Source organism: Alosa sapidissima, chromosome 23 (assembly GCF_018492685.1).
Source record: "Alosa sapidissima isolate fAloSap1 chromosome 23, fAloSap1.pri, whole genome shotgun sequence".
In the NCBI taxonomy this organism is placed as follows: Eukaryota; Metazoa; Chordata; class Actinopteri; order Clupeiformes; family Clupeidae; genus Alosa; species Alosa sapidissima.
Window position 1 is genome coordinate 16,945,377 of NC_055979.1, and position 139,604 is coordinate 17,084,980.

Consider the following 139,604-nt stretch of genomic DNA (forward strand, 5'->3'; position numbering starts at 1 on the left):
ATCATATGATGGAGAAATGATATATGTAACTCAGTTATTCCATACATGTAAAAAAGGGAGACATGTGTAGCAGTGTTTACATGTGCCAAGTGCTGCCCCCTACTGTTTACCCGCTGTAATCTGATTTAGAACTGCTGCATAGTGTAACAACTGTCTCGAGACTACGCTGTTGGTTAAATGACAGATTACCACAAGCTTAACACAAATATACGAAAAGCACAACTCCCTTCACACCTATCTATCAGTTTAAATAAGCAATCGTCAAACTAATTTCACAGAGGATATTGGACAAAACAACCTGAATTTGTGATGCCAAAACATGGACTACCCACACTCGAGTGGTCTGGTCTCCTCTGTGACACAGCTTGAGTCGGGCGAGAGAGAGCCCCACTCATACATTACCGTTATTGATTTGCTGCATGCACGCAATCAGCCGCCTCAAATCGCAAGCACATGGGGCGGCCGTTTTTATTAGACAAAACTCATCATGGGGCCTCTTCATCAAAAGCACTCCGAGGCATTTCAAAGCCACTCAGAGATGCAGCATTTGGACAGCTGCTGTTTGTCTGAATAGAAACGGCTCTGTGGGTTTTCTGTTTCATAGCTATGGCGAACATTTAATTTTTCAGGTGGTAAATGGCCTTAGTAATGACTTTCAGAGTTGCAGAGAATTGCACATGTACGCTTTGTTAAGGAAAATCGTAATAAAATGTAATGACATATATTCAGTCAACCTATACGGCCCCCTAAGAATATGTTAATGACTATTCGTACTACTTAACGTAGATCAGTGCTTTGAGTTTCAAAACAAATGGCCATAATCTCTTGCAAACACAAATGCAACACAGAAGCAGAGACACGTACACACACACATACACACACCATGGGCTCTTACAATGTACGGCTGCACACAGACACATGGACACACACATGCACACACACACACACACACACACAGGGACACACACACGCACACACACACACACACACACACAGGGGCACACACTCTCTCACACACACACAGGGACACACATACTCACCACACACACACACACACACACAGGGACACACTCCGGACATATACTGCTGTGAGCTGTCTGCATGTTTTGTGTCTCAGTTTGCCCTTATTAAGCCTGGCTGCTTTGGCACAGTGATCCCCTTTCGGCATTCCAGCGTTGTGTTTATGTGCCCAATGCTGCATGCGGATGATCACCCTGTAATCCATGCCACTCCATGGCCCACCGGCTATAATTAGGGTCACTCAATCCACCCCCGACAGCTCTGAGGCTGAGGGGGCGATAGACGGTCCACCCCAGCAAGGCATCCAGCAGGGCAAAGCATGGGAGCCAAAAACTACCACTGGAGGTCCAGTCCTGTCTCTGCATTTCTGTGTAACAAGCAAATCAATGCAATCTCTCTCTCTTTCTTTCTCAATCTCTCTATCTCTCCCTCCGTCTCTCACAGTACACACACACACTCGCACACTACACACACACACACACACACACACACACACACACACTCACTCACTCACATGCACGCACACACACACACACACACATTCACACACACACACACACACACACACACACACAGTAAAGAACAGGGAATAAGGAAAGCAGTTCTCAAATTGATGGCCTCAGTCTTAGCTGTCATTTGGAATGCAGATATTTTCAAAGCTGCTGCTCAATCTCCAGAGTGCTTTTAAAGAGCGCCTGTAAAACATGTAATAATCTACGGCACACGGTGAGGCCTGAAAGCTCTAAGTGAATGAGAGTAAATGGGTAAACTTGGGGGAGGGGGGGGTGGACACTAATACCATAATGAGCTGAGACACGCTTGTGGCTGCAGGGTCAAGTGTGTTTTCTCATTAGTCCGTGATTCATGTCCTCGTGTCCGCAGACGCAGACGAGAACCCCACCATGAGACGGACGCATAATTAAACGCCCGGATCCATTAGGCGTCCAGTGCTGCCTTTAATCAAGCTAATTGCGCCTCCGCCAGGCAATAAAAAAGCTACTGCAAGTACATACATCTCATTGACTAGCCGCTAATTAGCTCCTGATACTCAGAGCTAGAGTCGATGGTCCTAGTGGGGAAAAAACAGCATAGATTTGACCACTGTTTTGCTTTCACTGCCCACATGGCTCTCTACCTGTCTGTCCATCTCATATATTTTCCTTCCTCTCTCTTTGCTGTCTGCACATTTTTTTTCCCTGTTTCTATGTAATGTTTCCATTGCAATGCTTCTCACCTAACCATCACTGCATGAGAGGTATAAAATCGTAGGTGATGCAGCTGTATTGTTGCTTAGTAGCACAGCAGCATAGCAAGGCATGGAGATGAGTCCTTTGAAGAGTAAAGTCTCAAGTGTACTCCCGCGATTGCTGTCTGTGCACGCTTGCTGTGCGTGATGCCAATGTTAACATCAACACAGCTCGCAGGGGCTACTACATGCCAACAAAATGCTTGGACATTTGGACTCAGTACTCAGCGCTCATTGACTGGGCATGGACTCCTCTCCAGGAGAACCCCATTGAATAACCATCACTATCTGACCAGTCCAGTGTGCTCTGTGGTTATCATAGGGAAAGCATCTCTCCAAATTGCCTCATTCTTATCCCTAAATGACTCAAGCACCATCACCCAACACATTCCAGGACATCTACAAGATGTTTTCGCCTAGGCAACAGACAGCAATGATTAGGCAACTCTGTGTTCCTTGTTCCACGTTGATAAGTGAATAGCCAGAATGCTATGTGAAAATGCAACGCATAATCAAAGAATTCGGAGTGCTTTTGCTCATGTGACATGAAGCTGTGTGTGTGTGTGATAGTATGTCCAGACGTTAAGGCTCCCTTAAGGATCTCACCCTATTTGTGTGTGTGTGTGTGTATCCTATAGTCTAAGGTTCAGCTTTCCTGCTTTTATCTGTGGGATCAATAGGGTCATTTAGACATCTGTGGGAAACATATTACTTCCTGAGGATGACCAAACAGCCCAGGGCAATTTCAGCACTGACAAGCTGTCTGGAAACTAATGGATGCCGATTCACTCCCTTGATGCCAATCAGTAAATCTGTGAGAGTGCTCCAATTGATTTTTATTGTCTGTCTGGGTATGCATTGATCAGCTCTTGAAAACCACTCATTGTAAAGACCAGGAGACTGATTTGAAATGGATCCTGCATGTATATTAAATGTTTCACATTTCATTTGAATACCTGAGCAGCATTAGGAATTGAGGTAATTCCTGCCATAATTCATTCATTCATTTAATTATTTACTCATTCAGCATTATGGGACCCACTTTCTTTGGATAGCTCACCTTAAAACTATGTACTAAGTAAGTACTATGAAGAATGAGGTATGTGCTATCATTTTAAGGAATATGTTTTGGAACGGGCCTGCTGATTCGAGCCTTTGTTCCTTGAGCAAGGCACCTAACCCCTCACTGCTCCCCGAGCGCCTCTGTTGATGCAGGCAGCTCACTGCACCGGGATTAGTGTGTGCTTCACCTCACTGTGTCTTCACTGTGTGCTGAGTGTGTATCACTAATTCACGGATTGGGATAAATGCATAGACCAAATAAGCCTTTGAGCTTAGTTTTCATATAATGTAGCCTATTGGTTTCTGAGTAATGGTTCAAAAACATTTTTTCCAGTTTGTTGACTCAACAAGGGGTTATATTGCTGTTTGCAAATAGCTATATGTCTTATACATTACATTGATATATGACTGTATTGTAACTATTCCATATGTAATACATAACAGTCAATAATGAATCAAAGGACACTGAACATTATGGTGGGGCAGCCGTGGCCTACTGGGGCTTGTTTCTAGAAAGCGTCGTTTGCTAACTTGCGTCGCAACCTTGGTAGTTCGCTCCATCGTTCTTGGATTTGGTGTTTCTAGAAAAGGAAGTTCGAACTCTCAATCGCAAACAAGGATGCAAAGTTTGGTCGTTTGAACTACTGCCCCTAGGCAGTCGTACTTTAGTCGTTCCTTGGTAGTTCCTGTTGGAGTCCGGAGCGCCTAACCAAAAATCACAACCGCCAAACCAAAAATTGCGAAGTGGATGTTTATCTCGTGATTCAATGATTGATCTATCCTGTAGCTTAATTTTGATTAAAGGAGAATTCCGGTGTGATATTGACCTAAAGTGTATTGAAATATGATACCGAGTGTGAACGTATGTCTCATAGCCCATCTCGGCTTGTCCCCTGCACTCCAAAATCTGGCGCTAGTTAGCCGATGCTACCAACAGCTTTTTCAATAGTGGTGCTTCGGCATCGGGCTAGCCATGCAAATAAATCACTGTTTTACACCCATTTACGAGGCTCAATGTATCTCCACATTTCATTGGTAGACTTCCGAGGGCCCTGACATTTAAAACGAGACATTGAGAACTTTGAAAAAGCACTGGTAGTTTACTTACAAGACGATTTATACAGACAGTATCTTCACGAAGTTTAGCGTTTGCAGCCATCTTGAATTTAGTCACGATAAGTCGAGCAACGAGTAAGAATGAACAGGTATGATAAGGGATCAGATTCCAAAAATAATTCAGTGGAAATGCATGGATTCCAGTTGCTGCTACTGGAAGAAACTGGAATCCATGCATTTCCACTTAATTATTTTTGGAATCTGATCCCTTATCATACCTGTTCATTCTTACTCGTTGCTCGACTTATCGTGACTAAACTTCGTGAAGATACTGTCTGTATAAATCGTCTTGTAAGTAAACTACCAGTGCTTTTTCAAAGTTCTCAATGTCTCGTTTCAAATGTAATCAAATTACTAAATATGTTTAGCTATTAGTAATCATGCAGATCATAAAATACTATAAATAATGATCAATATACATTTATAGTTTATATGAATTCCAAAATATGAAAAAGAAACCTATGGCAACCATCACTTTCTATGTGTGTGTGTGTGTGTGTGGAGGGTCAATCAAATTCTATGATTGCCACTGATGTGAATGATCTCACAAATCACACAAACCAAATCAAATATAAAAAAAATTGCAGTAGTATCGAAATCGAGATTCTTCACTTGCCGTTGTATTGAAACAATAATGTTGGTATCGTGACAACAGGAGTTATGGATGTGTCCCCACCAAAGCTGAGACCAAACCTACGCCCTTGACGGCGCATCATCATAAAGATACATTTGATCTGCATCACGCCCCATTTTAGCAGAAAACATGTTAACATTATATCATTGAAAGACAGCTAGTAATCACACGTTGACGTTACATCTAGTTATTAATTCACAGGACATTCAATCATTTTACTAACACGGCAGTTATGAAGAATTGTGTTTATGTAACTTACTCATGTCGAAACGAAGTACATTACCAACCTAATTCGTTTGCAATACCCCATGTATTATACAAATTTAGCATGTACACTTACCATAATATCCCATGCAAAACGGTTAGCTTGCTAGCTAGCTAACTGTGGAACTTCAGTATAACATAGCCAATTATCTCACCTCAAGTGATAGAATGAATGTGTGACTTATGTTTAGTTGATGTTATGACATGTAAAGTTAAGTTTGCTGAACTTAATTATAGTCAGGCACAAGGGCAGTTTGACTGTGCCTATCGATACATTCGTGACACTCCTGTTAGTAAACTGGAGAGAGCAAAACATAGGAACATGGTCACATTAATCCCATAAACACACAGACAACTCTTACACCAACCTTATTTTGTGCCTTTTATTCATGTTTGTTTCAAGATTTAGTAAGTTTACTATAAGCACGTTTCGCTCTCCACTTTGATGCAGCATAGATTTCCATTTTATCAGTCATCAAAAGGGGGCGTGTATGCAGCACATACAACGTTCCATTCCATTCGTCAGTGTGTATTGTTTAGTTTCCGGTCTGGCTAGATCGGTGTGGTGTTGTAGTTGTTCTAACGTTACTAGTTGTTGCAACAGCATGTGAAAAATTACACCAAAATGAACGTTAATCTTGCGATAAAAAAATTGACGCCGTTAAAATAGGTTTCCGTTAACGCCGTTAATAACGGGTTTAACTGACAGCACTAATTATAATCTTCACAGACTCTTACAACAGCAGTGATAAATGGTGTAGTGGCTAAAGCAGATGACTTGTTATCCCAACGATGTAGGTTCGATTTTCTTATGATGTGAGATTGTCCTCTTGCTTCTCTCTACCTGCAGGTGAACTAGTGTGACACGTAGATTCAATTGTTTTTGACTGATGTATTGTACCTATGTTTTATATAGGCCTACTTACAATAGGTTTAGGTTTTTGCAGATGACAATGACAATGCCAGCATTAATCAGTCGGTTTAAATTAGAAAAATGTCAACATAGGCTGTGGCAGAGAATTTCTAGGGGGTGGGGTATTACACGTTGCCACTGTTTCCACCAATGATATGTATCGCTGCATCATCAACAACGTTGTTGGAACTACAGTGTTCGAACGTCGGAGGTAGCGAATTGCGACACAGGTACGATGCTTTCTGGAAACAGGTGTAACAATGGCGTTGTTTGGTCGCAAGTTGCGTCGTACCATGGTGGTTGAGCAACGTCGTTGCTAACTTTTCTAGAAACGACCCCCTGGTTAGCGCTTCGGACCTGTAACCGGAGGGACCAGTAGGCACGGCTGAAGTGCCCTTGAGCAAGGCACCTAACCCCTCACTGCTCCCCGAGCGCCTCTGTTGATGCAGGCTGCTCACTGCACCGGGATTAGTTCAGTTCTAGTTCAGTTCTGGGCCCCGTGCCAGGGACCCTCACCGCAGTATGCAACCACGCCGTCCCATGCCTCTTCGGCCGCTAAGCCCTCTCCAGGGTTGTACATGCGTCACAAAGCAGGACCGCTACACACACACACACATGCACACACAAACACACACACAGGCCCCACACAGAAAATAGACCGATAATTGCCCCCGCTATTTCAGGAATGCCAAAGGGGAACAAGGGCACGGAGACAAGCTAAGCCCCCCTCTTGTCAATTTTAGGAACGGTCCCTGGCGACGTGAGGTAACAGGGGTACAACAATGGATGAGGGGAGGGGGATTTAAATATGGAGTGAATTCTGGGGTAGCGTTAGTGCAGAAGGGCCTGCTGGCCTGGATTTGAATTCACTCACTCAAGTGTTTAACGGAACTATGAGCTACATCACAACAAACAAACCCAAACAACAAAAACGGCAAGTCCCGGTATGTTAGAACAGTGTTTCTCAAAGTGTGGTCCGGGGACCACTGGTGGTCCGCAAGCTATCCCAAGTGGTCCGCGAGCAGACGTGGTAAAATATGATATAGATGAGTTGTTTGCAATATTGAACCAACTTGTATGTAAATCCAAACAGTTCTGCAACACTGTCTATGTAAGATATGCCAGTTTAAATCATATGAATCCTCTGACACAATAAGCAAAGTGAAAATACAATAAGCAAGGTGGTTCAGTGAGTAGGCCTATTGTGCTGATATACTGTTGAAGTAGGTCTAATCTATTTTTTTTTAGCTAGGTGGTCCATGCATTTTTTATTGGTTAAGTGGTCCTCCATCTGAAAAAGTTTGAGAAACACTGTGTTAGAACAGTGGGTGATGCTGACATCATTATTTCCACTGTGAATGCTAGGAATGGAAAAACTGCTGACCTTTCTCTTTGATGCTTGACAAAATTACACCTGATAATTCATACAGTGCAACGCTATTTGCGTCATCAGTTATGAATATGCCAATGTCAAGAATGTGACAAATGTACACTTTAAATTGGGACTAATGGTTACCTCAATGCATTTACACAATTCCACCAAGAATTACACCAACTATCAACTTGTATGAACAAAACTAATAACATGAATCTTTATTTGGGTTTACAAAACTTTGTGAATGAAGTGTTCCATAACAATCCTCAAAGATGATTACAGGCCTTGATTCATGTGAGTGAATGTAACCTTGATGTCAAACACAACCTTTACCCTTTTCAGAGACCTCTGTAGGCTTACACATTTCAATGTAGAAGGTCTCATAAAATATTGATATAGTGTGTAACTTAGATACATAATAGCCTGGCTAGCGTCAATGAGACGTGGTCTGGGAACGTTCATTTTCTCGTATTTGAAAAAAATGCCCAGATCCGTTTATTGGGTGCCACGGATGTCTATCAAATGCGTCTGTGCATAGCTCATCATCGTCTTGCTTTCCCCCCTGTTCTGTGATTGGTTCCCTATCTCAGGCGAAAATTTGCTCCATGGTCTCCAGGCTGCCTTAGCAGCGTGAATCAAATCGCGCGCAAGGCAGCATGGGAACACCCAGGCTAGATACATAAAGCCATTGTCATAAAATGAGTTAAGAGGGCTACTGTATACGATCCCATAGGGTCATTATCAGTATAAAAAGAGAAAAGCACTGGCTAGTATTGGATGGATACTCTTCTATGCTGTTTATGGACCACAATGTTCCAACTCTCTATATAACCACAGTAGAAGCCAAAGGCAAGAAGCCCTGCAGCGCACAGCTGCACAGAGAAAGTACATATACAAACACACGCACACACAAGCATAATTCAATTTACAGTGAGATGTGCTGTCTGTTTCTATGGCTTTTCTGACACATCAACACCTAGTCGGGAATATGTCCCCCCACCCCAACACCAGCACCACCACACACACACACACACCAGGGTTGTGCACAATTCGAATTGCAATTCTGCTTCCTGTTTACTACCTATATTAAAATGCAAGTGAAATTCAAGAATTGAATTGGAATTTAAGAGCCAGTTTCAGATCAATTCTGGAATTTTGCACAAGACTGACACACACACACACACACTTACACATGGATACCATACATCCCCATACACACACTAACCATAAAAAACTGAAATCTCCTCCACATGCTTTCTCAAACACTGTATATGAGTATATATGCTCGCTCTCTCTCTCTCTCTCTCTCTCTCTCTGTCGTAACATCTGCCCATGCCGAGATCCAGTCTGTCCACAGATGGACTGATGGATGCTGCAGTGGGCTTAAGACTCTGAAACACTCCAGCTTGGATTCCACTGGCCTGACGAGGGCGGACATTAAAGAGAGAAGCTTTCATCTGCTGCTGACTCCTTAATGCTCCCCAGACTAGAGAACCATCAATCTCTCTATCTCTCTTTCTCTACCTCTCTTTATCTGTGTGTGTTCATGTTTGTGTTTTGTGTGTGTGTGTGTGTGTGTGTTCGTATGTGTGTGTGTGTGTGTGTTCATGCTTCTGTGTGTGTGTGTGTGTTCGTATGTGTGTGTGTGTGTGTGTTCATGTTTCTGTGTGTGTGTGTGTGTGTGTGTGTGTGTGTTCGTATGTGTGTGTGTGTGTGTGTGTGTGTTCATGTTTCTGTGTGTGTGTGTGTGTGTGTGAGAGAGAGAGAGAGAGGTCTGTGAGAGAAGAAGAGAGAGAGAGGTTTTTGACCTCCTCAAAGCGAGAATATGTGGCACAGGTGTTTGGGTGAATCCAAATGTGCAATCATGCTTGCTGAAGGGGAAAAAAAGCCGGGGATCCTGAACTTGCCAACTTATCTGCAGATCTCGATTGGTTCTCTTTTGCTAGCGCTACCATATGCTCATAGATGTTGGGAAAAAGAGTAAGAAATAAATACCGTATGTTCCGGACTATAAGTCGCACTTTTTTTTCATAGTTTGGCTGGTCCTGCGACTCAGGTGCAACATATATATATTTATATATATATGTTTTTTTTTCTCTTCATGGCACATTTTTTTACTGGTGCGACTTATACTCAGGTGCGACTTATAGTCCGGAAAATACGGTAAGTAAATTAAACGTATTTAAATATAGCAAGTATGTGAATGTGCAGTGGTTGTCCATGGTTGGCGGGGGGTGGCTTGGGTTCTCAGCTTGAATGTTAGCCCTTTCTGATTGGGTAAAAATAGCGCTCCTTTCCCAGAGCCTCCTGCAGTGACATTCTGTGAGGAAACAGGATCCGCTCCGATCTAAAACGGACCTTCAGCCCGCAGAGGGGAACGTCACGGACAGCCCACTTGCCCTTGATGCCTCCACATAGGAGCTGCAGAGGAACGAATGGGACTGAGGTGGACACACACACACACACACATGGTCACTAATGCACTCCCACACACACACACATGGTCACTATTGCACTCCCATACACACACACACATGGTCACTAATGCACCTCCATACACACATATGCGCACACACACACACACACATGGTCACTAATGCACTCCCACACACACACACACATGGTCACTATTGCACTCCCATACACACACACACATGGTCACTAATGCACCTCCATACACACATATGCGCACACACACACACACACACATGGTCACTAATGCACTCCCACACACACATATGCACTGGACCACATTCCTTTATCGAACACCCCACTTACCCAATCAGCGTTGCACTAGGCATAGAGAAACTTGCAACCATGCCATACCAAGATGGAGTGATATATTGTCCAATTTTGGCATTAATGGAAAATATGCTTGTCAAAGAATAATTGCCTTGAATTAAAACCAGTTGCTTACAACTTCAGTCTTGACTTTAGAAAAACAAAGGATTCCAAAAGTCTAAAGTTTTCTATTCCAGCTGCTCCAATTGTAATTTAAGTTGTGTAATTGCAGTAACAGTAATTAGCAATGTGCAGTATATTTGTTCAAAAACACTTACTTTTACCTGTATTAATTTAGCAGTCACTTTTATCCGAAGAAACGTACAAAAATGATGTATATTATTCAAGCTACAGTGCAGAGGAGACTTTAGGTAGCAATTTATACCACATCAATGTCAGTCAATACTACTGTATTACCAGAGGATGTGAGTGCAGAAGTAGCATCATCTTTGCATCATCTGCACTTTCAATAATGAAAAGACATTGTGTCTCTAACAATCTATTCAAATGGGATTAACACGCAAAACCACAGCCAGGCCCGTGCAGGCCCAGCCCTTGTCTGTGGAGAAGATGGATGGAGTGTTAATGTTTCGGCTGGCCAGCATCTTGGCTACACTTCACAAAGGCCTCCGAGGCAGCGCAGGGGTGGGAATATCAGGCTGGCCCCGGCCTGTCCTGTCCCTCTGACCGTGCCAGGGGCTTGACACTCCCATGAGTACAGTATGATGAGATTACAGACGCCTCGAGAGGGAGCACTAAATCACTTGTGTGTGTCGTCAACAGACCCCTTAAAGCCAACACACCTGATCTTTCATGTCTGATGCTAAACCGCTTTCCTGAACACGGACAAACCCTGTCCACAGAGGGTTCGGCAGGTGGTGCCTGAGTAACTGTTGATAAAGTGTTGATAAGTGAATGGTTGGCAAACTGTTTCTAAAAACATCTCTATATCTTAAAGGCTGTAATGTAATAATGAGGGAGTTGGCAAACAACTTTCCATATGGTTCTCTTAAATACTATGTGGAGGAGTGAAGACAACCGTTTGTGTACTTGATGCCAGGCTGCTAATCCCACTTAAACTGTCTCGAGTTATCTGTGATTAATGCTAGTTGGGTTTATAGCCACATTGCCCCACTTCCCCCAAAATGTCAATCACGCTAACAAGATGGCAGGGCTTGCCAAGTCCAGGGGTACACCAAACTAACCAATCTGAGCAGCCCTAAAGCATAATATAAAAGGCAATTAAATCTGTGTCTCCTATTAAGTTTTTCCTCAGTGTATTACAAACACCCCTATAATATTCCATTATAAAATGGGATAATATATTCACAGTTAGTCAACAGCACTGAAAACTGAACAAAACACGCCAAGAAGGGTAATGAAGAACTGGCAGATCTACATTTCATTAGATTTTATTTAATTTCATTAGTGGTGTTGTGGTGCCTCTGAATTTTGGTGATGTTTTCCTTTATTGACTTATAATTTTTCACCATTTACTGTTTTGCAGCTGAAGGAGTTGGAGGACATGGGGAACATCCAGTCTGCTGGCTCCCTGATGTTTTTACTTCTAAACGCCTGCCTGGAATACTTTCCCCTGTGCCCCCCCCACACACACACACACTATGACCCTGCACTGACGTAGAGAGGCCTGGAGCTCTCCGATCTGTCTCGCACCCCGCCGGGCAACGTGCCACCACTCCCATGCTCCCTGGGGCTCCTCTCCCTTCCCCATCTCAGTCCATGCCCCCCCCCCCACACACACACACACACACCTCTATCCACCACCCCACCAGGCTGCGCATCCGACAGCTTGCGTGGGGGCCTCCCCACCAGTTTGTACGTCCTTAAAGGGATTAGATCCAAGAGCTTTGATTCAAGCCCGTTTGCCTGGGATTCCGAGGCCCGCTAAAACGGTGAGCAAAGGCTGCCTCTATGTCTCTGCAAGTCTGCATGTTTGTCTACAGGAGCGGATTAGCCCCAGGCTTAATGTGGACATGTTACTGGGGATCAGACTGCAGTGGAGAGCTTAGGCGAGAGTAGACAGACCACCAGGAGATGGAAGCAAAGTCGCAGATTGTTTCAACTGTGATAAAGTCATTGATGTGCTGATACTTTAGTGATGTATTAAAGCAGCATTATCAATGTTTACAAAAGTACACTAGTGCTGTCTGACTGCAACATATCTACAACCAGATGAGTTTGCAATTATATAATTCCAACCTACTGCAAGCACTTGTTGTATCCATGCAACTTTATTCCCCTCTATTGCCTTGCTGTACTGTCGAAAATAAAGCATTCATTGCAGGTGGAAAGTGTTAGTTTTAGGCAAGGAAGAACCAGTTGAATTCTGTATTGGATCTGACTAACAGGGTAGATTCTGGCGTAGATTATGTTGTTTAACAAATGTATAAAGTGTGCACTGTCGCTTTAAGACAGTCGCTTTAATTCACGTTTATTTCTCAATGATCTTCTGCTCCGCTATGGCTAGTGCTGTACCTACGGCTGGGCCCTCTCACAGTTTTTAAATGGTCAGTAGTGGGAACTACTGTTGCCTTCATGATTTCCTTTTAAAAGTTTCTTATAAGAAGCACATATCACTTATCAACAATGACAAGCCAGAACCTGCGGCTCTCTTTCCCTCTCGTGAGTGCAGACGCGTTCCCAATTAAATGGATCGCATAATGTTCACGTTAGATCTGCTGCAAAGGAGATAACTAAGAGTTAACTTCGTTTAACATGATGTTATCTCTATTTAACATGATGTTTTGACATTGACATTGTAAACGTTCTCTAAGGAGAGTGAAAAGCAGTTTGCAGTAAAGCTAACCAACTATCGCAGGAAAAAAAATAGCGAGCAGCCTGATAACCAAATGAAATGCTCGGCGGGCCGGATGAAAGTGCTTGGCGGGCCGCAGTTTGCCCACCCCTGCTCTATGTGCTCTTCCAGTTGCAATTGATTCTAGTCTACATTTGTTTGGAGAACTCACACTGAGACAGAGATGCAACATAGAGTTCTGTACAGTACACAAGTACAGAAGGTACAGTAAGTCTGCAAGATGCTGTCACAGAGTTTGTGTAAGCTGCACCTCAATGTGAGCACCACCACTGATGCATTCATTAATTCAGCCACCAATCCTTTATTTAACTGGGAGTCTTCGCCATCTCACTCTGTCTTTCTCTCTCTCACTTTCCTCTCCTTTGCAGCACTGTGCCCCTGTCTCTTGTCTTGACGCAGGCCTCCAAACGCAGCCGGCAGTGAAGCGCCTGAAACCTGAGGCCCGTGTCATTCTGTGACCCGCACTGTGACCCAGTGGGGGCGGGGAGGGGCTTAGGGCTGTTTTGAGGTGATCTGAAATGAAGAAGGGGTCTATTGCCTCAACATGCTTGCCTCAGAAAAAGCACCTAGCTTCCCTAGCACCTAGCCCCCCTCCCCCCTTGATAAAATATGCCTGTGGTCACTGGCATAAGGAGGCTAGCACTGCCTGTGCTTTATACAGTAAGCTATCAGTTCCTAATTGCCAGGTAATTTATTTGCATTGAGCAACATGATGCAGGACTGTGGTTGAACAAGCCCTATTGAGTTTTATGCATGTTGGGTATTTAAGAATCTGACCATATGTCCAGCTGTATTGCTACCGTATAATGACGGGATAGAGTTTCAAAAGTCACTCGGGTTATTTAACCATGGCTAGAGCTGCATGTCGCCCTACAATGTGTTGCATGAAATACATAAAGAAACAATTCAATAATATAAAGAAAAACAAATGAACAAGCTAAATGACTGTGCATAATGACATAAAATCAGGCTTGAAAAGTGCTTGTAACATTCTGCTTTGCCATGTCATGTACAGGGAATGGTCAAATTCAAAGCCAAGTCGTTAACATTCCCCATCATATCAAGGTTAGGGAGACAGCAGAATGCACAGATAACCGCCGCGATGACAGTTTGTCCTTCATGCACTAAAAGCATGACTGATATGACAGCCTGAGCAATGCAACACTAACTGACCATAAAGCCCTCACAATTACGGCAGTTCCACAGCTCCCCTCTCCCCCTCCCTCTCTCTCCAATAACCACCACCTTAAAACAGCACAAATCAAATCTGCACCTTCCTAAAATGATTCCATAGGGTGACAGACTTGATGCTAACAGTATGCAGTCAGTGTGCCAAATGTTTTGCAGCGTTGAGTCATAAAACACAGGAAATAGAGGAAATCAAAAGGGAATCAAACAAACCTATGCAGTAGCATTCTGATACAAAAAGAGTAGTTGTGGCAGTGAAACAGACCATGATGATGATGATGGTGCTGGTGATGATGATGAGGGTAATTTGTAGTGCCAGGCTGTCGCATTAGGGACAGACTTACCTCTCAGAGCAGGCTTGCCGGTGAATAGTCCTGAACCGGTGTGCGTCTCTCTCTGTGTGTGTGTGTGTGTGTGTGTGTGTGTGTGTGAGGGAGAGAGAGACAGTGTGCACACGTGTGTCTTGCTCTCTCCGTCCTCTCCGCGCCGGCCGGGTATGGACACGTTATCCAGTCAAGTGCTCCTGCCTGGCTCTTTCCCTCCTCTCTGGATTTCTTCGTCCTCCTCCTCCTCCTCCTCTTTATTCACCCCTCCCTCTCCCTTATTCTCTTTCTTTTCTCCCCACGCTTGTCTCACCGGCACAGTGTCCTCAGTTTGCCTCAGTTTAGGTGGAGTGGGAGAGACTGACAGAGAGGAGAGGAGAGGAGAGGAGGAGGGGTGGAGAGTGAGGAGCAGGAGGAGGTGTGGTTTGATCTGAGGGGGTGGCGGTGGGAGGGTGTCGCATGAGACGACAGAGAGAGAGGGAAAGAGAGAGAGAGAGGGAGAGAGGGAAAGAGAGAGAGAGAGAGAGAGGGCAAGTCACTGAGAGCTTCTTCGACCCTGAGCAAGGATCTAGAGTGGGGCTAGAGTGTTTGAGGGAGTGTAAAAGCATTGTCTGTAAGGGCAGAGTGTAGAGCACAGCAAGCCCTGCAGCTCAGGACAAGGGAAGGGATGGATGGAGCAAGAGAAGATGCAGAGAGGAAGAGAAGACAGGAACAGGGAGAGGGAGGGAGGGAGGGAGAGAACGGGACCCGAGCTGGCATACAGATATCGGCTCTGCAGCTAAATTTAAACTGAACCCTTCGCACCCCCTCACACACACACACACACACACACACACATGCATGCACACACTCAACACACACGCACACACACACACGCACACACACGTCACAAGCCTCACGCCAGATGGCCATGTCAGGAGACAGAACCCTCAGGAACACAGGATGGTGGTTCCCTACTGGAGGAACATGCACACACACACACACACACACACACACACACACACACACACACACACATACACACACATTCCATCCCATATAATATATGATATTACTGCAGAGTACACATTTAAAGTCAATTCAGAGAAATGTTTATGTATTAAAAATATTAACATAATGCCTTATTACATATTTATTAATGGATACAATACAACCACTCCAGTAAATAATATCATACCTTGACTTTGAGAGAGAGAAAGAAAGAGAGAGAGAGAGAGAGGTGAGATTAAAGAGATTATATATTTAATATGTTATGTCCAAATGCTGGGATATGCAAAAGCCAGGAGACACAAGAAGCAATGTGCTGCTTTATCCATCTGTCACAAGAAAATGTTAAGGAAATGTTAACATCAGCATTTTAGAATTAGCAATGCGGCAGTATTACCTCAGATAATGTCCAAGGATTAGCTGTATACTTAGGATACCAGCGGTGCTGTTTTCATGCCTCTCTGGACCTTGCCCAGACGTTCCAAGGTTAGAGCAAACACAAATTAATGAAATACAATTTCTCTGCAGAGTATGACTCAGCTGCACCAAAAATAAATAATAAAAAATGTATTCCAGTCATGTGTCACATTCTGCCCTCTAGTTTGTCATCCAAGGGGACATTTGGTTTCATACAAGATTTATTTTTGCTTGTGTTAACTTCTATATAGAATAACAGAAGTGAAATTATGTGACATATTATAGTGCATGTCACTGTAATGTGGCCTTTAAATAGATTAAAGCTGATTCAAGTGCCTTACACAATGAATCTTTTAAAATATCACAGAGCCAGTTTATGACCCTGAAAGCTAATGCTAGCATAGGCTTTGTTTATATTAATCGACGATCTTGTGACAAGATGCAAGATGGACCTCAGGCCCAGCTTTTACCTCAACCTACCCTTGACTCATGACTATACATCCCCACAAAAATTATTCCTGATGAACAGTTTGCTCAATGATCTCATCGAAGGGGTAGCACGACAACAAATACCCACCCTTTTCAATTTCAAACATCAGGTTGGGACCTCTGTCGTGCTCTGGTCTTTTATTTACGATGGGGCTTGGCGTTGTCCTGGAGACGTGATGGTGGTGGGGACACTGTCAGACACACCTGTTGTCCTTCTCAGGAGAACAATAGCTCCGAGCGACTGTGACACAAGGATGACTGATGCCGTCATAACCGGAGGCATCGCTGCTTTTCCCACGGTCTCTGCACTGGGCCTCATCGTTCTCGAGCGCAAATAGCTGTGCTGCAATTTTAAGCTGCGTTTCGTGGAAAATAATTTTTGTGAGGACATGCCATTGATTTGTAGGGCTGTCTTTTATTCTATTCAATTCTATTCTATTCCAGTCTAGTGTAGTCTGCATATGAGACAGCAGAAATTACTTTTTAAATAAGAGAGCTCTACAGTAGCATAACACTTCTTATTTAGATATAGTTTACTTTACTTAGCAGCGCTTCAGGTTACTTATATAATAATTCAACAAATCTATTGCAGCTTTAAGATGCAGATTACAGAAAAAAGCTTAGACAGTTATGAAAACTCATATCTTGTTACAGGAAAACATTCAGTGATGATATATGATCTGTGTATGATATAATTATAGCTTGGGAATTTAATAGGCTTAATGCTTGTTTTGACTTTTTAACTTGACAGGGCACAGAAAACACTCACAAATCACTGTGGATTATGAGAGCCTGAGCTTTTCTCGTCCACTAATGCTGTCTTTTCATAGTTGGCCACGACATTGATTTGATGTATGTGGTGTCTCACTGGGGGGATGCTATGCCGAATGCCGAGCCTAATGTATGTCATTGGTCGCTATGCCGGGTATTCTAGCGGTGCGATAAACGCATTCATCGAAGGATAGAAGAGCAGCTCATTTGATGTTATGGTGTCAGTTCCTGCTCAGAAGGGAGATTAATGACGCTGGTTGAATGCAGCCATGATCTGCCAAACAAAAGGTCCAAGTCGGGCACACAATTCAAGAACAAAATGCGACTCCAGACATTAGCTGCATATTGTCAAAATCAGGAGCAACATCTTTGAGGTTTGTGCAAAACTATAATCACATCACAGTGGTGTTCATCAGATCCCCGTGCTGAAGGCAACCCACTTGAGTTGAAACCGTACCCTAATCACAAGCATCACAAAATTAACCGCGGCTGACAGCCTAGCGTTCTCGCCCCTCGCCTGAATGTGCAGGGCTGGGAGTTTCCATCTGTCCACCTCGTCCGCCAAGGCCGAGGATCTGAGCTATTCCGGGAGCCACCCCAATTCATGACCCTGCTGTACCTGCACCCGAACCGGCAAGAAACACGTGGCCCGATTTAGCAGCATCCTGGTACATGTATATCGCCTGTGCCTTTTTTAAACAGGCCCAGACGGGTACTTGGAAATAAGAGAGAGAAAGCTCCCCAACCCCCTTTAGCTTGGACCATGGGGGGGGGGGGGGAGAAGATGACAGCTTGGAGATGTGGGACAGTCCCTCCGAGGGTTAGTGGCTGCTTTGGCCATAGTGACGTGATGCTGCTGGACTTCTTGTATCGTTATCTCATTGACTGTCTTTCACGCTGATGATACTGCTGACCAAACAGGCCTCTGGGAGAGGAGACCAGATGGATCCTGACCGAATGAGCTCACCAGCTCACCATAGCAGCAACACTGCCGTGTGGATCTCATAGCTCAATTAGCCCGCTGACTCAGAGACTAGAACTAGATTACTTGGCTTTTGAAGTGGGGCTCTCGGTGAGGGACCTGGCTGTTTAAAGCAGTCATAAGGGGGTTCTGTCCAAAATAAGACAGCTAACTAGCCAACCGCTAACTGACATGCTGCACATATGGTACGGATTAGGCTTGTTTGCTTGCTAACCAATATTATCCTATTTTGGTGATGAATTTGACATTGGTCTGTAAAATCTTTCCTACATTATTTCATGCATTTCTAACAAAAACAACACACAGTAAATAGTTTAGGTACCATGAAGATGGAACCTACATATTATCACATGAAAGATCAGATTCTTAATACAAAGCTACATAAAAAGCTCTTTTAATTGAGTTTATAAATGGAATGGCTCTGAATAACTTCCAGAAAAATATAAGCCAGCTCAAACATTTCAGGGGGAACATTGGCAGTGCTGGGGCAGATAAATAAGCGATCTGTCACTTAATCTACCTGTGGTAGGCTAGCTCACAAAGTTGAAGATGTCGCGACAACACAGCTGTCTTGTTGTGTAAGTTCTGAAGAGAATTCCATAGCTTGTTTAAGGTTGTCATGTATGTCTTCATATAGGCCCAGAACACTCTCCTGGCCCACACTTAGCAAGCTAGGGCTAATAAGCATGCACATAGTGTAGGCCTATGTGGCGTTAGGTTAGCACAATGGCATCTGACAAGCTCTTTGTGGTGATAAAGAGAGTGGATTGCTTGTGAACTCGGGTGGTCTGCTTTGGCTCTCTGCAGGGGTCTGCGTTAAACTGCCTGGCGACAGGGCATCAATTCGGCCACATGTCAACTCAAGCATCAGAGCTATGACTGTAGTAACCGAGGAGCTGTTAACCTTAGAAATAGACGACTGGTATGAGCCAGTAGTTCCGCAACTAAAACTGATGCTGCATGCAAAGTACTAATAGTTGTTAACCCTTGTAAGGTATTTGTAAGCATATTTTTGTTACTCAGCCAATGTTCCCGGGTCTGGTTGACCCACCACATTACTAGGCTTAACTAGGCATAACAATACAGTCATAACAATTTATGTAAAAATACTTATTAGATGTTTATGTTAGCTCAACATAGGGCCGTGGCCTACTGGTTAGGGCTTCGGGTTCGATCCCCGACCAGTTAGAAAAATGTGGGCGGGGGAAGTGGTGCAGCACTACTCTCCCATGCCCACATCCACGGCTGAAGTGCCCTTGAGCAAGGCACCTAACCCCTCACAGCTCCCCAAGCGCCGCGGTAGCAAGGCGGCTCAAGTTAGTGTGTGCTTCACCTTACTGTGTGCTCTGTGAGTTCACTAATTCACGGATGGGATAAATGCAGAGACCATTCCTTGTATACGCAAGGCCTTGGCCTATAAACCTGATGTACATATTACATTGACACTGAGTTTGAAGAAATTATAAATCGCAACATTTTTCTTTTTACGGGTTAAGCCGTAACTTCGCTTTCTGGCATATCCATGGTAGAAAATAAGTGTCCAAAATAACAACAGCCGTAGTTGGCTAGCTTGTTGACTTTTTCAACCCTTACTCTCTACCCCAATGTCTACTTCCCCCACAACTCTGTCCACTCATCTCAGTTAGGCTTATTTTACCTTAACTTAACAGCTTTGGAGTCATTGGAATGGTTATATGACTTATACTGAAAACGAAGCAAAAACCGAGAAAACAGCGGAGAAATTGCCAATACTGCATAGTTTCTCATTAACACTACTCTGTGATAATAATATGGCCTATATAGTATTTGATGACATGCACCACTAGCATGCATTGCACATGTAAAATAGTTCACAACAAAACATTTTCTTGGTACCACACCACTATAAATCACTATCGACACTAAAACATAATATGTTATATGTCAACAATAAATGTCCCTTTACAGTATGTCCTAAACAGGACATGTTGCTCAGTAAAGTATGAAACTCAATTGGATATCCTTTGACCTCTCAGCCATTTGCAGGTTGTGAGATCATTGGTCATGGGTGGACTCTGCTCTTTGCGTAGGCATCTGGACAACGCATACTCAGATTGGATATCGAACAGTATTGACATTGTCCTTGCCAGAAGAGAGTGGACAGCACAACAGCGTAATGCTTCTAGAAACCATATGACACTCTCCATCTCTTCCCTGCCACTATCCCCTCCTCCACACACATACTACCCCGTCGTAAAAAAAAGATTTACAGTCCACTGCTCTCTCTCTCTCTCGCGCTTTGTGGTGTGAACTCTGTGTTGGTCAGTCAGTTTAAAAACAGAGGTATTTATGACTCAGCATTTGCTTCTGTCTTCCGTTCTTGGAGCTTCCATCTCAGCCACTTGGTTTAAAGATAGAACTTGATTCTGCTGGGCTGTTCCACACCGTTGCTCAGTGTTTGGATGGATGTGTGTATGCATATACACACATACTGTATATACATGTATGTGTATACATTTTTTTGTTTAATGTGGGTGTGATTTGGTGTGTGTGTTTGTTTTGGTCTGTTTATGTGTTTTGGTGTTTGTATGTGTGTTTGTTTGTGTGTATGCGTGTATGTTTGTATCTGTGTGTGTGTGTGTGTGTGTGTGTATGTGTATGTGTCACACGCACGCGTGTGTGAGTGTGTGTGTGTGTGTGTGTGTGTGTGTGTCTATGTAAGGACAAGCTGAGGCAGCACCTGCCCTCAGTAGTATCAGAAGTGAGGGGTATTTTGAGTCAGGAGTGTTGTCCAAACCAGTGCTTGACACAGGACAAATGCATCACAGTTTGTCTCATAGCCCAGACAGCATACACTTGTGCGTGTGTGTATGTGTGTGTGCAGCGTCCGTGTGTGAGAGCGTTTGTGCATGTGTGTGTGTCACAAATTAAATGTTCTGCTGTTTTTTTCTCTCACTGCAGTCCATTCCTTGACCCAAATGATGTCAGCCATTAGTTACACATTCCAGAGCTTAATTAACCATCAACACTGCTGACAAATGCTGGCTGAGGATTATTTTTTGTAAACTTGGCATCTTTCCTTAACTCTCTGATAAAAAAAGAGCAGTGGCGCTATTTCGTCACCTGTTACTAAAGAAATCTATTTTGTAGTAGGTGTACTTATAGGTAGCCTACTCCAAAGGTTAAAAAACCTACACAGGTTAAAAAAAGAACTGGTGCCCTCTACAAGCACACACATAAATATTCAACTGTCAACCGCCTGAAATGTTCTTTCTGCTACATTATCACCATCTAGCCTAGCCTTTTAGCTTTCAAAACTATCAAAAATCTCTCCATCTAATTCTATCAAAAAGTCCTGACTCTCTTTACAAGATTATGGGGTGGAGATGGAGTGGTCTGTGTTAAGTGAGGTCCTGGATGCTGCAGTGGCGGAGGGTCACCTTGGATGTCTGAGCAGCCCTGAGTGGCCCTGTGTGTGTGTGGCAGTGAGGCTGAAGAAATGAGATGGCCCTGTCAGATCGTTTGGCCGGATGCTTTTGACGAACTCAAGATGACAACTGAAGAGCACACCGGAGGTACAGGAAGGAAGAAAGACGAGGGAATCTGACACACACACACACACACACACACACACACACACTCATAGGCACACTCTCTCTCTCTCTCTTGTTCTCTTAATGGATATGACACCTTTCAGCTGTTGCTAAAGATTCACTATTGAACTTCCCTATAATTAGATGTAACATATAGAAGGTCTGGCGAGTAGAATCTATGGGTATCTAATGACAAATAAATGCAAAATCAGCATTGTGATCCAACATTGCAGACAGAAGCACACAGCAGGAATTGCAGTAGAATACATTATTGTTTAGAAACAAAAGGTGCAAGGCAACTCTATGTGTATGTATGTATATGTATGTATGTATTTATTAATTTATGCATTCTTTATCTGTGGTGTTGATGACTACTACACCCTGTGTGGGGGAAAAGGTATTTATGTTTTTGCATACAACATTAATTGATAATCGTTGGTTTGTCTCCCCCTGCAGGTTGAGATAAAAAGTGTAAGCCAGTAGGCCAGCATTCAGGGCATTTTGCCCATTATCACACACTGTGTAAAAACATGATGGACATGGGACATACACATTGACATAGGTTGTCTCATAAACTTATGTTAAAGGCATTGGCAGAATTTAAAGGCAGAAATAACATTTCAAGAGGACACATCATGCTGACATTAATATCAGTAAGTTGAGACTACCTAAGCCAGTTCTCAGATTGTGTGCTGTTGTATGCAGTGTGGATTAAGTAAATATAAGTATATATATACTCTTTTGATCCTGTGAGGGAAATTTGATCTCGGCATTTATCCCAATCCGTGAATTAGTGAAACACACTCAGCACACACACAGTGAGGTGAAGCACACACTAATCCCGGCGCAGTGAGCTGCCTGCAACAACAGCAGTGCTCGGGGAGCAGTGGGGTTAGGTGCCTTGCTCAGCACTTCAGCTGTGCCTACTGGTCAGGGTTCGAACCGGCAACCCTCCGGTTACAAGTCCGAAGCACTAAGCAGTAGGCCATGCCTCCCCAAGAATTACATTAGAATTCTTATTCATGATTAGTTTTTTTTTTTTTTTTTGATTTTTTCTTTTTATTAGGTTTTTAGTAAACACAAAGACAAAACAAAAAACAAACAAACAAACAAAACCGTCATCCTCATAACATGAAGTCAGGGAAAAGTGGCTAAAGGGGGGGTGGGGGGGGGGGGGGTTCATCCAGTGGGGCAGTAACCAAAGAAAATTGTTCAAGGAGGGGTGCAGATATAACTCAAGAGTCTCTAAGAAGTTCACACACAAAATGTCCCCAAGCATCCACAGTTTCTGGCTTTGCCCGATGGGCTCGAGTGGAGAGTTCCAAGTTAGCCATGTATCTGACATTTATCATCCAGTTGCTGACTAAATTCAAGTTCTTATCATGCCAGTAACTCAAAATTGTTTTTTTTAGCTGCTGTAAATGCACAAAAAAGGATCCTCCTGTAAATTATTTTAAAATGCAAGACTGTGTCATCATTTAACAAACATAAACATGGATCTGGGTCTATTGTAAACAAGAGTATCTTACTCATAACTTTACACACATGAGCCCATAGCGCTGTAACTTTGTCACATTCCCAGAACATGTGCATTACTGTCCCCACAACAGTGTTCAAACATAAAGTACACTCAGGGCTAGAAAGCAAATCCATTCTATATAATCTATAAGGAGTGGCATAACACCTATGGATTAGTTTAAGATTGATAAATTGGTGGCTCCAGTTCCTGGAGGCTGGAGGTGTTGTTAATATTCGTCCATATCCTTATTCATGATTAGTTATTGAGCTAAAATCATATTTTTGTATTGGTCCTACCTTAGAAATGTCTGTGGGTCTCAAAAAATGAAAATATTATGGAAAAGTTAATTTTATACCCCCTAATTTATTTCAAAAAGTGAATCATATTTTCTAGATTCATTAGATGTAAAGTGAAATATTTCAAGCCATTTTTTGTTTTAATCTTTCAGCTCATGAAAACCAAAAATGAGTATCTCAAAATATCAGCCTGTGGCACTGCTGAGATGTTACAGAAGCCCAGGCTGCTTTGATAATGGTCTTAAAGTTGTCTGTTTTGTTGGGTCTGGTGTCTTATATTTTCCTCTTGACAATACCCTATAGCTTTTCTATGGGGTTTAGGTCAGACAAGTTGTCTGGCCAATCAAGCACAGTAATACCATGGTAAGCAAACCAGTTATAGTAGTCCAATCAGCAGGTGCGTTCGATCTTGCAGCGCTGCGCAGATCTGAATGAATCTTTCAATACAAACATGCCTTATACGTTCAGCCAGATCTGATTCGATCGAACGCGCCCGCTGGTTTGACAATACCAGACCAGGAAGCCATGGCATTTTCTTCCTACAGATACAGGTATTGTTATAACCTCTCTGTACACTTTCAAATTTTACAATACTATTTACAATAATAGTCCCGAAGCCTCAATGGGGGATGTTTCATTTCAATCAAGTGTCTCCTTAAGTCAAGTCAAGTCAGGTTTATTTATAAAGCACTTTAAAAACACCAGTTGACCAAAGTGCTATCCAATAGAAAAAGTCAGAAACCTGATAGACAGGTGAGTAGTAATGCTAGTAAGAGGTGCTGAGGAGGATACAGACTCTCCCAGGATGACTGTTCTGCCCTCTGCCAGCAGTTCACATGTTAAAGTATGTAGGGACTTTTATTTTGTCTATTGTTTACACTCTGCACTGTAGCTGCAGGAAGTCTGAGAAAGAAGAAGAAGAAAGTTAGACAGCATGGTTAAAAGCAGCATGGAAGTTTGTTCCTCCTTCTGTGTAGCTGTTTGACGGCATTCTCTGTAAGTAAATGTTCTCAAAGTAAATGAGTTATGATATTTATGCCCAAAACAAATTAGATTAAGAATAGCATTATGATTTCCAACTAGCGTAATAGCTAACCAGTTTGTTGCCCTGCTAGTTTCCGATATCTTTTATATTGATTGAGATTGATTTAAGATCCATATTGCCATATATTTACTGGTGAATGTATCTGTATTTCACTTTCACAATTTTCCATATAAAGAGTCATCTTCACCCTCGATGTCCGGGATTTATTGTGTGGAGTTGTTTAGCTTGCTGGATAGCCGAATTAGGACATTCTGTGATGTCAGTACAAGGACAGAAAAACTTCTGGTAAGATCTGAATCACTCAAGGGCAGTATCTTTAATACCCACACAGTGCTCCAGGGCGAGAAATGAATGTATTGTGATCTACAGTGTCTAGATTGGAGTGGCTCAAGGATTCCATGTATGTCTAAATAAGACTGCAGTTGCTTAAATACAAGTTTAGGATCTTTGACAGAAATGGGAGCTTATAGATAGGCCTGTAGTTAGAAAGGACTGAGGTGTCAAGGTTGGGTTTTTTGATCAGAGGCTGTACAACAGCATGCTTGAACTGTTTTGGTAGAATAGACAAGGCTGCTATTCAGATACTGGGTCCAGTAGTCTCAATAGTTTGTTTACAGTAATGAGATGAGGGGGGACAGTATCTTTTGGGCCAGATGAGGTTTTCATTTTCCTACTGGTTTTGTATAGGTAGGAGAGACACACTGATTAAAGGTTGCAGGGCAGGCGTCAGAAATCAATGGGTCATAAGAGGTCGGTGTTTGACCCAGCTGTCCCTTAAAATGTCAAAAGATACTTGGAGCTTATCTTTTTTCCACCTTCTTTCAACCCTCCTGCATTCTTGCCTGATTGAACAAGTAATATCAGTCAACCAAGGTTCTATTTTCACTTTGGAATGAAGGGGTTTTAAAAGGGGCAACAGTGTCCAGGATACTATTACAGGTTGAGTAGAATACGGCGGTAAAAAAAAAAAAAACAGGTCCCTGTTCTTGCTGTTGTTGAGCACCCCCTTGTGGAAGAAAGAGTATACTAAGTCATTCATAACAAATGAAGATGTACTTTCAATCTGGGTCTAAATGTTACAGAGACCACTGACTCACTCAGCACAGGCTTCAGTGCTCATGGACAGAAAGTCCCAATCTCCTGGGGTGCATGGGACAAATTATGGTTTGTAATGATACCGATGATTAACTAATTGATATTCTGTATGCTAATACAGAAATGCAATACAGCACACTTGACAGCACTTACTGACTGTAATTCACACACACACACACACACACACACACACACATACATACAATGGACAGATTTCCCCACATTCATAAATGCAGACACACTCACACACACTCTCTCTCTCTCTCAATCACACCCAAGTGCATACAGTACATACACACACACACACACACTCTCTCTCTCTCTCTCTCTCTCTCTCTCTCTCTCTCTCTCTCTCTCTCTCTCTCTCTCTCTCTCTCTCTCTCTCCCACACACACCTACATACACACACATACATCTACAGTACACACACACCTCTCTCACTCTCTCTCTCTCCCACATACACACATCTCTCTTTCTCTCTCACTCTCTCACACACACCTACAGTACACACACACACACACACCCTCTCTCTCTCTCTCTCTCTCTCTCTCTCTCTCTCTCTCTCTCTCTCTCTCACTCTCTCACTCCTTCTCTCCCACACACACCTACACACACAGTGCCCCCATCTGGTGCACAGAGCCCTGAGGGTAATGTGGATGGAAATGAACGGTGATCGCTGGCACACTCTTCTGGACTCTTCTGGAGCCCTCCAGTTGTGCTTGGCCACACGACAGCCCGAGGTGAGAGGACAGCAGCAGCCAAACGCCAAATCAAACTCCACAGCAATTTCCACCAAAATGAGAAAAAAAAAACAACTCCCTTTGATTGAACTCAGCAGGTTTCAATTGGATCAGGACGAGTGGATGTTGAATTTGGTAGTGTCTCCTGTCTCCCGGTGCTGGTAGATTTGGAAAAAATCTGTTTAAATAAAATCAAGTGTAATGACAACCAGACTGGCACTTTTTGCTGGATGGGGAGACAATGTGGTCCCTCTCCATAAACCTTTTTTTTCCTTTTATTTATTCAGACAGGATAGTGAAGAGACTGACAAGAGAAATGACCCGGGCCGGACTCAAACTCGGGTCCCCGTGGGCACTTACTGTAGACCCAAAAATGTTTTCAAAAGAAATCCCCCCCCCTCCCCCACACACACACCCCATCACCACCACCACCAATTCATACCAGTTAATATACAGTATTAGAGCAGCATTTGCTTCCCTTTGTGGCATTCATGCATGGCAATGGACAATACAAAAAACAATGGACAATACCACATGTATGTGTAGGCAATTTCATTTATTTTTTTCACAATTAGTGATTTCATCTGACTCAACTTGTGCACATTTCTGAAGCCCATGAAACACACACACAAAAAAAAAAAACTTCTCGGCTGGAAAAGCCATCAGCGGTACATCTTTCAATTCCCCGCGAGCAGCTGGAATGTTGGCATGGCATTCTGAAATGGGCAGATTGGCCCTCCCAAGTGAGGAGTGACGAGGCTCCTTGACCGCTTCATCTGAAACGGAGAGTGCGCTCTCGTGTTTGTCGTCCGCGTGTTGCACCCTCCCTTTCCTCTCCTTTTTCTCCGCGGTGCCAGCCACAGGCGTAGGATGAGTCGGCTAAGTGTGATGGCAGTAAACAGTGAAACCCAAGTGGTTTCCCCTCTCTCAAGGGCCCCTGTCTAGACGAGAACTAACAGGGCTGCTTACCAACGCGGCCAGTGCCAGGGCTTCAGACAGCGCTGGGAGGACCGGTGGCACTCGCAAATATGGCCAGCTCTGAGCTTAAGCAGTGGGCTTATGGCAGTGTGTGGTAACAGATTCCATGTGCAGTGCATTCACACACGTACTCACACACGTACACACACACACACACAGGCATCCAGAGAGAGAGAAAGAGAGTATATGTGTGTGTGTGAGAGAGAGAGAGAAAGAAATGTGCAGAGACAAACACAAAGACACATATACATAAACAGATAGCAACACATGGACAAACATGCACACACACACATTCATGCATATGGACACACACACACACATACACACACACAGACGCTCACACACAAGTATTTACTGTGTTCTTCCTTAGCCTTGACTTAAATGTTTGTCCCTTTCTCTCCCTCTCTTTTCTTCCTTTTCCACCATGCAAACACATACACTTGGGGAGAGCTCCTCAGACTGTTTCCCTTTGAGGCAGACTCCGATGTGTCATGGATTACCTCACGATGAAGATCAATGTTCCGTTGTTTAACAGTCTAGCACATCTGGTTACTGGTCTGATTTCATCAATAAAATAAGCCACAAATGTCAGTAACACGGGATGTGCGTGTGCACTGTTGATTTTAGCAGGGAAAAGGACAGATAGAAACATCTGGTATTCTGAGTATTACAGAGATAGAAAGAATTTAGCATCTACCGACAATGCTTTTATTTCAACTCTATTCTTCAATTCTCCGTACAGTTGTATCTTTTCTTTATATGTATTACACATTTTTTCTTGATTGTGAAAACTCTTGGTGTAACTATGATTAGTATTGTAAAAATGAAATTAACTGAAATATATATTTTATTAATAAAACAAGAGACAAATAGAGATACATCACAAGAAAAGTCTTGTATCTTCTCAAGAGCATGCTGTAAGTAAACCGCATGTGCTCAGCAACTTCAAAGTCGCCTGAATGTTGCCTTTTGCCACAGCGGGCCAAGTGTGCTACTGCAAGGCAAACATTATCCAGCCTCTGTAAAAATGTTAACTTTTTCCTTCTGTATCCTTGCCGTGTTTGCCTCTTATATGGGCTGGCGTGACGCTCTCGCTCTGGCTGCGCAGCCCCCCGACTCCGTTTGACAGCTTTACTGGATGCTCACAGCATGGCGGCGTCGTCCGACCTCAGCCTCCAGGGTCTCATACCCTCCTTCCCCCCGAGGCTAGCAGGTGAGGCCTGGCCATCATATTTTGCCTTTATAGGGGTGAATAGTGAGACTTAACCCCCAACCCTCTTCAACAGACACACAACACACACACACACACACACACAAACACACATCTCCGAGTCCTCCCACCCCCCTCGACAGAGGAACATGCCCAGATAAAGAAGCTTTTGAGCCAGTGTTCTCGCCGTGAGGCAGATGGCCCGTGTGCGCAACAAGAGAAAAGCAATAAAATGCAGTCGGAGGATTGCAGAAGGATGAGTTCACAGCCTTAATATGGCTGCATGGATCCAGGCCTTTTTGGTTAGGGATTGTTGAAGGGGCTGCTTGGAACCAGAGAGTTACAAGAGTGGCTTTTGGATAAGTTTGAGCAACTCACGTCTGACGGATGACAGCTGACATATTAGCGAGATGAGACAGTGGCTGTCCAGCATCATCTATCTTCTTTTTTTAATTCTTATTTTGACAAACCACTGGGTTTTTCATCAGTGAATGTATATTATTGACATTGATAGATCATGTCATATTCAATACTTGCTTTGTAGTTTGTCAGTTATTGGCTTTGTGGAATCAAAAATGTTATTAAATTCTCTTGCACTGTTCCTTCCTCACGCATAGAGAGCCCCTATAAAATATAGCTGAGCAATTGATAGTCTCCACCGCAGCTTAATCTCTATCTCAAATATCAACAGTAGAATTCTGTTTATTGAGTTTATCCAAGCAGACACTGCACATTCCAGACCCAAGGAATTGTGGGAATGAGAACACGCAAAAATGACTCTCTATCTATCTATCTATATATACAATATATATATATATATATATATATATATATATATATATATATATATATATATATATATATTGTATATCTCTCTCTATATATATATGTATATATATATATATTTTTTTTTTTTGGCTGATGTGTAAAGCTGTTCATCGTAATCACTCTACCTGACACCATTTGAACAGCACTACAAAAGCCAGGATCACTTTGTCTTTGTCAATGTCTGGTGTGGCGGACAATATACAGTACCATGCCTAAACCAGAAAAATACAGTTTTTCCTGTTAATGAGCTGTTGCGTAAGTTTTCACTAGAGACACTACTGTTGTTTCAGTTGTTTCAGTTGCTTTATCGTGTGAATCGCTGAAACACGGGCCTTGGAGTTTCAAGTTCACAGTCGGCTTCCACCCATGGCCTTAGATCTCCATCAGTGGATTGGGAAAAAACTCAGATTGGACGCAACAGCAGCTAAGTGCATCTTAAGCGATACTGTGTATTTGAACGCAGTTATATGTGTGTGTGTGTGTGTATGTGAGTGTGTGGGTGTGTTTGCGGCACTGCCTCCACCCCTGCTGAAAGCCTATTATTATGATGATGAATGGTGAGTACTGGAGAAGCTGGTGTGTTGGTGTAGGAGATTAGCCTTTGTTTTCGTAGCATTAGCGGTGAGTCCTCAGACGAGGTCAGCTGAGCAGCACTCTACTCGCTCCCTGCCCTCGCCGCTCCAGGAAGTCGGCACTTTTCTCTCCTTCTCTCCCCCGCCCGTTCTCTCTCTCTCTCTCTGCGCTCCAACGGCTTTTGGAGGAGGCCGCACTTGATTCGCCGCCCGGGCTGAGAACCCACTTCAACCCAGTGTTTATGGGTTTGACCAACTCTGTTCTGAGAGCCGGTTTCATCTTGAAGGTCGGTCGGGTTCTCCCCCTGTCATCTCCAAATCCTGTTCCCTGCCCCAATCGTGTTGTGAGAGCCACGCTTTTGATAAATACATCTATTATTGCAAAGAGATGTCCAAAAGAGCTCAGATTACACAGCAGAAGCGAAAGAAAAAACAAGACAGATCTCCTCCACCTTAACTACTGAACTGTAGTGTGGATTTAAACCACTAGGGGGCAGGGTTGTGCTCCACTGGCACTTGTGTAAACCCAGTCTAAACTCAATAAATTCAGACAAGACCCAGGCACTGTGTTGCAGGAGAGGAGGGTGATACACATTGACATTGCGGCCCTGTCTTCTTGTCTTCTTTATTGAAGTTGTCTCTCGGGCGAGAAGGGCCGGCCTGTCCACTTGACTAACACGAGCGTGTTTGGTTTGGAGGGACAGTCAAAAGCCACCCTTACACAGCCAAGTAAAACCTCATAAAAGTATATTACCGATAGAAAAGAGCTGCACTCGAGTATGTGAAAACCGTGGCACAGGCGACAGTACTGGTGCCAAGCACAGCTGAGCCAACAGACATCGGTGAGCATGTGTGTGTGTGTGCGTGGCCTGTGGGACAGACGTGTGAAACCAGCCACTCCAGATCGCTGGCATGAGCACCAAGACGAAAAACGTCTGGCAGGCTCAAGCGAGCAAGCGAACCAGTGTGCCTGACACGTCGTGTTTGATGTCCTGCACCTCATCCCGAATTACTCTGTGTCTACTCGCCTCTAATAGATCTGTCTTAAAACACCAGCCTTTTCACAGCCAGGATCCATAAACAAAACCAATGCTCTAGTCTGCACAATACTGATACATGCAAGCTGGTTTGGCTTCCTTATACGGAACATCTTGAGGCAAACTCATGTTTATGCAAACCATCATCACTATTCTGGCAACATCTTTTGTTCCTCTTTATCCAATGTTTATTCAGAGCAGGAAACCAGTGCTGAAAACATATATCACTGGCGAGGTATCGTGTTTAACAGATTAGATCTGATGGTGAACGACTTGCATGAGACTCTCAGTATAGGCATGTCTAGTGACCAGATGCGAACGCTAGACCCAAAGAAGCCTACTATTCCAAAAAAGCCACTTCAAGAGGAGGAATGTGCAAATCAGTCAGCATGCTGTAGCTGTCTCAAAGAAAATCAAAGCCTAAGCAAACACAGTCTGTCTGCAATTTTGCGCTAACCTTTGACAAACCTGTCTTTGACAAAAAGTCATCAGCATTGCTTGCAGGTATGTAGTGAAATAACACTATTTATTGATCAGCAGTAAACTGCTATGCTAAAGTCCCAACATATGTTACTGGGCTTTAGTTAATCCTATGCCGGCCAATCTGTTTATTTGATTGCTCTGTCAGATGCTTATTATAGCTCTCCTGTGGCTCTAGGCTGTGGTTGTGTCTCAAATTGAGCTAATTAATACCTACTGGTAACAGAGGGCTCAGCTTGCGCAAGGAAATGCACACCAGGCTCCCCCTGTGTTGTCTCTGCAAGTGGAGTGTCAAAAAAGCACCAAAGTCATTTGTTTTGCTACCTCTTGTGGAACTGCTTCAGGAAGAGTGCGGTTTTCGCGAGAGAGGGAGAAAGGACGGGAGAGGAGAGAGGAGGTGTGTGTGTGTGTTTGTGTGTGTGTGTGTGTGTGTGCATGTGGGGAAGGGAGTGTAACCCACTGCCCAGCGGCTCAGTTAAGCATTGGCAATGATGCTGAGGAGAAGCTTAAAAGCACTGAGCATCAGACTAAACATTTACACACTGTCTGCATGCAAGCAGCCTCTCCCACGATGGAGAAAGGGATGTAAGCAAGGTTTCATTTGGGTAATGCAACATAAGTGTGACTGCTCAATGTATTAGCTAACCATTTTTGGATGGAGAAAGAAAAGACACCATAAGACTGCTGTTTGTGTATTCCACTTTCAAATGCAAGTGTTCAGTGGACAAAAATGATTAATTATTTGAATTCCATACTTTGTAACAGAGACTGCCAAACATTGCTTCCTATATAGCCGGGGGGATTAGTTTATTAGGCAAATAAGCATGTCAGCACTGGAAAATTATGTGTAATGTGTGTGTGTGTGCACGCATGCGTTTTTGTGTGTGTGTGTGTGTGATTGTGCGAGAGGGAGAGAGAGAGGGAGAGAATACTGGTGTTAAATATTTTTCTTTCAGCATTCCAAGACCAGCAGTTCACCAAGTGATTTAATGGTTGATTCCCAACTTCAGGAACTTTTGGTTGCCAGATTCCTCATTTTAATTTCAACACTGCGGGAAATCATTCTGTCTTCAAGGGAATTACAATGCCACTCCCTTACCACTCATAAATATATCCAGTTATACAATCTACCTTTTGAATCAGTCTCATAGATCTTCCCCAAATCTCCAGTCAACTTGACGCCTTGCTCTGACCACACCACTGTAATCTCAACAACACCTATTCAACAAGACCCAGTAAAGATAGATATGCTTTATCTCAAAAATCCCAACAAAGTTCTTTAAAACGGAAACACAGCCCACGGAAAGGATACATTACAGAAGGCATGTCCCTCTTTAAATCATGTTTTAGAAGTTTCTAGAAGGAATCGGCACAGGAAATATAACGGTTTTGGTCCAGCGTAACACTGAAATCCACCTCTGTTCTGGATGGAGTGTCCTGTGGCTGAAAACCATTTGTGGTTGGAAGCAGAGGCCTGGGGGTCAAAAGAGCACAGAGCTTCCTTGTAGCGAGCGAAATGTTTGTGTGCCAGAGGAAGAAAGGCCGATTTATGGCCCAACAGTGCTGACCCCTGGGGGCGCACCAGCGGACAAAGTAAGGGTCACCAGTGACAAAGTAAGGCTCCTGTGAACCCATAACTTTATGGTATTTTTATTTGAGGGGGGAGACAAAATCCACCGATCTCGTATCTCAGCATGACACACACTCACACATGTGGCAGTTAGGTACATCTGTGGATGGTTGGTATGTGTAAATCCTTCAAGTAGACCTCCCAGTGTCACAATGATTTAGGAAAAAGGACAGTTAAAACTTCCATGTAAATACACACATCGGGTGCACTATGGTTGATCCTGAAAAACAAATCACATAGATCAATTCTAGAGTACATGAAATCCTTGGTTTTGGTTCAGTTGTCACCTAACTACCAACCTATGCCAAATAACTAGCCAAATTTTTCCTGGGAAGCATCGACATCCTTCTTCACAATCACACCTCCGGGGACATCGACTGAGACATTCCGACTGCACAAGGGCGCAAGGGATCGTGATTCATTGGGAACATGTGGCCATCATGCCTTACAGCGGCGTCCCTGCAGAGCGTGTGTAGCGCCTGTCAAGACCCAGCACGTCGGCCAAAGCTGTAGAGTCACAGCGACGAAGAGGAAACCAAGTGTGTCGACTACGGACTACAAGTCTCTCACCGGCAGAACACCCCCCCCCCACACACACACACACACACACACACACAGCTCTGTGGCCCCCATGTAGAGCCAGCTCAGCCAAAAGGACACTTTGATCATCGTAAATCTCCTGTCTGGGGCGCGCAGTGATAGATCGAGGGGTCGGTGTGCGATGTGTGTACTCTGGACTTGCGCTCAGGGGAATATTTGTCCAATATGTGTCTGAAATATTTGTGGAGTTCAGAGAGGCACATGCACTGTCTGGAGCGCTCATGCTGATGGTATTCTAAAATAAATGGCCAGAACGGGCCGAAACCCCCCTAAAACTGGCGCTGGGGCAAACAGACTATTTATGTCTGACAGTCTGTGCGCCCACGTCTGCATGTAGACTCCTTTCCTGCTCTTTCATCTCTGGTGATAAAGGTTAGCTGTGTTTCTCTCTCAAAACTCAAGTACACTGTATTATGCCATGGTTTATGTAGTTCAAACCTACAGTCCTAAGACACAAAATATATAAAAATGCAATAATTATGGGATACATTACTAGCTGCCATTTGAACTATACCAGATGTTGGTCAAATGACAAATGCATTCATTTACCAGCACATCACAAAAGAGCAAGCAATACCAATTTCAAGCCTAATAGCCTTTGACCTGTGGTGACAAAAGCACATGCCCCGAACAAGTATTCTTGGTCAAGACTTAAAGGAAAACTCCTCAAGAGTTCTGTCAGTACAAAAATAATTGGTGCTACCTAGCTCAAGTTGCTGCAGCCAACAGCTAGAGCAGCAAGGCAGCTACAGTGCTACACTCTGGGGGCATGATTTAAAAAAAAAAACTTTTTCGACAGTACTCGGTGACCTCGAGAAACAGAGATATGTGAAGAGTTTTCCTTTCAAAGGAAAGCAGCTTTTCTGTGTGTGTTAATACTTGTCACATCTGATACTATGCTTTACATTACCTGTCTTTATGCAGTGACTTGACTTGTATGTTCACTGCACATACCTACACCACACACAGGCCTACTACACAGTACACACATACAGTATACTACACACTTACTTTATGTAGTATGGCGGGTGAATGAGGTCAGACAGACAGGTGTACAGTACACACAATACACAAGACAGAAAACAGGACATTTGTCCTTCTGCCAGGACCATGATGCAAGTATAATCCGCCACACGTGCACCTACTAAGACATCAAATGCATATCCAAAATAGCTATGCTCAATAATATAGTGTTTCGATTCTGATGCATCTGAAAAAAAATTGTCAGTCAAAAAATGCATATTTTGCCTCACCATTCACTCAACCTGTTATCAGAGAAGTGAATCTTCACCGGGATTGGTTTGGTGAGTGGAGTTAATCATGGTAGCCAGGCAGCTACAGCGCTACACTCTGGGGGCATGAGCATGGGGGCCCACGGACAATGCCCCCTGAGTGTAGTGCTGTAGCTGCCTGGTTGCTTTTGCTGCTGGAACTAGCAACTCAAGCTAAGTAAAAACCGATTGTTTTCAAAAAAAATCCGTAGGCCTATACCAACAGTACTCAGTGACCTCAAGAAATGTGAAAAATCGACGGATTTCTCCTTTAACTAGTGACTTTTTTAACTTTACCTCACTAACTTTTTCCAGGTTTTGTGAATGCGCAGCACTTTTTGATTTTAAACATGGCAGATTAATGTGTGGATAATAGGTATGATGTAGTAACTGCAATACAAAACAAAAGGAAAAGGAAAAGAAGGTTAAAGAGGTCAAATAGATTTGGAAAAAGTATAATGTGCTCATAATTCCACAGATGTTTTGTTCTGCATTAGTGATTCAGGTTTTCTTTTTTTTTCATTGATTGATTCATAAATGTTAATTGATATGCAACATTTTAGTAGAATCAATGATATCAGACGTCATTGCCATCCTTAACAAAGTGCTCGACAAACATACAGTACAAACTTTCTCTTTTCTAATTCCATGTATCTAACTGCCAACTTTTTAAAGAGAACAGGAGTGCCATCAGGAGACTCCCAAAAACAATAACACAGATCAAATGTTGTCTTCTGGTGTGTTTGGTTTCTTAAAACATATAGTCTCTGCAACATCACATGGAGAGATTATTTGCGAATGTAATAGCGCCATAAACAATTCTGCTGTACATGCCAGCAAAAACCTGCTTGACCAGCGAGTGATCTATCCATCAAAGCTCCACAAACACTGACCAAGACCTCTCTGGAACTGTGGCTACACCCTCCCAGAGTCAAAGCTGGGAAAGCCAACAAAATATTGTTTTCCCTTTATTTTTTCAAGGGGCTGTCATTTTAACATTCTCAATGTTTTAACACCGATATAACTGCTGTTTGTATTGACATGCTCCATCTTAAGATATGCTAATATTTTTTTTTTTTTTAAAGTTCAGATGAAAAGGTGGCCTAATTAAGTTAATGCATTTCATCAGCTCCATTCTGGTGTGTTTAATCTGAAAAGTGTCTCTCAGACAAGGTCCTACTTGATAAGGTAAGCGAGCACAAGATCAAACTTTACAAGGCAATTATAGCCAAGCAAAGTGCTTTGTAAGTTGGTATAGGTCATTCATGATAAATATTTATCCAAGACAACTTTCACTGGACTGAGTCAGTCTCAGTCGACAGTCTGGGGCCTATGGTGACCCACTTCAGACTGTTTATATATCATTCTACTATGGGCAAATGGAGTCAAAAGGTCCACTTTGTGGTGTCTCGAACACATACACAGGAATACATCTTCACTGTTTTGCCAGGATCTGGTCCAACAGTAAAAAAAGGGATTTTTTATCCGTTCTCGGCCAGACATAATGACGTTTATCCCCCGATCACATATCTGAAAAAGCTGATAAGTGTTACAGCGCTTGACATTCATTAGCATAGCTCTAATCTCAAGACACCCATTCAAGAGCTACATATTTGCAGTCCACTTATCCACAAAACAATCTCCCCCTGGACCAGCCCTGCTAAAGATGTCAGCCAGCGATAAAACACATGGGGCTCTATGACGAGTTTTAGGCTACCTTCTGCTGGAACCCGGCGAAACACCCTGCGCATTAGCAGCACAGTCGCGGAAACATCTGGATGATCTTGGGTGACCTCCGCTATGTGGTAGCTTGCGCGTTTGTCAGTGTGCTCTGGTTCTCGGTGGAATGTGAGGAATTGTTTGCTCTGTCTGACTTGATGCTGCTGCTGGCGCGACCCCGACTTTTTCTGGGTGCCCCCCCCCCCCCCCCCCCCCCCACCACACCACCACCACCACCACCACTGGCAGTCATGACATTTATGAATTTGTATTTTATATTGTCCATCTGTGAGCTGGAGATTGCTCCAGTGAAACCGCAAGCTCTATTAGCACGTACATGTCCTCTTTTTTTGCGACGGGGCAGTTAAGAAAGGGTGGAGGATGAAAATGCTTAAGGTTCTTGGTCAGTGTCTCAGAGTTGGGAGAGGCTTGGTGAAAATTGGGAAATGACGGTTTCGGCTCCGTTGTTTGGGGGGAATCTGTTGGTCTGTTGTGGAGATAATGATGCAGGCTTTCGTCAGCCGTCCAGAAACAAAACAGGGCCGACCAAAACATGTGACTGGTCACAAATTCCAGTGTTACTTTCTCCCGGTGTCTCTGTTCAACATCATTGTAATGCCGTTAAAAAAAAATGTGTTCAAAAGAAAGTGGATACACAGGGCAGTAGATTGAGCATATTTTCAGTGATTTTATTACTTGGCTGCAGAATAATTGTGGTTGCCTGTTTCTAAAGGAAACAGTGAGAGTCTGATTTTACTTCAAATTGTCCATGAACACTGCCCATAGTTTCGCACTCACAGCACACATTGTGAGCGTGCAAAAAAGAGATCCATCTCCTGCCGGTATGTTTTTGATAACTATTGAACAGAGCATTTTTTGTCTTTTCTTAAATTACAAAATATTGTATGTCATATGGTTCTGTAAATTATTTAATGTATTTTCCTATTCATGATAATAATTGTACAGTTTGTATTACAGAAAAAGGATGCTGAATTAGTTTTTCTTGGACAAGGTGAACATTTGAAAACTCATATTTGCTGTCATATTGTATTGTTCAAAAGGATCATTTCTACCACACGTCTTCTACAATATATATCATAATCATAATCTCCAAAGACACTCTCGGGAAACTTAATTTGCCTGTGTTACCATGGACAGGCATTTAAGTTTATATGAAATTATTTTACTTTTAGGTGATTATTCTTTTACCGTGTATGGGAACACCCAAAAACACACACTCTCTCGCTCTCTTGAACACACTCGCATATGCACACACACCCCACATTTATACATTTCCTCACACGTACACATATGCTCGCAAACCGTGTTTGCTGACACTCCTCACGAGTGTCAGCCCAGATCTTTATTTGCCTCCTACATCAAAATGACAGCATCCAGGCTGGCCTCGGCACTATAGCCTCAGCTGCGGTCCACTCCAACCTCCCTTTGTATTATCAGACATGCTAATCCCCCGTACTTACACTCGCTCTCCAGGGCCAGGCTAGCCCAGCCACTCTGTAGACGGCGCAGTTGCCGAATCTCCTGTACGATCCATCACAGTGCCTCCATGGAGCTCCCCCTTTGCATTTCTCCAGATGATGTTTGTTTTCTTTTCCATTCCTTTTTGCAATCTCTCTCTCTCTCTTTCTTTCTTTCTCGTTCTGTCTGTACAGTAGAGTAAGTGCTGTGTTGTGAGAATGTACTGTACTTTTCATGTTTCAGGGGTTTTTGACCTGATCTTTATATATTGTTGACGTGAGTTTGCTCCCACTCATATAATTGTATACAGGCCAGGCAAGCCACAAGGCCTGGCCTCTGTAGATGTGATTCAACAGGATAATACTTCCATGCTGCTTTTTAAAAAAAAAAAAATATATATATATATAGACTTGGCACTAAATGGATATAACGTTGAAAACACATTGATTCACTTATACTGCAGAGCTGCAGAGTGTTACCAAGAGTAGCATGCAGAAAAATCTATACCATAACCATAACTATACCATAGCCTTCTACTGTACATTAAAACAGTATGAGCATCCTACCTCAAATGTGCTTATTTCTCCCCCCCAGCCCTCTGAATATCAAAGACAATGTGAATAGCAATGATAATGATGGCACATATTGATTTACTTTTATTATCCAAAGCTTTTGCAACAAATATGTAAAATATTGTTGTTTTAATTTGATAATACTTTGTATTTTAATAATATCTATTTTCAAGTGTGTTGGTGTGTGTGTGTGTGTGTGTGTGTGTGTCAGTGTGTGCATGTGTTTCATGTGTTTCTCATGCACAATGTCCAAAGAGTTAAAGAGAGACAGACACACAGGCCTACAGTATTTATCCATCAGAAGGAAAGGTGTTCTCATTTCCTTGACCTCCTTGCCCTCTACCACTTCCCTATGCTCTGTGTGTGTGTGTGTGTGTGTATGCACTTGGACATCCCGCCTGCTCATTCTCTCTCTCCTCCGCTTTCATCTCCAGCTTCAGGGCCTTCACCCGTTCTCCCTGCCAAGCAGCTGCACGGCCCCCACTCTCCGGAGAGTTCCGGGGCCGTAATGTATTTACACAGCAGTATATTACGCGGAAAATCATACTGACTCTCCGCTACTCAGATGGAGTCTATTTAGCGAAGTGAATATCCCTGATTTAGATTTGGGCTTTGTCTTTCACAATGCTCATGTGTGACTACCAGTGCGGCCATTCATCATCTGCATGCTTTTGTGCTCACGACAGCAACCCATGTAGAGGTGGGGGGGTATGGTTGTGCGCAGGGCAGGCTCTGTCCACTGTCTGTGGACTCTGGGCCCTGACAAGTGTCTACATTTGCAAGGTTTCACATTCAAATATTGGCAGAAAGCTTTGAGGAATGCGCTGAGCAAATAGGTTGGTAGGGGTTTCCACGGTCAGAACTGCCCGTCCGTCCAGCAGAGGCTGATGCCTCCGCAAGGTTGTCATGGTGACTAAACTGGCTTTGGACGACGAGAGGAAGTGTGGAAAGGAAACCTGTGCAAAAAAAGGTCTCTCGTGTCTCTGACTACTCTCGGCTATAGAGTGTTCACCACCGTCAGCCTTCCAGTTCGAAACTGTGTCCAGACGTTGGCCAGACGGGCTTCAGATGATTAGACAATGACTCAGCCTCCAGTGACTTTACCAGGGTTTTGGATGTGACCAGTTCTCCCCTCAACTGAACAAGAACCCCTTTCCAGTCAAAATATATAAGGCTGCTGCATCCCAGGCGTCTGTGCAACTAGATACACTTGGATCCCGCACATAGACAAATAAACAAGAGGCCGTTTTAAAAGGAGAAGTCGCAACGAATGCCATGCCAGTCACTCATAAATCAACCAATTATCCACAGGAGAACAAGGTCTATTAGATTGGCCAAGTTCTCTTTAAAGTTTTAATATGTGATGATTTGACCCACTGGAGAAACAGACAGCTCGTTTCAAATTCATGTCTGGAACCGCTTTGTGTCGGAGCTGAAAGATTTCTTCCTCTGTACCATTTTCCTCACTTGGACATGCCAAACCTGAAGATGTTTTCAAGCTGCTGGGAAGCAAGTAGAACCAAGAAATGCAATGAGTATTTAGACAAATTCAAGGTGAATCAAAAAGGGCAAATTAACTTGGAGGTATAGATTACAATGCAGCCACATAAAAAAATAAACACGTACAGTAAATGTGGATAGAAAAGGTCCTTTCCATGCAGTACCGCTCTCTGACCACCTGTTGGCAGCAATCTGTGTTTCACCTGACAGCATCTGAAAGCAGACTGAAACACCTCATCTTTCAGTTGATTTCTGACTTGCCAGTCTCCCCAGAAATCATTCAGATGAAATAAAATATCAGTGTCACAGCTCTTCCTTCATTTTCATGGAGAGATAAGTTTCACATGGAATTTTATATTTTGGAAATACTCTGTTTCGAGAGCTGGGTAAAAAAACATAAAATACAATCTACAAACACTAAAGGAAAATGTCAAAAGGACTGAAGGGTCACTGTGCACTGCTGTTTTTTTTTTCCACATGGTCTTGGTCATTTTCACTCGGGTTCTCTCTCTGTCCTAATTGTTGGCTCCAAGGTGTCTGGGGCCCCTGTTATGCCATGACCTCACAAGTCTTAACGGAGCAGTGGCTTCACGTACTGCATGGGGGATGAGTCAATGGGCCTTTCAGTGAGCCTCTCCCTATTGCACTTCAATCCATTTCTCTCTCTGTGTGTCTCTCTCTCTCTGCCTCATTAGTAATTACCTCACACACACTCATACACTTTCGATTTGCAAAAAATGTTTAGCCACAATGGAGGTGAGAACCATTTCTGTGGTTTTGTTGTTTGTTTGTTATTTAGTGTTTTTGTGTGCTCTTTTCCTATTTGATGGGATGTGGGGATGGGGTTGGGACGTATGTGTGTGAGTGTGTGTGTCTATGATCTATGAACATTATTATGAGCCCTGGGAGCAAGAATGTCGGGCAGTAATGCAGACAAGAGATCAACAAAGCTAAGTCAGCCGTTTCTCTGGAGAACACTGGTGACATTATGCGAGTGTGTACTTTATGTCTTTACAGGCCCGTTAATCATTGTGGGTAAGAGGCAGGATGTTGGACATAATACGCAGTGGCAGGAAATAACTCTCGAGTCGGAGGAATGATTGCCATTCAAAATACTACACTTGCATACTCTTGTGCTTATGCACGAACTGGAAGGCAGACATATGTTTCGCTCAGCCAATCTGTTAAGCACAGAAGGTCCTTGTAATGAGAGAATTAACAACTCTATGCTACTGTGTATTTCTCTGTTGGGCTGGAATTGCTGCTCTTTTTGGAAACTTGTGCTACAGTACATGAGGGTCGAGAACAATCTCATACCAGCGAAACAAACTTAACTATACCATTGAAAGAAAAAGGTAGGTTGGTGACAATGTTGCTTCAGGCAAACCTTTCATTCAGGATAAAAGATGGCTTACGCGTAGCTGATAGAAATATAATTTCAAAAGTAACACCCACAGGATGTGTGTAATGGACGAAAGTATTAATTGCACTGCGTAGACAGAAAAGCCATCCATCAAAAAACTCAAAAGACGGAACTGAACTATGATTCCTTGGGTAAGAAGAAAAATAAAATGTGGCCGGGAATACTTACTCATGTGTTAAGACTACAGACTTTTTAGGCAGGACTTAAAATTAGGTAGAACAGCAGATCCCTACAGTCCATTACAGTGCAGTTCATTCCTCCCCTGCTCCCAGGCCCAGGGCCGTCCATGCCTGAGGCAATGGCTAACCCCTTGCGCTGTCCGTGCCAGATATCAGTCTCTTTCCTCCACTTCAGCAGCCTCAGTCTCTCCCTCGGCGGCGTTTAACCTTGACCTCCATACAAAGAGTGTGTGATGAGAAGGGCTACAGACAGCCAGGGCTTGTTCTAAATCCTTGGGGCTTGCTGTCACGTCACCGCCTGCTGATTTGTTTAGCTGAAGATTGGTTGTGAGTTTTTATTATGAGCCAGTAATGAGGACGTTCTCGTTAAGCATGGAACGTTGGAGCCGGGTGGAATTATTTGGGGGAAAGAAGTGAAGCTCAATCTCTTGAGAATAACTGGCTTTAGTAAGATACCTAATACCTACTGGTAATTATTATTGTTGAAGAGAAGGCACCAAGAACATTCTGTCTGTTTAAAATAAGTGTAAATCTCATGTGTGCTACACAGTCTACATGTGGTTTTAAGATGCTTTCTCATCAGCGCAACAATGTATCACTCTACCTGAACACACATGGCTCATGAACACACATTGTCAGCTATCTCAGATGTGTCAGGTGTACTTGACAGATTTGTCCATTCTCTTAGTCAGGTGGAAGATATGGGCCTTAGGAATGAGAAATCATGTCAACAGCAGCATACTAACAGAGATTTTATATGTCACCACCTACCTCCAATATCCTTTACAATCTTTCATATTACCATTTGAACCAGCAAATAAGCATTTGTTCTGAGCAAAAGATGACCAACAAACGTAAGAAATGATCACCCATATGCAGTCATTGGCTGCATATGGGATTGTTCAAATGAACAAATGAATCCAGTCTAACAGCCTACTTGTCAAGCTGCAGAGGGTCCTGGTAAATTGTGGTCTATTTAATCTCCCATGTTGACGCCCAAGAATATTACTGCCGACTATGTTAAACTAGATTAATATAAAAACTGTCAGCTACCCCACCACCAAAAGGAGCCACTCGAATTTTCATGCAGGCATTTTTACGGGCAGATAATTAGCAGCATATAAATAGTCAGTTAGGGAAACCAAGCAGATAATTTGACTGTAAAAGTGGCCTCAAGTTAGATGTAAATCAGCCCCAGAATTATGACTCCATCCTCTTTTTTCCTGAGCAACATGCACCAGGGCGTTCTCGTGATCTCTTGGCTGCATCTCCCCCTCTCTGCAGTAGAACGTTGTGTGTGTGTGTGCGTGTGTGTGTGTGTGTGTGTGTGTGTGTGTGTGTGTGTGTGTGTGTGTTTGTACATATATGTGTGTGTTTGTATGCATGTACATGTGTGTGTATAAGTGTGTAACTGTTTGCATCTCTACAGATCTGTGAAAACGTTTGGCATGTGCTGAGCTGCTGAAAGGTAGACTGGGATGCTTTCACCAGATGAACGATGTCTACTTTGTGGAAAAGTGGCTTCCCAAACTGTCTGCTATTGCAATAATTGACTGATTCTTCCGGAGCCACGAAATTTCACTCTCCTTTTCCCCCCAACTCTGTCCTTCCATTATTTTTCTAACTTGTCTGAACCCAGAGCTGTCTCTGCACATTAAGTCCATGTAGCACACCCCTGCTCCATAAATCTGCACTAGCATACACTAACACCTCTTCAGGTATGTCGAACAGGAAAATCTGCACAAGTGCACCTAATAAACTCTCATATGGCAGGCTCGTTTGCGGCTCCTTTTTTTTTCCTTTTCTGAAGCTTTGCACATTTGAATGTTTGTTGTTCAAAAGAAGGTGTGAATTTGCTCAACTTCGAGGAAAATGAAACATTTTGACGATTGGTCCTGTCTCGACTTTTCTGACTCGTTTTGAATCGCCTTTGACTTCTCAGGGTGGCTGGCAATGGGCATACTGTAGTAGGCTACTCAAACATGTCCTAAAACAACCCTTAACGTTCGTTTTCAAAACTGTGCAACTGACCGAGTGGTTAGTGGTGTTCGTTGATTATTAAACGCAAATATATCGGCGCAATGTATGATTTCCAGCCGTATTTTTTGCTATTGTGGAACTATTCACAACCGCTCAATATTTGAACCTGAAGCATAGACGGTGGCGCAGCTATCAACGTGCAATGAGTCTTCCAACAGAAATCAATGGGATTTTACAAAATGGCAAATAAAACACGACAGAAACTGTATTTCGCTACGCTACTTGTTTTGGAACATCAACGAACACCACTAACTATCTTAATATCTTACTATCTTAATTTATGCAGGAGAGTGTATTTAACTGATTTTTCAGCAGTAGACTGATGTTGTATCATCTCTGATTAATCTTAAGAGGCATGGAAGCCGGATTAGACTGCGAGCATTCTTTTCTCTGTCACTGTGGAAAACTTTGTTTATGCTGCATCACTTGATACAATGACATCATTAAATGAGAATGCAAGTCGAGCGCAGGGGTGACAGAAAGCCTTTTGAAGTGAAAAAATGTGCTCCCTGCCCCAACTCCAAAAATATGTTCCACACAATTTCTTTACAGACATGACATAAAACAGACCCTGACTGTGATAGCAAACTCTGTTAACCATAAACGACCCACTGGAGGGTTGTAGTCTGTCTCTATTTTGAGAAATCTCCTGTTAAACCAGCCTTTTTTTATGTTCTCTCAGTAGTATTATATATTCAGAAATAATCCATGGTAAGCCCACATATCTCTCGAACATTATGTTTATTTGACTTTATTGTATGAAGCACTTTACCAATGTTGTTTAGTTCTTGCATACTGCAGAATAGGAATATCTGGTGCCTTTACTAATTACTCTTTCTTTATTGGCAACTTATGCCAAAAATGTAGTATATACTATAATGTCAACCTTCAATACCATGCATATAAGGTCAACTATAGCCTACATAAGGTCAACCCTCAACACCAGGCATAACCCTCAAAAGCATGCAGAAAGCAAGGTAGAGAGAGAGAGAAAGAGCGATAGAGATGTATGTGTGTGTGTAACTCAGTTACAGCATACAGTTGTAAGTTCTATTATTTATTTATTAAAACAATATGGCATTTGTATTTTAAAAGTCTTTATTTGGGTTGATTTCATGGGAAAGTAGTGGATAGTGGATCATAGCTCTAGCCGATTGGTAGAAGTGATGATGCTGTCAGTGCATCTATAAAGATCACTCATCTCATCTTGCTGTGTTTTCTTTTAAGCAAAGACATAAACACACTACTGTGTGTCCAACTGAAAGCATACAAAGGAGGCAATGTAGCCCACCACCATGGGAGGTTCAGACTGTTTGGTAACGTCCCAAATCAGCCAGAGCAAGGTCAGTTGGACAGACTCACAAAAACAAACTGAAGGTCTCATCCAATGTCACAGCTACTCTTGTAAAAATGACCATGTGGACTCCTAAATGTCCGTCCACTCAGATTGATTTAGAGGCAACCCCATTCCACAGCAGAGATGTAATCGGAGGTGGAACACTCCCAAAAAAGAGTGAATTCCTCTGTGTTATGAGCTATATAAAATATAATGTTGAAAAGTGTTCCCAGAATGGTGCGCAGGTGAGAGGCTCAGGCATTCCATTCACTTTCAATTTTCTTGGCACCTGTTTTGGTAAGAACACATTCTTCACTGAATGGGCCCGAGCTGTTTTGACTGATAATATGAAGACCAGGAGCTTGGACTGTGAGTGGCTCAGGATAAAGTATGGAGATAAAATATCTGGAGTAGAGACAGAGTAGTCCATATCACTTCTAGAAAATGAAGATGTTCCCCAAAAAGAGAGGGAGGAAAAAGTTCTGGACAAAGCTGTTATTGATACATGGGGTTGGGTCACAAGGGTTTCCTTGACTTGTATTACGTTTTATTAAAGCTGACTTATAATCGCAGGTCCATTTACAAGTGGAATATTGTGTGAAAGAAAATTCTGGAACAAATCTGCCCACAGATACAGTGGCTTTTGGGGTCCCTATGACAACCACATCTATATGAAATGTCTTGAGCATGACACCTTTACTACCTCCCTCATTAAAATCACGAATTACCTCCTCATCGCCGCTGACAACGGTCTCATCAGCATCCTAATCCTCCTGGACCTTTCTGCAGCCTTTGATGCTGTCTCTTACACCAGGGATGTCAAAGTCAAAAACATTAGAGGGCCAAAAAACCCAAATTTGCTACAAGCCGAGGGCTGGACTGGTTCAATGTTTATTAAAACATATTAAAATGACTGCACGTAACCTATTGAACCAAGATGTGTACTGTATTTTATTTAATGATTAAATGAATAATTACTGTGACTGAAGTGCGGGCAAAGTTTGCACAGAAATGTATTTTTCCCCATCCTCACCGACCCCGTCATAAAACTTGTTTAAATGATCATACGATGTCTCCTTGCTGCTTTGTCGTCTACATCAGCCTTTCTCAAACTTCTTTGACCTGAGGCCCAGTCAAGGCATACTTTGGGGTCATAGGGCCCACCTACATGAACCCACCCCCTCCTCCCACCCCCCATCAAATTATCATAATGATATCACAATTATTATTATTTTTAGGCTATACTATATTGCTATACATGCACTTCAAAACAGTCAATGTTTAAAGTGTTAAGATTGTTCACAAAAGTTTGTGAAAACATGCACATCAGAGTACTGCTTTACTAATGTAAAATATAATTAGGCCTACAATTGTTTCATTGTTTTTGCATTGTTGCATGATGCTTGCATGAGAAATACTTCTCAAAACAACAGCAATTATATGGGTGCCGTTGTTTTGGGATGTTTCCCTCATGCAAGCATCATACACTGATAGAATATATATATGCTATTTAATTACATTTAATTTGAATGCCTGAATGTAAGGATTCAGGAAACAATACTGCTAATACTAATCAAATATCATCCCGGGGGCCGTAGATAATTAATTCCCGCGGGCCTTGACTTTGACATGTCTGTTTTACACCATCCTCCTCAACCGCTTCTCTGAATTAATTGGCCTCACTGGCACACCACTCTCCTGGGGCCTGAGGCTTCTCAAACTCAACAGCAATAAAACTGCTCATGGTGGTGGCTCCTGCTGCACAACTGAAGACGGTCAATGACCTCTTCCTGGATTTGGATGGCTGCTCCATTTCTCCACCCCCAGAAGTCCGCAACCTGGGCGTCATCTTGGACTCTACCCTTTCATTCCAGTCACATATCAAACACATCACTTAATCCGCCTTCTACCACCTCAAAAACATCTCAATACTTCAACCCTCACTTTCGGATTCTGTCACCGAAACTCTAATCCACTCCTTCATCGCCTCCCATCTGGACTATTGCAATGGTGTCCTGTCTAGTCTGCCCAGCAAGGCCCTTAACAGGCTACAACTTGTCCAGAAATCAGCTGCCACGGTCTTAACATGCACAAAATGGCAGCATATCATTCCCTTCCTCATACAGCTTCACTGGCTGCCAGTCAAGTCACAAATCATTTTTAAAATCCTCCTCCTCCACCTACAAATCCCTCCACGCACTTGCACCCCAGTATCTTACTGATCTCCTCCACCCCTACAATCAATCACGGTTCCTGCGGTCCTCTGACAAAGACCAGCTTGCCATTCCCCGCACCAGACTCCGGACCTTTGGGGACAGAGCATTCTGTGCTGCAGCCCCCAGTTTATGGAACAAGCTACCCCTCCATTTACATACTGCCCCCTCCCTAAGCTTGTTCAAAAAGCACCTAACAACACACCTGTTCTCTGAGGCCTTTGGCCTCTGACCTCCATTCCCTACCTATCCCTTTGTTTGTCAAGCGACCTTGGGTATCCTGAAGGGCGCTTTATAAATTTAAGCTATTACTATTATTATTATAATTATTATTACTATGAATGTGTGGACCACTTCACAGTGAGTCCCTCAACATTTACCTAATATTTTTTAACCTGATCATTTGTATACTACATGTAAGCCACTTTTTTACACACTAAAAAAGTAAGCATACTCAACATAACCCAGTGAAAAGCATCTTGTTGCTTTCATTTACACATACAGAAACTTGACACTACACAGTCACATAACTCATGCAAATTAACTTGACAGGGTGATGTTGAGCACACAATTTTTTTTACGGTGTAAAATATAATAATTCTGCCAGCATTTCAGTAATTACAGTAGGTGAAAGTGATAAATTAGGAAGACTAAATACAGTACATCATGTTAGGTCTCATGTTCCTCCTCTGAGACGGACGGCATGACATCACTCCGACACACTACTAGGTCATTCTTTAGGCGGCCAGACTAGGTGCCTCAAGCTTCTGTAAATAGACTACTGAGTGGGTGGCTTTGCTCTTTTTTAAAATAAATAAATGAAATATGTCAGTCTGTTATGCATGGTTTCTCCCAAAAAATGTCTTTCAAAATATGCATTTTTAGAAGCAAAAATACCATTTATTTGACATGAGAAGTGAACCGAGCGGCACCAACTGAGTTGAATGTCTTAATTTTATTCAGCAAGACTCCCAGGGGTCTCCTTTAAAAAATGGATCTCCACATGTGTATAAAGTATTGACATCTAATTGATTCAAAATGGGAGATGCATCTATACGAGTGCATACGATCAAGACATGCAAATGTTTTTGCACTTAGGGTGTTCTACAGTCCAGCTAGCAGAGTAATATGTTGCTCTGTAATTTTGGAATTTGGAATCCACAGAAGGATTAATACGCAGTGTGTGTGTTGTCAATAAAAGCTTTGTTGCCCAGGGAAACAGTTCAGCATCAATGGCTCATTTTATGGTCAGATGTTCAATACCAGCCCATTTCCTGATTGTGACACATTTTGGCCGCATTAACACCTTGGCATGTTTAACTTACTGCTTTCTGGAGACCATGTCATCCATTACGTCTCACTTAATGTACTTAATTGAAAACCTTTCAACTCACCTTTGACCTGGATGTTATCATGCTTGGTTAGCATTTTATTATGCCTGCATTGGAGGAGGTTTCAAAAATGTCTGATTTCAATCTACCAGTTTGGACTGAATTTTTCCCAGTGATTCACTGACTTGATTTTAGCCCATGGCGTTTGTTCACAACAGCACAGGTAAATGAGACCACATGGTTTCAATGTTCAGCCTACCTCTGATCACCTGTCAAATCTGGCTCATAAATAATAAACCCTGTCTTAAATAATACATTGTAAAAGCATTTACCAGTTTTATGAATAACTGCATTGGTTACACATATTTCCCCAGTGAAGTAGTAGGCTATTGTCTGAGGTACGTGGAATGAGACAGTGACTGATATTAATGTGTGGGAATCAGACTCTCCCAAATGTCAATGAGTCTGTTTCATATTAAATATTAAACAGGGTGAGGATAGTCTCAACATTTCTTCAGTGGAGCTGCAGCTGAACTCAGCCAACCTTGGTCTCTTCTCCCAAGAGCCTTGCGAGTCATTGGGCTGTTTTGTCAGGTTTCTGTATCATTATTCAAGCTAAATTCATTCAGAATGTCTGTGAACTCTGCCAAACGCGCGCGAACACACATGTGTGCGCACACACACACACACACACACACACACACACACACACATGCGCACACACTCGTACACAATACGTGCACACAGACACTCATTTTTGCACATGAACACACATTCTCGCTCTCTCTCTCTCTCACACACACACACACACACACACACACACACACACACACACACACACATTCCTATGCTAAAACAATGCACTTTGGGATACTTGGACTTCAGAGCCTCACAGTACATGCTTCTGGGACACCCAGTGTTCTGCACAGGAGTGAAGTCACGACCTGCTCTGCTGTCTGCTTTCTAGATCAGCACAGTTTTGCACAGAAGCCCAAACACATTTTCAACACCATTCTCCATCTTCCCCGGAGCTTACATTCAGTCTAATTAGGCAACTAGTTCTGTTGCCATTGCTCTAAATCAGCCGCCTGCTGAATAGATCATTTGTATCCTATCAAGTTGATACATCTGGTTAAAACTATTACAAGGATGCAGTATGGAATTGCTTGTCATAACATTGTAATTGCCACTTAATAAACATTCATAGGCTATATTATTCACGTTTACTCTTGGTGTAAGGAATATTAGTCTTTGTGGACTCAAACACTTGTTAGACTTTGGGGAGAAATGTATCCACGTTGACATTTGTGTATCAACCCAAATGCGAGGGACTAATCAACATTTTGGAGAAGCTTGGGAACAATTCATGCCAGCACACTGAAAGAAAGTATTATTGTACTGAACACAGTGAGCCACAACGACTTCAAACTCACCTCTGACTCCTTCAAACTTTGACAAAAATGAAGGGGGACCAGCACGCACAGTTTCCATGCAGGCTAAATCATGGGAATGTCTGGTGTATATTTGTATGCTTGTCTGCACTAGAGCACCACCGGTGGTGCATTCTAATGCGCTGAATGCCTGGCCCGTTTTATGACTCCAAATTAATTTTGATGATTGCTGTTTGATTTTTGACGATTTTGCTGTTTTATTCGTTGTCTAAACAGAGGGTCAGTGAAGAGTGGGAGGGGGAGGGGGTCAATTGTCACATCCACAAGTGGGTAGTGTGAATAATGGCCACGCTTTGGGTTATTATTATATCCACTCTCCATTGACGTGACTAATTCTTTTCTGACGTTTCTCTGACATCTCTAAGGAGAAAGAAGAAAAACTCCATTTCTCTACGCACTAACCATCAATGTCATAATCAGATGATTAATGTTCTTTTACATCAGTGCTGTAGTCTCGGGCTGTACTGAGTAACACAGATTTTTCTGCCCTATTTGTAATGTCTGGAATGGATAGTTTTTATATTTCAATTGTGAATGGCATAGTGTGACAAACCTGGCAATCTGCCTGGCACGCGCATACCTATGGCTGACCAGGGCTCTAAGAAACACTGGTGTAATGTTTGGCCCAGGTGTTTGGTCTGCTTCAGAGCTGTTGTGGGTCACAGAAACATGGCATTGTATATGGTGTGACAATCTTTTTTTTTTTCATTAGGGTTGAAATCCATTACCATCAAAATACTTTCCATTATTTTACACCAGTGATGTAATCCTTTTTGCCAAAGACATACATTTAATGTTCAAGAAAAAATGCACAAGAAATGATCATTTTGTTATTAAATAATTCATCCTTTCTTTTTTAACATTTTAGGCTTAGCTAGTATCAGCTTCAATTTCAGTAACTTACCTCAGTAACCAATTTCAGGTATTTGTCAGGTCAACTGACAATTAGTCAACCCGGACGTTGCGAGTTCGTGTCACTTTGGATAAAAGCGTCTACTAACTATCTGTCAACTTTAACTAGCTAGCTTAGATTGCAAAAATGTAGCACTCTTTATGTGATGATAATGACAACCTGGTCTCCTTAGCGAAACGTTCCCCTGGGAACGTTTTCGCAGACGCAGCCAAGTGTACCACCAGGTACGTTTCTGAGGTGCAACTGGCCCGCGGGGGCACTAAAAGGAGACGTTTAAAACAAACTAGATCGTATAGCCTACATGAGCTCAGACGTATTATTTGTTTACCAAACCGAAGTTTTTAATTAATAGTGCCTATTTCTCGCTAAGTTTTACAAAATAGAAGGGCACAAACCCTGAACTACTGCAACAGCCAGAAGTCCTGTCTGTCATGGTTGCGGTCAGCAAGGCCATATCAGGCCTAACTGTCCTTTGAAGAAAGTGTCTGACTCCAGACTGTGTTATCTCCCTGGCCCTAGCAAGCACTTACCTGGTATGTCTGATGTCACTGTCCCAATAAAGGTTAAAGGAAAGACTCTGCAGGCTTTAGTTGATTCCGGAAGTAGTCAGTCTTTTATTCTTAAGTCTTGTTTAAAGTCCGTTTGGGAAAGCCTGTGGGAAAGGTCAAGGTTCGTTGCATCCATGGCGATGAGACTGAGCACCAGACCAGTGAGGTCCTCTTGGAGATCAATGGACAGAGGTACTTGTTAACTGTCTGTGTTTTAGATAAATGCCCTTACTTGGTGATTCTAGGCCAGGATGTACCTATTCTTACCGATCTTTTACAGAGTGTTAACACGGCTACTGCTTTTGTCGCAACTAGAGCACAAGCTAGAGAGAAGCAAGACCAGAATTGGTCTGAGTTACCGTTTGGTTGTTGCCCTGGAGGCAAAACCAAAAAGTCTAAGGCAGAAAGGAGCCGAGCAAAAGTGAAGGGCACGGCAGTGCAGGAAAGTCTTGACTAATGAAGTCTTGGTAGAAGATTTCGTACAATTCCAGCAAGTTGATCTATCACTTAGCTCTTGTCTTTCCGCTGTAAAAACCCCAGATGAGGCTAGGGAAGCCATTGAGGAGGGTGACACGTGCTTTGTTTTAAATAATGAGAAGCTGTACAGAGTGAGTGCAGACATAGAACAGCTAGTGGTTCCTGAACATCTCAGAGCCAAAGTTCTGCATCTTGGACACAGCATTCCTTGGTCTGGCCATTTAGACAAAGAGAAGACCGAGAGCAGAATTAAGCACAGGTTCTACTGGCCAGGTTTTCAGAGGGACATAGCAGAGTTCTGCAAATCATGTCCAGAGTGCCAACTAACTGCTCGCTCAAAGAGAGGTTTGAAAGCACCTCTTTGAAAGCCTTCCCATTATTGAGGTACCTTTTAGTCGAATCGCCATGGATGTAGTAGGGCCCCTAGAAAGAAGCGGGGCAGGTCACCGCTACATTTTGGTCATATGCGACTATGCAACATGTTACCCCGAGGCTTTCCCCCTCAGACATACCAAGGCTAGACAGATAGCCAACTGTTTAATCCAGCTTTTCTCCCGTGTGGGAATCCCTAGGGAAATTTTCACAGATCAGGGTACTAACTTCATCAGCAAAACACTGAGGCAGGTGTACTCCCTGTTAGGGATTCGAGGTATCAAAACCACACCCTATCACCCGCAGACTGATGGCATGGTCGAAAGGTTCAACCAGACCATGAAATCAATGCTGCGGAAGTTTGTGTCTGAGTCTGGAGCTGACTGGGATCAGTGGCTTCCTTACCTGCTCTTCTCCTACAGAGAGGTTCCGCAGGCATCCACCGGGTTTTCCCCCTTCGACCTCCTGTACGGACGGGAGGTGAGAGGCCCGCTTGACATCCTTCGTGAGAGCTGGGAGGGGGACGCTCCTCGCCAGCTGACCAACGTAGCGGACTATGTCATTAGGATGCGGGAGAAGCTGGATCAGCTGAGCTCCATGGCCCATAATCAACTGGCCAAGGCCCAGGCACAGCAGAAGACGTGGTATGACCGCAGTGCACGCAGCTGCACCTTCTCGTCCGGACAGAAAGTACTGTTGCTGTTGTCGTCAACTGAGAGCAGTCTGCTGGCAAAGTGGCAAGGTCCTTTCGAGGTGCTTCGCCAAGTTGGCGAAGTTACCTATTAAATCGCCATGCCTGGCAGACGTCGCTCTAAACAGACCTTCCACATCAATCTGCTCAAACAATGGATAGACCGACCATCGTCTGACATCTGACATCAAAGACCAGCTGTGGGCGCGGACTGTCGAGGAGGAAGAAGAGCCGTTGGAGCAGTACTTTCCCACTGCGTGCGGCGAATCGACCTACCCCTCCGTCACCCACCTTACACCTGAACATCAGGAAGATCTGCGCAAGATCATCCCCAGAGGCCTGTTTAGAGACCGACCAGGGCAGACTGACGTCATCACACACGACATCCGACATCCGTGTCCCCATCTCCAGGTCCCATCCGGCAGACGACCACCAGGGTTCCAGCACGACTGATCCCCGCGCTGAAACAGGAGGTGGAGGCGATGCTGGAGATGGGGGGTGATTGAGCCGTCGCACAGAGAGTGGTGTAGTCCCATGGTCCTGGTACCGAAAAAAGACGGGGGACTCCGCTTCTGTATTGACTTTTCTTAACTGAACGGAATTTCTGCTTTCGACCCTTATCCCATGCCCCGTGTGGATGAGCTGGTGGAGCGTCTGGGGAAGGCTGAGTTTCTCAGCACTCTTGACTTGTGTAAGGGGTACTAGCAGGTACCACTCTCCCCCCGTGCACAGGAGCTGACAGCCTTCAGAGCTCCATCTGGCCTCTTCCAGTTCCAGGTCATGCCCTTTGGATTACATGGTGCCGCAGCAAGTTTCCAGCGCCTCATGGACCAGGTGCTAAGCGGCGCTGAGGACTACGCTGCTGCATACATTGACGATGTGGTGATTCACAGCTCGTCATGGGAGGCGCATCTGGAGCACCTGGGAGACGTCTTGATGAATCGTCTCCCAGGAGCACCTGGGAGACGATTCATCAGGCCGGGCTGGTAGTCAACGCCAGCAAATGCCAGCTTGCTCGGTCCGAAGTGTGCTACCTTGGGTACGTCCTGGGTGGTGGCACTATCCGCCCTCAAGTCAACAAGGTGGACGCCGTCCGCAGCTGCCAGCCACCCACAACCAAGAAGGGCGTGAGATCCTTTTTGGGACTGGTCGGCTGGTACAGGCGCTTCATCCCTAACTTCTCCAGTCGAGCTGTTGCTTTGACTGACCTCACTCGTAAGTCCAGTCCTAACAAGGTGGTCTGGACTCCCGAGTGTGAGACTGCTTTCCGGGATTTGCAGGAGAGCATGTGCCATGAGCCGGTGCTGTAAAGCCCCGACTTCTCCTTGCCCTTCACAGTGCAGACGGACGCTTCAGGCCTTGGCCTAGGGGCTGTGTTGCTGCAAGGTGAGGGGGAGGAAAAAAGGCCCGTGCAATATGTGAGCCGCAAACTTTTCCCTCGAGAGACCCGTTACTCCACCATAGAAAAGGAGTGTCTCGCCATTAAATGGGCACTAGACACTCTTAAGAACTATTTGGTGGGGAAGGAGTTTGTCATAGAGACAGACCATAGGCCTTTGCAATGGCTCCATCGCATGCGGGATTTTAACTCCAGGATTACTCACTGGCACCTGTCCTTGCAGCCTTACAAATTTACTGTGAGGTACAGGGCTGGTAAGGACAATGTAATAGCAGACTTTCTGTCGCGCCACGAGATGGACGCTCCTTCATAAGGGGGGGGGGGGGGGGGGGGTGTGTGACGGGTGCATACCCACCGTCACGGTACCTTTGCACTGTAGTATGCAAACAGAGACTGAGTGTAATTGTTACCTGTGTGTGTTTGTCTGACGTGTCTATGTGTTCAGTTCACCTCCATACTGTTGTAAAATCTTTTGTTAACATTGTCATTCATCATACACCTCTGCCGTAATCCCGTAGCTGTTTAACTAGTCGACATTACCATCAAACACTACGGTGATTTATTGCATGCTACCAACCATCGCTTACTGTTTACAATCATTTACTATTCACGTCACATATTCTGTTAAAATAACCACGCAACACAAATGTCTTTGTCTTAGCTGTTCCGTTTATTTAGCTTAATAGATACATGTGTTATCACAGCGTTATGTTTGTCTTACCGGTGTTTCGTTATGTCTTGTCGTGTATAAAGAATGTGTGCCGCGACTGTCCAGTTTAAATGTCGTTGAAACTATATACACATATACATATACATTTTGACTGTGTCAAATTTAACATGGTGATTAATTATATTCGTTATTTATTTCTAGTGTATTAGATGGGTTTATAATGGCTGTGTTAGCTTTTTCATGTTGGCTACATGGAACACCCCTGTCAATGGTTTGAGTTGGTATGTGCCAGTCTTAGAGGTGGTTCTCAGGCCTATTTATACTGTGTCAGTCAGTTTATGAGGAGAGCAGTAAGTGACAGGACATGCGTCCTATTTGCTCTCAGTGCTGTGGTGACTTGACAAGGTCAGACATTAGTGCCGGCTACAAATTATTGTATTGTTTTTTGACTATCATGTCAATTTTTTGTTTCATTTATTGAAAGTATTTTTTTCTATTTCTATTTTTCCTTTTGTTTATTTTATCTTTATTGCCAAAATATTGGCCTCATTATTGCCATTTATCTTAATTGCCAAAATATTGGCCTTATTTGGGAAAAATAAAAATCCCATCCTCAAACTTACTCCTCTGCGTCCTCCTGAGTGTGATCACCTAGCTCAAGACTGCACTTCCACTTTAACCTTCAACATGCCGTCTATGAATTAGCTGCCATATCTTGGTTGCTTTTTTGTGTGTGAGCAGCCCAGACATTTTAGCTCAATTGTCAACACACTCAACATCCGCTCCGAGATGCAGCTGTTTGGTGGGTTCGAATCCAGCCGTGTGCCAAGTCCGGTCTTTGTGCGTTGCGTTGAACTGTGCGACTCTGCCCTGCACACCGACTCGGTTATCTTACACCATCTAAATGGTGTATTCCTACTGTATCTTACACATGCACGTCTCTTTTATTGAACAATGCGTTCAGGAGTGTGGCAATTAACGACCTAAGGTGTGGTCTGGCGCATTATCTAAAAAACGCTATCTTACACTGTTTTAAAAAGCATTATGCCACTGACCAAAAAAAACCTGGTCTATAGCGAAGGGCGCATATAAGCACAGCTAAAGACGCACTGTCACGAGATGTAAGCAGCAACTCCTCTGCAGGATAAATGTCCTTAGGTTTTTTATTCAGTCATTCGAATATTATTGGGGTAAGTGTTGCTTTTTTCAGGTTATGTTTTCAATGGTAAACCATTGTCATTCAATAGTAACAGTAATTAATTGTGTATAACTGTTTTGTCGTTGACTATGACACCACGGTGAAGTTGAGTTCAAATAATAGATGAGTGCAGATGCATGTAGGCTATATCATTGTTTTAATGGAATACCTGTTCCATACAGTCTCGCATGCAAGCAGATTCCTTCAAATGCGCAGCTGACTATCAAAATACCGCTGCGCTGCTTGCTGTTAAAGGGAATGACGGATGATATTTATTTTCAACCAAAGGATATCTGCTAAGACCTGAGAAAAATCTCTTTCCACCTTAGGAAATTACACATTCATCTCTCAGCACCAGCCAGCTAGCTAAAATTTCCCTCGGGATGAATAAAGTATCTATCTATCTATCTAGCTGCACACACCTTGGAAACTAGATGGTAATGATGTAGTTGTGAATAGCAGCAACCGAAGTCTGAAGTATCATCACAGAGGGTAGTTCTTACTGCCATTGAGGCCAATGCTACTGACAGCTCACCACCACGCGCCAGTATAAATGGTTACGGCGCTCCCGTGACGTCACATTGTCGCGCTACCGGTCGGGAGTGGCGAGTATGTAACAGGCTTATGGTTTGCGCACCTGTCACCACATTTTTGCATATGTGTCCCTTTAGGGGCTCCATAGGTTTTAGCTTGTCAAAGCTATCTAGTTCACTTCCCCTTGGTAGCTTTGCAAAAGAGTAGCATCATTTTTGGTGAATTTGTTTAGTGATATTAGCTGCCTGAAACTTTTGTGAATATAGTTTGCACTCTGAGGGCTCTAATTTAAAAAACAGACAAAGTGCGAAGTCTGTCATGAAGCAAAGTTCTTGTGAATAACCTATCTCTCAAATAGCAAGAGGCTGGCGGACCACTGTCGGTCCATTAGTATGTGGCGGTCTGCTGGCATTTTGCTCATCGGTTCTCTGGCGGATTGCCCAATATTTTGCCACTATTAATCTAAAATCTTTTTAATTTGTTCAGTTATACTCCATATATCATTTTATTAACTTTTCTTAATATTCATGACAAGTTAAATTTAAAGAGATGGTGGTCTAACGGCGGACCACAAGTGGCACGCCATCGGTGGCATACTGTACCACCAGCAGTCCGTTATCTGCCAATTTGATTTTGCTATCTGGACTCATCTATCAAAAGCTGACTCATCAATGTTTGCGCTTCAGTGTCTTGCCCACGGTGTTAAATTAGCAACTTGACTTGGTCTAGCTATTAAATAAGCTACAGTTAGAGTTATGACTTTGCACTTGGCCATGATTCAACTTAGGGCCCTGAATGTACAAGAAGTTCAATTGCAAGTGACCAGCATATTATAGGTCTACCTTTGGGTAGAAGTTGACTAGTTTTTGAAAGTATAGTACAGATCCATTTTGCTGCCTTTGTCATTTGTTCAAAATACATGTAAACATTATAATAGCTAACTTTTTTTCTTCTTTTAGTTAATATTGATGGATATCTCCATATTGTCATGGCAGCAATATGCCCAGGGTGGAGGATTTGTGGACAATTGTCTGGAAAATCAAATCATCTGTATTTATGTGGACATAAACATGCTGTCGAACGCCAGAGTAAAATAAATGTGCAAGGCAGGATTAGTTATGGCTGGTGCTTACAGCAGAGTGTCTGGTGTTTCTCTGTCATCTGTACATTTCTGTGTGTATGTGTGTGTGTGTGTTTGTCTTTGTACAGTATGTTCACTTCCCTGTGTGCATGATGCTTGTGTGCATGATTTTTTTCTGTCTCTGTATTAGGAAAGTAGAATGAACTCTGGTAAACACTTGCTTTCAGCCAAAAACTACAGTGACCAGGAAACACAAAAACTCAAAGTCTCCAAAACCAGTACATCAAACGAACAGACAACAACCAGACACTCATTGCTCCATTCAGTAAGCTTCCAATTCATCGCCAGCATGAATGTAATTGCATTTAGCTGCTTATTTAAAATATTTTAGTTGTAATTTAGCAAATGTGTTTATTTGCACGTGTAATACAGTGTGTTTTTCCAGGTAACCATGACTATCCTGTATGGAGCCCAGAAGGTGTTATTGCAATAATTATAAAAAAACATTTTTTTATATTTTATAGTAATGCACTGATGTAAAAATAGTGGCCGATACGATAACCGATATTAATATTGCTGTTATGGCCGTTACCAATATTTACCGATGTCGATATCTCTGTATAGAAAACACATTTTTATGATAATCAAATAAAGAGCTATTTTCCAAAACACATTTTTTTTTATTTTGTGATTTATTTTCAGAAATGACTGATATTGGGCACCTTTAACGTTACCTGTGTGCAGAATGACAAAAAAAAAAATATTTATATAAAAATATAATTTTTTTATAAAGGATACAAGTGTGTCCTGAATTCACCCTAGGAATAAGCCAACCCTGAGTATTCTCAATAAACATCTAACTCACTTAAAGTCACTGTATTCTGTGAACATTGTACAACAGTTCAAAACTTTAAAGTACAGTAGTAGGCCTTAAATTCCTATTACGACCATATAACTACATTCTGCCTGATACACATTATATTTAGCCTACCGCGAGAGATATGTAGTGCTAGGCATTAGGCTATTGCAGCTGACATGCAAGCCAGCCATCATACACAACTTTCCCTTTTGCCCTGACTTTAATTTAATTTGCATCTGCGAGCAGCGCGATACAACGCAACGTTTTGAAAGAACTTTTGTCGGACGCCCCGTGTCTATTTTCTTTCTGTCACTCGCGTTGCTCTGCTATTTTAAATAAGAAATATGATGCAATAGAAGGGCATATTTAACGGATTCAGTGTAGACAGATAACACCGAATACTACAAGATAGTTGCTCGCTCGGATCCGGATAGGACAAGCTGTTACAGTAAGCCTACACACACGTCAAATACACAGGAATGATTATCGGCCTGTTCACATCTGCCCTATTTTGACATCGGAACGATACCGATGTGTAAAAATATGACCATATCGGCGGCAGATATATCGTGCACCACTAACATTTTACTAACGTGCACTCGTTTTACCAAGTAATGTGCTCATTTCTTTACTGTAAATCATGTGCCTGTTTTTAATCAAATTAGTTTTTTTTAATGATTTTGTTCTCATGTTTTATTCACAAAAAGACCAACTTGCAACATGGGAAAGCTGTTTACTATGCATTCACAAAGTTCCCCTTGATCATTAAGTCGTGAATTTAGCCCCATATGTATGAACACTGTTCAATAGCTAATAAGTTACTAAATCCTGCTTTCCAGCATCCAATATATCCCACCCACCTGCTGTCAAATTCATGCCTAAACTCAAGCGAAAATCTTTCAGAACTGAGAGTGAGACTGAAAGAAGCATAACTGAGAATGACCCCTCAAAGAATGACAGGTTACTTTAAAGGAATTATCCGGAGTAAAATGCACTTTAGATCAATTTACGGATGATTGGGAGTACATACGTTGAGTTGACATCCAAATCATGTCATTCAGATGTGTTTTGAGAAAGTTCGATTTTACCGTTTTTAGTCAAAACTCGTTAGCCTGGAAGTGACCAGGGCAAGTCATTTCGCCGCTACAAAACGCTATTTTTATACCTCTTCTACAGTTCCAAACAACATTACACTTACGTGGTTGTGAGTAGAGGGTCCCTAAAGCCAAACCGAAGTATCCCGAGGTCTTTATGTGGTCGGATAGAGAGTCCAGAATGAATTTCATCAAGCCAGTACCTTTCCGGAAATGTTGCTGCTGCAGCTGCTGCAGCAATCGATCGAGGAGTCGATTGCCGAGTGTGGAGTAACACGCTCTGGAAATTCACAATTTCGTCGCCGTTTTAAAAAAAAAAAAAACATAGTCCAGTCCATACAACTTCATTTCAATTTCGAAAGAAATACTAGACTATTTTTTTTTTTTTTTTAAAAACGGCGACGAAATTGTGACTTTCCAGAGCTCCACATACGGCAATCGACTCAAAAGACGCCAGCTGCAGCAGCAACATTTCCGGAAAGGTACTATCTTGATGAAATTCATTCTGGAATCTCTATCCGACCACATAAAGACCTCGGGATACTTTAAGTGACATACGGTTTTTGTCATAACAAGTTAGGGTTAGGGTTAGGTTTAGTGTTAGGGTTAGGATTAAGGTTAGGGTTCATGTGTCATGACAGTGTCATATGTTCATGACAGTGTCAGGTCACTCTCATGTTGATACTGTCAAGTAAAGTGTTACCCAGTTTTCTAAGCTCTTGACATAGATGGTCGTGCTCTCATTTACAGAGTTTGATTTCTTGGTTACAGATTCAGGATTTTGGTTCTCAGATTCTGGGTTTTGACTCTCAATACATATGATGCTAAATTGATGACTTAGGGCTCATTGTTAAAACACAAATAATGCCACTTTCCAAACATAGTAGGCTAAGGTAAACAATAAGCAGCAATCTAATATTCACATAATCAACCAAAAACTGGACAAGTAGCTTAACATTGCACCCGGCTCTCCAAATGAGTAGGCCTATGTGTAGGGACCGTGGATCATTTTTGCAATGTTTGGCTTCTGACTTTTAGACAATTGTTACATTTATAAACATTGTGTCAGAAATGTTCTGATTCCTTCACGAGCACACATGCTGGTTGCAGAGAGCCAACAGATGTAACCAGCACTAATGAAAAATTCACATTTCAGCAGCAAGTTAACATGAGGTAATCTTATATTTTATCATTTTTACATGTTCTATCAGGTGTATATTAAACATCATCAATTAACAGTAACAATTCTGTGCACCTTGAATTTATTTCAAATTTAGTAGCTTAACATTGCACCCGGCTCTCCAAATGAGTAGGGACCGTGGATCATTTTTGCAATGTTTGGCTTCTGACTTTTAGACAATTGTTACATTTATAAACATTGTGTCAGAAATGTTCTGATTCCGTCACGAGCACACATGCTGGTTGCAGAGAGCCAACAGATGTAACCAGCACTAATGAAAAATTCACATTTCAGCAGCAAGTTAACATGAGGTAATCTTATATTTTATCATTTTTACATGTTCTATCAGGTGTATATTAAACATCATCAATTAACAGTAACAATTCTGTGCACCTTGAATTTATTTCAAATTTAGTCAAGATAACATTTCAGTTTCATGGAAAACAGGGCCGGTTCTATCCTACTACATTTGGGTGGACTGGCAGAAATTTTAGTGTGGGCAACATAGAAAGTGGTCAAATTGGATCAAAATGGACAGAAAGACAAAACACAAACACAAAACAATCATACCCCCAGAGTGTAGCACTCTAGCTGCCTGGCCACTTTAGCTGTTGGCTGCAGCAACTCGCAACTCAAGTGACTTTGAGAAACAAAGATCTATGTGAAAAATGGCCAGAGTTTTCCTTTAAGGAGGGGGATTTACCTAACATATACTGCACAGCTATGTACCAGTTAGCTACCATTACGCTCAACGCCAACTCATCTACATCCAAGCTGGGTTTGAGGCTGCGTAGATGCCCAACTGCAAAACCTGTCTATGGGCTGACCACAAAAAAAAAAAAAAATCTTGACTTTGTTTGGGTGGGGAAGACACAATGCTTGGGTGCAGGGCCCTGTGTCACAAGGGGGGTGCGAGGCCCTGTGCGAACTTAACGGGTGCGAGGCCCTTTTTACTTACATGCATGAAATCAGGCCGTAGCCTACTGTCGGTGCATTTTTAATATAGGCTACACCAGCTTGTCTTTAAGAGGGGACATTAGACACATGTAGCTGAGTCACACATATTTGACCATAAGCCATTTATCATAGGGTATATCACAAAATATCATACAAACGGAAACTAAATAGTCTAACAAAGGTGAATACTTACTTACTAACAGGGAATTCAATTGGGGATGAGTCATTGTGCTGAACGCTATTTGTCAATGAGCAGAAACACACACAACATTTAAACTATTAATAAGATGTGCAGTATGGAAACTGGTCTGTAACATTGGACAAATAAATGACATTGACCCGCCATATCCTGATCTTTGCTGAAAACTCAGCAATGAAATCATAGGCCAGCTTGCAGGTAACGTCTTTTTCAATGCATAGAAGGGCAAGCCCACATACAGTAGCCTCTTCTGTGACATAAAGGTGTGCTAATAGATTTTAAGTTTCAACTTCGAAAAGGTTTGTTCAATCTTTTTAAGTTTTAAGTGCAGTAGCTGTCCCCTTTGGAATTATATCTCAAAGTAGCCTATTCAGTTCCTGAGGTCCAGTGCGTTTTGTCCTGGGATTCGGAGGTGCTCAAAAAGAAAAACAACTTTGGGCTAGATTTTTTGATGGTTTCCGGTGGTTATGAGGAGCAATATGAGAGAGAAATTTGGTGATCATTGATTATTGTTTTGGGACATTAAGCCCGTTAAGCATTTTCCATAGGCGTCAGTGGAGATTGAGATTGAAGAAACATGCACGTCAGGTAGCCTAAAGTTCATAATATTACTTCATGCTAAATTTTTTGGCTAAGGTTCTTAGTAATTATGAGGAACAATATGAGAGAAATTTGGTGATCACTGATTGTTATTTTAGGACGTTAAGCCACGTTAAGCGCTTAAAAAATTGTTAAAATTGGCCGGATTTCTCCTTTAAGTAAAAACGTTCCCATTACTATTAAAATAATAATAATAATAATAATAATAATAATAATAATAATAATAATAATAATATTAAAACATCTGGTAATGACCCATCCAGGGCTCCATAATCCTGGACTGAACAGCTTAATTAAATTAACAGCTGAAAACCTAGCTTTCCTTTGTTATTGTCTATCAAGGCAGTATTTATTTGCAATTTTGAATATAGCATGCCTCCTGAGATTGTGGCCTTAAGCAGCAAATTATAGATCTGTCTTTTCATTTTAGAATATTACCCTTTTATACTGACCAGAGTTTACTGGATGAGCAAGTGTCTATGCCGAGTTGCCATGGCAAAAAACAAACATCACAAATGTGATGGAACAGAACAGGCCATGTTTACAGCAAAGATTCTAGAACAGAGCTCCGCTCTAGAATCTTTGGTTTACAGCTTCAAGATTTGTAACTGACATACAGTACATGGCTCCTCAAGTCCAATAACCTCATTCTCATGCTCAGTTTCACGATGAGACTCTCATCTTGCGTTCTATACCGAATTGTGTTGATCTCTAGGTGAAATACTATTTCTCACCCAAAACAGTCGCTCGAAGGCACCTTTTGTAGCCTATATCTGATGATTCACTCAGCTACTGCTTGACTCTCCCACTCAAGAGGAAGTTATTTCACCTTCTTATATGACAGCCACATACTATAATTACAGTCATAATTTCCATACTTTCACCCAATTTACTTGACAGTTTTATCCCCATATTTCCCCAACCTTAGTTAGCACCTGGACCCAAGGTTGTCCAAAAATATGGGTGATTTATTTGATTTTATTTTTTCATGTAACTGGTACAGGAAGCAATCAAGCTGCATTGGGCCAGTGATTTTCTCTATATAGATATAGATTAGTACCTCAGACCTATTTCAGTTATATTTGTTTATCCATATCTGCTCTAAATTGACTTGGCTTGGAACTATAAGATATCTGTGGCTGGTTCAGGTTTCTAACTTAAGGTTTCTGAATTTGCCCCTTTCACATTCCTGTCTTTGGTTTAACACATCGGCCACAAATGACTCGCCTGTAGGTCTACCTTGGCACTGCTAGGTCCTACAACATCACAAGAATTAATTCTGTCACAGCCAAACAAAATTTGGTGTCAAAGAAAAACAGAGGCATTTGCTTGAAGGTGTCATTATTACAGACTCAAAAACGTTCCCATATTTAGGTGTAATCGATGTGCTCTCTTTATGGGAAAACTATCCAGATTTCCAGGAATTCCAGTACTGCTTCCATGGCACACAAGACTAGACTGAAAGCCAAGAGTGCTGACATAGCATCCACCTGCTAGAGAAACGAGTTGTCACCATGAACCCGCTGATCCTCCAGATTAAATTTAATGGATCAAACCACAGGAAGTCCACATTATGCGGTAATAATGCAGCTTGCTTGATTTTTCGGTCGTCGACATTGAGACTTGGCCTTGAGATCTGAGTTGCGATCAGCTGCACAACAGATAAAATCATGTGCAGGTAGCGTGAGGTCATTTTTTCCGTAATCCAGGAGGAGATGACTCATCGAGCACTTCCTGCTCTTGATGTGTACTTGTGACAGTACTGTCACATAGAATTTGTAGTATGTCTGTGAAAACACACATGTATATGTATGTTTCCTGTAATAACATATACTTTGACCCAACATTTAGTAGTACTGTAGAACATACACAAACACCAAAAGTCAAATGGCAACTACAGAGTTGCACTTGCAAATATCTGAAAACGATGAGCTGGTCAGAAATAGTCCAAATCAGAATAATGGACAAAGGTATTCATGTTCAAAGGTTCATGTTTTGTTTTTCTATTCCCATTGTAGTGTAGCCAGGCACTCTCTCAAAATGGAAGGAGGCTATATTTACATGATCCTTCCAGAGACCTTCAAAAACTCCAAGCAGTTCACAATCAATTTACACACCTCCCTTTCCTCAGTTTAATATCCCTACAGTGGTGAAGGCAGCTATGTAAGTCGTTTGTAAGTTTGTTGGGAGAAGTACAGTGTCTTGCTCAAGGATCCTCTGACCGGCAGCCAGGAAACGTGGCATTCAGACCTGGAACTGTTCATTCACCACACGACCACTTTACCTCCTGAACCACTGCATGTGCAGTCTGTTCCCAGACACATACTGTTTCTAACTGCCAGCCTGGATAACATTTCACAATAGACCTTCTCATTCCTCAACCAGACTTAAAGGAATAAAAACACATTTTGGTTTGATTAATTTACCAAAGGCTCTTTCTCTCAAGAACGGTAACCTTAATGATACCGCACACTTTGGCTGAGGATTTCTACTGGACAAATGCCATATATGATTGCATTTTACTATACCACTAAGCAGCCATCCAATGTCTCATTCTTGCCATTTTCTGGACCTGTCTTTGGGATCATTAGGTATTCAGAGTGTTTTGTAATCTCACAAAGAGGTCTTGTGGGATCTGTCTCATCAGTCCAATAAATGGGCTTCCTCTCTTTTTTTTATTTCACCAACCTCCAACCACAACAAGTGATGTTTGATATGGCAGACATATATATTAGCTTGCATGCTTCTAAATCCCATGTCTAAATAATAGATTAATCGCTACCTTAGAATCACAGCACAGTTAATTTAAGCTCTGCACTGTAGATGATTTTCTGCAGTGAGAGTTAATGTAATCTGCAATACTGTCAATGGGTCGAAACGGCAATATTATTTTTCATTTTGCGAAACTTGCCTTTTGTGGTAATAAATCTGTCATTTTTTGAATGTGTGTATATGTTTCTGAGTTGGGTGATAGGGTGATCGAAGGCAAGAGACCATTCATTTGTCTGCTGCTCTGCATAAGAGAGAGAGTGTGTGTGTGTGTGTAGGTGTGTGTGTGGTGAGAAACCAAACGGAGAGAGAGACGGTGAAAGACTGAAACAGGAAGTGTGTAACACGTGAGGGCAAAATGTTTTCATTAGCGAGCGTTTTAATGGGCATAAAATTACCCGTCTCAGTCCAACATGAGGGTTGGGGGGGGGGGGGGGGGGGCTGACAGGCAAATCGCAAGTGGTTATGTTAATGTTTTCTTGACAAACAGGAACTGTGCTGAAAAGACATGGACATACGGCAACATTACAACACAAACAAAAACATATTTTCAATACTGCACCAAATCTGAACCAGCTGTTATGCCTGTCCTTTTGACTCTCTCTTTCTCTCTCTCTGTCTTCCTCTGCTCTCTTTCTTTCTCTCTCATAACATTCTGATCCTTGGCTTCCTTTGGAGTATACAGAGACACGGCATTTTAGATTTCCATAGGCATCGCCTTCATAGCTGCAACTCAAATAAATGTCACAGATCCTCAGCACAGGACTCAAACTGGATGAGAATCTCCATGCCAAAGGCGGGATGGATGGAACATGCGAGGCCACTGTTCTGGACTCGTGATGTGATTTAAAGCACGGATGTCAGAGCTACAAGTCAGAGGATTTGTAGGTTAAAACCCTCTCTGTAAATGCCAGGCATCGCACCGTGTCTCTCGTTCTCTGAATCACCTTCTGTCTCTGCACTTCTCCCTTTCTGCCCTCTCATCTCTCTCTCTCTCTGTCCTCCCTCTCTCAAATGCTCTCTCTCCATCTCACTCTTTCTCCTTTCCTCTCTATCTCTCATCTCTCTCTCTCTCTGTCCTCCCTCTCTCAAATGCTCTGTCTCTCCATCTCACTCTTCCTCCTTTCCTCTCTTTCTCTCTCACACACACACTCACACACCTTCCCTCTCACCCTCTCTATATCTCATTCACACACACACACACACTCTTTCTCCTTTTCCCTCTCTCTCTTTCACACTAACATCTCCTCTCTCACCCTCTTTCTCTATCTCACTCACGCACACACACCCTTTCTCCTTTTCTCTATCTCTCTTTCCCTCCATGTTCCTACTTCATCCCTTCTTCTCTGTCCTATGTTGTCTTCTCTCTCCAGAACTCTCCCTGCTATTGCACATGCTCTCTGTCTCTATCTCTTTCTCTCTGTCTTCTTCACACACACACACACACACACACACACACACACACACACACACACTTTCTCTTGTTCAGTTTCTCTCGTTCTCCCTCTCTCTTTGCCCACCTCCTCGCAGGAATGGTTCTGGCTCCACCCACCTGTCCATAAAAGTGTAGTCCATGCTGCCTGTGGCTGTTCAGAGGTCTTTACCCCAGTGTCTGTCTACCGAGTGCTCTCCTGACCCAAGTGGAAAAAACACACACAAGAGGTAAGCACATCTTCAGCATCCAAAAAATATTGTGGTTTGGTTCCGTTACCAGTCACTTTCAATGCTGCGCTGAATTGGCTCTTCTCTCATTCACGCTTGCTCTGAAGTATGTTGTTCGGACAGTGTCAGAAACTGGAATGGCAAGCTATTTTCCATTTCTTGATTTATTTATTTATTTTTGAACAAATATTTTGCACATGTGTAATTGTATGTGTTGGTTATGTAAAAAGTAGCTTAAGGGATTGTTTGCTATGTATTTATTAATGAGGAAGAAAAGCATTTTGAAGTTTAATGGAGTGCATTTAAAAAAAAAATTGTATTTTAGTCTTGGGGCAATGATTGATGACGTGTATGTACCTACTCTCTTTATGAAAATATAGGGAGCAAGACAGTTTTATTTCAGTAATTATACTGCTGCCATATCATGTTCTCAATGTGTCATTTCTCCATATGTGAGCCATTTCTCAGTTGCAGGCTAGTGCCCATAAACACTGTTATGGCAGGGTCAGTTGTGCCATGTTTTGCCATGCACAGTAATAAACCAGTTGCTTTTGTAAACACTGCAGACTGTCCATGCCCCTGATCGTTGTTTAGCAGAGGCTGTGTGCTTACTGCTGGCTGAGGTTTGGCCTGAGTGATGCCAATGTTATGCCATGTTTCCGGACACTGACCGCTAAAGCCCCCGAAGACGGCTGTTGACTTTTTTCCGGGGCTTAGGGATTTTGAGTGGTCTGTTTTGTCCCCGGGGCACAACAAAAACACACTTTTTTGAACATAGCAGCTGAGAAAGAAACAAAGAAAGACCTAGATGCAGAGTGAGTGAAAGAGCATGAGTATCCCATTACTTTCCTCGGCTAAACCACACTACTGAAGTTGGAAACTGGGGTTTGATTGTTTTTTTGGGGAGTTTTTTTTTACAAGAGACGTGACATTTCTCCTTGAATTTACAGCCACATTTTTTGTCTTTTTCTTTTTTTGTGACGCAGCTTACCTCGTCTTCTGTATGTGTGTGATGGTGAGAAAATCTCCTAAATCGACTTCCCGATGACAAATGGTGAAGTTAGGGCAGGTGAGCATCCAGTCAGTTTCATTAGTCAGTCAAAAGAGAGACCTATGGAAAGTCTTTTTTCTAGTCTAGAGCTGAGGTCATTTATGTCCAGTTTTCTTGACACTGCTCCCTCAAGAGAGAGGGCGAAGGTGAGTGCTCAAGCACATGGAGCTTGGCTCAGGGTCCCGATTCCATCCTGTAGCACTGAGCATGAGAAGCGTGAAAAGTTTATGAGCCTCCTCAGGGAATTTTTTCCCTTCTTTCTCCTCTCTCTCACTCTTTCTCCCTCTCTCTCTAAGAAAGAGAAGTAAAGCTGTAGTATAGTGATAATGACAGAACTCGCATCCTTGCTTCCTGGCATGGTGACATCCATGGTCCTTCGCTGTGAATTACCTGTGGGATTCTGTGGGAAACTTTGAGGCCCATCCAAACCATCCTGCCCACACTCTGGTTACAACCCCCCACCCCCAACCCAACCCAACCAGAACCTGTCCAGAGTCAACAATCCCTTCCCTGATTTGCATTCTCTCCCTCTCTCTCTATCCATCTAATCTATCTGTCTGTCTGTCTGTCTCTCTCCCTCCCTGTCCCTTTTGTGAGCAAGAGAAATGGCTGAATCCAGCAGCCTTCGCCAGGACTTGCTCATGTGAGGGAACTTCTCAGAGGATGCTTCCCCCTCCTACACACACACACACACACACACACACACACACACACACACACACACACACACCATCATAACCACCACCAACATTCCCAGACCAATAAATTTGTGAGATATTTTCCTACTTTATGTTTGACTTGAGTTAGAAAAATGAAACGGATCAGTAGCATGCGGCCCGGCGAGAGAAATAGAGAGAGAGGGAGAGAGAGAGAGCAGAGAGAGAGGGAGGCAGAGGAGGGAGGCGACTACGCGAGTAACTGTGCAATGCATTAAGTGTCTTTCTTGTGCGCCTGAAGTGATATATCCTCATCAATTGTCTGTCTACTCGTAAATCCAAGGATGTCTCATAAATGAGCTTGGCTTCATTTTCTGTCCGGACGCAGGCCATATGTGGAGGAATAACACTACTGAGTATTGCCAGGATCAGGTGGTCGTTCTTCAGATTTCTCTCTTAAAAAAATGTCTTCTGTGTTCATCCATAGCAGTTTTAGCTTCATGAAAAATTTCTGATTTCTTTCCGATAGCAGAGGGGCGTGTTCTGGAACTAGAGATCAAATTTTTGATCAAATTTTTGATAACAACAGCCCTTCGCTTTACAGTGAGCAGTGAATCTACTGCAGCATAGCAAAGGAGAATGTGGAGTCTCCTCTAACAAGAGGCTTGGCTGTGGGTATGGATTGACTTGTTTTCCCAGACACCAGATATTCTGTCTGACATGGCTCAAGGCTAATAAGAAAATTATGCATCTCCCAGCACATTCTCCTCAAAGACTGAAAATTTGGCCTCTGCTCTCCCCAGCCCTCGGATTCCAAAGAGGAGGGGAAATGGATCTGATGACGGGGCTGGTCTTGCAGCAACAGCAGGAGAAACACAGTGTGTCCACTGCGAGGTCTCCCCCCTTTTGTATTGTGAGCCGTGGAGAGCTTGACCCCCATTCATCCAGCAGTGTTGACTCAATTTAACGGTGGGGACCCCCCCACACACACACCACCTCCAGCCCTCCCCACTGTAAAGACGCCAGTTCTTTTCACCACCCCTACCACTAGCACCAACACCTCTACCCCGACCCCTTTCCATTCTTTTCCTTGCCTGTTTACCTTCTCCGGTTCAGGCCTCCCACCCCTATGGACTCTGTAGTACAGAGCGAGGACGCACTCCGAGGCAGAGGCAGCACTCGCATGTGAAGGAATGCCAAGAATTGAATGGAAATTGGAGTGATCAGGAATGCCCCCCCCCCCCCCCCCCCCCTGCAGGAGGCCTGCTCGATGCTGACCTTTGCCTGACATGTACACATGCCCGGCGGAGGGCACTGTTTGAGTGTTTGTGCGAGCATAAATCACTCTGTTCATCCTGAGATGGGAGCACACACACACTACCATAAACATTTTATACGAAATGTAGAGAAGGGGGGGTGGGGGTCAAATCAACAAGGCAAGAAAGAGAGTGAGAAGAGAGAAAGAGACAGAGAGAGAGAGAGAGGGGTGAAAAGCCAGTGTCCAAGCAGTGCATCAAGGGGCAAGAGAGAGAGAGAGAGAGAGGGAGAGAGAGAGAGGGAGGGAGAGGAGAAGAGTAAAGCCAGTGTCCAAGCAGTGCATCAGGGGCAAGAGAGAGAGAGAGCGAGAGAGAGAGAGAGGGAGGGAGAGAGAGAGGGAGGGGGGATAATGATCGTCTGCTCCCAAGTCGATGTTGGCCAGCTAGGGAGGAGAAGCATCAGCGATCGGCTCTCCTCTCTCGACCTGAACCAAAGCAGACAACATCTCCCAGCCTCTCTCGGGACCTGCACACATGGTTACACTAAATACTTCCAGTGCACCTGAGGGATGTGGAAGAATGAAGGAGAGAAAGAGAGAGAGAGAGAGAGAGAGAGAGAGAGCAAGAGAGAGAGAGAGAGAAAGTGAGGAAGAGAGAATGTGTTTCACAGTCCCAGGCTGTGTGCTTGGCTCCTTGACAGTACTGTCAGCTGATCTTGCATTCCTCTGTTCACTGCAACCACTGTAAGCTCCTTTCTGAAAATCTCCGAAATACCACAGCGCACATTAAAAGTAGCTGCCCCTGCATATGTTCTGGTTGCACCCTGAGCAGGCATCCATAGAACCGGTAGGTGAATTAACAACAAAGCTAAAACTTAACGTCAATACACTGTGAAAAGAGGGAGAATTAGAATTGTTTATGATTATCGAAATAACTGATGAATATTTTTGCATATTTTTGACCAGTGGTGTCTGACTACTTGTGTGTGTGTGTTTGTGGTGGTGGTGGTGATGGTGGTTGGGGGGGGGGGGGGGTCATCTGCATGTGAAAATGGTCCCAAGTGTGTTCTGTGAGTTTTCCCAGAGAGGACATCCGTGGCAAAGGTGATTTGGGGTAAGGTGAGCTTAGCGGGTGTTAGCAGCGCACTTTAGCCAGGTTAGCTCATCCGTCAGCATGTCTTTTTATTGAGATGTCCCGGAGGAGCGGAGGTAATGGCTTCTTTCACACAGTGTTCCACTTCCTGGTCCAGAACTGACGTTACTTCTAAAGCATGAAAGCAAGTGAGAGAGAGAGAGAGAGAGAGAGAGAGAGAGAGAGAGAGAGAGAGAGAGAGAGAGAAAGAGAAAAGGAAGTGAGAGACAGAAAAGACAGAGATGAAGAGAGAGAAAAGGGAGAGAGAGAATGACACGATGACAGATAAGGAGAAGAGGGAGGGGATGGGTGACCTTTCCTTGGGGAGCAGTTAAGCTTTTGTGTGAGGGGAATTGCGGTGTTGGCTGCGGTGGGGGAAATTGGTTGGGCAGAGCAGATTTCACCTTTCTCCTTCTGCTTGCACTCTCTCTCTCTCTCACTCACACACACACACACACTCTTTCTCAAACACACACATTTTCTTTCTCTCTCTCTCTTTCTCTGCCCCTCCCCCCCCCCCTTTTTTTGTCATCACGCCATCATTGTGTCAGAGGTGAGAATTGATGGTGTCTCTTCAGGGATGCTGAAGTTTTATGACACCTGGGTCACAGGGAGCGAGAGAGCAGTGCTCCTGGAACTGTCCGTGTGTGTGAAATTTACTGAGCTTAAGAGTGGTTCTGACAAGGTCCTACTGTTTACTGTGTTCTTCGCTTCGTGCGGGCTCGGAGCGTGAGCTTTTTTTTTCTTTTTCCTCTTTGCGCATGTTTGGAAATGACTCAGACGCCGAGAAGACAATTTAGTCAGACTCTCTTAAAATGAGAAAATAAAGTGAAAATAAAGCTAGAAACACAAAACACAAGAAAAACACAAGAAACAGCATATCCCAGTGAAAATAAATGTAAAAGGACAGTCCAATCACCTGTCCAGCCTTGAAAGTATTTAAAGTATTTTCCATGACATAGGATTCTGGGAACATTAACAAAATCTTGTTCTACATGTTGTTTCTATACTATAACGACTTTGCGCATATGTGTATGTGTGTATGTGTGTGTGTGTGTATGTGTGTGTGTTTTAGACCTTTTAAGATATCTTAAAACTTAAATCTTAAATCTTTTCCATAGTATGACATTTATCTGCCACCATCTGAGAGCATTCAAGATTGCATTGAAAATCTTCATTACTCGTCTGTACACAAGTCTGGGACCACTTACTGAATGAAACAGCTCATTCACAGCTGCTGAGGGGAAAGATTGAAAAGCCTCCTCCAGATATTTACACTTTAGCTGCGTTTAAATCTGCTTCATGGTGTCAATTTGGCATCGCAAGCCAGACATCAGGAGCTAGACTCAAATCCCGCTTCTGTTAACATCTCCCATAGTTCTGTTTACATTACAAAAGGGGCAATAAAACAAACATTACACATCCCAACGCATATCAAAGATCACAGACAATTAGTCCCAGGAACATGTACGTGCAAAACAAATAGCATAGCTGACATTCAAAATGTGATTGAGATTGTTTATCAGAGATTGAAGAGAGCATCTGGAAGCAGTCAGGACACTCGGGGAAGAAATGGAAATTTGATTATTTTAGACTCAGATGCCGGCAGGGCGATAAAAGCAATGGCTTATAACCAGCCAGACAACTGCTGTGGTTGTAAATGTTGGCAGCTGAGAAGAGTAAAGAAATTTTGTTCTTTCTTTCTTTGCCCCCACCATCCCCCCCCCCCCCCCCCCTCTCTCTCAGACACACAAACACACACACACACACACACACACACACAGTCTCCCCGTTCTTGCTGTCTTTTCTCTCACAGACATCTTCTATTGTTTCTGTTGTTTTATTTTTTTCAGTCTTTCATCCTCACTCTGCCGAAGGCAATACTATTGTAACATTCCGTGTTTTTTTTGTGTTTTATTTTCCTAAATATTTCACTGGGTTTGCCTTACAGATAAGTAGCATGGATGTTTTGACACACTTGTTGTTTCAATGTAAGCCTTGGGGAACCAAGTGAGAATTTTATTGCAGCCATGTGAAATTGATAAATAAACAAGGGGAGTGAGCAGGGAGGTTACCCTTGGAGCTTGGACAAGGCTCAAATATTGAATTCTGGGTCCACCGCACTTAAGAGACATTTTGAGCTCACAGTGATTTTCCATGTTTTTCGTCACAACAGAATTGCTAGTTTTTGGCCCATGTCTGTATTTTGGGGGCTTGGCTGAGTGCAAGAAAAGGCAACGTGAATGCTTTCAGTGACCAAGAACACTGGTAATGGTTAAATGAAGGTTTCTTGCTTTCTTATTCATGTTTTCTTTTTTTTAATTACTATACATCTGGCTGGAATTCCAGAATAATTATGACTAAAAATGTGGTTACCTTGAATAATATATTGTAAAGTTGAGGTTAGCACATACACCAGAAAAATAACAAAAAAAGTCAGTCATTTATGTGAGGCAAAACCACACAAGGTCCCTATGACTTGTTCACCCAGCTGATTATACACATTAGAGTCCCCTGGTGACTGGAGACCTATGTACTATATTGACTCAAGCTTAGGCAATACCAATTGAATTTATCATCCTGAGAATCTTTTTGCTGTGCTAATACCGTTTAATAATATTGAAATTGGGTTAAGCCAGGAAGAAACTTTTTGGGACAGGGAAATTAGGAGGGACATTTGTTTTTACTTTGTTTCTTCAGTTGTTTGGTAGGCTACCTGTTCGTTTCCACTAAAATCAAGAAAGAGAGAGCCTGTTCCCATGGCAACATAACATGGCACCAGGCAGGGTTGGCAGGTTTATCCACTGTTTTGAGTAAAAAGCACGGCAGTTGTGTCTGTGGAAAAATAGTTAAGTTAAAGACTTTAGTGACTTAATGTGTTTTTTTTTCTCTCATGTTGTTGAAGAATTTATTTCTTAGCAACAATTGTATTACTGGTAAATGTGAGGTCCTTTCATTTTTGTAGTTGAAATTAAAGATGAAGAATCTTTATTGGTCATATACACCATGTGTTAAGCATAATTTAGAACATTTCATAGGCAATAAATAACACATGCAGTTCCTTTACCTTAGAATAACATCTTCAACCTCATGTTGATGCTATACTGACAATGTGGTTGAATGATATGCATACCCAGAACTCCTGGTATTTCACTGTGTCACATGGCTTTGGTCGTTTCTTGACCCCCCTTTGCACTACGTTGACTTTCTATGGTAATTGACTTTCTATACAGTAGTTGACTTTCTAGGAATTTCTAAGTTGTGTTACTTTAAGAGACGCTGTACGCAAATTTTAATTCCTTATGAGCTTTGATTATTACACTCATTTTAATCAAATACAACAAATAAGCATACGTTTTGAATTCGACCCATGTCATTCCAATTGCTTTTTACGGGTGGCTCTGTCCGTGGTACTGGATAAATGAAGAATGAAAGTCACATGCATTTGACCTTATGGAGATTGTGCCATGAAAATTACCTTGTCTAAACCTGTCTGCTAAAACAAATCTTGTAAACTTATGCACACCATATGACAAGGACTGTTGTCTTATTGCATCACTTCAAGCCTCTAGGAGGTTGACTTTTCTGTTTCCTATTGTAGCTGTTCATTAGATGCCACCGTTCTGCCGTTTTTTTCTGGAAGCACTTGCACAACTTGCAGATCACTGTCAATATTGCCCAGTGGGGCACTTGTAAATGTTTTGGATTTGTCCCTGGATACCCTTTAGACCCTCTAATCTACCTTCATATTTCCAGATGTTGGTTCCAATCTCCAGGTGTTGGACTTTGGTTGAATAGCCACCATTCATTTTGAAGACTTCATAACTGATGTCATTGGCACCATTGTGTCTTCCACTGGCCAATTCACAATGTCAGCTGGGCATCGAATAACTGGTGTGGCCTACACATTTCTAGATTGAACCTAAATTGTATCTGGACATTGGCGTCTTTCTTGCATTTCAAGTGTCTTGTGGGCAGTGTTGGGCTGAAAATGATGTCTGCTTTTTACCTGTCTGCTATATTATTTTAGCATTGCTGTGACACATGTGGATGGGGGCAACTGTAAAATGTTATTAATCACTATGCTCAAAATAACTAAGATTAATAAGTAGTGGGACGGAACAACACAATAGACCCAATAAGGCATATTTGCCTTTGTTGGCTAGTTATAGGTAACTGGAAAATGTCTGGCATATTTGCCCACTCTCTTGAGTTTCCATCAACTGCATAGCCAGAAACAGCAATCAGTGTGTTAAGTCCCACCTGGCTTTGCAGATGTGTTGCATTTAAAATCAAGCCTCTGTCTGGATAGGGTGGTTTTTCTGTCAGCTTCGCTAACTGAGGTCTTCCGCTTTGATATAGATACATCTTTCACACCTGCACATAGACTAGAACTCACATCTATAAACCATTTCTTACCTTGGTCTTCGAGGAGAGAAAACGTAATTTCCAGAACCAAAAGCTTAGCCTACATTTCGAGAGCGGTGTGGAGCTCCACTCTAGAACAACAGAAACACATCACCTCAACATCTATGCAGACTTTTGTTCAAGCTATAAAGAAAGGAGTCCTTAATATTGATAATAAAAGAGTTCTATTACCCCAATGCCCCCCCCCCTATCACAATGTTCTTAGTAGCCTAGTGGGTACAAGGCATGATAACTACCATATTACCAAGAGGAGTAGGTGAACGTTCAAAAAGCTACGCACCTCTGGATGGGTCTGAGGTTAATGTGTGACCACTTAGAGTTACCATGCTATTATCCCCCATTAATTTCAATGTCACTTTCAAATAACTTTACATCTTTACAAAAGTATTTCACGCCTCTGCACACAATTGGATAGACCAATTGGGTTAATGCCGATTGATTCACTGCGCCACTGTAAGGTCGGGCATGCTCATTACGTTTTACTCCCAACACAGCTTGTGAGACCGTCAGTCTCCCAAGTATTTGTCTATTGATGTCCTGCATATCTTTTATCTGGTTTTAATAGCCCTTCAGTCCTCTCATCTATTCAACCTCATTGCTTCAGTCCACACAACATTCTTCCAGTGCACACAGACTCTGGATTACGTAAATGTAACTCTTCATGCTCACTTGAGTGACTGGGTTTGTGAAGTCTTCTTGCGGTACCCTTTATATACTGTACTTACTGATCATAAATGTAACATAACTAGTACATTTACTTAGTGAAGTTTAGGGAATACTGGGGATACTCCATTTGAATAATCAATTAATCACATTCACGATTATACAGTATATTGAATTTCATGAATCACTGACAGGTGACCCATGGAAGGCAATGCCTTTCTCAGCAATGCAGTTTGATGGGCTGAGTGACACAAGCATGTGTTGTTCACAGGGGAACAAAGCCCAGTGATATCTGCAGCAATGTACCATGAGACAGATGTGCAAAGTCACAGTTTGCAGTCAAAATCTGCCTGGAGCCCATACATTTCTTTTTTTTTTTTTTACATTTAAGAACTAGTGTATCAGATCAGCACGTAGCTACTGTGTACTTTACACCAAGGTCATTCATCTCTCATCTATGTGAATTTGAAACAGACATTCTTTCCTGATGCTAATTGTGGATGAATTAATTGAATACTTTTGAAAAACTATTGAAAAAAGTTGCATCACGAATGAGACATCATGAATCGATAGACAGAAAGAGAGAGAGAGGATAACTGAAATGTATTTATGCAGAAATAGTGACTAGAGTAGATAGATAGAAAAAAATACATTGATTGAGGCCCTCTCTGAACATAAGCCAAGTTTTACAGGGGCCATGGCTGAGCTGGAGGCCCGGTGTTAAAGTAGCATCGGGTCGAGAAAAGTCAAAGTGCAGCCTGTTCGCTCATCCATCATGATTGCAGGGTTGCAGCGGCTTCCCCCGAGACCTGCTGCCTGGGCGCAACTCATGCCCACAGTCACCCGTCGACAGCAGGACAAGAGACGTGACGCCGTGCCAGAAACGCCGGACGCGAGCTCACCACACTCCACAGGGGGGCCACGGGACTGAGTAGGACAAAGCCACGCTGAGGGTAAGATGGCGTATGCCTCTGAGCTTTCATTTCTTAACCAGCTTAGCTGATTTCCTCATGAACTACATAATAGTGTAAGTAATCTACCTAGAAGTAGACTGAGGACATAGATTGAGGTGTATTTTGCATTTTTTTTGTGTTTTGTGATTTAATTTGATTTAAAACTCAACCCACTATGTTTATCAAAGGTGCTGTCTTTTCACCACCATTTTGGTTGATTGTTTTGTGAGCATTGTGGGCGAGACTGACAGGATTATGGTGGAGCTCCTCTCTAAGACTTTGATGATTTTGTGTTACATCCTTTGCCATCATGCAAACCGGTCCACCAGCATGTCTCCTTTCGCATCCACATGAATCAGAGGCTCCCACAAAGTGTGCCAGTGAGGTGCTGTCGGTGGATGCTCTATGTGTCTGGAAGTGTGTGTACAAAGTTTCCATGAACAGATGTTTTGTAGGGTATGCTTGTTATGTCAGAGTTAGTGTTCATAGCTCTGCCTTCAAAGGGAATAAATCAAATGATGTTACATAAAACAATGCATTTCTAATTAAATGAAAGTAGACTTACTTAAAAAAAAATACTTCATTTTGGATACACTTGACAAGTTTCGGAAAAACTAACCATTTCAAAGGAAGCATACTCAATACTTCAAAGGAAGCATACTCAATACTTCAATCACAGAGGATAGACAGGAGCCTGCTGCACACCTTGATAAGTTATACTGCAGGTGCAGATCTTTTGCAAAGTATAGCTTGAGAGCAAGAAAAAAAAAATGCAACACTGCTTACTCAACATATCAACCAATTTATTTGATGAGTCAGTCAGACCTTCATCAGAGTCAATGAAGTCCTGAATTTCCCCTTGGGGATCAATAAAGTATCTATCTATCTATCTATCTATCTATCTATCTATCTAGGTGCCCGAAACATCAGCTAATTAATCAGATTATTAGATCATTTGGTTGATCCGTTGAGTAAGCAGCATTGTGTTTTACGTTGTCTTCATACAGTACAACACAACACAAAAGGGCTGATCTGAGGAAGCAAATGCTTCATACCACCACGCATTCTTTTTCACCCGGCCCTATTGGACTGTGAAATCCTGTGGTAACACAAGACAGACATACTTTAGCGATGGTAATCATGGCTCATTAAGAAGGCTGCACTGTGTGTACAGAAAGGAGTGGAAAGACTTGACTCTCCTGTAGTTTGCAGGCGAGCGAAGGCAAAACGGAAGGATGTGAAGGAGGTAAGGAAGGAGGAGAGGAGCACATAGTGAGCACCCCAGAGTTGAAAGCCATCAGCTTTGGCCCAGTGTGGAACTTGGCCGTTTGGCAAGTGAAATATTTTTTCACTGCTGGGTGACCACAGCTTGGACGACACCGTATAGCTGTGCATATCCAAACTGTTTTGAATGTGGAGGATATAATACGTGGATGATAATGTCTCCTCCTGAACCAGATGCTTTTTTCGTTAACATTCTAGTAACACACATACAGAAAAACATATTATAGCTCACAGCTTGTAAAATTCTCTCAGGACTGTTCATATTTTCCCATGGGAGCAGTATGTGTCTGAATAGTACTATGTATCTTTTATGCTCTCTAGTGGTCAAAGCAAGGAACACTTTTCTCTTCAGTTTTTTCTTATTACAAATTTTATTAAAACTAATTACACATGGAGCTTCCCATATAGTTATTAACTGATATGTAGTCTTTAATAAGAAAGTTTATGTATCTAGTTTTTAAACAGATGAATTGTAAATATTCCGGTTGCACATTGTTTATAATTTATGGATTGTTTAGCTTAATATTTCCTGGATCATAAGTGATGCTGCTGCAAGCTGCTATATGTTGGCACCTGGCTGCATACCTGCTGTTTAAAATCCCTAACAATGTTAACCACAGCCACATGTCGATCAGGGCCCCCTAGTGGACAAACCCATTCATCAGTTATTCCCCAACTAGCAGGTCTTTGGTACCAGGTTGTTCTGTGCAGAATCTCACATTCACCTGAAAGTTGTGCAGGACAGAGATAGAATTTGTCAGTAGTATAGGAGATAGAATTTGTCAGTAGTATAGGAGATAGAATTTGTTGGGAAGGGCCAAAAGCCAAAAATAGCTTTACAGTAAGATGGGACACAAAGTATGTGTATACTGCATGTGCTTATAGTGTAAAATATATGGCAGTAAAGTATATATATTTAATTTTTTTTATGTAAAATATTTTGGTAAGCATACAAAATCTGGTAAACATGTGTATGTGACAACATGTGCATATTCTGTGTTGTCCTGTTATTTTTATCCACCAATTAAATAGATTACCCATGTAAACATTGTATCTATTTAAATATATGAAATACTACATGATGAACACATTAACAATCAAGCATTGTGTGACGGTTTCAATCAATTTTAACAGGTACCACATTATGTTATCATTTCCAAAATGCTCTCATGAAGGAAAGAATGACATTTTCCGGCACAAAGTTGTTTTGTTTTGAAATTTTTCCGGTTCCCATCAAATAGGGGCACTCCATCAAATATGTATCGAGACCAATAAGATATGCAACATTTTTATATCCTGCCACTATGAAGTGCAGACACAATCCATCTGTGGTGTGACCTGGAGGATTTTCAAGAATAAAAGTTCACAAAGATTCCACTTTGTTGACGTGTATTATATGGCTGTGCTGTTAACATTGATTAATTGAATTTTGTTCCGATTGCGGAACAAAACACACACTGTTGCTGGCTTGAGTTGAATATAATTCTGTCAAAATACACACACACACACTTTAACCATCTAGTCTAAACATATGGCTGCTCAGTGCTCAGTCACTGAAGAGAGCACCATTGTCTTTTTTCTTCACCATAATGATTTACAATGTTACTCTGTGCACCTGAGTGCCCCTTTACATATTAAGGTCCTGTGTTAAATCCATGTCTTCTTCACTCATGTGCAAAATGAGCTTAACCAGAGGTGAAGCCCGGTGTCTGGGTTGCACAAGCAACACTTCAACCTTTCATTTGGGTAGCAGTCCACTGTCAGTAACACTCAACAGAGGAGACAAATGGAGAGAGAGAGAAAGATTCTTGCATTTACTGCATGTGTAACTCATCATCTAAATGACCCATTTTTAAAGGGAGGGGAGTGTGTGTGTGTGTGTGTGTGTGTGTGTGTGTGGGAGGGGGGGGCGGGCTGTCAGAACTTTTTTTTTTCTCCCTCGCTAGGATGAAGTGCTGCTGATGCTGCATTACATTAGAACCCTAATTAGACATTGGCATGCTTGTTAAGTTATAAACGCCTCCGTATGTGCTTTACTGCACAATATGTGTTTTTCAACACCTCTGTGAATTGACTGGCTCCTGAACTGACAGTGCTGTAATTGTGCAAGTGTTTTAGAATGAGCCGACTGACAGTAATGGATCTCCTCATCATTATAATTCTGTTCTAGATTAGATCATCACTTGGATATTCCGCCCACAGAGACTAAAGATCATCAAGATTCATATTCAGTTTCTAAAATTGTTGTTGAATAATACTTAAACTTAAACAAATCCAATCTCCACTCTTAATCATGTTAACAGGGTGTCAACAGATAGTTTGTTGATAATATGATTCTTCTGAGCATCTGTAGTCTTTAGGCGGACTATACAAGTAAAGTGACAACATAGACATTTTGACATACCGGTGCGCCGTTTACGTGTTTTTCGAACATCGCGCGATGTGCTTGGTGAGACGTCCTCTTCATGGAGAACACACATCACTGGTAATGTGTTTAAACTTTACTCTCCAAATACATTAAAACTGGAGATAAAATATATATATAGTTTTTCTCTCTCTCTCTTTCTCTCCCTCTCTCTCTGTCTCACACACACACACACACACACAAACACACACACACAAGCATACAGATTACAGCTTACCCACACATTCAGTTCTGTCATTTGTAATGGAAACATGATGGCCTATGTTGGGCTTACTATTACTATTGTGCTATTACGGTACTACTATTACTAAGTTTTAGGTTATTCATGGCAACGCCCCCCCCCCTCATCACCACCACCACAAAAAGGACACTTCAATGATATAATACATTTTAAGTATTGTAAAACTGCATAGCTAGATGCTTGCACAATTTGTTGAAGCCAAATGTATTTTTAATGGTGCATAAAAAGAAATTTCTCAGCCAACCAGACAAGTGGCTTAAAGGTCTCTTCATATATTATAGCTGCTTTCAGACATGGCATCCGGACAATGTCCTGGTAATTGGGTCTGGATCTTACGCGGACTCGAGTGTTCAAACATGACCCTCACGCACGGACATGGCCTGGAATAAATAGTCCGGGTATTCAATACATGAATAAATAGTCCGGGTGGTTTAGGTGAGGAGGTTGACCCACTATAGGCTACTGTCAGTATGGTGCACAATATAGGTTTTAAAATTATTATTTTTTTTAATTAAAATAATGATGATTAATGATTATAATAAGGCAATTCCAAATTGTTGATGCGAAAAGAAGGTCTGAAAACATGTTTTTTTTTTTTTTTCCCTTAAAAGTGCAATGGGTTTCCGTGTCGGCCCCACTTGCCCAAAGATGCATTCGCAAGAAGATCCTGTAGATTGAAAGTTGTCCTTTTAAGACAGTCTTTTCTTTCCTTATCGTCCTCATACATGTGGTAGCCAAAAGCCTGTCTGGCGGGAGCATACCTATGTTCCCGGGTCCTATGTTCCCCCGCTTTGTATGGGACCCTTTTTTAAAACCCTAACTATAACCCTAACCCCGAGCGGGGAACATAGGGATGACCCCTGTCTGGCTATTGTGACAATCTGCCCATAGCCCACAGTTACAGTAAATTGCGATGCAATGGTTGTTATCTTGGCTTGCTTTTTGACTGTGTTCACGGACAGTAGTGGATGTGTGCATAACCGCGGTAAAGTTGGTTTTAAATTGGATGTTGGACATTTATTTTAAATTCTATATAAAATCACAAATTGTTTTTTTTTTTTTTTTATTACACAAAGGTGTGAATTTACCTGCGTCTTACCAGCGTTTCCGCTAGAAAAAAATGGTGCCGGTCAAAATGAACGGCAGAGATTTCGTTTTCCGGACATTTTGATGATATGCTGTCAAGTCAAGTCAAGTCAAGTCAAGTTTATTTATATAGCACATTTCATACACAGAGGTCATTCAATGTGCTTTACATAAACAAAACCAAACGATAATAACAAATAAAAGCATAGAAGGGCAATATAGTCAAAGAATAGTTAAAAGGTAAAGATCATAATAAAAAGAAAACATAAAACACAAGGTAAAATAATTTAAAAATAAAGAATAATTAGTAAGCAAAAACAAAGGCAAAAGTAGTAAAAAAAGTAGTAAAAGACAAAGTAGAATAATTATCGAGGCAGATTCAGAATTTGTAACTCGGCACAGTTAGCAGAAAGCGTCTGAGAACAGTTTGGTCTTAAGTCTAGATTTAAAACTGGCTACAGTTGGGGCCTTTTTAATGTCATCCGAAAGTTGGTTCCATGAGCCGCATAGCAGCTAAAAGCTGCTTCACCATGTTTAGTTCTAACTGTAGGTTTTACTAGCAGGTTTTTCACCTGGGACCTGAGAGGACGAGAAGGTGTGTACTGCTGAAGCATGTCTGACAAGTATTTAGGTCCTGCTCCATTTACTGATTTATAAACAAGCAATAGTGCTTTAAAGTCAATTCTGTGACTTACTGGAAGCCAGTGCAAGGACTTAAGAATTGGAGTAATGTGGTCAGTTCTTTTAGTTTTTGTTAGAGTCCTAGCTGCTGCATTTTGTATCACCTTTTTAGGAAGGCCTGTGAACAGTCCATTGCAGTAATCAACCCTGCTGGAGATAAATGCATGAATGAGTTTTTATAAGTCATGTTTTGACATCAGCCCTCTGAGTTTGACAATATTTTTGAGGTGGTAAAAAGCTGATTTAGTTATCGCTTTCATGTGGCTGTTGAAATTTAGATCACTGTCAATTAATACACCAAGATTTTTAACAGTATCCTTTGCCTTCAACCCTTTTGTGTCAAGGAGAGTGGCAACCCTAAGTCTTTCCTCATTTTTACCAAATATAATTACTTCAGTTTTTTCTTTGTTCAGCTGAAGAAAATTTTGAGACATCCAGGTGTTGATTTGTTCTATACACTGACACATAGATTCAAGAGGACCATAGTTGTTTGGTGATAGAGCTAAGTAAATTTGTGTGTCATCTGCATAGCTATGATATGAAATCAAATTATTTTGAATGATTTGTCCAAGTGGGAGCATATAGAGGTTGAATAATAGTGGCCCCAAGATCGACCCCTGGGGAACACCACAGGTCAAGGACGTTGGTGTTGAGGTACAGTTTCCAATGGCAACAAAGAAGCTCCTTTCTTGTAGATATGATTTTAGCCAGCTGATAACTATGCCTGTAAATCCAACCCAGTGTTCTAGTCTGTGTAGTAAAATATTGTGATCAACAGTGTCAAATGCTGCACTAAGGTCCAGTAGCACTAGGACTGATGTTTTACCTGAATCTGTGTTGAGGCGTATGTCATTGGAAACTTTAATGAGAGCTGTTTCAGTACTGTGATTTGCCCGAAAACCAGACTGAAAGTAATCAAAATACCCATTTGATGTTAGGAAGGTGGTTAATTGATTAAAGACTACTTTTTCAATAATTTTGCCAATAAAAGGTAGATTGGATATGGGCCTGTAATTGTTTAGCATGGAGGCATCCAGGTTATTCTTCTTGAGAAGTGGCTTTACAACAGCTGTTTTCAGTGACTTAGGAAAAGTGCCAGACAGCAATGATATGCTGGTCAAATATCGCTGATATGATATGCTGGTCAAATGATATGCTGGTCAAATATCGCTTCTTAATTAGTCAAGTTGAGGAAAACTGGAGGCAGGCTATGTAGCTTAAAGAATGACATAATCAGGCCGTATAGAATGCAACATGTTTATTGGCCTAACTTTGAAATAGACGGAAAAAACATGAACGTCCAATTACACCTTAATAACACCTTATTAGTGAAGTGCCTGAATTGTTTTTACTATGGTTTCACAATCATATAATAACAAACCAATCCCCCTTCCCCACATAAAATAAATCTGAATAAAACAATTGCTTTTACTCAAGCAAACTTAATTATACACTCTCTGTATGTCTCGTATTATGCTTGTAACATTTAAATTGGCCACCGTGATGCTGCGGATTAAAGGACTCCTTGTCAAATTAACTGTAACAAACAAATGACTCAGTCTCACTGGCATTGTTCTCACGTCATTTTAGGCTACTTTTCATTCTGTTTCACAGTGCTGAATTGTGCAGCTGCCAACTTAAAATCAAAACTTCCCAGTGTCTCTCCACAACTTGCAATGCGCATAAGCCGCGTAACCTTGTTCTCTGCCAGGCGACTTCGCTGCTTCGTCTTGATCCGATTCTGCAGCGAGAAGCCCCTCACTGCAGGAACACTTGAGACAGGGATAACACAGGCTATCTTGGCGAGCTTGGATACATCTGGATGCATTTCGTTGAAATCAAATATGTGACCCTGCAAGGCGAAACCAGTCGTCTTGCGCACAGGAGAAGTTTTCCATTGACGTAGCAGTAGCACATTTTAAAAGTGGGCCTACACAATCTGTGTACATAGAACTTCCTGTCCCCTTACTTCCCCCGAAATACATTAATTATATTCTATAGTGACACCTTATGACCGTCCCTGGTATTAACTAGGGGACAGAAAAAGACACTCACTCGGTTGATAAAACTGGACATAGTCAGTCATCCGCTTCAAAAGTCACGCTACCGTAAGGCTAATAGTAGCTGTGTCCTCACACTATCGCACGTGACAATTTACTTAAAAAGGTGATTTTCTCCTCTTCTGGCATATCATGACAGGAGAACCATGCCAACTTTGGATGCGGTTATCTTAGCGATACTTTTTTGCAATACCCTCGATATACATATCGTTGGAAAGCTTAGTCAATGGCTGTTCATGTGAGCACATTAACTTAATTTTGTAAATTTTACCAAAACGACTGGTTTCGCCTTGCAGGGTCACATATTTGATTTCAACGAAATGTATCCAGGGTCACATATGAGGACTTTGCAGGCTGTGGAGAAATGCAATCCTCCATAGCCACGGAGCGCTGTCATGACAGCGAGGGCATCTCGACGCAGACTTACGGCATCGATAAGAGGATGGTGTCCGCAGACTCAGTGCTCGGCAAATAATCCTTCTTATCGTTGGTTCTGCATATTCTTGAAGAGCTATAATATAATAGGTGAGAACTATATTGGAATTATTGGCCTACAAAAGAATGCTGCGCCTATTATAAATAGGCCTGTATATAAGGCTAAAATACATTAACAGCTCCTACTTACCACTCTGTGTCTGCGGATATCTAGAGGGGTTCAGAATGGCATTGAGGCAGTGAAGTAGATCCATGTAATCCTTGGGGAACCGATCTTGCAAGGCATCTATCAGATGTTGAACATAGCGTTCCCTGGCTTTTTTGAAAGCTTGAATGGAGCGGTCGCTTTAATTGGTCACTTTGTCTTATTTGTCACATCTCGTAACTGAGTAAATGCCACGACAGATGCTTGCTACCGGACAACGGAAACCCTGGTCTTACCCTTTTGTGTCCAGACATAGGCTACATTCACCCGCATGACATCCGGACGGGGCAGATAATATCCAGATTTCATTGTATGTCTGAAAGGGGCTTATGTCAACAAATATTTCACGCAGGGACAGAGCCAGGATTATTTTATAGGGGTGGCCAGCTGGGTCCAGGCTTTTTATTGGGGTGGCACTAACACTACTATATGAAAACTACTTAAAATGTTTCAAAGATTAGGATATCCGATAGACGCCAGTAGATTGTGTAAAGCCAACACAGATCCAGAGAACCTGAACTTGCCCGATGCTAGTTTTTAACCCGACCACTAACCATGAGTATTTTTAAAGAGAAAATTATGCCTGTCCCGCTTTTTTTGCAAATTCATTTGTATATTAGCCTGTAAGAATAAGACGGCCCTTTTTGACAGCTTAGCCTATTTGAAGCATTTACAACGTCCTTTAGTTAAATAATTGTAGCAGCTTAACAGTTTAACCCACAGGTAGGTTGTACGGGAGGTTATGAAATACATTGGAAACAATGCAGTAGTGTCAGCGTATTTTACTGGGCTGTTTATTATAGGTCTTGTGTCAAGATTGTTGATATCAATTAATAGCCAATTAAAATAAGCTTCAATTATTTTGAATTATCATGATTCTATTACTTTCGCCCACGGTACAAGGCGGAAATTGGGGCTTTTACGATGCGTTTGTTGACAAGTTTCCAGGAAGTTTCCTGCCTGGAGTTTTCGCGTCACACTGCAAACGTCACCCGGTTCGTTTGTCAGATTGGTGAATGACTATCCACAATTGTGTACAGAATCTAGCGTGGCTACAGGTTTGGGTTAAAGACCGGTCTCCAATAGAGGCCTGGTCTGTTTTTTAGTTTCGGGTTGTATTTAATCTTCTAAAACCCGTCAGATTGTCTGTTTAAAGCCCAATTCACACCAAAGATTCGCAATGACACTAAACCATTGCAGAAAGGAGTTCCAGCGGTGTGAATTAGATGTTGCACGTCGTTGCCAGCCGTCGCAAAGCATTCACCATGTCTAGGCACAGTTGCAAGATTTTAGAATGTTGTACCAAGTTGCTGGTTAATAGAATGTTGCAGCTCATCTTGTCGCGAATCTTTGGTGTGATTTGTATTGGGCTTAAGCATGGTGCAGACTGTGCACGCTAATGTTATGATTAGATGGCATTAAAAGACTGCGGTGGGGAAAAGCTAGAGTTCCAAATTGTATAACTTTTTTCAATATGAACTAGCCTATGCCTATATGTCCGACAAGAACCTATACTGGCCTAAAACATGCTGGCTGGATAAAGGCCCTATTGGCATACAACAAAACTAATTTTACATTCTACTGTACATTCTGTGAGAGGTTTTATAAAAAAGAGAGCGAGCCACTTTTGGTTAAAACAGAATTTGAATTTGAGTTTTAAAAGCCAGGGCCTACATGTTTTGATGATTTAAAATTAACTGATCAGTGTAACTGTATTCTGAATACATTTAAATTGCCATTGTGTTGTGTGATACAACTGGGATTAAAGCAGGGATTAAAACCAGAATACTTTTCATTTTGATTCATTCTGAGCAGAAACATTGTTTTTACATTCCGGTTACACTGTTCCGAGCCTTTTTCTAATTGAGAGATGAAAAGATTAGTAACATTCTTTTATAAATGACATTGCCATTACAAACTGTACAGAGTGTGCACAACAACTTCTGATTACTGGAACACAGCTAACAACTTTGTAAACAATTTAGCGACCTGCTGAACCAAACAAAGCCTGAAAAAAAACAAAAAAAAACATTGACCATCAGACAGTCTCTCTACAGGACAGGTTATTACTGGGACAAAACCTCTGTCCGCCTTTGATTATCTTCTGCACACAACCAGCATTCCACTTGTGAAAGTCACACAGTATCTCATGGTTTGGCATACACAATAAAAGGAATGATGAGTAGTCTGATTAGCAGGAAATGCATTTGTTAGCAGAAAGCATCTGAGAACAGTTTGGTTTTAATTCTAGATTTGAAACTGGCCACAGTTGGGGCATTTTTGATGTCATCCATCAGTTAGTTCCAGAGCTGTACCGCGTAGAAGCTAATAACTGCTTCAAGGTCCGTGTAACGCTTTGCAGTGCTATGTTCTATTTGCAGAATTCACATGAAAAAATATAAAAATAGGCTTAAAAATCTGTTATCCATTCTTTAGGACGGCACAGTAAATGGGTTATTGTTGCATATTTTGATTTTCAATTGAGCACAAGTTGCGGTTTTCTGTTCAGAAGTTAAAAATTGAAATGATGCGTCAATTTTCTAATTTTCCTTTTTTGAGCTTTTGGTTGGACTGAACCACAAGCACCGGGGGAGAACACTATTAAATAAAATAGAATAGAACAATAGAATTGCCCTACTCCATTTTCTCACTCAATACCTCAAACTTTATGGTATGAAAAACGCTGGTCTCTCATTTCGAATTAATGGAACTAGTGCAGTGCCCGTTCAAACATGCCATTCCTGAAGAAAACCCGTAGCCCAATTACATACCCACAGGTATGCCTGCTTTAAAAATAGGATGATAGGGAAACATCATTCCAGCTAAGCATTCAATAATGTATACTGAATATTATAATATCTTATTATATAATTATAATATCTTAGCCTATAATTAATGTGGCCTCTAATAGTGTACATTTTTACAGATAAGAATGACATAAGCCTAACAACTGTTTTGAGTTCAGGCTAAATGTGTATTAAGCTTACTGAATAACTTCCTAATACTGAAGACAAACCATTTTGTGGAATGATGCATCATTGTTTGAAATTTGCAACGATGTGACTCAAAAACAGTCTTTAGCATAAGTGACGTCGCTCAGTCTGCCACTTGTTGTTGTCTAGCTATGTGGCATTAGCCTATCGCTCGTTTCAATTTGGGACCTTGCAGTCGGAATTGTCGTTTGTTTAGTCAAAGTCTCAAGTCCAAAGTAGCCTGGGCTATTCGAAGCATCAGTTTATTGCACATACTTTTATTTTGAGTGGTTACTACACACCCGTGTTTGTTGGCGTGTTGTTGCAAAATCCGCCTAATCATTTTATGCAAGCAAACTGCATACAGGGAGTCTTTATTGTTGAGGTCAGACATGATAATCATCTTGCATCTTAACCCACAAGCGGTTCCCGAGTAATCCGTTTTTTAAATTGCGACTGACTATCATCAAAGTGAGAGCTGTCAGTACACGATCAATGGGGTGGAGCTCCCCTGAAACTGGTCCCCTTGGAAACAGTGCAGTGCAGCGATAAACGTCCTACGTAAATAAGCATATTTTGAAATATGCATTCAAAAATCTTCAAAATCGAGAGTGCACACCTTTGTGCCACGCGCGAGCCACATACAAAATCTTAGGTCAGTCTGACAAACGTCAGCGAGATATGCGTGCCACAGACACACAAACGCTTCTTGCTTTATAGATAGATGTAACATCAGACAACTCAATGCAAAATGTGGAGTGATTTCTAGCAGTGAGGAGTCAAATTGGGGATGTCCTGGGATACTGCCAGTCATGGAATGCCTCTTGTCCAATCAGATATAGTTCAATTGAACCTAACTTGGTGTTATCGCTATTGATTATTCTTACTCTTGAAGAATTGATTATTCTTACTCTTGAATTTCCCCTGGGGATCAATAAAGTATCTATCTATCTATCTATCTATCTATCTACTGATACTCTCTCCTCATCCCTCCTCAGGACATGGCAGGGGCTCTGCCCTCAGCTCACCTGCTGTTTGTGGTTTGCCAGTTTTACGTGGTCACCCATGTCCACGCGGGAGCGTATTACGGGCATAAGCAGCTGCCACAGCAGCAACTGCCGCAGCAACACCTGCCCCAGCAGCACCAGCCCATGCCACAGATACCTCATATGCCTCATGGCAAGGAGACGTATCCCCAACAGCAATACCTAGGCAAGGACATGCACCACATCCCATATGGCAACGAGATGCCCATCCTACCGCAGTACAGAGAAGATCCCCACCCGCAGATGCCAATTCCCATGGGCAAAGGCAAAGGAAAAGGAAAAGGTGACCGATCATTTTGGAACTCTTTTCTGAGATTACACGAAACAAGTTCTATGCTAACTCATTTATCACATGACATTAGTCCATATTCTATATTATATTTGTGTCTTACAATACAATTTTCTATTTCATATCAATACATCATATTCTTTGATTATAAGACCAAGAACAGTTTTTGAACATTTCACTAGTGGTATTTCACCAGCAATTGAAAACAGGCCTAGAAAGTCAACTCTCACACCAGGGCTACCTGGGTCTACAACGTAAGCACTCCTTTCGCGTATAGCAAAAAAATAGTTTATTTTTTTAACAATTAGTTTTTAAGCTATTTGTTGCAGCAATGCTAACTGAGCGCTTCAGTTATGTGCCTGGTGTAGTCTCCCTTTCCGATTGAAATATATTTGTGTGACCCGATCTGGCAAAATGAGTCCGAAGATGCACATTCTAATTTTGAGATACAGGTAGATTACTTCAAAATCCATTGAAAATATATATTTTTTTTGTTTTCTGATGTTATATAAAAGAAAAGACATCATAATCATAATCAATGTATCAAAATAAGTTTCATAGTCAAAATAAGAATGTAAAGTTACAAAAAATATTATTCACAACTTGCAAATCCTACCTGTAACCTGTAAGTTCAAACATGATTTTCTCAGTTTTTTCAATTGGAAAAACATGGCGTAAAAAAATGGCATAATTCAAGATCTGTATCTTGACAACAATTTAAAATATTACTTTGATCAGGATCTCATTTTCATATCAACTGATACAAAAATGTAAATTGTGCCTGACAAATGACAAGTTAAAAGAAAACAGTAACGTTGGGTTAAGTGCTTGTAAAAACTATGCTACTGTATTTCACACATAGGTGACAAAATAACATAATTTGCGTGCCTATGTTGTGATAAAATGACACTTTTGGTTATTTATAATACTTCAGAGTGGCTCTTCTCATGGGTGTCATTTTAGTTTGATAAGTGCTTGAGCAGGGTTTCTGCAGGGTTCAGTCAGTCAAATTTAAGACTTTTTAATGGCTTTTTATGACCATTATGATTTAAATTTATGACCTACACGAATTACGAAAAATAACTTCAGTCATTAAAATTCCCTTCAAAATATTTTTTGGCAATGTTAGAGTCTGGGAACATTGTTTGGAAAAGTTTGGCAAGATCTTTGTTCCCATTGTATGAGTGGTGTTCACAGTATTCAACACATTACATTACATTTGGCTGACACATTTTTAGCCAAACACCCACAGGACCTCCGCTTTCAAGGTGGAGGTTGATCTGAACCCACTGTGTGTGGAACTGGAGGCGACACAGATCTTCTTGATCTGTACTAATCTTGATACCGATTGTTAGCGATGGGCTTGAGCCAACTACTAAATGCACCGTCTTTGAGGCATAGCTGGCTTATGTCATATGTTTCTATTTCATATTTCGGAATTCATATAAACTTTATACAGCTCCGGAAAAACATTAAGAGACCACTGCACATTTTTCTGATGTCATCCTATTGCTGAGTGACATTCAAATGAGTTGACAGTCATATTCCATTGTGTTTTCTATGTCATTAGATAGAATAAATGTTGATTTTGGTGAGCACTAGGCACAACTGTTAAGCTGTTAACCCTTAGAACCCTAAGCTGTTTTTAGGGCATTTTCACTACCTTTATTCATAAGGATTTATTCTGGTCATTGTAAGTGCCACACACACATATTATATATTGTTTTTTTTCAGCAGAGTCTAGGCTATACAAATCTGTCATGTATTAGTACTAGCATTGATTTTATTTTGATTTTTAAAGAATTAAAACATAAAAAGTGTATTATAAAAATTCTTATATTTCAACATGTATCTCACCACAGCAAGCTCATAGCTCTACATATATTTCATGTGTGTGTAGGGCAGACTGTCCTGAAACGGGCAATATAATTGCCATGTTGGAGGGATACTCTGGGGCTGAGCAATTTACAGAAATATGTGGTGTGTGATTTACAGAAATAAATGCCATTTTTTTATTTAGTGATTTAAATGACCTTTCTGCGCTCCATATCTGTGACACGAACTGATCTGACCTGATTTGACCCGAGGTTGCGTGTTAGCCTGCGTGTCTATGGTGTATGCACTCATAATGATTCTCAACTTTTTACTGGATTGCCATGAACAAAGTAAAGGCAAAAAAGCTGTTTCTTTGTTGAACAAATTGGGATGCAATGTGAGCCTTGAATTGGATGCCATGCAGGAATTTGCTAGGATCTCAAAACCGGATTATGAACATGCTTTGCCATAGAGAAACACACTATAGCGTTGGATTATGCTTTGCCACAAAAACAGACAAAAACGTGGGGTAAGTCCAGCAATATGAAGTTATTATTTTGCTGTCACTTCGTTTGTTTTATAACCCAGAAGGATGTACTTGGTATCAAATGATAGCTCTGAGTCTCCTCTTTCATCTGACATCTATCCGATCAAGGGTCCGCGAGTAATTCAAGCGAGAGTAATGGGTGTGCAGTGTTGGTTTGTGTTATTATTGCGTTATTATTTTGCAGTCACTTCGTCTGTTTTTATAAGCCAGAAGGATCGATATACATGGTACCAATGGATAGCCCTGTGTCTCCTCTTTCATCTGATATGCTTGCCATATCTATGCGATCACGGGTTCGCGAGTAATTCAAACGAGAGTAATGGGTGCGCAGGTGAACGCAGAGAAGTATAGACTGTAAATATGTTGCAATTTGATTTAATTTCATGATTTTTTTTATTTTTATACTTGATCGTACAGACAAGTGTGTAGTCTCTGTCATGCAATAAAGGTTTCATCTTGCTGCGATGAACAGATCCGGAGCAATTTAACAGAGAAGAAAGGGTGTGTTTTTTGACGCACTTTGCGTCAATCGGGTTCTAAGGGTTAAGAATCCGACTGCGGTTCTGGTAAGGGGACAGTTGGTAAGTGTTCTTAACAGTCTTCTGTAATAAACTCCGGGTTCGCTGACTAGGTTGTTGGTCAGGGCTCTACACTAACATTTTTTTCCAGGAGCACTTGTGCGCCCAAGTTAAAAAAATTAGGAGCACAGACAAAAATTTGGGCGCACAGTCAGTTCTGTACTTAACTTAGACATAATCTAACATTACACTGCAGCTAACAGTTAAACATGCCAGTGCACCAATTGTGAATATTAAGAATGACTGACAACATTTAGGCTACAGGACACAGGATTTATATATATGTATAATAAAGAATATTATACTTTTATTTTTTATTTGAAATATATGCATTGATTGTGGCAGTAGGCAAACGTTAGACCTACTTTCGTTTTCCACTTCAGCTTGTATTCGGTGTAAACAAACAAGCATGCATGGAAGCCTGGAGTTGTCAGTAGCGTTCTACCTTTGAATAAAATGGGAGTATTACAGGAGGCTACTTTTGTGCCTGTTCGCTACAGCTATATTTTGCATATTGCAGCCAATACGTCAACTGGGCTAAAAGGCATGTTAGGTTACCTTTCCTTCTCTCACTGCATTCTCAGAATCTCATCCTGTTCCTCCTATATCCGATGACTTCGGTGGATAGAAGAACTGATTTCTTCAATCTTTGCATCTTGGCTGGCTAGTCTAACTTTCCGCTTTTTCTGTGCGCTCTTGGATTTGATAGAAGCGACTACTAGCGAGTCACAACGCGAAACTGCTAACGTTGATGGGAGGTGTAGTTTTTATACTGCATTTGCGACGTGATTCTATGGTTTGCACCAGTAAAGTTTCTCGATGTTGCGGTGTATTTTGTAGACAAACATTGACATGGTTATAAGTCATTCGCACCAGTGCACCTAAATATTTTTTTGCACTCGCACGGCATCATTTTTACTCGCATGTGCGAGTGAAATGGGCGCACTGTAGAGCCCTGTTGGTGCTTTGTTTTATGTGTAGAGACCCTAAGCAAGCTACTGATGAGGTTTGGTGCTGTATTGAACAATATCACTGGTTAAAACACATAAAACACGTAGGCACATAGTAAGCACTAGACGCATGCTTTGCGTACACTGCCATGAAATACGTATCTGATTGCGAAACAACATTCTTAATGGATTTAATCACTGGAATTTCACACAGCAGCCAAAGGGTTCAGTAGTGGTATGCAGGGTTGTATTGAGTATACAGCTTTGGTCTCATTTAAATACCCTTTTAAAAGTGAACTTAATACCCAATATAAATTAAAGGTGTAAAGATGTAAAGTAAAGATGTAAATAATTGTATTGGAATAATGTAACAGAGTGTTTTCTTGCCATTCTCCACAGGTGAGACTGTTCCTAGAGGTGAGAAAGGAAATGGAGGTGATGTTGGACCTGTAGGACCAGCAGGACCTCCTGGCCCAGCAGGTCCTCCAGGGCAGCCAGGCCATGGCATGCCAGGCCCCCCAGGAAAGCCAGGCCCACCTGGCCCACAAGGCTACCCCGGAATTGGCAAACCAGGAATGCCAGGCATGCCAGGTAAACCTGGAGGGATGGGACAACCTGGACCAAAGGGAGAGTTGGGCCCAGGTGGTGGAGAAGGACCAATTGGATTGCCAGGGCCCCCAGGCCTTCCAGGTCCTCCAGGCCTACCGGGTATAGGAAAAGCTGGTGGACAAGGACTTCCGGGCCAGCCCGGGGGTCGTGGCGAACCAGGTCACAAGGGTCTACCAGGAATTTCTGGAATTCCCGGTCCAAAAGGAGACAAAGGGATTGGTCTTCCAGGATTGCCTGGACTTAAAGGGCCAGCAGGTCCTCCTGGACCACCAGGGCCAGCAGGTCTGCCAGGCTTGGGAAAAACTGGGTTAAATGGTCTTCCAGGAGTCCCAGGAGGACCAGGAAAACCAGGAGGCCCTGGAGAACCAGGACTGGCTGGTCCACCAGGTGAAGGGGGTGAACCTGGACCACCTGGTTTTCCTGGCATGGGGAAACCTGGCCTAGATGGGTTGCCTGGAAAACCAGGACTTCCTGGTGGTAAGGGGGAACCTGGTCCACATGGCCTCCCTGGAGGACCAGGGTTACCTGGTTTTGGAAAACCAGGATATCCAGGTCCTAAAGGTGACAAAGGACATGGTGGTCTACCTGGTCAACCAGGTCCAAAAGGTGATAAGGGTCATGGTGGCGCTCCAGGGATGATTGGCCCACCTGGACCTAGTGGACCTCCAGGCCTTCCAGGACACATGGGACCTCCTGGTGGAATTGGTTTCCCTGGACTAAAAGGAGAGGGTGGAAATGGAGGCCCAAAGGGTCCTACAGGCCCAAAAGGTGAGCCAGGCCCTTCTGGCCTTCCAGGAAAGCCGGGATATCCAGGGGAATTAGGCCAACCAGGACCAAGAGGTGTCCCAGGACCACTCGGGCCACAAGGAGAAAATGGACACAAAGGTTTACCTGGCCTTCCAGGTATTCCAGGAAAGCCCGGACTCAAGGGTGAAAATGGAATCCCAGGTGATAAAGGTTTTCCAGGACCCATAGGAATTCCAGGTCTAATGGGCCCTGGTGGACCACTCGGACCCCCTGGCCTTCCAGGACACAGAGGTGAACCAGGGGGTCCAGGCAAACCAGGTTACCCTGGTGAAGGAAAACCAGGCTTGCCAGGACCTGTTGGACCTCCAGGAAAACCAGGAGGTGGCGGCCTCCCTGGGCAGCCAGGACAGCCAGGACAACCAGGCCCACCAGGACCTCCTGGCCCCCCTGCTCAGCCTCCAGACATCACACAGATTCTACCCGAATTGGGTTTGGATGGTAAGAAACAAGGCCAGAAGGGTAAAGGGAAGAATGGAGCAGACCTTATCGGTAGGAATGGACTTGAAATGCCAGCGTTCACAGCACAGCTTACCAACCCTTTCCCTCCAGTTGGTAGTCCAGTCATCTTCAACAAAATCTTGTATAATGGCGGTCAGAACTACAATCCACAAACAGGTGTCTTTACCTGCAATGTACCCGGAATCTATTACTTTGCCTACCACGTTCATTGTAAAGGAGCCAATGTTTGGGTTGCACTGTACAGAAACAATGAACCAGTAATGTACACTTATGATGAATACAAAAAGGGCTTCCTAGATCAAGCATCAGGAAGTGCAGTACTGCCGCTACAGACAGGAGATACAGTACATATTCAGCTTCCATCTGATCAAGCAGCAGGACTTTATGCTGGACAATATGTCCATTCGTCTTTCTCTGGATATTTATTGTACCCCATGTAAAAATAAATAAATGAATTAATTATATAAATGAATAAAACATTTGGCAGGATAATTTCAACATAAATGTATGAAGCCTTGGAGTGAAAAGTATTGTCATGTTAAAATGGATTGAATGAATGTGCCATCATTAAATCCAAAACAGCAATTGCACTGTTTATATAATGAAACACTTGCAAACATTATGCTTTCAACTAAATAAACATATGGGCTCTGAGTCATTCAGGGGCATTTTACATAGAAGCTACAACATGAATCTTTCAGTGCAGTTAGAAATTATTTCAATTAAATCGAGGGCAATCATGTTAGTTTGAGCTGATTGTAAGACTATTTGGGTTGATGCTGGATTTGGAGCAAAATATGATGCCAGGTAGTGAGATAATCAGTTGTGCACACTTCTGTGTGTAGATATTTTACCTTGTAGTGGAAGACTGTAAAAACATTAACAGAAGACACTGTATTTTAAGTGACCCCCATTAGTGCAACATTTAACACTTGTTAGATAACTGCAAATTCATTCTAGTCTTTTTGTACTGTAATCTTTCTGTTGGAATATTAAAACAAACTTACCATACTTCTGCTTATCAGATTTTTTTAGATTGTCTCTGTGACTGTTTTTGTTTGTTTGTTTGTTTTGTTTTAACCATTGGTATTTCATAAACATTTTACATATGGGCAGCCTTCATTTTACGACAGTTTGCAGTGATGATGCATGTAACATTTCAAAAATCTCATAGCATTCATACAAAAAATATATTTATCCGTGACAAAAACATATTTCTCTTTCTGTCTATATGGAACCAAACCTGAGCATACAGATGCTTACTGCAACTATAGCATTAAGTGGTTTGCAAACTTGCCTCAAGGTTCATTGTGTGTAAAAAATATGAAAGGTAATCTAAAAAATGACTACACATAGAAACTGTATATGTGTTTTTACATTTTGTACTTTTGTAATGTTTATTACATGGGAGCAATGATGAAAACTAAAAAAAACCCAAATGAAATTGAAAGCCTATGAAAGACTGAATGGTATATGGCCAATTTAAGACAGATGTAGATGTCAAATACATTACTGTCTGTATTCTTCTTTGTAATTTATTTTGTTTTACTACTGAATGCCTACATTTGTATATGTGCTATGGAGATGAAGGGAAATGCAATGAATATGATTTTGTAACAATGGTGCTGAACATTTAATCAAGTACTGAACTCTTTTCAATGTTTCTACAAACCAAATTTTTTAATAAAGGTAAATGGATTACAACCTTCATTTTGAGTCATGGATATTCAAAATAGGATAGTGCAGCTCTTACTAACTGCTATGGAAATAAATTATGAAATATGTCTCTCAAAGACACCTGTTCCCCAGAATGTAACAAATCCTATACCCCACCAAACAATACAATTACACATTAAAACACTCTAACACACTTAATTACAACACTCTAACACACTTAATTATACATAAAAATCTACAAAAATATTCATGATAGGCTTAATGAAAAAAATGTGTTGATGTCTAAATTAAAGGATAATTCCGGTATTTAGCACTTTGAGTCCCTTTTCTGGTTTGTTTTGGATGAACTAGAGTGGTGGACACCGACATTTTGACGATGAGTCCTGTCTCGACTTTCTGACTCGTTTTGAATCACCTTTGACTGGCTGTCTATAGGCATGCACAAACATGTCCTTAAAACAACCCTTAAAGGAAAATTCCGGTATTTAGCACTTTGAGTCCCTTTTCTGGTTTGTTTTGGATGAACTAGAGTGGTGGACACCGAAATTTTGACGATTGGTCCTCTCTCGACCTTTCTGACTCGTTTTGAATAGCCTTTGACTAGTCAGAGTGACTGCCAACAGGCATACTGTAGGCTACTCAAACATGTCCTAAAACAACCCTTAACGTTCGTTTTCAAAACTTTGCAACTCACCGAGTGGTTAGGTATACACGATTGTGAGGTATCTGAAAAAATAGTTCCACATTAGCAAATAACACAGATTGAATTCATACATTGTGCTGATATATTTGTTTTTAAAGGTAAACTATGCAGTATTGGTAATTTCCTTACTGTTTTCTCGGTTTTTGCTTCTTTTTCGCTGGCTTTGTCATGACGAATGTCTGAAAAACTCCATCGCTACCTTTTTCTAGCCGGTGCCTGGCGTGTATGTGTATTTGAATGCAGTAAAGCAATTCGTTACACTCGTTATACTTTCTGACACTGAGGCCGTCGGCCCGCCGGCCCACAGTTGCAAGGAAGGTTTTTCCGCTCACAGGTGCTAGGGGGAAGCGAGACGGCCACCATTCAACCGAAAAAAGTCATATAACCATTCCAATGAAGCTGTTAAATGAAGGTAAATTAAGCTAAAAAACTTGTATATTAAGCTAAAAAACCTGCATAGTGTGCCTTTAATAATCACTACCAATAACCACTCGGTGAGTTGCACAGTTTTGAAAACAAACGTTAAGGGTTGTTTCAAGGACATGTTTGTGCATGCCCATGGCCAGCCACTCTGAAACAGTCAAAGGCAATTGGGTCATTCCCTGTCAATTCAACTAGGGCCCACGCACTTAGGTCTGAAAACATTCTGAAGAAAAAAAACAGGTGTACCTATGTTATCCAGGAGACACACTGTAAAATTACTTTTACGTAAGATCAATACTTTCCAAGATACAGCCAGTTTTACAGGGGGAGGGGGGTGTCGATTTTGTTCTGCCTCTTTTTTTTGTCAAAGTTCACAAGCCCACAGCGCAGTAACTAAACCATGTAGGACCATGTAGATGATCCTGCATGGTCATAGCTGTCCCTCAAAGTTGATCAAAATTGTATTGGAGTTTTTGCCTGGGCTCTGTTTAGGCCTTCAGAAAACATATTTGTACTCAACATAGGCTCTTGATTTATTTTCCTTATTAAAATAAGTAGAAACACTCTCACAAAAAGCAATGAACAGAAAATAAATTCCTTCAGGGTCTGAACAGCAGACCTTACAAGTCTGAAAAATCATTTTGGTTCTCATTTTAAGAGCACCCAAACACCTTGTGGGAATATACAAAGATTTTTTTTAATATTTTTTCCTTTATTCTCAATGATCCCTCCTTTTTAAAAACACCAATTTGACTTATGCAAATCTTTCTTGTTTACTTTCCACCCTGAACATGGGCAAAATGCACCATTGAGATCACTATGTTTTGTAAGTAGGCCGAAGTAGCTCCTTGTGTGTGTGAGTGTGCTTTTGTACGTCATGTGTGTGCTGCATGGGTCACTGTGGCACAACTGGGTACAGCGTCCATACCATGTGTGTGTCCAAGTGCCCACGGGCACCCTATTCGAATCGGACCTGCGGTCATTTCCTGATCCCATTCCATCACTAGGTGTGTTCGTCTTCATCCAGATCTGTGCAGATCTGACTTGATGTGATGCATGCTGGGTTGAACACAATGGAAAGCTCATCAAGTCAGATCTGCACAGATGAACACGCCTACTCTCTCCCACAAGTTTACTTCCTGTCACACTTTACTATCCTATCCAAATAAAGGTGTGTGTGTGTGTGTGTGTGTGTGTGTGCCTGTATGTAGTGTGTCTGTACATGTGTGCGCACTCCTTCACTAAGGCAAGTCTGTAACAACAGAATACTTTGCAATAAATACTTTACATAGATGTGCGGTCATTACACATTGCTGTATTGTATGTCAAGGTGTGTTTGTGTGTGTGTGTGTGCGTGTGTGTGTGTGTGTGTATGCATGTGTAGCAATAGTGACGGTCACATTTTTAGAAAGTTGTTTCAAATAGGCCTAGCCTACAGACTCAGTTAATAGGCTCCTAGGGATACAAAGCCTGCTTCTTCACAACATGTGCACTGCCAAATCAGATGGAATGACTTCTTGAACACTCACATCACATGTTAAGATGTGTAAACATCTGATTTGAAACCCAGATAGGCTACATTTTGTCCATAGACCTATAGCCTACTCAAACAGGATTCCTTCAAACTTAAAATCTTTGAAAATGCATTTTGAAATCACTTACCAACAGTGGCAGCCAGTGATTCACACTCTGTGTAGGGCTAAATTGGGCTAATTTGATCATGTAACTTTATAGAAGTCTGCACATATGTTATTGGCCTATTGAGCTGCAGGACGTGCACGCTGCAGAACATTTACCTCACATGCTAAAAAGCTATGCATCTCCAAGACAGCAGATGGTAGTCTGGAGTTACAAGAGAATTCCGAGCTAGTTTCTTACACCAGTGCACTAGGTGGCGGTATTCACGGCACACGTAGTCTTGCAATTGTGCTGGTAAATCAGAGAACAAGAAAAGAAGGGGGACACTTGCATTCTCATGTGAATAAGTTAGAAGAATAATGTAGTTTTTGCATAGTACATGATGTCGGAATTTAGCCCTGAACTTATTGATTATTTAGACGGAAAGATCTCATTCGAGGAATTTGAGAAACGAAGATCAGAGCGGAAAGCGAAGGAGAAGGAGAGCAAAAAGGTAGGAGTTGCTCTGACGTGAGAGAACGAGCTAAGCAGCTGTCTGTCAACAGTGGTTCTTCAAAAGTCGGACAGAAAGTAATTCATTTTGTATTAGTATTATCAATGAGGTTATACTTTCAGAGAGATTGTTTGCTACATAACCTGTTTGTGGGGTGATGTTTCAAAGTTGAGAGGTGGGGAACAGTCAGACAGTCATGGTTTACCATTGCTTAATGTAACAGGAGAGGTAAACGATTTAGGCTCTTTTGGCATGGGTAAGAATTCAGATAACGTTAACGCACTTATAAAAGAATGAAGAGAAGAATAATTGGCGTTGCAGGGGAGTCAGGGGTCTGGATCCGGTGATGGTGAAGATGCAACAGGCGATGGAGAGGATGTCTCACCAAGCACATCGCGCGATGTTCGAAAAACACGTAAACGGCGCACCGGTATGTCAAAATGTTCTATGTTGTCACTTTACTTGTATAGTCCGCCTAAAGACTACAGATGCTCAGAAAAATCCTATTATCAACAAACTATCTGTTGACACCCTGTTAACATGATTAAGAGTGGACATTGGATTTGTTTAATTTGATTAAGTAGTATTATTCAACAACAATTTTAGAGACTGAATATGAATCTTGATGATCTTTAGTCTCTGTGGGCGGACTATCCAAGTGAAGTGAAGTGTTACATATTTTCCTCTGCATTTGAAGTGCTATCTTACAGGTGATCAGAATTGCATGCAGTACATGTCATGTAAATTAATGTGTGTAACTGACTGCATGCATGTTAGCAAGATTTCCCTCAAGTTGCTTAATATGCCTTTCTCCAATAGGTGAAACAGAGGAGGGGATAAGTCCCTCTGTACATCAGGCTTTTGCCTCCATGCTTGGTGAAGGGGGTTATGAGGAGGATGAGGAGGATGAGGAGGAGGAGGAGGAGGATGATGATGATGATGATGAAGACTATGATGCAGAGGAAGACTTCAATAAAGACAAAGAGGATAACGAGGATGGAGAAGGGGAGGAAGATGCTGACGATGCTGAGACAGACGGCATCACAGCAGGGGATGTGTTTGCCCTGGAGATGGAACTCAATCGTGAGAATAAGAAGATGATGAAGGTAACAATGTTCTGATTTTTTTCCTTCTCACTTTCTATCAAGTAATTTCCCCTTCTATTTTACTCCTTTACCCAAAAAGTGTGTCACCTAAACAGTAGCTTCAGTAACCACTGACACTATTGATATGAAATAATTAGGATGATGTTCGACTTCATAAAGTAAATGTCAGTTAAAGGTGCTCTGACCGATGTTGGGTAACGACACTTCTGTTGACGTTTAAACAAAACAGAAGTGTCCCCCTCCCTCCCGTGTATTTGAAACTCTCCTAAACGTGCATCTCCTCGGTTGTTTTTGTTGCCTGGGCTGTCCATAGAGATCACATTTTTTTTACAGTGCATTCAGGGCACACAGGCAGCTAGCGGATGGTGAGGTGATGTTTGCAGTATGTGACAAAAACTGTTTTTGCTTAGAAACCGTGCAACATCGCTTAGAGCCCCTTTAAAAGCACATATAATGTTGTAGATAAGAAATAGTAGACTTAAGGTTATATGTTTGGTTTTGTGTGTGGTGCACAGGAGAAGCGCCATAGGAGTAAACTGCCACGGGCTCTTCGAGGACTCATGGGTGAAGCCAACATCCGCTATGCCCGCGGAGACAAGGAAGATGCCATCCTAATGTGCATGGAGATCATTCGACAAGGTGGGTGCAAGGACCTAGGGTTATTTATGTAGCAGGTTTCAGAAAGGTTGGCTTCAGAGGCAGTTGGCGGTGACACTTTTTCTCTCAGTATTTATCATCCAATCTAGTGATTTTTTGAAAGAAAAAAATCATCACTACTGACTGTAATCAGAACTTTGTATTGCCCCCACTTTAGATTTACTATGCTATTTGCACGTTTCCTCGTGACATTTTGGAATTGTTGATCTGTGCTACATTTCTTGAAGAATGAGTTGTTATAATTATTACAGCTTAGAAATCAAGGACTTTCTTCAGCATGTCTTTCTGACCATAGCACCCCTGGCTTATGAGCCCTTCTCCACCATGGCCATGATCTATGAGGACCAGGGTGATATGGAGAAAGCCCTCCAGTTTGGCCTGATAGCTGCGCACCTCAATCCCAGCGATTGTGAAGAGTGGGTCAAGTTAGCCGACATGTCCCTGGAGCAGGATAACATCAAGCAAGCCATCATCTGCTACTCCAAAGGTCAGTAGTTAGAGCCTATGACCCTTCCCTAGGACACATAGCTCTGGAGATGGGAATATGTGCCAGATGGAGCCCAAGTAAACTTTGATTCTGTGATGACCGATCATGCCTTTGTTTTGGTTCCAACGGCCTTGCAGCTATCAAGTACGACCCGACGAACGTGCGTTTCCTGTGGGAGCGCTCCAGCCTGTACGAGCAGGTGGGCGAACATAAGCAGGCCATGGACGGCTACCGCCGCATCCTCAACCTGCTGCCACCCCACGATGGAGAGCACTTCATGCAGCTGTCAAAGGACATGGCCAAGTGAGAGCTTATTGCAGAGATGGTTCATCATCATCTGTTCTAAAGAATCTTTGCTTATATATTGAACTATGCTATATATAATTCATCCATAATACACACAGCAATCACATGTAATAAGGCGAATGTTTGTTTTATTGTTGTATGATGTATGTAAAATGTATGTTTGCCAGTTGCACAGTCACTTGACTGTGTGCGTGCGTGCGTGCGTGCGTGCGTGCGTGCGTGCGAGTGCTTGGGTGGGTGTGAGTGCTTGGGTGGGTGTGTTATTGAGGATGAAATAAGTGAATTTAGCATTGTTCATACAAACCCCGGTTTATGACTGTCCCGCAGGAGCTATTATGAGAGCAGTGAGCTGCCGTCAGCCATCGGCGTGATGGAGGAGGCCCTGAAGCGCCACCCAGAGCTGGTCACTCACGAGTGCATCAACATGGCGGCCGAACTCTACATCGCCAACCACCAGCACACCAAAGCAATGAAGGTCAGTAGTGAGAGGGGTAAAACAGATGGAGTGGGAGAGAGAGGGAGGTTTGAGATAAAGGGGGCATCCTCCGTGGCCTACTGGTTTGTAGGGCTGTACAATTATCGCAATTGCAATACGAACCAACAAAATTACAATATCGCAAAAGCTACAAATAATCATGCACACATTGCACAATGTTACATTTATTTATTTTTATATTTATTTTTATATTTATATATTTTATATATATTTTATATATATTGACGCATTTATGACTTTTATACTCATGTCATCCACCTTGACTGTGCCACTTCTGGTTGGTGGCTGTGCGTAAAATGCATGAGGGGCACCGAAATTCTGATTGGCGAGCTTCACAGTCGGTTGAGGGTGCTGTGCTTCCTGTGCACTGGGTATGCTCACCAGTCAGGGGTGGCACAAATTAATGACACATTTGGAATACTGAACTGAATCAATTCATTGACATTCAAAAATCATATCGCAAATCACAAACGCAATATCTGTCAGAAAAATCGCAATTAGATATTTTCCCCAAATATTTTCCTACTGGTTAGGGAATCGAACTTGTGACTGAAGCGTGGCCGCTTTGATCTGGCTGGTTGGAAAGATTTGGGTGGGGGTTATGATTGAGCAGCACCAGAGACGGTTGATAAAGTATCTTTGGCAGCACTCTCCCACATCCACATGCCCTTTAGTAAGGCACCTAACCCCCAACTGCTCCCCGGGCACTGGAGCAAGGGCTGTCCATTGCTCCAGGTGTGTATGTGTACTCCTAGTTTGTGTGTGGTCCTGGTGAGCTCACTGCCCCTAGTGTGTGTGTGTGTGTGTGTGTGTGTGTGTCTATACTACCCCCAGATGGGTTATATGCAGAGGAAAAATGTCCTTCAGGACAAATAGAATAAGAAGAAAAGTCAGACTGAATAAAGGAGTGAGTAAGAGAAGTAATTGGTGTGACTTGTTCATTTTTATTAAAAGTGTGTAATTGCTCCCAACATGTTTCTTAGTTTTAATTGTTTTACTATAATCAATGTGTTAAAATTAGTTAGTGTATGGTTTATTCTTTTTTGTTATTAGAATTTCAGTTGATAGAGGCATCTGTAAGTAATCTTCTAAAACAAACAGTTCCAGTATGATTGGATAAACTCACTTTAAGATTACACCTGGACCAGTACTGCGCCAAACAAAATTCAGCTGCTGCGTCTGTTTGTTTTCTTCCAACCATTATAGCAGAAGAACTATTTAGTTTGGTGGAAGAATGGCAATTTATGGCCCCAGCTGTGACGCAACTGGCTGGGGCACCTGCACCGTACGCCGGCGACCCGGGTTCGATTCCCGCCCCGTGGTCCTTTCCGGATCCCACCCCAACTCTCTCTCCCATTCGCTTCCTGTCACTCTCCACTGTCCTATATACATAAATGCATAAAAAGGCCCAACAAATATACTTAAAAAATAAAAAAAAGAATGACAATTTATATCGATAAATTATTGCACGTTTGTGTCTGTATGTTTACTTTAAGAAACCTTGTCAAGTATATTTAGTAATAACTCTACTTGCCGTTGTGCCCCGTAGCTATTCTTAAATCACTGTAACCTACAGCCTCTTGAGGATTATTGCTTAAATAACCATAAATCACAACCATTATGGAAATATGTGTGTCTGCTTTTTGTAAGCATTTCTTGCTTTGGTATTAGTCATGGTAGTTTGAGGAAGGAATTGAACCGTGAGGCAGAAAGGCAGTGAAATGTCTGGGTGCATGGAAAGGTTATACTAAATTATTTACATACTTATATCAGACAGTTTTTTATATGGCTTTCTTTGCCCACTCTAGATATGAATTATGCAGAATTAATACCTGGATTTACCTGGTATATGAATGATTCTGCGAAATATGTGTCTATGTATTAACATGTATTTAAAGTCTGTCTAAATAACAGTGTGCTTTGTTCATGTGTGACCTGTTTGCAGGCTTTAGTGAAGTTCTGTGGGATTGAGCTGAAGAAGAAAGAAGAGCTGAAGACGAGTCCAGAGGAGCAACAAGTAGAAATGGAAGAAAAGGTGGAAGAAGGGCAGGAGAAAGAGGAGGAGAAAGTAGAGGAAGAGACTGAAGAACCACTTGGTATGCACCAGGCTGTATGGATGTCCAGTGTTCATGTCTGGCTGTCTTCTTGTTATTTACTTCTGGGATGATGTCTTTTTGGCTACCCCACCATCTTGATTTAACTGTTTCTCTTTCATTGCCTTTTTTGTGTCCCTTCATCCCTGTTTATTTATCTATCACTGCTATTGCCTCTTCTTCTTGACTGTTTCCACCCTTGGTGTCACTATCACTCTTTCTCTTTGTTTACCCACAGGGGAGGTGTTGGAGGTCATTGTCCCAGACGAAGTGCCTGTGGACATCAGAGTGAAGTTGATGGTGTGCTTTATACATCAGCATGTTTACAAGCCTCTGGATGTGAGTTTACACTTACCCACACGCACACGCACACACACACCACACACACACACCACACACACACACACACACACAGACATACACACATACACACTGTGTGTTTTTTGGTCACCAAAATGAAAGCAAATACTCAGACGGCACTACAAATGCATGACATAATAACCTACAAGCTTGTATTCGTGGGCTTTTTCAAAGGCTAGTTGTTTACTTTCTTTTTTAAAGTATCTTGAGAAGTCCACAAATACTGATCCTATTTACAGGCAGAAAAGTGGAGAGTCCATTGCAGCTTCAATATCCGTTTTAATGTCACCATTCTGCCAGTTATGTTCGTGAAAGGGTTGTTATGCGCCATGCAGATGCAAAAAGGTATAAGATTTCAATGACGTGCCAGTTGAAAAAGACAGAGAATAGCCGATCGGTCCGTTTAGACGACAGTCACATTGGCACATAACCCATTCATATCTAATTTATTTCCACATATGAATGAGGCCTGAAACTGACATGAGAATATCAGAATCCATCATGTGTTTTTTTTCCTCTTTATACGTTCCAAAACTTGAACTGGAAACTGAAACACCAAATTCTATCTGTGTGATGAACTCTATGTCTCGACTCCTCTTCTGCCCTGTTCTCTATTCATGGCCACCATTCCCTCCATTCCCTCCTCTCTCCCTCCCTTCCTCCGTCTGCAGCCCATGCTGACCTCTCTGATGGAGCAGAGCCCGGAGGAGCTGGGGGATCTGTACCTGGACGTGGCCGAGGCCTTCCTAGACGAAGGCGAGTACAACTCGGCCCTGCCGCTCCTCTCAGCGCTCGTGTGCTCCGAGAGGTACAACCTGGCCGTGGTCTGGCTCAGACATGCAGGTAGGCACGCATGGCCAGCTGTGTGTGTGTGTGTGTGTGTGTGTGTGTGTGTGTGTGTATATGTCTGTCTGTGTCTGTGTGTGTGTCTTTGTCTCTGTCTGTGTGTGTGTCTTTGTCTCTGTCTGTGTGTGTGTGTCTGTGTGTGTGTGTGTGTTTATATGTCTGTCTGTGTATGTGTGTGTGTGTGTGTGGACACTAATTAGAATTTCTGGACATTGTAGTGTGGCACCTCAGTAAGGTGATGTAAATATGTTTGTCCTGTGTGTGTATGTATGTGTTTGTTCTGTGTGTGTGTGCGTGTGTGCGTGTGTGCGTGTGTGCGTGTGTGTGTGTGTGCGTGTGTGTGTATGTGTTTGTTCTGTGTATGTGTGTGTCCATGTGTGTAGAGTGTCTAAAAGCTCTGGGCCACCTGGAGGTGGCGGTGCGGAGCTACTTGAAGGTGGTGGAGATGGCCCCTCTCCACTTGGAGGCGCGCCTCTCCCTGTCCACCCTGCAGCAGCAGCTGGGACGGCCTGAGAGTGCCCTTCAGGCCCTGGAATCCATGTACGACCCCGAGATGCTGGCCCAGGACTCCGGCGCTGTGCAACAGGTGTGTGTGTGTGTGTGTGTGTGTGTGTCTGTGTGTGTGTGTGTGCGTGTGTGTGTGTGTGTGTGTGTGTGTGTGGGGAGGAAGGAAGTGCATAGATGGTTTTGTGTATGTCTTCTCAAACATTCTCCATTCGCAATTTCATAAAGTATTGGAGTGTTTGTGTTGGTGTGGATGCACCTGGGTTCCTTACTGTGTGTGTGTGTGTGTGTGTGTGTGTGTGTGTGTGTGTGTGTGTGTGTGTGTGTGTGTGTGTGTGTGTGTGTGTGTGTGTGTGTGTACACATGCATTAATGTATTATTCTCCTTGTGTATATATGTGCCGTGTGTGTGTGTGTGTGTGTGTGTGCGTGTGCATGTGTGTGTTCTGTTTTACAGGAACTGAAGTTGCTGCTCCATCGCTCCACTCTCCTCCTCTCCCAGGGCAAACAGGCTGACTATGTGGACACTCTGTTGACCATGCTGGCCATGCTACTGAAGGTCATCATCTCCTCATCACCTTCTTAGCCCATCATGCATTTCTCTATGCTTTCTCTTTGTCCCTTTTGGTGTAGGACCTCAAAGTTTGAGCTGTTATTGTGGTAAAATCTCATGATGTCTGTGAAGCAGACACACATATTTCCATAATGGTTGTGATTTATGTAAGGGATAATGTATAGAATGCCGGTCATTATATTATTTTCCGATAATGACTGGAGTTCTAATCATCGGTCATTATCGGTATAGACTGGTCATAATCGCAAAATAAGTCCCGACAGGGCGAACAGGACCCCGACGCGCCAGCGGAGTACAAGTCGGCTTCTTTTTAAACGGAACCGCTTGTTTCTTTTGTGCGTCAAAGGCATGACTATTGCCTGTCGTGGCAAGCGGGTGATAAGCGGGATAACGGCCTTCGAGGTGTCCTGTTATACGGAATTAATGGACGTGGGCGGAGGCTCCGCTGCGCATCGGGGAGTTCTTTGCCTCTCGCCCTCATCCATTAATTCTGTATAACAGGACACCTCGGCGGCCGTTATCCCTTACATAGCAGACCACCGAATGTTGGGAAGGCCCATTGTAATAAGGTTATTTAAGCAATAAGCCTCAAGCTGGCTGTGATGATTGTGTCTTTCCTTTGTTAATAGTGTGTACATGCACATTACACGTGTATAACTGTGTGTGTGTGTGTGTGTGTGTGTGCTTGTGTTTGTGTGCTCTTTACAGACAGCCATGGTACGTGCCAGGGTGTGTTTGATCTCTGACTCTAATCACCTTCGTGTGACCAAAATCTCTGGACGTAAGAGGCCTGACAATGAGCAGGAAGCAGCCTATCAGGACATTGTCGGTGAGCTCAGAACAGTTAAGGCTAGACACCTGTAACACACACCCTTACAAAAATGAAATGTTTGTGGCAGATTTGCTGCAACTTGTGTGTGATTTGTGGGAAACAAATGAGTTCACTAGAAAATATTGCCAGAAGTTTGCTAATGTTGGCCGCTAGAGGCAAACTTCTAGCAAAATTCCGGCAACAATTAGAAGTTAGCCACTAGTGGCAAATGTGTTCGCCTGTGATTTTCCACTCCACTTAGCCAATAATGGCAAACCAGTGAACTTCTGGTGACAAACCTAATTTGCATGATGGCATTGCTGCAAATTTGCAGCAACATTGGCATAAGTTAACCGCAACTGTTTGCCAGAAACCTAATTTGCATTTGATATGACCTTTCCGTAAATCTGCGTCAACTGTTTGCCAGAAACCTGAAATTTCCGTAAGGGCATACATAAAAAAGATTTTTGTACACACACACACACACACACACGAGTTTTGTGAAGAACTTGAAAGGGTTATTTCTAGACGAACAAGCCCATGAAATGCTGAAGTTCCCGGTGTTGGGGAGTTTGCCCAGCTCTATTGTTCTGTTATCCTACAGCTGGTATCTCTTCCTTTTCCTCACCGCACAGCTCTCTCTCTCAATGCTCTCCCTTTCATAACCTCCTCTTTCCCTCTCCTCCCATTTATTCTCTGCTCTCTCCCTCTCTCTCTTAGTTCTTTTTCCCAACCACATCCCTCTCTCTCATCCCTCTATCTCATCCCTCTCTCTCATCCCTCTATCTTATGACCTCCTCTATTTCTTTCCTCCTTTTATTCTGTGTACTACTCTCTCTCTCTCTCTCTCTCTCTCTCTCTGTTCCTTTTTCCCAACCATATCCCTCTCTCTCACCCCTCTCCCTCTCGTGTGTGTGTGTGTGTGTGTGTGTGTGTGTGTCTGGCTGGTCCCCCCTTTAGGGAAGTCAAGTGTGTTGTCGCGAGAGGACTGGTGGCAGCTCCTGCTGCGCTGCATGAACATCCTCTGTGAGAACCGCCGCTTCTGTGAGGCCGAGCTCTTGGTGGACTCCTCGCTGAACTATGACACTTTCTACGACGACCGGGTCAAGCGCAAGGAGATGGGCTACCTGGGCCTGTCCACTTCCTTCCTGGACCGCAACTACGTCAAGGCGTATGACTACATCAGGTCGGGAAATGGATTGGAGCCATTTTAAAAATATATATTTCTGTTTCTTGCGTAAATCTCTTGACTTATGTATGTGTGCGTGCGTTTGTATCTGACACCTGTGTGTGTGTGTGTGTGCGCGCGTGTGTGTGTGTGTGCTCGCGCGTGTGTGTGTGTGTGTGTGTGTGTGTGTGTGTGTGTGTGTGCGCGCATGTGTGTGTGTGTGTGTGTGTGTGCGCGCGTGTGTGTGTGCACGTGTGTGTGTGTACGCGCACGCGTGTGTGTGTGCTGGCAGGCTGATGCTGATGGACTCTGTGGACCGGACCCAGCTGTGGAACACGTTCAACCAGGTGACGCTGCACTCGCAGGACGTGCGCCACCACCGCTTCTGCCTGCGCCTCATGCTCAAGAACCCCGAGAACCTGGCGCTGTGCGTGCTCAACGGACATGCATCGCTCGTCTCCGGCAGCTTCAAGCACGCCCTTGGTATGCACAACACACCCACACAGACACACAAACAGAGACACAGACAAACACACACACACACACAAACACACAGACAAACACACACACACACACACACACACACACACACACAGACAAACACACACACACACACACACACACACACAGAGACACAGACACACACACTTGTTCACCCTTGATCACCCCTGTTCACCCACTCCAGTTCAGTAGGGCCTTCAGTGACTTTGTTCAGAATTTGTGTTGCGTTGGGATCTTAAAAATAGCAGTGCAATTTCATAACCTACTGTGTATCTAGTGAACATGAAATATATTATGTTTTTTAACTTGAGTAACTTATCTATAATTTCACATGTACGTCATCAATCTCATGCAGGCCACAGACATGTACTGTACAGTATATGTAACTGAGTGGATGAATTGAAAGACAACAATTCCAAATGTCAAAGTGACCTGATCTCATGACCTCATGGAAATTTTCTCACAGAAATATAACTGTAGTGTTAATGGACCTTAAAACTTCATGTCAGTTAGACCTGCTATTGGTCTAGGACCTCAAAGTTTGACCTGCTATTGTGGTAAAATCTCATGATGTCTTTGAAGCGACACATATTTCCATAATGGTGCTACACCTTTTTTTCAAAATGTTTCTTTCTTTCTTTCTTTCTTTCTTTCGTTCTTTCTTTCATACTGTCTTTCTTTCTCTTTACCTGACTTTGTCATCTGGTATTGCCTCTTAGGCCAGTATGTTCAGGCCTTCCGCATGCAGCCGGACAACCCTCTCCACAGTCTGTGTGTGGGCCTCACCTTCTTCCATATGGCATCGCAGAAATTTGTCATCAAGCGCCACTCTCTAGTCATGCAGGTTTGTACTTGGTTTATGCACAGTAGGGCAATATGACTAGAAATGCTTATGTTATATGATAATAGCACATAATACTATGTTGTATATGTAGTATGTGCAATATATACATTGCTAACCGAAACTTTACTTGCTGAGAAACGCGAAATCGAACTGTTCTGACTGACTATTAAATTATTTGATGACGCTGTCCCATTTACTCCCAGCAAAAGTACGAGGTTACGTCACCTCGTACCGGAACTAAAATAAAGCAACGGCTGAAATTCGCATCGAGGCGTTTCTAGGCAGCTCAGTAGTCTGTCTTTGCGATATTCATTTACTCCCCCCTAGTGGTTACTTTTGATATTGTGTCTTTGCCGACCATTTACATACACAAAAAGCTATGTAATCCACGATAGGACAAGGAAAAAACGAAAAAGCATAATAGCACCCCTTTAATATTTGTGTTCAGTTAGATGATAAACAAATGGTACTCACAACTCTGCAAAATGCATATGGGCACCTTTCTGCTACAGTCTTAAAATGAATGTTGTTTTTAACACATCTCTCTGTCCGGATACAGACAACACAGTTTGTTGTTTTCTTTTTTTATTTGTTACACAATATGTGTTGATAATAACACAACTTCCGTTGAAAACAACACGACGTGCGTCATTTTTTAACACATCTCTGTGTCCAGATAGGGGCAACACATTCGTTTAAAGAGTGTAATGGAAAAATGTGAAATTGTGCAAAAACATCATCATGCAATTATATTATCAATATTGTGATATGTAAAATTGATACAAAGAATTCATAGGACAATGTTATACGATATGACGTATATGTCATACTATATGGCACAGCCCTAATGTGCAGCAGTCATGTTGTAGAGGTCTGCGCGGGACTGATTTTTCAGTCCCGCTCCCGCAATATTTCAGTCCCGCTCCCGCACGCTCCCGCAATATTCTGTCCCGCTCCCGCATTAATGTGTCATTTTTAGTCCCGCTCCCGCCCGCATCTGTAACATGATGTCCCGCTCCCGCCCGCTAAAGCCCGCATGCAGGAGGGATAGCCTATTCAGCTTTTCTTTCTGTCTCACGAAAGGAACACACACACCTGAGAAAGACTCCAGATGTCAGTTTCTTGGTTCTGAATGTAAGCTAACAACTGAAGTAGGCCTAGCCTGGTGCCCTCTTCCTCCGTCATGCTTTCGATTTCGAGTTTTGACAATGAGCAGCAGGAACAAATTGAACCCACGTAAACAACAATATAGGCTATAGGCCTGCTATCCATCAGTTATGCTTAAACCCCGTTTTTTAATGCTGCCTAACAGAACATCTAGCTGAACTGAACACTACTTTAATCGTTTCCATATTTAATTTTACGCACATAATTAATTTGCAGGAGTGCAGTGAATCCTCGGTTTGTCCCGCACCCGGGAACGCACCTCTCTCTTCCCGCCCGCTCCCGCAAAGAGCTTTCAAAAGTTGTCCCGTGCCGCACTCTTTTGCGTCGGGACCCGCGGGTCTACTGCGGGAGTGCAGACCTCTATCATGTGGTTTTTATTTATTGGAAGTGCAAATAGACTGCACTGGTTGCTTGTGTAGTGTAGTGTGAAGTGCTTGTGTAGTGCCTTTTTTGCAAAGTGAATTTATTTGCAGTTTTAAATGAATCCTGTTAGTTTCTAAATATTACCTCCTGCATCATGTTAGAGTATTATAAAAATAATATTTAAGATATTACTAGATAGCTAAGGAAATTACATTAATTTCAGTTTGATACAATCATAAGTAATAATTAGTAAGCGGTAATAATGAGTAAGCAGCATTTAAGAATACTACAGCAAAATTAGTGTTGTGCTGATGGGCTATAAGGAAAGTATAGAAATATTAACTACAAAAACGTTCTGACCTGCTTCGCTGCAGGGTTTCTCGTTCCTGTGGCGGTATGTGGAGCGGCGGGGGCACTGCCAGGAGAGCATGTACAACGTGGGCCGTGCGCTTCACCAGCTGGGCCTCACCCATCTGGCCATTCACTACTACCAGAAAGCCCTGACTTTCCCCGCACCCACACTGGAGGTACGTACCGTACGCACCTTTACTCACCTCCTCACATTCACAAAGACTATTTTTTATCCAAAGCAACTTTCTAGGTTGTTCTGTTGTATATTGTTATATTAGCATGTGTGCTGTTAAAGGGTTTTGGACCCATTGAGGCTCATGGAAAACACAAAATAAAGAGAGCATAACCGTTTTCTGGTCAGTGTGGTGTAAAAATAGCTTTGGATTTGTTTTGTTTTTTAAAGTGTCTGTTACATGTATAAAGTTCTCTCAACATATATGTGTATATGTTTTGTAAGTCTGGAATATACTAAAGGTTGAGCATCGAATATCTCCACTTCCTCTCATTTTCTAAAGGGAATTGATGATGACCAACTGGATCTGCGCCAAGAGATTGCCTACAACCTGTCACTCATCTATCAGTCCAGTGGTAACATGGAATTGGCCAGGCACTTGATATACACCCACTGTGTTATTTAGCTCCTCATGCAGATGCATGGTGCCATGTATGCATGTTATCCTAGCAATGGACTATATTGTACAGTTGTGTACATTTTGTAAAATACCCCCCCCCCCCCTTTTTAAAAAAAAAAAGAATAATAAAAGGATTTGAAGACCCTGTTTACACAGTACTTTGAATTCATGCAAACATTGAAAATAATCCTCAATAATCTTGTCAAATCGTTGCACTATAGTCATGCCCATCCAAGATAACCTGAGACTTGTGCCTGTCCGACAGATCAGCTGCTTTTACAGAACATGCCCACATGGAGGCAGTGCAGTATTCCTGGAAGATGATAAATAGAACATCGTGACGGCATTGATTAATTCTCAAAAATGTAAATACAAATGTGTACTGCCTACTACCGTATGGCTAGCCTACACGAATGCGGTGACTGGCATCTTTAGATAAACTATAATTTGGATAAATTTACTTGGCTTTGTGCTGAGCGTTGTAGACTATATTTCTATTGAATTATAATTAAATGATAGGCCTGTTCATTAAGCAAGGTAACGAAGTAGATTGACTCAGTTTCATGACCTCTGTAGTAAACACGTTCTAAATGAAGTCTACAACAAAGGCTGAAACTTGAGTGATCTGCTCTGTGGTCTGTGAACATATCCACTAATCTTTGCAACATTCATTAGTGAGTTCAAAGAGGGCATACATAGGCTACACATTGTCCTTAAAATCGTTTACCCCCCCCCCCCCCTCCCACGTCTGCCTCACTTTCAACCCATAACGCAATTCCAACAGGCTCTGGTTCCTATCAACAGTGCGAAAGTAGTCTAGGCTTCTAATGCGTATGGTCAAAACAAGATTAGAAACCACAATACCACCGCAGACAGTGCTGTGAAAGTAGCATGCGCTTTCTTCGCCATATTTTATAGTCCTTCAAACCGGAACAGCCGATTATTTGGATTGTTTCGCCGTTTTCATCTGAAGGCTTTAGACAGAGTCAGCGCGAGCTGGCGAGATGCTGAAAAAGTGCACAGTGGAGCTGCTGTTGTCACAGAGGCGGAAACAATCTAGCGGATATGGGGGTCTTCTAAATAAATAAGGAATGAGTTCTCTATCCAGACTGGCACGGCAAATGGCAGGAAGCAATTCAACGACGCGCAGAAAACGTTGCAGTTTATGTAGGCTAGTATAACGCCAAATATTTATCAACCAGAGTGAATGTCTGTCATAGTGTCGCGAAAGGAAGCATTTTTGGCGGAGGTGTGGGGAATACAAGCCGCCGCTGAAGAGGGCTGAATCTCGGCTGGATTCCATCAACTCGCAGGCCTTGGCCCTCTCCGTAACCGAGCGTATTGCAAAACAAAGGTTTGGGAGGAGGAAATAATCGGACGACGGACCCTAAGTCAAAAATCAAGGTATTTTGTTGTCGATCCTTTGTTTTGTTTTGTTGCATCGTTGTGTGGATAGGAATCTGCTTAATTCACACGGGCAGCCTGTTCCACATGCATTCTCTTATTTATTTAGGTTGTAAGTCGTGGCCGTTGAGGTGAAATAGGCTGTGTAATAAATAGTGCGTTACTAAATAGCTGTTACTATGATGGGTGCCCATGTCAACATGACAATTATAAAGACATTGAACGTTGAAGAAACATTCAAACGCAAGGCATCACAAGAGATAGTTAGAATGCATTTAATCATTATGTTTGGCGTGAAGGGAAATGGAATTCCTTTGGAAGGCTACAGGTTCTTGTCGACTGACACCTTAGAATTCTGCGACGGATCTGTCAAATGTGTCAAGTTCACGAACAAGGGAATAGGCTAAAACGCATCCGACACTACTCGAAAAATCTGCGCCCCAAAACAATCTCCATCCTCTTGGGTGAGTGGTAGACGCATAAGATGCTGTAGGCTACTCCAAGGTAGGGTACCATCCTCATGGAACAAAACAATACGACAAACATTGATTTGTGAATGGCAGAGATGTCTTAACAAATAAAAGTGAGTTGAATCAGAAAAACAAGGGGCATGCAACTGGCGACAGTGACAGGGTTTTAAAGAATTAATCCCTGTCACCATGATCCGTATGATCTTCTAGACAAAGGCTCTGGACGTGACTGGTCCATCTATCGATGACTACATCGAACTCGGATGAGAGACCTTTGATGTTATCTCTCTATATGTTGCAATAGCTAGGCATCAATGACAGATTTTGTTTTGTAAATTGTAGCCTAATACATTGGGATATTGCTCAAGCCTTTGCCATTTTAGGGAATTACAATTTACAGTTTACAGTAAAGGGCTCTCTTGAATTCTTGATATCCATAGCCATGAACCTCCCCTGTGAAAGCACTTGACTGTTGTCACACCTCAGAAAGAGTTTTGTAGCATAGCCTACAATACATCAACTGTTCTGGTCAAGTTCACATGTGAGATCACTAGATTACATGAGACAAGGACCTACCAGATGAGCCTACTGTTTTAGGGTGAAATTTCAAAGCAGCCTTGGAGAGTTTTTTTTAACCTTAAAATAATGTTTCCGAAATTATGGACAGGCTGAGTTAGATTGTCAGTCAGAAACAGTTCTGACGGTATTTTTCTCTGTAACTTCGTTTCTGCTCAGACGTGATAAACATGCTCAGAGATGCAGCCCCAAATGAAATGCTGGGCAGTATCATCCCACAACATGGCCTTTAATCCCCATGGGTTTCTGACCCAATGATTTGGAGAGCAAAAATGTGGTTAGGGTCAAGGTTTGTTTACACATATATTCTTGTTGACATTCTTGTAGTGTAAAGTAGAGAAATGTTTTTTTTTCTCACTCTCCACAAATTGAATGTGAACTTGTCTGTGTTGACAGGGTCCTGAGATCTCATGAGACAATGTCATTGTGTTGTAGTAGCTGTGACCCTGTGTGTTTCCGTAGCCATTGTAAAGGAACGCCTAACTCTGGAAGGGCGGGTGACCTCTTGGCATTTCCCCCTGACATTCCACTAAAAGCGATGACCTCTGTTGCACTCAGTCAGACTTAAAAGACAGAGGCAGGGACACATGATGATATTTTTGAATTGGCATTGTCAGATAGAAATGGCATTCTAGCATGGAGGGCCTCGCCTGAAAAATTCTGTTTATGTTTTTGCAGTATTTGTGTGTAGCTGTTTGGAGTTCTGGTCTGGTTCTTGGTCTTCTGTCCGGGTGTGTAAGCCAGTGTCATGGACAGATCGTTGCTTGTGTCCTGGGGTTGTGTGATATGCATGAAATCTTGAAACTGAGACCTGGAAATGAGATCATCTCCTGTTGTGTTATACCAGGAAAGATGTGATAATAGAATACACATCTACAATGTGAATAGCCACCATATGGTTACAGAGATACGAACTGTAAGGATTCAAACAAGAAGAATTGGATGAACAGAACATTTTTAGCTGAACAGAAAATATCCCAAATGAAAGACAAATATTTATGTTGGGGGGGCAGCATATAATAAACAAATATGTCAAATACAAATGGTATTTGTCTGTATCCAGAAATAACCAACATGCAACGGCAAAGACAGTGACAAAACTATGGTGAATGTAAACTTCCTTCCTTTGTGGGCTCCTTGGGTCACAAGAGCACCCCAAGGAAGATCCATCCTTTCACACAAACATCCCTTCCCTATACCTCCACCCCTCTGTCCCTCCATCCCACCATTCTTCCCCTTCCCTCCCATCTCTCCATCTCGTCCTCCTGTTCCCTCTCCTCTGCTCTCCACTCTTCTTGTTATCTTTGGTCAGCCTGATTAGGAGATGTAAACCCTGGCTGAGATTTAGGCCCAAGGGGTGGGAGAGTGTCCATGAATCCCCTGCTGTAAGCTTTGCCCCAATTCCTCCAGCATTAGCTGACTGGACTTAAAGGAAGTGATAGGCAGAGAGACGCAAGAACCAGCCATACAGAGGGGAGAAAAGCTTGTGTGAGCGCACACACACACACACACACACATGCACACAGACAGACGCACGTTACAGGTGGTATTGCAAATGGTGTCTAGCACTAGGTGTGAAAAGATCGGTGCTTAGGTCAGCACGGGACTGCTGGACTCTCAGACAGCTCCACTGGTGTGTGAGTCACCATTTTAAATGTTTCCAGCTGAGGGTGGCACTTGTTAAGGCCCCTAGCAAGCACTGTCTCTGTCTCCAAAATGCACTGTTTGCAGTGAAAGCTCTGCAAAATGCTCTGGCTGCCTTTGAGCTAGACTATTTGGTATCATCTTAATTCAGTTTACTTGGTCCTCTTCTAAACATTATTTAAACTATGTTCATTGCAAATCCATGTACAGTAGTCATCAAAACATCTACTAACCTTTTAATGGTTAATTATTAATCGCTGTTAATGGAATTAATATTTTTGTATTTAATTTTTTTATATTTTTGGAATTTTAATATTCTATGCCTCACGGCATGACATCTCCAACACACTGTCTTAGGCTGTCACTGTAGTAAAGCATTGACAAAGCATTGTGTTTAATATCACAGCAGTAGAGAGAGGGTAAAGCCACTCGCTGCCTTGTAAATGTAAGAGGGTTTTTCATTGAGGCCGGCCTCTGAATATCTCTCTCACAGTTTCTGCTGCTTCTTGGAGAAACACAGGAGGAAAAATAGTCCTGGTGCCAGTTGTTTACGCATACCAGATACACATCTAGCGGACCTACTTCAAATATTTTCCACACCAAAACCTTGTGGAATAGTGTTGGGTTGGTCTTGATTTTTTTTATTTTTTTTATTTAGCTACTTTTAAAAGAGTGAGTTGTGTTTCTTTTCACCACAGTTCAAAGTGATTTGTGTAAGTGAATGTTATGATTGGAGTGAATTGTGACAGGGAAAGAAACCTTGAAGTGTTTTCACTGTTTCAAATTTATGCTGGATTAAAGAAAAGTCTGTCTTGTCAGTCTGCCTCTCAAGACCAGGCTGTATCTATAAAATTCAGCCTGGAAATGCTATAAATAAAACACCTACTCTGCTGCCTCACTGTGCAACACATCAAGATGGAGCCGGGGGCATTAGAAGGTGTGGATTTGATATGATTTAGCTAACCATTGAGGTCTGAGATCAGAGTCTGCATAATGTGTTTGCATAAAACCCTTGTTGAAAAGGTTACTCTAGTCTACTTTAGTTTGAATTTTGAAATGTGTATTCTATTAACTCACCAGTAACTACAGCAGAAATTAAACATTCATACATAGTCTCTTGTTTTAGCTGTGCCGGTTGCCACGCCAGATGCCATTAATGGGAACATCGTAATGAAGTTTGCTCGTGTTGCATGCAGCTTAAGACAAAGCTCAGCTGAGGAGATGACTATTACTGGGCATGGGCCCAAGAACTCTGCTGCTGTTCACTCTGTACACACATCATCTCCTTCATTAGAATCGCTTGGAGTTTGCTAATGCACAAGTTGATGGTGTCTTCAGGCTATCTAATGTTGAATATTAGCTGATGATGCAGCTGTGTAGGTCTTAGTGGTAAAAAAGAGTCAGTCTATGAAGTGTATCTGTAAAAAACAAGACTATTATTATTACGAGTATAAGTTGTATGACAATAACAAGCTTTCTACATTACAATTCAATTACAGCAAAGTCTTATTCTTTCACATATAATCAGTCTCTGTGTTTGCTTAGCCTTAGCTCATTGTATAAGCTATAACTAATTGAAAAAGGCTTCAAGTCTTCAGCATCTTCAAAGGGACTGTGATAGATAATAGTTGATTTTACTGATCAGAAGCTGTAAAGCTGTGCTTCAGGTGTGGTCTTTCTACCACTTAACCTGTGTAACTGAGGTGAATGTGTAATTGCATCACATACAGTACACATAGAGATTACTCTTGTGTGTGCTCTGTGCCTGGTCTGGTGGGCTGCTCAGTAGAGGAATAACAGATAATGCCATGCCATCTACTTAGCCAATGATAACGTCTCATAATTTCATTCAGGGGCTAATTCCATTCGGAAAATTCAGTTAGAAGACTCTTCATTATGTGCCCCCTTGAATCTAAATGCTATCATTATGGTAATGATATGGTCTGGCATGATATGGCGCTTTGTCATGCCAAAGGCATTATGGTTTGGTTTGGTTTTGTGTGAAGGACCTGGCTTCTAAAGTCCCTCATTTTCTGGTTGGTAATGGCTAACACAGTGACACCATCTTTAAGATATGTCAGCTGTCTGGGGAAAGTTAGTTTTAAGGTTCACAAATCTATACTTTTGGTACATCTTGGTGACTTGTAAGGACAGCTCATGTCTTGGAGACCATGTTTTTGGCTGCATAAAACTGTATCTCTGTTTAAAAAACATTTCTGATAACAAAGGGATGGATATGTAATAGAGAAAGTGAAAATGAGCAGTGATGTGAGGCTTAATCTGACACAATGTGTCATGAGTGTGTATAATGCTGCATAATGACACGCGTGTTTCTCGCACGCGTAATCACAGGAAGGGGTCAAGGCCTGCACCGGTGCATCCTGAGATGGAAGAGTGAGTAATGCTTGTGAGGTTCGGCCCTTCGTGACAATGACTGACGACGGAGAGGGCTCGGGTCAGGCCAGGATATTCCAATGGGTCTGTTTAACCCCTCCAACAACCACTCTGCCTCGCCCCCTGCCAAGCAACCCTTCCTTGACGCCCACATGGGCTCTCTGGCAAGCCCTATTTTTATCCTGTGTTTTTCAACCAGCAAATCTATGTTCTGACAGTGTGTCTGTGGTTGTTTGCCCTCCTACTTGCTGTGAATATGTGGTGTTGCTGTCCGCAGCTCTGACTATAGTGGAACCCTTTTGATGGGAAATATAACCACAGACAATTGTTTGGATAGCTGTTTGGATGACCCCTTTGAATGAAGAGTTGCTCTGCCTCACTTCAAAGCCCAAGCCCTCTCTGTAAAGTTTCGAACATCCTGAAATGCAAACTAAACAAAGGCCAGAATGAACATAAATGTATCACATTCACCTCTGTTTGAGTTTATATATATATATATATATATATATATATATATATATATTTATACTCACATGTATTTCACCATGTGTATATCTTCTATCCACACCTTGAATGAGTTAAACCCATGCATTGTGTTATCATTAGGGTTGGGTATCGTTTGAATTTGAATGATTCCGATTCCAATTCCGATTTCTTATTTCGATTCCGGTTCCTAGCGATTTTCGATTCCGATTTTTTTAAGAGGCTGGGTCAAAAAAAGTTTAGGATATTTCAAATGAGCTAGCTAACCAACTGTCTTTTGCTTTTGAAGCTGGCTGTACATATTTGGTTTTGCTTACTGCTATGGCTGACTGTTCTTCACCTGTGTCTGTAGTAGCCTAGGCTACTTGCCAAAGACATGTGCACTGGACTGGATTCCCTACTTTATATAATTTACTATGTGCATATTGTCCAATATGCAGCTGTCACAGTTGCAAGGGCTTGATCCAAACGTAGGGCAAAGTACGGCAAGGCACTCTTCAGAGTTGCAAGAATCTTTATTTTAAACATAGACTAATAACCGACGAAGACTGAGGGGAGACAGAGGGTTTAAATACACAGGGGTAACAGGGCACAGGTGGACAAGGAACAAGGTAAAACAAGATAGGTGGAAACCATAATTAACAGACTAACGCGGATCAGGTGAGGGGCGGAGACACGGGCACAGGGAACAGAAACACATGGAACAGGACACAGGAAGTAAACAAGAGATGAAGACATGAAGGAAAACACTAAACAGGGAAAACAAAACACGACAGGACCCTTACAGCAGCACAGCAAATTAAAGTTAATCCACTACTTTACATTTTGCATACCAGTTGTATCTAAACCAACCAAAGCTTGACTGAAACATTGTAAAACCATTGACTTGTTTTAAATTAATTAAAGGAGAATTCCGGTGTGATATTGACCTAAAGTGTATTGAAACATGATACCGAGTGTGAACGTATGTCTCATAGCCCATCTCGGCTTGTCCCCTGCACTCCAAAATCTGGCGCTAGTTAGCCGATGCTACCAACAGCTTTTTCAATAGTGGTGCTTCGGCATCGGGCTAGCCATGCAAATAAATCACTGTTTTACACCCATTTACGAGGCTCAATGTATCTCCACACTTCATTGGTAGACTTCCGAGGGCCCTGACATTTAAAACGAGACATTGAGAACTTTGAAAAAGCACTGGTAGTTTACTTACAAGACGAGCGACGAGTAAGAATGAACAGGTATGATAAAGGGGGTCAGATTCCAAAAATAATTCAGTGGAAATGCATGGATTCCAGTTTCTTCCAGTAGCAGCAACTGGAATCCATGTATTTCCACTGAATTATTTTTGGAATCTGATCCCTTATCATACCTGTGTTGGTGTTCAGCCGTTTCTTCTTCAGGTCGGCGGACTGGGAATCAAAACTAGGAATCGAAATTTAAACTTTTGAACGATTCCGGGAAAATCGCAAAGATAGTCCCGGTTCCAACCAATACTCGATATTCGATACCCAAGCCTAGTTATCATAGCCTGGCGAGCCAGACCGACATTAAAATGTAGGGTCTGGGCACTCGCCGTTCGCAGTGCTCAGTCCGAGGGGCGGGATAATCAGTTGTCTTTCAAATTCCCTCTGAACGCAATAGGACGCAATAGGATATTTGTTTTCAAGTAGCAGGGAATTCAAGCCAAACCGTTGCAACTCTGCCATCAATCATTATGTTAAGCCCACCAAACGACTCTATACACGATTTCAATGCCCTGATTAAGTTTCGATTTCTGGAGCTCACAAGCCAACGGAGAGTTGCTAGACTAGCCTGGGGAACGGTAGGGGCGCGTCTAGATTTCTAAGCTATAGTTATCATAGAGTTCAACTAGATTTACTACACAGTTATTGTTTTGCTTTGGGAGTCTGTATACTTGAGCGAAAAAACAAAGGAGCTATTTGCAGTCGTTGGTATGTAGACTGTAGCAGCGTTGTGATATGGGTCAGCACCACAGATGTGTTTGGCCAGATATAAATAGTACACTCCTCTTCTGTGTATAAATAGATGGCTTAGAGATGCAGGCCGTGAAAGGGCCGAGGACCGGGGCCTTTTTGGGGAGGGGCGAAGGTTTGTTTTCCTTTTTTGAGAACGCATACAACCCTTACCGAGACTCTGGGGAATGGCGAAGTCACCTTAACTGGGAAAGGAGTCTGACCTGACAATTGCTCAAACGCCCACACTGCGTGTCAACCCCATGTACAGCCCCAGTTTCCGTAATCCCAAGTGGTCAGTCGCGCAGACAGCACAAACTCGGCGTGGCACAGCAGCCCATAAAACTAGAGCTTTTTAAATATAATGCAACTCTGTCTGACTTACTTCAGACAAGTCACAGTTACCGAATGGCGGCCCTTTTCTGGCTCACATCCGGCCCTGTGCTGGTGCTGATCCGGCCCTTATCCCCACTGCTCTCTGCGGGGGAGCCACCGAGACACACCTGCTACAGTTGGCAGTTTGTATCAGCGTCACTCATGAAGCACTGTCCCAGATTTCACCCGCAACACTATTCAGCAAGCCGGTGGTCCCTTCGGTAGTTGTCCTCCGGGTGTCGTCTGGAGAAGGTACAGAGATAATAAAGGCTTTACTAAATCACAGCTTATTAAATCATTACAAGCGCAGCACAAAAGTGATAATGCAAGCTCAAAAATGTCATTATGTTACGAGTTCATTTATTACCGTATTATCCAGCGTGATTACATTATTCCTGGAAAGCTATTAGGTCCTCCTGAGCCATTTTGTTATGCAGCTATTATTACATTATTGCTGGCTGTGAGGTTTCTCTTCTCCTGTATAGTTCAAGACACTCCCATTGGTGAGGAGTGAGGACTTAAGAGTTTGAAGTTAGAAGTGCTAGTTAGTTACACATTCTTTTCGTAACGTTTTATGGGTCCTTCAGGCAGGCCAAATAACCCCCCCCCCCCATTGATGGCACCTTTTTCTGAGGCCTACAGGATATCAGCATGACAGGCCTTCATATTCTGTCAGCTTTTGGGATTTGGGGTTACAAATTCTTTTCATTGTGCAACCTTTGAATAAACATTTTAATTAGATCTTTTGGATGATTAGTTGGGTCTTTCTTGTCCCATTTACCTTGTTCAGTGGCTGGGATTGTCTCAGCAATTCTTGTATTGTGATAGCAGTCATCAGAAGAGAGTTTAGTTGGTCTTAGTTTCTTACTCCCAAGCAAAGGTACCGGCACAGGCCTCCTATCCATTCCTACACATCAGGCTTGTGCAAAATTCCGAATTTTAGAATGGGTCTCCATTCAATTCATGAATTGGAATTTTAATTTTAATTGAATTGGCTCCGCCCCACAGGAAGTTGAATTGGAATTGGAATGGCAGGAAGTGGAATTAAATTCATGGCAATGCAAAGCAATTCCACAGTCACACAACAGAAAGAATGTGTTGAATCTCACATACAGTACATTCAGTTTTGGGAAGGTTAGTTTGGAAATGTAAGTTTTAAGTTATAAGTTGTGTTTTTGATGCGATCATACTGTGAAGCTTCATTTTTAAACACTACCCTTATATTATGTGTATGAATTTCTTTGAATTTCATTGAATTTAAATTCTACTTCCTAATCAAATTTGAATTGTAATTCTACATCCAGTTTTTGACCTCAATTCAAATTCAATTCAAATTCAAGAATTGAATTGGAATTTAGGAGTCATTCTCAATTCAATTCTGAATTTTGCACAAGCCTGCTACACATCAGCACACAGTAAACTAGTGAATGGAGCTCGGTCGGTAGTAGTAGTATCAGCAGCAGCTGGGAGTTGCTGATTCGGCCATTCCCCTGCCTCGGTGTGCTCACACTAAAGAGCCTTAGGATGCATGGCTGGATGTAAGATCATTAACTGATGTCTTAAGTGTCCTAAAGGCTTCCTGGCAAGGTGACAGATAGTGGGATTGACACAACTGTAGCTACTGGATAATCAAAATCACAGCAGCAGAGTGTCAACAGAGTGTGTCTGCATGTGGGGTCAAATGAAAACACAAAGCTAAATATACTTTAATTACAGTCATTTGCTTATTTGGTAAATATATTAGATGTTATATATATATATATATATATATATTGCCCAATTTGCCCATTGCTCATTTTAATGGGTAATGAGGTAGTGTGTTGGCATCATCTTCAAATTCATTTAAAAATGGTATAAGGTTATGTGGAGGACAGATAAACACATCTGTTATTCTCACCAGGCTATGTGCTGTTTGTAGTTCTGTGGTTTGGGTGCAGAACACCCCATCAACAGATAATAAAAAAACATGCACATCAAAACATGGGCAACATTGCAAAATGCTTTTATCAGTGCTATCTGGAGTGTTGGTTGTGTTTGCAAGGCTTTGCATGTGTTTTAGCTGTGTAGGTGGATAGTTTTATACCAAAACTCTATAATGTGCCTGCAGCTTGTACCATAGTATCTCGCGGTGTTAACTTTAAAATTCTTTCAAATGAAAATAAACAGTTACCAAGCAGACATGAGGCGGAGGAAGATGTCCCATCCCTCCCTATTAAGCACGACCATCTTTTGATCTAGCAGTCAGTTCCATGTTTTGAGGGTGGGCATATGGGATTTGCTAATGTTTACTGACATGGATTTGTTAATGTGTTGTTGAACATTGAACAAGCTTAAGTGGTTGGAGCCATTCCATTGGCGTGTGTGTGTGTGTGTGTGTGTGTGTGTGTGTGTGTGTGTGTGTGTGTGTGTGTGTGTGTGTGTGTGTGTGTGTGTGTGTGTGCGCGTGTGTGTGCGCGTGCGTGTGCGCGTGCGTGCGTGCGTGCGTGCGTGCGTGCATTTGGACCAAGGGCAGCAAGCAGGCATTTGGCAGTAAGCGCTGTTGAGGTCAGGTGACCTCAGTGTCCAGTAAATTGGCTGATTTCCCCCACTGCTGCAGCCACTGATAGGACCCAGACAGAGCTGTGACTGGTTTATATGTGTGAATGACAATTTCAGTGTTTGTTTCAAGACAAAGGAGTGAGTTAACGTTAACATTCAAATGACCACTGTTCTACTATAGTGTTGTTAAGGAATTTGAGGTGATGTCATATGCGATAGTTTGTATGGACAAAGATGTTCACAATTATGATTTAACTCAAAAAGACTGGTACATCATTTCCTTGCTAGCAGTATCTTGTTTTTGAAGCGTGACAGAGATAGTTCTGTTTACTTCCCTCCCAGATGCTATTCCACCATATTTGTATTCTCTTCTTTTCTCATCTGTTGTTCCTCGTTGGTGGAATGTGCTACCCATTCCTACTAGAGCAGGGACATCCCTCTCCTTCTTCAAAAAACTCCTGAAGACCAGAGAATATTCAGAGAATATCTCCTCGTAGCATACACGTACAACTAGCCTTCTGATTCTAGCACTTATCACCTGACTGGAACTAACACTTGACAACTGTATAAAAAACAGCACTCACTGATGCACTTCTGTTATTGTACTCTACCTTTTAAATTGCTTTAAATTGCTCTAGAATTGTTGGGAGAATTGTTTTAAAAAGCTTTAAACTGTTTACCATGTTGTAAGTTGCTTTGGCTAAAAAAAACGTCAGCCAAATGTAATGTAATGCAATGTACCAGTATGCAGTTTGTTGCATACACTGTTACAGTAAGTTCATTTTCATACAGCCAAACCCATCTTACTCCTCACTGCATCATCATATTATGCTATCATATTGTTGGCAATATTATCATCTTGGTGAATGGACTAGCCCTACTGGTTTTTTGTTGTTGTTTTTAACAAATAGCAGCATACATTTGTAAGGAGATGTTGGAGAATGATTGACCTGAGTAGAGAGGCAATGGGAAGGAGGAAATAATTACAACAGTGTTCCTATGCAAGGCCAGCACATAGAGGATATAGGTTGTGTGCACAGACAGATTCTGTGAAAGATAAAGCACCACAGAGATGCACAGATATTGGAGAGAGAGAGAGAGAGAGAGGGAGAGGGGATACAGAAAGGGAGAGAGAGAGAGAGAGAGGAAATCAGCCCAAGAGGATAATGGAGTTCCTCCATCACGTGGAAGGTGGAGATAGTGGCCTCCTTGTAGGATGTGAGTGAGCGAGCTGGAGCTGGAGCTCAGTGAGAAGAGGCCATATAGTGCCGCATGCCATTGGAACACTGGAGACAATTCAGACAGTAGGGCAAGAAAATGATATGAAAAGAAGAGAGGGGAAGAGAGAGAGAGAGAGAGTGAGAGAGAGAGAGGGAGCAAACACGTGTGTAGGGAGTGAGGAGTGCAATGGCGTCGGGCGGAGGCACAGGAATCAGATGAAGAGCGCATGCTAATACTGGGATTAATGGAGGCATTCTGTACGGACTAAATCCATCCATTCTCCTCTAATCCCATCCCTGGGATCAAGGACACTCACCTACAGTGTGTGTGTGTTTGTGCGTGTGTGTGTGTGTGTGTGTGTGTGTGTGTGTGTGTGTGTGAGAGATAGGCCACAGTGCTCCCCATGAATAACTCTATGTGTTCATATTTAAAGAGATGTTTGTCGGTGAGATTATTCACGTGTGGGTGTGTGTGTGTGTGTGTGTGTGTGTGTGTGTGTGTGTGTGTGTGATCGTAGTCTGTGTCACGTGTGGCATTTGGTGACAATAACAGACTTTTCTTCCTTTTTGTGGCTTGGGTGTGAGTGTATGTGTGTCGCCTTGTTTATCAGTATGTGTGGGATTTTCAATCCTAGTAATGAGCTTGTTTTTCATCTCATCTAAACAACTGTTTTTGTACTCTCATAAAGTCAGTTAATCATGCATGCAGCAATTAGCCTGGAGATGAGTTACTCCTTCCTGTTTGTTATGGATCTGGTGGGAAACTGCTGAAAGTGTTTTTGCTCCAGGAGGATAGTATTCTGTCTGAAAACATTTACTGATTTGTGCATTCATTAAAAATGTCCCTACGGGATAGGGGTTTCATGGTGGTGGTGTGTGTGTGTGTGTGTGGGGGTGGGGGGGGGGGGGGGGGGGGTGGATTATGGATTATATTCTGGAGCAGTATGATGTTGTTTTTCTTTAACACGGGATAGATGATTTAATTTTTCTCATCAACCTCAAAGATGACCCCTGGGATCTGGACTGGACCGCTGGACTAAATCCAGGACATAGTGTCATCATGATGTCATCATATGTGTTCATATAATGACATCAGAGACAGTGTGTAGACACACTTACGTGCGCACACACACACACACACATGCCATGGCAAGGACACATAGAAGAGGCTTACACAATGGGTCGAGGAAACCAGAATCCAAATTCTGTTTTCAGTGTTAAGAAGTGTGCAGATTCACACAATGGGAAATGGAAATGTTGTTTTTTGCTAGCCAAAATATTCCAGAGCCTTATCTTTTTGTCCCTTTGCACGAATTGGAAACGATAGAACGGCGCAAACAACAACCTCAACAAAAACTGTCCGAGGGACATTCACAACTCTAGAATCTAGACTGCTCTCTGATGCATATCGTCCTTTTCTCTGCAATGATAGTGTGCTGAATTGCTCACGAGCTTAAGGAGACTGTTAGGCGTGGCGCATTGTATCCAGTGTCTGGGACTGCTCCGAAATTGAAAACCTTCATCCTGGTCTGTTTACTCTGGTATTTGGACAGATAGATTGAGTAATAATGCTGAGCTCTCCTGCCATGCACCACCAGGATAATGGTATCACTGTGATGATGACTGCATGTAATGCACACACATGGTGAATAATTGATAAGTCACGTCTTGTCTCTGGTCTTGGGCTCCGACAGGAATTGTCCATCTCCCCATCCTTTCGAGAGAGAGAGAGAGAGAGAGAGAGAGAGAGAGAGAGGTGGAGGAGGAGGCCAGTTGCTGTCCTCGAACAAAGCAGATTTATCGTTCCTGACAGGATCTGAGAGAGAGAGAGAGAGAAGGTATCAGAGTTTGTTGTAGCTTCCAGTGAGACGCCTTAGCAGTTTTTGCTCAAATCAGGTCTTTCCTTGGGTGAAGTTGTCCTATCATGAAATGGCCTTTTGCCCTCTGAGGAAGTCCTGTCTGAAGGCATGTCAGTAAGACTGACAGGTATCAGTCAATGTCTAACTGAACTTGGCACCATTTCTGATGAGTCTCCATTGAATGAATCCAAAAGCTTTTCAAAGTTCCTTTTCGATGCCTTCAGGGACGGCCAATCTTCCTGACCATTCCCCACTGGACTAAACAACCGACATGGCCAAAACGACAAGACAGTTTGCCAATAACAGGAATGTAGCAACGTTGACAATGTGTCCAATTGGCTCTGCTTCTGTTGAAGCTGTATGCTCACTGTCAACAGTTTATGCACACTTCAGTACTTCCAAGTGATATTCTCCTGCCCCCTCCCCACCCCACATCTCTAACCTCCCATGCTATTCTGTCTGTGAGGTAGTCTGTCAGTGACATTCCTCAGAAAGCGCTGGCGTGTCAGCTTTTCAAACAGAGCCCGGCTGAATGTGTGGGAGAAGCAAAGCAGAAGGCTGCTGCTTACATAAGGATCCACCAGTCCAGGGAGGCCCTAGTGCTAAACACCGCTTGTGTCTACAGGCGTGTGTGGAGCACTGTTATGCATTTTTGTTCATTTTTTTTTCCTCTCGTGTTTTTCGCTCAAGTGTTTCTTTCTCTATATCTCTCGTTTCCTACTTTTTCCCCATCTACCCGCTGCTATGCAGTGGGTGTGTCTACAGGCTGCAGATAGCCATTTTTATTTGACTCGCACGTCTTCCTGTTTTTCTTTCTTTTTCTTCACTTTAACTCGGTGTCCTCTGTATTTTCCACTTTCCTTTTCCTGCACTCATCACACACACACACACACACACACACACACACACACACACACACACACACACACACACACCACATCTACTCCCTCCATCCTATCTGGTGTGATTATGTAAGTTGCATTCCTCTGTCTGTTCCCCCTCACACTCTTCTCTGACTCCTTCTCTCCTCCTCTCTTCTGCTCCGTCTGCTCCTGTTGAGGTTGTGGTAGCACACTGATAGAGCACACTAGTGTGTGTGTGTGTCTGTGTGTGTGTGTCTGTGTGTGTCTGTGTGTGTGTGTGTGTGTGTGTGTGTGTGTGTGTGTGTGTGTGTGTGCATTTACATAATTGAGTGAAAAGGAATGAGCAAGAGACTGCTGTACCAGACTCGGCCCACTAAAAGAAGCCCATGTGGGCCATCTCACTCAACTCAATGACCCTGGATCAGTTTTCACCCTCACCGAATCCCACAGTAACGTCAGTACAGTACAGTAATTTCCTGTGTATTAGCCACATTGTGTATAAACCACGGGACAGTGTTTTATGCAAGTTAAAAAAAAACAACAACATTAATACCATATTAAATGCCCTCGTGTATTAACCTCTTAGCTGAAGACATTTTGCAAAATCATTGTATAAACCTCGGCTAATAAAAATTACAGTAATCCCCATGCTGCAGTGAGAGTCCATCTGATCCCAGATTCCAAATCTGCACTTTGAATCAACCAAGGGCCGCACATAGGCTAGGATGACGCCACAAAGTCCCCCCCCTGAGTTCATTGTTAAAGCGATGACTGATAGGTTCTTTGGTGGCCGTGTTTGGTCCCTTTGTCAGATGTAGGATATGAGTCACTTGGGAACAGAGCGTCACAGGGAGCAGGAAGAAAGAAAGAAGGTAGTGGAGGAAGTGTGTGTGTGTGCGTGTGTGTGTGTGTGTGTGTGTGTGTGCGTGCGTGTGTGTGTGTGTGTGTGTGCGTGCGTGCGTGCGTGCGTGTGTCTGTATGTGTGTGTGTGTGTGTGTGTCTGTATGTGTGCGTGCATGTGTCTGTATGTGTGTGTGTGTGTGGGTCTGTGTGTGTGTGTGTGTGTGTGTGTGTGTGTGTGTGTGTGTGTGTGTGTGTGTGTGTGTGTGTGTGTGTATATGTGTGTCTGTGTGTGTGTGTGTGTGTGTGTGTGTGTGTGTGTGTGTGTGTGTGTGTGTCTGTATATGTGCGTGCATGTGTCTGTATGTGTGTGTGTGTGTGGGTCTGTGTGTGTGTGTGTGTCTGTATGTGTGAGTGCATGTGTCTGTATGTGTGTGTGCATGCGTGTGTGGGTGGGTCTGTGTGTGTGTGTGTGTGTGTGTGTGTGTGGGTCTGAGCAGATTGTTAGCCTGACTGCACCTCACTCTGCTTCTTCCCCTATCCTGTTATGGCGCTGACAGCTACAGTGTGTGATCTAATTTAAGATTCTCGTGGGAGACACCCCTATCTGTTTTTTTTTTGGAAAGCTAAACTGAGAGAGACAGAGACACAGATAAATGAATAGATAGAAGATTGATGGAGGGATAGATAAATGGATAGATGATGCCTGTGTGGATCTATAGATAGATAGATGGATGGATGGATGGATGGATAGAGGGAGAGAAGGAGGGAGGGAGGGAGGGGGATGGATGGATACTGTGCATGTGAGTTCATATGTAGGTGTTTTTTGCTCTGTGTGAAAATGATCTCTCAGGGCAAGTGAAATTAAAGGAGAAAAAATAAATTGTGTGTGTGTGTGTGAGCGTTTGTGTGTGTGTGATGAAGAAAGGGATTGTTTACATCTGGGGCAGGCCGGTCCCTCGTGATTAAGTGCAATAATACCAAAGCTCCCCTCCTCCCTCCCCTCCTTCTCCTCCCCTACCCGGCTCTCTCTCCAATGAGATTAAAATTCCATCCCCAACAGGAAATGGACACACTGTGACAGCTGTGTTGTCATTTCCTGTATGTCCATCTCATGCTGCTCTGTAGTTGACATCTCAAAATTATATATAGTTTCAGTCATCATCATCATCATCATCATCACCACCACCATTTTTAGCAATGTCAACAATGTTTAGTGCCAATGTCGGTAATACCTACAAATATTTTCCCTTATATGCCTGTGAAGTTTTAGTGTTTGCACAATCGTGTCGTTGGGTATGAGGAAGGTGATGTTCAAATAAACATTGTCACAGCAAAACACCAGAGCTCCTTCATGGACTATATGGGTCAGTAAGCACGCTGTGGATATATAGGTTATATGTCCTACACCAAATGGTCTGTGTCTGTGTAATTATCCTAATTCCTAAAATAAAATGACACGACGCATGAAGGGTATTGAAGCAGTTGGAGATCTTGAGCCAAGCCCTCATTAGAAATCCTGATTGGGGTTATGTTGTGCTGCCTCCTCCACCTGATTAGTCTGGGCACACACACAGTCACCTCAGGTTGACTTTAAGGCTGCAATGAATGGTCTTTGTCTTAACGGGGCCCTGTCTGTCTGTCTGATTGATTCCCTATTGTTCTTTGTTATTGCTAGTATTGATGACCCCCCTTCCCCCCCCACCTCCATCCCCATCTCCCCCAACCCCCTGGACTCTTTGTCACACACTCAAACACTCATCCTCTTTCTTTCTTTATCCCTCTCTCCACAGGTGTCAGTCCATCCCTCTGCTTCTCCTCCTGACCGCCACCCACCCACCCACCCCAGCCGAAGGGTAGACTCCAGCGCCAGAGTCCGACCTTCCCCATTTGTCCGTTGGGAACCTCCCCTCCTCCTCCTCCTCCTCCTCCTCCTCGGCTCTGGACCACTAGAGAAGACGCTCCTCTTCTCCACACCATCTTTTCCGTTCCCTCCATCTCTCCTCTCCCCATGATGAAGGACAGAGGACGCCAGGGTATTCTGTAGCTGTTTGTTTTGCTCCAAGGCACAGACGTGATGAGTTTGTGTTTGTTTTGTCAAAGCTGGCTTACAGGATACAGGTTTGGGACCACGGGGCTGTAGTGGTGCATTCAGTTTGTGAAGATTGGGAACTCCCAGGGTTTTTCACCTCAGCGCTTGGCAAGGTGTTGTTGGCAGGCTGACTGTCTCTGTGGAGAAACTGGCGAGAAGACACCAATTGAGAGAATGTGTATGCTGTGAACATAATCTCAACAGGAAATACATCATTGCAGCTTCCTGGGGAGGGTGCAGGACCACGCCCATCCCTCACTGGGGTTGGATGATCCCCATCAAAGTGGACCCAAGGTGTCATCAAACTTCCTAAGGACTTGATTGGCTGTTTCTTGAAAGTGGGCGTGGAGGTGGGCGTGTTCGATGTGAGAGGCGGTCCAGAGGGACATGAGAGGAGGAGGAGTGTCTGACTGGCCAGTGACAACCCACCCCTGAGCAGGAGAGAACAGACTCTACTGCCCCCTCTACCCCCTTACCCCTAACCCCCCCTCCCCCCCCACCCCCCTTTTTTACCCTTGTCGTCATCGTCCGGCCTCCACCATTCGCCCCTCTCTCGCCACGGCGGTCCTCCCCCCCCGCTCCCGCCCCCACCCCTCCTCCTCCCACCCCCACTCCCCCCACCCCTCCCACCCCCACCCCCACCCCCACCCACACCCGCATACCCACTCCCACCCGCACCCTCACCCGCACCCTCACCACCACCACACGCACCACCCTCCCCCCGCCGCCATGACCACCACCGCCCGCGAGCACCTGCTGGTGGTGCGCCGGCGTAGCCCCCACATGCGCTACACCCTCAGCCCCGAGAACCTCCGCACTCTCTCTGCCCAGGGTGGAGGTAGCAGTGGAGGCCCGAGCAGTGGAGTGGCTGGTGTCGGAGGCTCACGCTCGGGCCCGGGCGACGGCGGCGCACCTCTGGGATTGCAGCGGGCCAACAGCGACACGGACCTGGTGACGTCGGAGAGCCGCTCGTCACTGACGGCGTCCACCTACCAGTACACGTTGGGCCGCGGCCAGAACCTGGTCATCTCCTGGGACATCAAGGAGGAAGTGGACGCCACCGACTGGATTGGCCTGTACCAGATCGGTGGGTGTGAGATAGCAGCAACAACAGTTACAGCCTGGTGTGTTTTAGCACCAATGTTGCAGGCAAAAGTTACAGTACCAGCTCAGTGATTGGTAGCCATTCATTAGAGATTCCATTAGAGCTCTACCTGTCAGATTGAATAGATGTAATGGAGCTTCAGTGTGTCAGTGTGGACAAGGCAGGTCTGCCAGCATGACCAATTGGGAGAGTGAGAGGAGTCTAATGTCTGTGGCTGGGCTGTGTATTGACTTTAATGGAAGGAGACATACCTCCCTTGTCCACTGTGCTAGAGTACAAAATCCAATAATCAACTGAAAAAGGTGACCAATTCGCTTTGACTGACAGCAACTTTTTGGTGTGGTCCAACTTAATGCCACAGGACGAGACTTCCCAAATTCCCTCTGCTAGTTCTTAGGGGGACACACATGGTAGCATGCTTGCATGCAGTATAGCTAAAATAGCAGCTGCATCCATCCAGTCTCAGCCTTACAGTGCCATGCCACATGCTGCACCGGGCAGCACAGCTGAAGTGCTAGAAAGGAGCATGGTTAAAGGCTAGGTGAAGTCAAAAGCTTCTTAAAGTAAGCTCCTCGAACTTGGATTTGTTGAAACCACTTGAGGTACTAATGTTGTTTGACAGGAAAGTTGGTCCAGACCTGACTGGTTAGCATACTAACTGTAGTGTATATGTTTGGGGAGTGGGGCCACACAGAGCAGAGGTGTGAAATTACATCAGGTTATTTCCTCACATTCTGCTGCAATTTCTAAGTTATCTTTTAATGTTTTAAACTAAATAAAACTACATATATTGTATACATGCTAATTACCAATCATTTTGCTCGAAAATTCTAAAACAACAATGTTTTTTAATACTTCAAAATAACATTTGCTAAATGAACCTTACATTTTTCAGTAGCCATAAGTGTGTAGATTTAAACAAAATCTAGTTTAGTTCTTACCGGGGCTTTTACTGCCTGAAATATCCGATTTTGTTTATTACGCTCCGAGTTTAGTGCTGGGCTGGTGGGTACTTATTCCCAACCTTTCTCACGGCACATCAACGGTTAGCCCGAGAATTCTCGTCGTCACAGTTCAAAACTGGAGCTCCAAGCGGATTTGTACAACACTGTTTACAGCTCTTCGAGTGACGGTAAAATGTAATTTTTGGTACATAGCTAATTTAGATAAACTTATGGTGTGGGTGCTTGCGTTTCTTTAGGAATCCGCCGTCTTGGTTTGTATAGAAATGAATATTAAGTGACACATACACGTACTGTAAGAGGTTGGACATACGTGATGGTTGGTAATATGTGACGTTGCTATAGCTCCTTTAAGCGCTTACAACAAGGATTTGTTGAAGCTACCTGTAATAGCAGTAGATGCTTTCAGGCCTGGAGCTTTGATTGACAGTCAGTTAGGGGATGTCAGGAGGAGATGCCTGGGTGATGAGGAAGCGGCCCAGTTGGGAGGTGAGACAGGGGTAAACAGAGTGATTTAAAGGGACAGGTGTTTAGATGTGGAGAGACCTGCTAAAGGTCTCTTCATTTACACTGATATTTCTGGAGCCCAAGGTCCATTTTTTTAAAGGGAGAGAAAAAGAGGGAGAGACAGCAAGAAATAAAGAGAGAGAGAGAGAGGTGGAGGGGGTTAGAAATGGATCTCCATTTTGACGCTTGGTGGAGCTGAAAACAGCCAGGCTGTGACCTGTGACGCTATCTCTCTGTGTGTGTGTGTGTGTGTCTGTGTGTGTTTGTGAAAGAGGGAGAGAGAGAGGAGTAGTGAAAGAAAGGAAAAAAAGCTGAGTCAGCAGTGCATTGGTGCGGAGACACCGTGTCATTGGCTGCCTTTTATCTCTCTCTCCCTCTTCTTTCTCATTCCCTCTCTTTCACTCTCTCTTACACTGTCCCATCTCTCCCTTTCTCTCTCTCTCTCTCTCTCTCACACTGTCCCCTCTCTCTCTCTCTTTCTCCCTCACTCACTCTCATTCACTCACTCCCTCAAAGTGAAGGTCATCCCTAATTACTTAGCCCTGTTGCTAGGCCCTGAGTGCTTATGTCTCCCAATAGCCACACTGAACGACTGTGTGTGTGTGTGGGTGTGGGTGTGTTTAGGTTTCTGTGTGTGAGAGATATGTCGAGGGAGAGTAGCATTGGGGATAGGAGAGGTCTGGCCAAGGAGTCAGGTAGGACTATAAACAAAAACAAATGTGACTTCATGTTACCTTGGCCATGGTGAAAATTGTCCCTCTCCCTCAAGCCACACTCCTCACTAACTAACAGAGCCAGCTGCCTAGCTCATATTTTACCTCATGTAGCCAAGGATTTGTTACCTTGAATAGGAGTCTGTTGTGCAGCAAACAAACCACAGAGATTATCTGTGATTCTTTTTCCATGATGCTGCTGTAAGGAGCTTGCTATTGCAAAACGTTTGTAGTATAAATTGTTATTTGTTTGTTGGTTGGTGTGAGAATAAATGCCTTTTCTTATTATTTTTTTCCTCCAGAGAATTAAACGTAATTCTGTGACCATGGACTGCAAGCGTAGGTGCTGTACTTTGCCAGTGGTCGTTCCTGTGTTTCTTTGCTGCTAAAATGTATTAGAGGGTTTGTGGCATGTTTTGAGTCAGCTGTCTGAATTTATGAGGCCCTACAGAGCTAGTTTGTTGTTGGCTGTGGTCCTGTGGTGTGTTCAAGTGCAGCTTGTTTGGCCCAGACACAAGTGGAGGGAGGCAATGCAATAGTCATCCTTGGTCGCCACTAGTTCCTTGATGACCATTTGCTTTGCTGTGTCACAGCCTTCATGCTGACACGAAACAGCGTCTGGTAGCAAATGGCTTCTGACTCCATTACCACTTATGAGTGCATTGGCAGATCAGCACTTGTGCTTTATGAGGCTTGACGATTAGATAGTGTTGAGCCTGCCTACCAGTTCGTCTGCAGCTAAAACAGCATGGATTGGATTGGGGATGTTTACTTTGTGCAAAACATGAGGTTAGGATGTGAACTAATTGGATGGACCCCATATCACAGCGAGTCATGTAGCTAACTAGCTTTTATTCTTATGCTCTTTGCAGCTATTATTAGTTGTACGCACTTGTGCAACTTTGCTATTGCTACCTGAAGGTTCCTTCCGTAGCAGGGTAGTTAGCCAGACAGGCTATGGAGAGTGATTTCCAGAGAAAGCCAATCCATCCTCATCCTGGGGGCAGTTCCGCATTGATCCGGGTAGGGAGGGGAAAGTCCTGAGACAGACTTCCCCAGAGATCCCTACCATCAAGTCCACTCCCAGCCCCCTCCACCCGCCATCCAGAGCCTGAGCTCCTAGCCTCGTATCGATCCCTGTGGTCGGGCTGGGACGCCTTTACTGGCAGCTGGGTTCCATGCGGTCCGCAGGGCTTTCTGGAGGCGCTGATAGATGACCCTGTACGGCTGCCGACTTACCATTCAGCAAGTGGGCCAGCAGTTTTCTCCACCGCTGGTTGTTAATTAAAGTAGAAATATATGAAAGGACCTGATGGGTGTGTGTGTGTGTCTGTGTCTGTGTGTCTGTGGTTGCATGATTGCATGGTTGTGTGTGAGATGGATGGTTACATTGAAGAGGCTACTTACATTTGGAACTATTATCTATAAATTAAAGTTGGCACTGTGCGCGTGTGTGTGTGTGTGTGTGTGTGTGTGAGAGAGAGTCATGTGTGTGAGTTGTATGTTTGTGCAGGACACTTGTGGTTTTGTCTGTTTCCAGTTGGCCTGATTTTGGAAGCTAAAAGGGTGTTTAAGTTGATTGTGTGTGTGTGTGTGTGTGTGTGTGTGTGTGTGTGTGTGTGTGTTTTTGTATGTGTGTGCACATCTGCGGATAGCGATGTTCTCTCTCGCCTGGGGAAATGCTGCCCCCCCCCAGACCACACTGTCGTCTGATTGATTTGGCTACTCTGTCCAGTGACACGCCACTGTGAGTTGTGGCTTGTTGCTGACGTGTCCCTTACAGATGAGCATTGTCACTCTATAATGTAGGGTCATCTCAGGGGCTGTGAATCACAGAGTTCAAGGCTAGTGATAGTACGAAAAGACCAAGGCTGTCAGGGGAAATTTTGACAACACTCATTTTCACTGCTGCAGTAGGAAAATAAATGTCCTTGCCATGTTCCCAGTACAGTTGTATGAAATGTAACTGTTTTGATTCTCTGCAAAAAGGCAAGTGAGATCCAGATTCTGTAGTAGAGTTTTGAGTTTATGTGCTTTGTTTGCCATATGGAAATGTAAAGACTAAGCACCCTGGCTGGTTTTATTGAGTAAAAGAATTGTTATTTAACTCTTAAATAAAATGCCAGTATTTAACAAAAAGCATGTGAATAATATTTTAGAGAAGGATTTCAGAGTTGTTGAAAACAAAATCGAGTTTATGTCGCTATAGATATGAATATAGACTATTTAAAGTGTTTATTCAGTAAGATTGTCTTCTGTGCCATTCTTAACAAATAGCGTAAAGAAAAACATGTTTATGAAACCCGGTTGTGAGTTCACACCCAGATGGTGATGAGAATGGTAAAGAATGATGTTGTCATACACTAGTTGTCAGGGTCTCATTCTTAGTTACTCGCAGCACCTTTTAGTTGTTTTTGTTGGATTCATAAGTATATAATTCATATAATATGAAGTTATATATACACACAAAAGGTTTTTCTGTGTATACTGGCTGAAAACAGGTTGTTAGTTGTATGAAATGTAAAGCTCTTCATGTTGGTTGTTGAAATGGACTATATATACTTGAAACTGTATTGTGGTATTTAATGGTATTTTTCATGAGCATCATGAGGAGGTATTCTACCAGTATATCATGGACGATACAACATGACACATTCCTAGTTGGTAGTGCTGAAGCATTTCCCATGATGCACTGCATACATTCCTCAGTTCAGTTTAGACTTGGCGCTTGTTAACACTCACCTTGATCATATAACAGGGCTTCTTCACACTTCTACCCCTCTGTAGCTGTTGTTCTTCATTGGCATAACTTGAATGCATTTGCAGACACACTCCTGTACAAGAGAGTCAAATGCATCTTTCATTCAGAAGGTGCTCTCTTGGAAGTCCTCTGATGGATTGAACTCAACAGCCACTTATTTCACTGAGGGCCCTGGCAGGAAGGCAAAGGACATCAAGCGATCTTGGCTTGAGGCCGTTCTCTTAATCGACTTGCAGACTGTTAAACAGGAGACGCCTCTTTGGCCCTGCCAAAAAG

The 139,604-nt window shown here is 42.7% G+C and overlaps 4 protein-coding genes across 6 annotated transcripts in view; 3 read left to right on the plus strand and 1 right to left on the minus strand.

The window, feature by feature from the left end:
* filip1l (filamin A interacting protein 1-like) overlaps window positions 1–14,987 on the minus strand; it is a 74,249-nt gene extending 59,262 nt beyond the window's left edge. The window contains exon 1 of the mRNA XM_042079803.1: window positions 14,780–14,987. The gene's annotated coding sequence lies outside the window, so the exon portion shown is untranslated. The remainder of the gene's footprint in view (window positions 1–14,779) is intronic.
* Window positions 14,988–67,612: 52,625 nt separating this feature from the next.
* On the plus strand, window positions 67,613–98,060 carry LOC121698074 (collagen alpha-1(VIII) chain-like). Of its 3 annotated transcripts, XM_042079812.1 has the most exons (5): window positions 67,620–67,723; window positions 68,710–68,792; window positions 77,694–77,861; window positions 90,249–90,579; window positions 94,875–98,060. In XM_042079812.1, exons 4-5 carry the CDS (start codon window positions 90,252–90,254, stop codon window positions 96,788–96,790), a joined length of 2,244 nt encoding a protein of 747 aa, XP_041935746.1. In that variant the 5' UTR covers window positions 67,620–67,723; window positions 68,710–68,792; window positions 77,694–77,861; window positions 90,249–90,251; the 3' UTR covers window positions 96,791–98,060. The 3 variants fall into 3 exon arrangements, with proteins under 3 accessions (XP_041935745.1, XP_041935746.1, XP_041935747.1); XM_042079811.1 differs by lacking the exon at window positions 68,710–68,792 and having other exon boundaries at window positions 67,613–67,723; XM_042079813.1 differs by lacking the exons at window positions 67,620–67,723; window positions 68,710–68,792 and adding an exon at window positions 71,360–71,532.
* Window positions 98,061–101,060: 3,000 nt separating this feature from the next.
* Window positions 101,061–114,691, plus strand: gtf3c3 (general transcription factor IIIC, polypeptide 3). Its single transcript, XM_042080444.1, has 18 exons — window positions 101,061–101,284; window positions 101,606–101,714; window positions 102,104–102,390; window positions 102,906–103,029; window positions 103,343–103,534; window positions 103,672–103,837; window positions 104,168–104,315; window positions 106,282–106,432; window positions 106,668–106,768; window positions 107,461–107,632; window positions 108,019–108,221; window positions 108,596–108,697; window positions 109,421–109,541; window positions 110,484–110,709; window positions 110,984–111,174; window positions 111,912–112,036; window positions 113,941–114,093; window positions 114,433–114,691. The coding sequence occupies exons 1-18, from the start codon at window positions 101,171–101,173 to the stop codon at window positions 114,553–114,555; spliced, it is 2,808 nt and encodes a 935-aa protein (XP_041936378.1). The 5' UTR covers window positions 101,061–101,170; the 3' UTR covers window positions 114,556–114,691.
* Window positions 114,692–133,963: 19,272 nt separating this feature from the next.
* The window catches only part of hecw2b (HECT, C2 and WW domain containing E3 ubiquitin protein ligase 2b), a 48,307-nt gene continuing 42,666 nt past the window's right edge, over window positions 133,964–139,604 (plus strand). The window contains exon 1 of the mRNA XM_042081641.1: window positions 133,964–134,367. Within this exon, the coding sequence (XP_041937575.1) occupies window positions 134,010–134,367 (358 nt within the window). The 5' untranslated portion in view covers window positions 133,964–134,009. The remainder of the gene's footprint in view (window positions 134,368–139,604) is intronic.

Excerpts from the sequence above, each read along its gene's own strand:
- gtf3c3 (XM_042080444.1), top strand. The coding sequence starts at position 101,171 with ATGATGTCGGAATTTAGCCCTGAACTTATTGATTATTTAGACGGAAAG. Across the intron at positions 103,030-103,342 it reads CATGGAGATCATTCGACAAG|CACCCCTGGCTTATGAGCCC; the intron begins GTGGGTGCAAGG and ends TTCTGACCATAG. Across the intron at positions 108,698-109,420 it reads TGCTGGCCATGCTACTGAAG|ACAGCCATGGTACGTGCCAG; the intron begins GTCATCATCTCC and ends TGCTCTTTACAG.
- LOC121698074 (XM_042079811.1), top strand. The coding sequence starts at position 90,252 with ATGGCAGGGGCTCTGCCCTCAGCTCACCTGCTGTTTGTGGTTTGCCAG. Across the intron at positions 90,580-94,874 it reads AGGCAAAGGAAAAGGAAAAG|GTGAGACTGTTCCTAGAGGT; the intron begins GTGACCGATCAT and ends CATTCTCCACAG.